Consider the following 111,108-nt stretch of genomic DNA (forward strand, 5'->3'; position numbering starts at 1 on the left):
TCAAACCAGACGAAGTCAAAACCGATAGAAAGTCATCCTCGAAAGACAGAAAGTCAAAATCGAAAGACTGAAAGTCAAAATCGAAAGACTGAAAGTCATAATCGAAAGACTGAAAGTCATAATCGAAAGACTGAAAGTCATAATCGAAAGACTGAAAGTCATAATCGAAAGACTGAAAGTCATAATCGAAAGACTGAAAGTCATAATCGAAAGACTGAAAGTCATAATCGAAAGACTGAAAGTCATAATCGAAAGACTGAAAGTCATAATCGAAAGACTGAAAGTCATAATCGAAAGACTGAAAGTCATAACCGAAAGACTGAAAGTCATAACCGAAAGACTGAAAGTCATAACCGAAAGACTGAAAGTCATAACCGAAAGACTGAAAGTCATAACCGAAAGACTGAAAGTCATAACCGAAAGACTGAAAGTCATAACCGAAAGACTGAAAGTCATAACCGAAAGACTGAAAGTCAAAATCGAAACAGAGTCGAAGTCAAAATCGAAACAGAGTCGAAATCAAAATCGAAACAGAGTCGAAGTCAAAATCGAAACAGAGTCGAAGTCAAAATCGAAACAGAGTCGAAGTCAAAATCGAAACAGAGTCGAAGTCAAAATCGAAACAGAGTCGAAGTCAAAATCGAAACAGAGTCGAAGTCAAAATCGAAACAGAGTCGAAGTCAAAATCGAAACAGAGTCGAAGTCAAAATCGAAAGACTCGAAGTCAAAATCGAAAGACTCGAAGTCAAAATCGAAAGACTCGAAGTCAAAATCGAAACAGAGTCGAAGTCAAAATCGAAACAGAGTCGAAGTCAAAATCGAAACAGAGTCGAAATCAAAATCGAAACAGAGTCGAAGTCAAAATCGAAACAGAGTCGAAGTCAAAATCGAAACAGAGTCGAAGTCAAAATCGAAACAGAGTCGAAGTCAAAATCGAAACAGAGTCGAAGTCAAAATCGAAACAGAGTCGAAGTCAAAATCGAAACAGAGTCGAAGTCAAAATCGAAACAGAGTCGAAGTCAAAATCGAAAGACTCGAAGTCAAAATCGAAAGACTCGAAGTCAAAATCGAAAGACTCGAAGTCAAAATCGAAAGACTCGAAGTCAAAATCGAAAGACTCGAAGTCAAAATCGAAAGACTCGAAGTCAAAATCGAAAGACTCGAAGTCAAAACGAAGTCAAAATCGAAAGACTCGAAGTCATAATCAAAAGACTGAAAGTCAAAATCGAAACAGAGTCGAAATCAAAATCGAAACAGACTCGGAGTCAAAATCGAAACAGACTCGGAGTCAAAATCGAAACAGACTCGAAGTCAAAATCGAAACAGACTCGAAGTCAAAATCGAAACAGACTCGAAGTCAAAATCGAAACAGACTCGAAGTCATAATCGAAAGACTCGAAGTCATAATCGAAAGACTCGAAGTCATAATCGAAAGACTCGAAGTCATAATCGAAAGACTCGAAGTCATAATCGAAAGACTCGAAGTCATAATCGAAAGACTCGAAGTCATAATCGAAAGACTCGAAGTCATAATCGAAAGACTCGAAGTCAAAATCGAAAGACTCGAAGTCAAAATCGAAAGACTCGAAGTCAAAATCGAAAGACTCGAAGTCATAATCGAAAGACTCGAAGTCATAATCGAAAGACTCGAAGTCATAATCGAAAGACTCGAAGTCATAATCGAAAGACTCGAAGTCATAATCGAAAGACTCGAAGTCATAATCGAAAGACTCGAAGTCATAATCGAAAGACTCGAAGTCATAATCGAAAGACTCGAAGTCATAATCGAAAGACTCGAAGTCGTAATCGAAAGACTCGAAGTCGTAATCGAAAGACTGAAAGTCAAAATCGAAACAGAGTCGAAGTCAAAATCGAAACAGAGTCGAAGTCAAAATCGAAACAGAGTCGAAGTCAAAATCGAAACAGAGTCGAAGTCAAAATCGAAACAGAGTCGAAGTCAAAATCGAAACAGAGTCGAAGTCAAAATCGAAACAGAGTCGAAGTCAAAATCGAAACAGAGTCGAAGTCAAAATCGAAACAGAGTCGAAGTCAAAATCGAAACAGAGTCGAAGTCAAAATCGAAACAGAGTCGAAGTCAAAATCGAAACAGACTCGAAGTCAAAATCGAAACAGACTCGAAGTCAAAATCGAAACAGACTCGAAGTCAAAATCGAAACAGACTCGAAGTCAAAATCGAAACAGACTCGAAGTCAAAATCGAAACAGACTCGTAGTCATAATCGAAAGACTCGTAGTCATAATCGAAAGACTCGAAGTCATAATCGAAAGACTCGAAGTCATAATCGAAAGACTCGTAGTCATAATCGAAAGACTCGTAGTCATAATCGAAAGACTCGAAGTCATAATCGAAAGACTCGAAGTCATAATCGAAAGACTCGAAGTCATAATCGAAAGACTCGAAGTCATAATCAAAGACTGAAAGTCAAAATCGAAACAGACTCGAAGTCATAATCGAAAAAGACAAAGACATAATCGAAAGAGACAAAGTCATAATCGCAACATACTAAAAATCATAATCACAACATACTAAAAGTCATAATCGCAACATACTGAAAGTCATAACGTACTGACAGTTATAATCGAAACCGACTGAAAGTCGTAATCGCAACAGATTCGAAGTAAAATTCGAAACAAGGGACTCCCTGAAAACTAACCAGAGATTCATTTCTTGAAAGTTTCCATTACTCCTTAATTGTCAATCACCATCGCTTCAGTGCAGGTTTGACAAATCATCATGTTCTAATATTGGGGAAGCCAATTGCTGCCCCACCTGCTGCTTAACATTCACAGCTAGATCACATGGACACAGAGGATAGGAGAAAAGAAAAAAATATATACAGGGAAAATCACTCTCTAATACTAAACATATGAGTGCACATCCCTGTAAAATGTTAGTTTCTGCATCTAGCATAGGAAACAAATGATTCCTTAAAACTGCTCAGGGCTTTCCTTACTCATCTCGTTATAATACTGGGGAAGCTTAATGTTGCAATAGCAAATTTTCGTTTTTGCCTTCTCCAAACATTATCCTATACCTCCCCCGCTTTTACTTTCAGCTTGCTATGATATAGATAGCGGGAAAGGATAAAACACAGGTGAAATCACACTCTAAACTGCATAATATGAGTGTATATCCCTGCAAAAAAACACTATCAGTGCACACACCTCATCTGCTGGAACAGACAAGGAAGCCTCATGCCTGTTATCCCATCTCTCCAGCATGGTCAATGCACTCACCTCTGCTGCTGGAACAGACTGGGAAGCCTCTTGCCTGTGATCCCATCTTTCCAGCCTGGTTAATGCACTTACCTCTGCTGCTGGACAGACTGGGAAGCCTCTTGCCTGTGATCCCATCTCTCCAGTATGGTCAATGCAGTCACCTCTGCTGCTGGAACAGACTGGGAAGCCTCTTGTCTGTGATCCCATCTTTCCAGCATGGGGGAGAACAACAGGAGCAGTTCCATTTCTTATGCTGCCTAGTTCTCCTATATTAGACTCCCCCACCAGCGCCAGCTTCCCAACCATCGCTTGTGGCCCAGGGATTTCCTGCATGCGCAGTGCTGCCAAGAGGATCCCAAGCAGCTGGGGGAGAGTCCCACGATCCTTGCCCGCACAAATGCATACGGAGGGCAGAGGGATCGACATCCGAACACCGCGTTCGGCAGAAAACCGGGTGCATAAAGAGACGCCACTTAGCGTTCACAACGATCACCCAACACCCGGTCTTCTCTTGGCCTCACCACCTAGTGAAGCTAAAAAATAATAAAAACTAAGGGAGCTACTCCTCTTCGGTGTTTCCGGGACGGAAACCAAATTAAACTGAGGAGCCAGGGGAGGGTGGGGGCTATTAATACTCTTTTTACTCTTTCAGGTGGTTTCCACTGATTGGATGGGCGGAGCCACATCTCCAGTGTCCCGTATGACGGCTAGAGAAAGTTATTTTCTGAAGCACTTATACATCAAAGAAACAGTGAGAGGCAGCTTCTGATAAGGTTTTACTGCAGGGGAGTTAAAAGGGTCATTAGCTCTGCAATGTTTCATAGCTTAATATAGTGTGGTTTGTAATTGTAAATATGACAGAATGATGCAATGTTAAAAATAGCTATATAACTGAAAATAAAACCATGAGGCTCTTTTCTATGCTTCTAATGTTCTATTAATTATCTTTTCTACACAAAATAAATTATGCAGTTTTGTTTTTTGCTTCAGTGCGACTTTCAATAATGATTCTGTAACGGAGTTTAGCACATGTGAATTTAGGGTTGGAAATCGGATCACATTTCTTCTACCTCCCATACACAACTCAGAAAAAAAAAAAAGGATTCATTTTTGTCTGAAGTCCTTCCTTAACACTGCTGTCTGTTCAAGAGAAACTTCTGTTAGCACAGCTATATGAATCTGCATAAGAAAAAATATTAATGAGGGAAAAGCGCTGGCAGCAGTGCTGCATCTCATTGATGGAACAAGTTTTATAATTGCTGAAAAGTGTACAATGTTAATTCCTAGAGGGCTGGAGGCCGATGGAAAGAGCATCTCAAAGTTAATCTGTTCTGTCCAGAAATGCTCCGACTTGGATGAGTGTACCATGAGTCACATCAGGACTAGTGTGGAGGAAGTTATCACTTCCCTAATGGGAAGTGATAACTAAGGAGAGGGAAGGCTGTGGTTCCTATAGAGCCTTCCTGTTTGGGCCCATTTCCATTTGCGAATGGGAGCCGAAGAGATCCGATGCGGCTATTCATCACTTCCGCTCCCATTCGCGTCACTTCCGCATCACCGATCGCAGAAGTGAATGGAGGAGATGGGAGCGGATAGCGCAGGCGCAGTACGGAGCTGCCCATCTTTGGGAGCACTTGGGCTCCAGAAGACATCCAAAGCTTACTATGGCGGCAGAAAAGCAGTATTGGATAGGTTGAATACTGCTACCAGGGGAGCCAGTGATGGAACAAGGAGACCATGAGAGGAGGGCTCTATGGCATCCAAAGCCTTCCCTCTCGTATTTTTAGCTTTAACTACTCCATACACAGACAGAAAATTAAACCAAATTGCCTAATATTGTGTTGGTGACCATTGTGCAACCCAAATCAACTCTGGCCCAGTAATGTATGGACCTCTGAGGTTGTCCTGTAGCATTTGGAACCAACTGTAACTTGCGGGGTAGGGCCTGCATAGATTGCACTTGTTTGGTCAATACATCCTCAGGATCCATTTTTGGAAGTGGTCAGACGTTAGCAACCACTATGATGAAGCTTTAATGCACTGAGTGTACTGACAACTTTCTCTTGTGGCCAGCATTTTGCACTGTACTACTGAAGCTTTTGTGAGATAGAAGATGGCTTCCTTCCCGTTAGACTTCTTTGAGCCTTTGGTGTCCATGACCCTGTCACCAGTTCATAGGTTGCCCTTCTTTGAACTACTTTTATTAGGTGTTTAACACTGCATGCTGGTAAAATCCCACAAGACCTGACATTTTGGAAACGTTCAAACTCAAGGTGCCTAGTAACAAAATATCACAGTAAATCCCTATCTTCAACCAGACTGATGCCTGGAAACTAGAAGTCATAGGATACCCACATTTAGACTATTTGGAGTTTACATTTCAAGTTGGTCATCAAATCATTAGTTTGAAATGATAACTCTTTATCCTGCTGAAATATAATGTTGAAATGAATATAAGCAGATAAGGTGTGTCCATAAAAACCTTATAAAATGAGTAGAAATATCCTTCACTTAGTGCTTACGCCTAGAAAGGGTTGAAGTGTGCTTACTCAGGAACCTAGAGAGGTTACCTATGCCGTCTTCTGGACAAAGGTTTCCAAGCAAGGATCCCCAAAAGAATACAAGGTCTCTACACAAGTTTGTAAAGTTGAAAAAGTAGTAACAAGACAAGAGCCACAGTACCAGGGATAGCTTTATTCAAAAAATCAAAGAGCATTCCACATAAACCAGGAGGCCACATGGCTTCTGGCAACTGACAACCAAAGTATGAAGACGACAGCAGAAAAAGCGGGTTACGATAAGGATTCATGAAACTAAAAAAGAAAAAAAAAAGTGAAACTGTGCGTTGCTGACCTGAAAAATGTAAAAGTACATGGTGAGTTTGTGCTAAGCCGCTTCTCCAGGCTCGATCTGTTTAACACGCAAGGACAAGAATGAAAAAACTCAAAGCTGACGTGACTGTTATTGCCATATGTGAATTGTTACACTCACAACTAAATGTGCATTGTGTCCTGTAAAGCGTGCACATTTAAAAATAGCACTGCAAAATGATGGCGCAGGGTGAAGCCATATAGCTCCTAACTTGTTTGTTTTGTAAATGTCCTAAAAGGTTATTTAGCTAGTGTTATACATACCTGCTCCTGGCGATCACGTCTCCACTTCCTGGTAGGCTGCAGGTGTCCTGCAGCCAGAAAATCACCATGCAGGTACTGAAGCCTGGCTATAGGACACCTGCAAACTAACTAGGAAGGGGAGGAGACGCAATCGTCAGGAGCAGGTAATGTATAGCTACTTCTTCATACTCTTACACTCTGAACCCCTCCTCTACCTATACTTACCCTTAATCACTCCACCCCGCTGCCTAACCGTATCCCCTAAACTACACTGCTGCCGCCACAGGCAGTAATAGTATAAGTCACGATTAGCGGCATTGAACAGTTGTTATGGTGCTCGATAAATAGCACACGATGGGTGCCATAATTACTGTTTATTGCAGTTTTTACTATTGCCGCCAATGGTGGCACCATTTTTAACCAGGGCTGTGGAGTCTGAGTTGGAATCGAGGAGTCGGAGCAATTTTGAGCACCCGGAGTCGGAGTTGTGGTTTCATAAACTGAGGAGTCGGAGTCGGATGATTTTTCTACAAAATCCACAGGCCTGTTAAGTATTAGGCTAAGGAGTCAGAGTCTGAGCCATTTTGGGTACCCGGAGTCGGAGTTTCATAAACTGAGAAGTCGGAGTCGGAAGATTTTTGTACAGACTCCACAGCCCTGTTTTTAACGGCACTCATCCTGCACCATATTTGCCTGTCTATGTGGAGCAGCATGCTCCCCTGGCCAAAGCCATCTACAGCAGTCTGCAAAGTGGTAATGATCACCTTCATATACCACCTGCGTACATTGCTTCTCTACTGCTCATTGTGTTTTGTGTTCCCCCACCTAAAATAATATTTACAGAGAATATTAGAAAATGGAACATAACTGATCATATTCTAGATTTCTAAAATCAGCTTTATTGACCGGTCCATAAATGCCACCATCTGTAAAAGTTTGCTGGTTACGTCTTATTCCAACATTATAATTGTTTAAAAGTACTGAAAACAAGCTGTATTTTGGTTTATACCAAGCCAGTGCAGACTTTAGTGGAGGGCAAAGGTGAATTAGTCAAGAGTTGAAAATACCCTTAAAGAGACTCTGTAACAACAAAAACCTCCCCTGGGGGGTACTCACCTCGGGTGGGGGAAGCCTCCGGATCCTAATGAGGCTTCCCACGCCGTCTTCTGTCCCACGGGGGTCTCGCCGCAGCCCTCCGAACAGCCGGCGACTGTGCCGACTGTCAGTTCAATATTTACCTTTGCTGGCTCCAGCGGGGGCGCTGTGGCGACTTTCGGCACGGAAATAGACGGAAATACCCGATCTCCGTCGGGTCCGCTCTACTGCGCAGGCGCCGGAAACTTGCGCCTGCGCAGTAGAGCAGACCCGACGGCGATCGGGTATTTCCGCCTACTTCGGCGCCGAGAGGCATCAGAGCGCCTGCGCAGGAGCCAGGAAGGTAAATAATGACGTCACCGCTGCCCGGACTGCACGGAGGGCTACAGCGAGACCCCCGAGGGACGCAGGACGGCGTGGGAAGCCTCATTAGGATCCTGAGGCTTCCCCCACCCGAGGTGAGTACCCCCCAGGGGCCGTTTTGGCGTTACAGTTCCTCTTTAAGGGTTGGGTGGTAGTTGACAAATGATATAAAGTTCTGCTACCCCAGGCATGATTTAAACTCAGTTTCTGAGGGGGAAGCCAGATGACCTACCAGCTTGTCTTTTTGACAAAGGAAAACATACCCAGAAGCTAATTATTCAAGAGGAAACTTCTTAGTGCAAATAAAATTGTCACATAAAATATCCAAGCTTTATTTTAAAGCTACAGGTAGTGATGGTCATGTCTAGAACTTCTGGAGAAGCATGTGATTTTGTTTGATCAGCTGATAGATTTGCAAAGCTGATTTGCTGTGACCTCATCCTGCTTCAGCACATGATCATGACTAGCAAATCAGAGACTTGCATATCTATCACCTGATCAAACTGATCACATCATGCTCCTCCATGAGCTCTCCTAGAAATGACCCTTACTAGCTAAAGATGAACTTAAATGGTTGCAATTATCTCATGTACATCCTTTGCTAAGAAACTATTAAAAAGCAGAGGAATCTTGTGTTCTGTCGTCTACTCAAGAATATATATTATTGACACTACTGGCGATGGTGGGGGTGTGGCTTATCGAGTGGCCATTGTCACATACTTCTGCTATGACCACAATGAAACACAGATGATGTCCTTGCCAATAAGTCACCTGATCTATGCAGTGCTCAGAGCTTCACATTCAAACCAAACCTAGCTTGAAGGAGCTGCAGGCGATTCTCTCCAGAGTGGATGTAGCATGATAACCGGATGCTTTTAAACATACAGCTAACAGAATAAAGGCCTTTTTCCATGCAGCAGCGATATTTCTTCATTTAATTCAAACAAGATCTATCATTTCGCTAGATACTGAAAAAACAGAAAAGTGCAGTTTTGCTTGAGATCTGGATCTCATTCATTAGGCATACCAGTCAATCAGGCAACTTGTACTGCCCACTATACACAGCCACTAAACATATCTACACAAGAAAACAACGGCTAGTCCACAGGTACAAGGGGTAAATCACAAGTTCCTGCGATGCTTTGCACCAAGCCTCTTTATAGGTACCTATTTATAAATATGTACAGATCAATTACAGGCACTTTGAAATGTCTTTGGTTGGAAGAAACCAACATTGCGAAGTTATGTGTTCCCCCCTCTCTCTAAGAAGGACATGGACACATTCTCCTGGTGGGGTCAACAGGCAATGACTCCAGCTGAAATCTACTGATGGTGCAGGAGTGATGGTTATGCTTCAGAAAGAGCTACCTGTAAAACAAGAAAGACGAATGGTTCAATAGTAATTCCATGAGAGAAAAGAACATTATGCAATAACTACAATTTCACGGATTTAAAAAAAAAACAAAACAAAAAAAACACACCAGGTATTTTGCAATTTAAAGGAAACACGAGGTAAAAACAAACTGATGTGAAACAACTATCTATCCTCCTCAAAATGAATTTCAGATACCCCCCAGTGTTATTTTATATTTAAATCTACTTTTTAGGTTTTTACCGTTTCATTGTCTCCACTCATTGTCACATTCATTGAGGTTTGCCAGAGCTAAAAGCTATAAACTATTGACCCTTTTTATCTCTTTTCTGCTCTCAGAAGCCATTTACTGCCAGAAAAATGGTTTATAGTCACAATTCCCTATCAGTGAGGGTTATGCTATAGTCCGACCCAAACAGAAACTGTGACTAACATACCTGATTTTTTACTCTTTCAGGCAGAGAAAGAAAAAAAAAAAAAAAAAAAAAAAAAAGGAACACAGCACAGTCATTTGTGTGCCTAGCATTGTACATACACATCTATCATGTCACGTTACCTCGTATTTCCTTTAAAGTATACCGGAATTGAAAGGGATGTGGAGGTTGCCATGTTTCTTTCCTTTTAATTAATACCAATTGCTTGCCAGTCCTGATCTTTTTGGCTGCAGTAGTGTCTGAATCACACACCTGAAACAAGCATCTGGCTAAGTACACACGATGCAGTTTTCTGACAGATTTACTGTCTGATCGATTATTTCCAACATGTCCGATCTGATTTCCGATTGATTTTTTCCATAAAAGTGAATGGGAAAATCGATCAGAAAATGTATTGTAAATCAGATCGGACATCCTATACAATAATCTCCCAGTGTCTCTGCGTCCCCTGTCCCTGTGCATTTTTGCTACTGCGCATATGTAGCACGCGAGCAGACGTTGGGATAGCAGGAAGACGGGGCCAGGGGGCGCGCACGGCAGGGAGCGTGGTCGGGCACGATATTGATTGAAGGCCATGGTGGGTTGGACTACCTCTTCCTGAGTTTGCTGCCACAGCTCGGTGTCCGCGGGTCCCCCATTTCCCATGCCTGGTCCTCTTATCTCTGTCTATACCCGGAGGTCTGAACATGCGCAGAAGACCCAGATTGGACCGAACTGAGCCTGTTCCTGGGGCGGATCGCGGCTAAATGGCAGGCTGCTGGAGGCAGGCGAGGAATCAAGAGGTGCTTATGGGGCTGGAGGAAGCCCCAGGTAAGTATCGATTCTTACTATATCTTAGAGCCAGTTTCCACTAGCCAGCGCGCGCGGCTGCGAGACACGCGGCAGCACTTCCGGGTCGGCGGGAGGCAGCGAATCCTAGAAGCCGTGCCATGCACGGCTATGGGATTTGATGCCTTCCGCATGGAAACTGACGGCAATGTCGGCCGAATCGCTAGGGCAAGGGATTCGGCCCGGTTTCCCCACTAGTAGAAACGGGCCCTTAGTCTCTGGTACACTTTAAAGCGGTTTAAAACCCTGACATTTTTGCTTTGTGAGCTGACTTTGCATTTTATTAATAACTGGTTTTATTCATTGCTGTTTTGCAGGCAGACAAGCTTTCAGTGACTGTCTCCAGCAGCTTCTTCGCAGTCAGAGAATGTGTCATATTCTTCACTTGATACATTTAACCATTTCAGCCCGTGGGGATTTTTCACCTTATGCATCAGAGCAAATTTCACCTCCCATTCATTCGCTAATAACTTTATCACTACTTATCACAAATTATTGATCTATATCAGTTTCTTCCCGCCACGAATTAGGCTTTCTTTGGGTGGTACATTTTGCTAAGAATTATTTTTTTATAAAATGCATTTTAACAGGATTAATAAGAAAAAAAATTGAAAAAAATTCATTTCTCAGTTTTCGTCCATTATAGCTTTAAAATAATCCATACTACCATAACTAAAACCTATGTATTTTATTTGCCCGTTTGTCTCGGTTATGACACCATTTAAATTTTGTCCCTATCACAATGTATGGCGCCAATATTTTTATTTGGAAATAAAGGTGCATTGTTTCAGTTTTGCGTCCATCACTATTTAAGCTTATAATTTAAAAAAGGTTTGTAGTATACCCCCTTCAAATGCATATTTAAAAAGTTCAGACCCTTAGGTAACTATTTATGTCTTTTTTATTGTAATTTTTTTTTCCATTAAAATATTATTTGGGTAATATTTTGGTGTGGGAAATAAACAGTTAATTTTTAATGTTATATGTGTAAATTGTAATGTAAAAAAATATGAAGATGTAGTTTTACTTTATTTTTTGTTTCCCTCCTTGTGCTTCTCGCTAAGCGGAAGTACAAGGGGGATGCGGAAATTTTGCCGGGCAGAAAAACTGAAGCCTCTTGTAAGGGCGCTTTGGTTTTTCTGCGGGGGACATGGATCGGTGATCGGGAACCAGATACCCATTCACTGATCCCAGGGCTACCGGGGGACAACACGGGGGCACGGGAGTGCGCCGAAGAGCAGCCGCCCCGGACGGGAACTTCACGTCCGGGCGGCAGAAATGGTTAAGTAAACACGATAACATTATCTCCACTTCGGATGCGTCCAGATTTCTCTGCACTGAACTTTCAAGCTCTGTGTGTAACCCTTCGAATGCTGGTCTAGTAAAAAAAAAAATGCTGGTTGCCTATAATATGCTGTAAATAATGTTTTAGAGCAAAGATGAAATGCAGGGTTATTTCCACTTTAAGAGGCCCAGGGAAGACGAGCAACAGCAGCATGTTCAAGAGAAGGTGGTCTAGACCACCATGTGCTTGCTTCATTGTTCAGGAGTACTATAATAAAATCAAGACAAATAAAATTTATATTGTGCTTTTCTGCTGACGGACAAAGTGCTTGAGCTGCAGCCACTAGACGCACTCAGTAGGCAGTAGGGAATCTTGCCCAAAGACTCCTTACCGAATAGATGCTAGATTACTGAACAGACAAAGCAGAGATATGAACCCTGGTCTGCTGTGTCAGAGGCAGAATCCTCAGCAAGTACACTATCCAGCCATTCAGTATTAGCAGTATCATCATCCCTTCTATTGCCATTTCTACCAGATTACATTTATGTAGTGGTGTACTTATAATCCGGTGTGCATAAAACAACATGAGGATCTGATAAATAAGGTGTTACAATTCTATTAATGATATCCCTTTCCTTTGACAGGTAATGTTATCTATTGCTTTCCATTGACACTGCATATTTACATAAATTATCAGCAGATGAACCAAGATAATTATGAGTATGCACAGTTGATACAACCCTGTAGATGCAGTGGGAGAAGACACACTGTGATTGTACTAATAATAAATATGCTGTCTAACAGCTTATAGTATACATATGGTTGATATACCTGTATATTAACAATAATGTAAAATACATAATGCGAGTATATTGGTATGTACCCAGCCCTCCAAATGATGTTTTGCCTAGGCTATTTAGTTATGCAGCCTGCTCCTCCTAGTGCACATAAACATACATAATCATCTAATGCATCTGCCAGCAGCAAAGATGACACCACCTGTGATAAATTTAAAGGGGCCCACACACTGATTTCAGCCATCGATCGATCAATTCTATAGAACCGATCGGAAATAGATTCTTTCAAATCAGCAAATCGATTTGCAGCCGATTTAGATCAATTTGATCTGACAGGATGGAAAATCTTGGACGATCTGCTGCTGGCAGCAGCTTGATGGGCCATAGAGTTGCATTGGATCTAATGGTGCAATAATGCATTTAAATTGATTTTCAATAGATTGCCAATAGATTTAATTCTGAAATCTATTGGAAATATGTTCCTAGTGTGTGGCATACATCAGATAGATTCCTGTCAGATTGGACTTGACAGGCATCTGACAAATCTATCTGATGGTCGAATCTACTGCAAATCTATAATCTATCCTTAAGAATGTGAATCGGAGATGAAAATATTTTACAATCGGCAAACACTGACTAAATAATGTATAACTTAATATTGTAAAATTTAAGCAATTTTAATCATAAGGTTACATTCAGTAAAGTTCCTGTAAGATATTTTAAATGGTCCTTAGTACAGTACCACTTTCAATTCTAAGCCAAGATGATTGTAAAAATGTGGAGTGTCCTTCAATATAAGGTAGTTTCCTAAATCTGTCCTCAGCCCTCTAACTGCACTGCTTGTGAATTTCCTCTCCAAAATCAGGGGAGTTAATCAATGAGTGATCTCTACTTCGCTAAACTTCAAAATGCTCGTGTGGAGATCCCAAAGCATGTCCTATTGGCAAGGCCTGAAGACAGTTGGCGTGTCTCTGTATTCTAGCACTTTGCAGTCTGTGTAGCCTGAGGGTAGGTGAATTCAGTTAGCATTAAGTGCTTAGGGTGTGCTGCCAATATCCAGTATAAGTGGATAGATTTTCTGTACTTCCTCTCTGCTTAACCACTATATCCGTCCAGATAGACTGTGCAGCTCCTGCTGCCTGAGGCGTGCGATCGCGCGCGCTACCGCTGCCTATTAGCCCCCGATCAGTGAATGGGAACATAGTTCCCATTCACCGATCTAAGTCCCCCACAGAAAAACCAGACGGTCTCATCAGACCGCAGTCTTTCTGCCAAAAAAAAAAAGGTTTCCTGTCTTTTCTAGTTCCTGGAAGCGTGATTGTAAGCTTCCAGAACTTTGACTGTGGCCAAATAGTAAACTACACCCACATACATTTTTTGTTAAATAATTACATTATGTTACATTTAAAATTAGCTGTTTACCTCCCACACTAAAAATTACACAAATACATTTTTAATTAAAGAAAACAAAATTACAATTAAAAAACAACATAAATAGTTACCTGAGGGTCTGAACTTTTTAAATATGCATGTCAGAGTAATTTTTTTTTTTTAATTATAAGCTTGTAAATCGTGATGGACGCAAATTGAAAAAAAATGTACCTTTATTTCTAAATAAAATATCGGCGCCATAAATTGTGATAGGGACATCATTTAAATGTTGAAATAACCGGGACAACTGGGCAAATAAAATACATGAGTTTTAATTACGGTAGCATGTATTAATTTCAAACTATAATGGCCAAAAACTGAGAAATAATGAACTTTTTCCATTTCTTTGTTAATCTTCCTGTTAAATTGATTTGGAATAAAATTCTTAGCAAAACGTACCACCCAAAGAAAGCCTAATTAGTGGTGGAAAAAACAAGATAGTGATAAAGTTATTGGTGAATGAATGGGAGGTGAAAGTTGCTCGGATGCATAAGGTGAACACCATAGGCTGAAGTGGTTAATACAGTATTTATATATTGTGGTGCGGCAGATTCTGTAAAAAGCAGCACAGTGTGAGGGAGGTCTGTGTGCTTTCTCCCTTGCAACCATCCCTGCTCCCGCCCCGTTTTTGCAGTGTAGGCTGCGTATGATATCTGTCCCTTGTTAGCAGCAGCAGCACTAGTGGGAATAAATACTGCTATGACGGTGTAAGCTTGGAATTGTTCCACATTCCTATCTTCAGGCCCACACAAACTCATTTGAAACTCTAAACATAACTATACAAAGGACATTTTCAAGGCAATTAGTGTAGATAAGCATTGCCTTTAGAAATTAGCTTTTCATATTGCAAAACTCATTGGGCCTGATCCAATGTACCTTTCTCCCAAGTATTCTCCTTGGAGAGGTTTTATTTTTTTATTTTCTGTTTAAATCAACTTTTCAGATTTTTGTAACTGAAAAAGTACCAAAAAGTAGGTGAAAAGTACTGTCAAATCATTTTAAAGGTGGCCACTAGCGATAAAATCTGCCCTACAAACGATTCTTCATATGAACGATAGGAAATTATAATTTGGTACCACTAATGGACAAATATCTCCTAATCAATCTGATCAGATTAATAAAAATCTGATTTTCGGATTGATCCATTAATCTGATTGGATCATTTCGGAATCGTTAGCGGTCACCTTTAGTATTTTCTTGCCTGCTGGTGCATTAGAAGGCATTTTATTGAGAAGATGGAAAACTATCACCTAGGATAAAATTTAGGAGAAACCGTGAATCAGATCAGGCCAATTGTCTAGCTATGCAGTTATCCATAGACATCGCCCCTAGCTTCCGCTTACCAAACAGAGGTCTAACAACAGCCCAACACCTACTTCCTTCCTATGACTTCAGGCCAGAGCAGGATCATCCACCAGGCACCTTAGGCAGGTGCCTGGGGCCTAGTGCGCGTCAAGGGACCTACCTGCCTCCTTCTCTGAGCTCTCTCTACCTCGGCTTACCAAAATCATCACAAGGGGGCCCTCAAATCTACTACCTTGCCTAAAGCCCATTACAGGTTAATCCCTCTCTGCTTCAGGCAACTTCTCTTTATGCAAACAAGATGTCTACTGTACTGCAGGGATTCTGAAAAATGTAGTCTGAGGCTTCTTGCACACTACATCGAACGTTTCTAATTTTTTATCTGATGCAATTTTTGATTCGGATTAAAAAAACGTAGCAGCATGCAGTACTTTTTTTTTTTTTTTTTTTTAAATCTAATCCAAAATCGGATCAGATTAAAAATCAGAATCACATGTAGTGAGCAAGAAGCCTGACATCTATTAGCTGTGGGTGCAACAAGGTCATACCTGACTGACCTGCCCACTGGCTGCAACCAAAGAGCAGAGAAAGGACACTGTACTGGAGTTGCATTAAAGGAAACCAAGCACCACCGAAAAGCATGTGTATTGTTGGGGGGAGCACCATTGCTTACCAACAGGGTGCTGCTTCTCTGGTTCCACATCGTATGGGATGCACCATCTCCACCACACCGGCCACAGCGACCACAGCTTGTAAAATCCCAGCAGTGTTGTGCTGGCGTGTCCATCACATTGCAAGCTGGGAGATGTAGTCCGTACTCACATTCCTGGACTACATCTCCCGGCATGCATCAGAGGGGAGCACATAACAGATAGGGGGTTGCAAACTGCAAATGCTGCAGCCAGTTGGGTGGAGAAGATTGTGTATCCTATATGGTGTGAGAGCAGAGGAGCAGCACCCCATAAGTAATGATACTCACCCAATACCTGTTTCCCTAACGAGACACTCAAATAACCTCCCTTTTGGGGAAATTAATTTAAAAAAAATGTTTTCGGTGGAGGTCACTTGCCTTTAAAAGGAGAATAGTTTATATTCACACAGAGCAATACCGAAGCAACCCTGAAAAAAAAAGTTAAGATACCCATGTAGAGGTATCTAAGAGCCTTACTGGTCCTCTCTCCGTACCCTTCCCATCCACTGCTGTCCACTCGTTGAACTTATTCGACCAAATGGTCGAAAATGTCTTCAGGAGTCCTTGCATGCCTGAATACTTCCGTACACTAGCCCACCCATACTGCGCATGCGCAAGTCTAGCCCCACACATGTGCAGTATGGATGGGCTAGTCTTCAGAAGCACGTGGGGATGCAAGTGCTTATGAATGCCTTCAGAAGAGTCCCTAAAGCATGGAATTTCAATGAGGGACAGTGATGGACCAAGAGCATGGAGAGAGGACTGGGAAGGCTCTATGGAATCCAGAGCCTTCCCTTTACATATGCAAGTATCTAACTTTTTCCCCTAAGGGTCTGCTCAGATTTGCTTTAATAGAATTTACCCTACTCATTTGTAGGTTAGGCTTTAATGTATTCTTGAAAGGAAAGTATGTTCTGTTTTGAATGCTTGCATCACTTCCTCCTTTCATTCTGCTGTTTCTTGTTGATATAAGAGAAAGGTAGGAATGTTCCTCTAATGATTTTCCAAGAAGAATGGTAACAAGCTTGGTTGCAAATACATTCAATCGAATGTGGCTCTTACCTTCTCTGGACAGAATTCTGCATTGTTTTGCCTTAGTTTGCCTGGTCGACCTCTGATGACTGCATAGCAGAACACAGTAATAACCATCACAAACAGGAAATAACTGGTGTCCATCAGATGCAGATTGATAAGGGAGCGGTCATCCTGTAACCACAGTAAAAGCAGGCTGTGAGAACTGTAGTGTGGAAGCAGATCACAGTCACATGACATTTCTTATGATGCCATCACAAATGCACAAGAATGCTGAATACAAAAGGTTTGGAGGTTTTTGAGAGCACACCCATACTGTCAACACAAGTGTTCTGAAAGAACTCTCCCTTCCATTTATTTCCTCTCACCCCTTACTTTATTTTACCTGCCCAAAGACAGTCGGTATTTTCTGAACTGTATATTTTTAGGCTCCTATGGCACAAGTAACTATTCAGAATCAGTCATGCTGGTGATCACAAGAATGTACTCACAAGTCACTATTTGCTCAGAATCCATCTACTGTGTAGATGAGACTACATATAGCAGTACTTTGGGCTCCAGGGTTAATGTTAGGCACTAGGAGCAAAGGGTTAATGTGAGAATGAGTGCGGGGTAGGTGTATAAAATATCAGTAATTTAAGTGTACCGGTATTTTTACCAGCGGCACCAGCCAGTGCCCAACTCACGCCATGGCGCGGCAACACGTACACATTAGCTAGGCCAATCTTTAATAGTATCTCTCAAGCAACCTGAAACTACATTTCTCTGCCAATGCCAGATAACTGAATACTACAGTTAAAATATTTTTTCCTATACAGCAGGCTTAGATAAGAGTTTAAAAACATTTCATTTAAAAATGGTGCACTTGTACACAAACTTCTGCACCTCGAAGGATTGTCAAGGTGATCAAGTTTGCGGATAATGCCACCAGGTCCCTTGGACAAGAGCAGCAAACAAGCCTACTACCAAGAGATTGAGAGGATCTGCAACTAGTGTAACGACAATAGACTTGTCCTCACCTAGGCAAAAACTGTTAAACTGGCCATCAGCTACAGAAATAAAACCCCTAAACTCCCCTCTGTTCTCATTGAGGGCTTCAAGGTCGCAAGAGTCCCCAGCATTTGCCTCCTGAGTACCACCATCTCCAGCGACCTAAGGTGGGAAGGTAACGTCTTTAAAACACAGAAAAAGGCCCAACAACGGTTGTTCTTCCTGCGCCAGCTGAAAAAGTTTGCATGTCTTGCGCCCTTCTGACCCACTTCTACTCTGCCAAGTCAATTCTTTGTTCCTCCATCACTGTATGGTTAGCGAACGTCTCTGCTAGGGACAAGCTACAGAGAGTCAAAGTCACCAAGAGTGTCATGTGCACCAATGTATGTGTTTTTGCCCATGAAGGTCTGCAGTGTTGCCAAAAAATTCTTTGTACGTTATCCTGTACTTGTTGAATACAATCTATTCTGATTCAGACATTACAAATATAACAGGTTCTCAGCCAATACTTGGGCCCCTTCCCCACTTGTGCTCATTGGGAAACTGATGTGCAAACCATGCACGGCATTTCCGTTAAGATTCTTCAGTAATGCAATTGCAATTCATCTATTACAATGAATAGAAAGCACAATGCGTTTGTGTATTTTCATTGGCAGCCATGCGATTCCTCTGTAAATTGCAACGCATGGATGGGAACATCAGAAAGTGCAGTCTATGCTCTTCTGATATCCCTGCAGATCGCATAGCAGCATAAAACTAGTGCGGCAAGGGGCCTTATAATTTCATATACTGTACCGTCAAATGTTATGTGTTGCTGCCCCTTAATGTGGAATCACATTACATGCTATTTTCATCAAAAAGGTCCCCAGTACTCTCCTGCCGTTATTACAGGCTCTGTCTGTTAATAGCCTAGATCAACTTATTAGTATAGTGCTGTCTTATCAAAATCTATTCAGATAAAGTACACTGCCCTTATCGAACAGCCTGCTGACAGATATAATAGAGGGAAGTGGAGGCTTTCCATTGTGAAGATTAAGCACAGAAAAACTTGCCATCAATTTGTACAGCACTGAACAGAAGGACTGCATTCTTCTCAGCAATGCTTGGAGTTTCATGTTAAGGAAAGTATGAAGCCTAATAAAATAATTCTATTTACCTGCTACTTATGTAAAGCAATATCACCAGTGCTGAAACGCAGCATTCCCGCAACAGAACGAGGGCTTTATACCCTCAAATCCCCGGACCAAGAATCGGGGAGCGCTTCCTATAAGAGGCAGAGCTTTGTGCTGTAGCTCTGCCTCTACTGGAGTCAATCTCCCCCTCTGTCCGCCCCTCTCAGTCTTCCTTCACTGAGAGGAGCAGGTAGAGGCGGAGATCCGCATGCAGATTGACTTCAGTACAGGCACAGCTACAGCGCTAAGCTCTGCCTCCCCGGGCAGCAAAATCCATGACTTGAGGCGGCTGGGGACACAGAGCCATGTCATTAGGCAGAGAACATGGCTCTGTGCCCCATATGCCCCCCAAAGATCCACCTCGGGTTCTCTTTAAGAGCTGCGCGTGTGCATAACGCTCTCAGCAACAGAAATGCAATTAAGAAGGCTCATGGCCTGGCTGTATATGCGTGACTTACAGATATTTTTGGAGATATTTTGGAGGGGGCAGCGGCACACCGGAGTCGGCTGGAATCATGGTGAGGGACCAGATAAGACTATAGGGGGCTGGAAGAAGCCCCCAGTAAGTTAAACCACATTCTCTCCCCCGCTTAGTTCACCCTTTACTCACCTCGGTAGGGGGGAGCCTCTGGATCCTATCGAGCTTCCCCCGTCGTCCTGTGCCCCACGGCGGTCTCGCTGCAGCCCACGGAATGCACAGCCGACAATTTGTCAGGCTGTGCAATAATTACATTTTCTGGCTCCAGCAGGGGGCGGTGTTGTGGCTTTCCGCTTAGAAATAGCCAATCTCTGTCGGGTCCGCTCAGTAGAACGGACCAACAGAGATCGGCTATTTCCGCCTATCTCCAAACGAAGAGCAGATGCTGCGCCTGCGCTGGAGCCGGGAAGGTGAATATTTACATCCCCGCCATTCGGGGAGCCTTATTGCTGCCACCGTGGGACACAGGAGGATGGGGGAAGCCTCGATAGGATCCGGAGGCTTCCCCCACCCTAGGCGAGTACCCTCCCCCCAGGGGAACTTTAAGTTACAGATTTTCTTTAAATGTCTAAACAACTGTCAACAAAAGAGAGTACAGATCTAAGTAAAGAATGTCAAAATTCTGCCCAATTAGACCTTTTCCCTCCCAGGGGTCATGTTACTCAGTGTTACAAGGTCTCGGTGTGAATGGGGAACAGGTGTGTTACATTTGGCATTATTGCACCCACACTGACTACTGGTCACTGGAAGTTCAACGTGGCACCTCATGTCAGAGAACTCTGATGGTCTTAAAAAATTATTGTTCCTCTACAAAAAGATGGCTTAGGCTCTAAGAACCAGTGTTGAAAATAAATTGTGAGCAAACTATAACACAGTAATATTTCAAGCAAGAAATAGAAGTGTTAGCACAAAATTTCTTGGATTTCTATCACTGTTGCAGCAGAAATGTCCTACTCTTTATTTATTGCATGTATGTAGATTGTGGGTGCTGGTGGCAGCATTGCTATTGACATACACAACCATCTGATTGGTACCCTCCAGAGTTATTAGTGGATTCCTTTAAAATGAGAAGGCTCTTGATATTCATGCTCTCTATATAGGCACACAGATCCCTTACAGTTGTACAAGTGAATTTATACTTTAACTCCCTCCCTGTTTGTATAAGTGACAGATTTTCACCTGGCTCTTGTGAATTAATGGACACATGAAGTGAGAAGAACATAGAGGCGGCCATATTTATTTACTTTTAAATACCACCTCTGCTGATCTATTTGGCTGCAATAGTGCATGAACACCAGATTCTGTCAGATCTGACAATGTCAGAAACACCTGATCTGCTGCATGCTTGTTCAGGGTCTTCGGCTAAAAGTATCAGAGGCAGAGGATCAGCAGGGCTGCCAGGCAACTGGTATTGCTTAAAAATGAAACAAATATGGCAGCCCCCATATTTCTCTCACTTTAGTTGTTGTCCTTTAATAAAAATATATTTGTGAAATGTCTATATGTGCGCAGGTGTCCTGAGTGTTTATTTACACTATGTGCAGTGCTGTTCAATATGATGCATTTGCACACTGCGTGCAATCCACATGTAAACGCGCAAGTCCATTGACTTTCATGTTACCGTTACCAGTACAGAGTCCTGTGCATTATTGTGCGTCCCATTCGATTTCCCATCGGAGTTGTATTGTGTTGCGGCCACTGAAGTCCACACTACAACATGCTGCTGCACATGCTGTGTGTCAGGAAACGCATTCAAACGCAATTTTGTGCACATGTTTTCCAGCGCATGGCAAGTACAACAGGGTATAGTGCAGACTTCGGCAACACAATACAACACAGAAGGAAATGGTGTAGTGCAAATAAGCCCTCTTTTCTGACCATGAATACAGAATTCCTGACCCCAAAAATGTTTAGTTATGATAAAGAGTCACTGAATGCTCTGCAGGAAACTATAACCTACGACATCCAGTGGTGTAGCTAAGGAGCTGTGGGCCCCGATGCAAGTTTTACATTGGGGCCCCCCAAGCACTCTATAAACAATTGATACGATGCACCAAAACCTGCCAATGGAAACTACAGTGTCAGAAGTGCAAGAAGGAGATGGGGAACAGTTTGTTAATGATTACCAATATTCAAAGTATCTATAGAAGTGATTATTATGAGCACAGGACCAATAGAGAGCAAATAATGCAGTTGAGAGAGGGCCCTACTGGCCCAAGGGCCCCTGATGCGGTCGCAACCTCTGCAACCACAATTGCTACGCCCCTGACGACATCATAAAACCATTAACTCACCTCTGGAACTATAACAGTGAGCTTAGGATTTAAAGCATGGTACACCTTCCCGATGGCCCCCTTATAACACCAGAAAGGGTTATAGTCCTGTGCGTACTTCGTCCCAGAGTCTCTGGCAGTCGTGAAGATTTTATACCACAGGGTGGCATTGCTGTATGTTTCAGGAATGCAGTGGGGTGGTTGCCTGCATATAAAAAAATAAAAAAAAAAACCAATATTTACGTCACTTTTTACTGAGCTATAACTGGCATGGTATGACTGACTTTAATGGAAAATAGGCTGCTCACACAGTGACTGGGAAGACACCGCTCACTGCTGTCACAGTCATACAAGTGGTAAATACCACCTGCTCACAGTGCCCATGGAGGATACAGTCATCTGAGTTCCAGGCTGCTGGCAAAGTGAACGTTATATTCATTTCCTCATGGGACTCTCTGCCTTAGAGGGGGAAACAAAAAAAGTGGTATAAATAGGCAGTGTTCAAATAGCAATAAAAGCAGAACAATAAAGTAAGATGAGAAAAAAAGCAGAAAGGTCACACCCAAAGAAGCAAGACAGAGCCAATATTACACTTTCTTCATGGACAGAAAACTACAGACATTACTGATGCTCTCTGGGGTATAAGAGAACCACATCAAGCTTTGTGTCAGGTGGAAGGTTCAGGTTTTAACTTATAACCTCATATCAACTATAACTGTGCAGCAAAACCATCTTTGTAAACCTCACAATAGTACTTTCTTTAAATGACCAGGCCTTTCTTAAGCTGTCATTCAGCTGTTTGGTTAGAGGAGCAAAAATGAACACCTTACCTGTTTCTACATATAGAAAAAAAAATAGCTGTTATTTGTAAAACCCTAGTTTAGGGCCGGCACTTAAAGGTAATACATTTACATGCTACTTACAATTTCACTTTGTAATTTTTAGGGCCGGTTTAGGACAGACGACTACCAGGGGCTGTGAACGCTGTCCACCGCTTCCCGCATTGAGATGAATGGTAGCATTCCTCTCAATGCGTTTACCACTAATAGCGATCGTGCAATGGTCGATCAAGTTTTGCGAGCCATGCCTATAACTGCATTCGCGGTTCCATGTCCCCCTAAGGCTCAAAACACAACAATGCTACTTTGGAAACCAATGTCAAACGCTTTTCTGCTCAAGAAGCGTGCGGCAGGGACAGTGTTTGCACCGTAGTGGGCAACCCAGGTGGGTAGTGGACTTTATTTCAGGTCTCTGGAGTCTAATCAATTTTTGGGTAACTGAAGTCTGAAGTTTCATAAATGGAGGAGTCGGATGATTTTGGTACCAACTCCACAGCCCTATTAAAGGGAATGTCCAAGCAAAATAAAAAAATGAGTTTCACTTACCTGGGGCTTCTACCAGCCCCATGCAGCCATCCTGTGCCCTTGTAGTCACTCACTGCTGCTCCAGTCCCCCGCTGGCAGCTTGCCGACCTCGAAGGTCGGGGGGCGCATTGCGTACGTTTTTACGCATTCCCGCTAGTGCAGGAACATTAACACATACATTTTTACGCATTACTGGTTCAATGCGTAAAAATGTACGCATTAAACCAGTAACGCGTAAAAATGTATGTGTTAATGTTCCTGCACTAGCGGGAATGCGTAAAAACGTATGCAATGCGCCCCCCGACCTCCGAGGTCGGCAAGCTGCCAGCGGGGGACTGGAGCAGCAGTGAGAGACTACGAGGGCCCAGGATGGCTGCATGGGACTGGTAGAAGCCCCAGGTAAGTGAAACTCATTTTTTTATTTTGCTTGAACCTTCCCTTTAAGTGTTGGACTATAGAGTGGAGGAGTCTGAGTAATTTTGGGTACCTGGAGTTGGAGGTTTCATAAACTGAGGAGTTGGATGATTTTTGTACCGACACTACAGCCCTGGTAGTGGACAACGAGACCTCAATGGCTGGAAGAAGCCCCAGGTAAGTAAAAATCAACTTTTTTTCCCATTAAGTTCAGATATATTTTAAAGTGACCCTCTAGTGCAGGCAGGCTCGGACTGAGCCACCGAACCACCGATGGTCCCATCGGTGGGCCCCGACTGCCCCGCCTCCTGGGGGCCCCAGAGCTAAGGAGGGAGGGGGGCACAGCTTGGAAGGGGGAAATTGGGCACAGAGCGGCGGGGAGGGGGGGGGGGGAAGCCTCCCCCCCCTCCCTCACCTAGGGGCCCCCCCTTCCACGCACCCCCCTCCTCCAGAAGTGCAGCCAGCAGCGAGCGGAGAATAGCTACAGAGCTTCAGATGATGCTAGCTCCGCTCCGCATGCCGCTGCTGCCCTGCTGGTCTCTGTCTCCTGTAGTGACGCTGTCCAATCACGTTCTCGCAGTACTTCCTGCGAGAGCGTGATTGGACAGCGTCACTACAGGAGACAGAGACCAGCAGGCAGCAGCGGCATGCGCGGAGCTAGCATCAGTAAGCTCGGTAAGCTATTTTCCGCTCGCTGCACTTCTGGAGGAGGGGGGTGCGCGGAAGGGGGGGCCCCTAGGTGAGGGAGGGGGAGGCTTCCCCGCTGATTTGTGCCCGCTGACACCCCTTCCAAGCTGGGGGGTCACTTGCATTGTGTGGGGGTATCTGCAGCCAACCTGATTGCATTGTGTGGGGGTATCTGCAGCCAACCTGATTGCATTGTGTGGGGGTATCTGCAGCCAACCTGATTGCATTGTGTGGGGGTATCTGCAGCCAACCTGATTGCATTGTGTGGGGGTATCTGCAGCCAACCTGATTGCATTGTGTGGGGGTATCTGCTGCCATTTGACTACTTTATGAATTATCATGAGGCATGTAACTACTTTAATATTTTATCTAAAATGTATCTTGTCAGACCTAATCTCTGTGAATAACACTGCTACTTATTTTGTTTTGTATTTATTTATTTTTTTAAGTCTGCCCATGACTCATCATGACCACGGCGATGTTCCAGTGCGTGGTGACACCCATTAAGTTTCGCCGCGGCGCGCGCCGCATTTAGACATATCCCTATTGGAGACTGTCCTCAGAATTGCTCAAAATCTATTCCCTACCATAAAGTCATGCAAAATTTCCAGAGTACATGTGTATGTGAGCCCAAAATGGGGGGGGGGGGGGGGGGGGGGAGGCGGGCCCCAGGCTGAAATTTCCTTGGTGGGCCCTTGGTGTCCCAGTCCGACCCTGAGTGCAGGGATGTCCAACTCCAGTCTTCAAGGGCTGAGGTCCCCACACCTTTTTGTCACAGCTCAAATGAATGCATGGGACTATATCAGGACAAAAGCATGGTTCATCCTGTAGAACACATTTCACCATTTCTCTGTCCACCCTAAACACTGGCATGGATATGGCCCTGGAGGGCTGGAGTTGAATATACCTGTTCTAGTGAGTCATTATCCCCCTACCTGGCAGTAAGTCTGCATATTTTACAGCTGTACTAGCCATATTCTACATTCCTGCCCTGGCCACTGCACCAATGCTGAGACCAGGCAGATGTCAGATGGGGAGGAAGACAGCAGACGAGTCATAGTCAGATTCTGATCCAACACTGGAGACTCACCAGGATTCAGCAGAGCCTTAAAAGGTCAACTGGAGTAGAATATTTCCTTTTAAGCAATACCAGTTGCCTGGCTATCCTGCTGATCCTCTACCTCTAATACTTTTAGCCATAGACCTTGAACAAGCATGCAGCAGATCAGGTGTTTGACATTATTGTCAGATCTGACAAGATTAGCTGCATGCTTGTTTATGGTGTGATTTGGACACCAATGTAGCCAAATAGATCAGCAGGCCTGCCAGGCAACTGGCATTGTTTAAAAGGAAATATGGCAACCTCCATACCCCTCTCACTTCAGTTGTCCTTTAATGCCTGCATTACATCACATGATCTGCTGCAACAGTGTAATAAAAGCCAACAGCACTAATTTCATGCAGTGAAGTCCTCTGAATTCAGCACATCATTGCATGACTTCTATAGCATTAGGTTGGGACACAGAACTGGAATGTAGGATCTATGAAGTATGGAAGATATGTAACCTGATGTGTTTTATTGGCACAGAGATCAGCATTTTGCCAAATCTGTACTCTATAACCTACCAGGTCATTAAAAAAAAATAGAATATATCTGAACAAAACAAGAAAGTGTAAATAAAAAAACAAAAAAAAAACAAAAAACTTTAAAACAAGCACAAGTTTTTTTGCAAATACAATTGCCTAGAATTGTCCTATATACAACTTAGAAGCTTACGTATACCTGAAAGCCCAATCTGGTGACCCAAGATGGTGGAGCTGAGATGTGTGATGTTTCGAGAGTAGCCTCCAAAAGGTCTCAGTGGATCCAATGTGAGTGTAACCGCTACAGAGATATTGATGGGTCCAGTATCTTCCAGTGCTTGGGGGGTCTGCGTGGAGGACCTGGCCTGGCCAGTAGTCACTGTACTCTCTGGCGGGCTGGTGTCATTTAGAATATGCTTCAATGTTTCATTCTCAGATATACAAAAGTCCAGATTATTAAATTTTAGGAGAAAGGTGTTCCAGTCCTACAAAAGTGGAGATTACAGAGATTAATATATACTGTACTTGACGGTCCTGTAGCAAGGTCAGAAACATGATGGATAGGCCTATGAACAAGGTCAAGAGAGTGGCGTAATATTGCACTGGGAGAGACAGAGCAAGTGCGCAGACCAAGCAGCACCTGAGGGGTAATAAAGGAATGAAAGAACCTAAAGAGCTTCTAAAAGGTACTTTTAGAGAGCTGAACAACGTGCACAATCATAGTAAATGATGTTTAAGATACATGTTTGTACAGGAAACAAACAAACACTCTCAAAACAAATTGTGCTAAAGAGCATACAGTAGTTGTAAAAGTTGTAAAAGATTACCTTTCGCCAAATTACAGTTCGCTAAATGTATCTTTAGTGCCCTTATACTTGTACATCATTTGTATAGCAACATAGAATATATTGGTGCTTTCTAGACCTGTAATATAATACAGTTGAAATCAACCTGTCGAATATCATATTTACAAATGCGCGGCCCCAATGTTAACCTCCCTGCCGTTCAATTTCCCCAGGATTTCTGAGCAAAAAGTGATCCAATTAAATTTTCATAACTTTTTTTTTCCTTTAACCTCCTTGGCGGTAACCCCGTGTGTGACACGGGGTAAGCCGCCGGAGGGTGCCGCTCAGGCCCTGCTGGGCCGATTTTCATAATTTTTTTTTTGCTGGACGCAGCTAGCACTTTGCTAGCTGCGCCAGCACTCTGATCGCCGCCGGCCCCTGCCCGATCGCCGCTATCTGCTGCGGCGCGCCCCCCCCCCCCCCCCCCAGCGCTGCCTGGCCAATCAGTGCCAGGCAGCGCCGAGGGGTGGCCCGGGACTCCCAATGACGTCCCGACGTCAGTGACGTCATCCCGCCCCGTCGCCATGGCGACGGGGGAAGCCCTCCAGGAAATCCCGTTCTATGAACGGGATTTCCTGATCGGAGATCGCCGAAGGCGATCGAAGCGGGCGGGGGGATGCCGCTCAGCTCGCTACATGATTTAAAAACTGCTGCGCTCCCTCCTGGCGGTATTTTTCATACCGCCAAGGAGGTTAACTTGCCAAAATGTGTCAAGTAAGGGTCTAGTATAGCATGCAGGAGAGTATGGACATGTATGCACCTCAATACTGTTCACAGCATGTTTTGTATGGACGTGTATAACCATCAATACTGCTAGGGAGGTTAAAGGGAACCTGAACTGAGTAAAATTATTTAAAATAAACACATGAGGTAACTTCAAATGAACATTACGTAGTTACCTTGCCATAAGTTCCTCTCAGAAGCTCACTATTTTTTCTGAAAATTATCCCTTCCAGTTCTAACAACAGTTTGTCAGAACTGAAATTCTTCAGTTGCTGTCAGTCAGTTGCTGTCAGTTATAGCTGAGAGAACAACGGATGTGCCAGGTAATGTCCATGTTTCCCTATGGCTCAAGTGGTCAATGTTACAGTTTAACAGTGTGCTGACCAGGAAGTGGTTATGGGGCAATGGCCAAAATGGAGGACGGAGAATTACATTGATCACAGTGGACAAACAGGATGCAGGAGAGGAGAAAGAGGTTGAGGAGCATACTGCACGGGAGGCAAGTATGACTTGTGTATGTTTATTTTGACTTTTAATTTTCAGTTCAGGTAGGGTCCCGGGCAAGTGGTGGAGGACAGCATGGAGGCTTGAGAGCTCTCTGGAGGATTCCAGAGGCTTCCTTCTCGTTAGATAAGCATTTACAGCAAGATCCCCAGTGTCTGGCACAGGCAGGGATTGCCTGTTGCCGGATACATGTGCTCGTCGGTTGCTTGCGCAACTGGCCAAAAATAACACTAACGTGCAGAAGAAGGAACACCGGGCACAGTCTTCTATACTTCCTGTAGTTCCCAGTGGCTTTCTAACTGTGTACAGGTCCCGGCATGTCATATGACCTGATACAGGTCACGCGACTTGCAGGGACCTATAAATGGATGCAGGGAAGCCTGTAGAAGCATAAGTGTAATGGTAGGTACACACTGAGATTTTCTGGCAGATTTACTGTCAGAGCGATTATTTCCAACATGTCCGATCTGATTTCGATCGATTTCTGAGCATTTTCCGATTGATTTTCGACTGTTTTCAGTTCACACCTATCGGAAATCGATCTGAAATCAGATTGGACATGTTGGAAATAATTGATATGACAGTAAATCTGCCAGAAAATCTCAGTGTATACCTAGCATAAAAGGACGTCACCTGGAGGATCAGTACGTTTCTGCTGTGCCTAAACGCTTCACATTGCAAAAGTTCAGCCCCTGAAAGCATGCCGGTTAGTTGAGATTTCCGTATGCCCAAGTTCCGGATAACAGGGACTTTGCTGTACTTTTTTTGGGGGGTGGGGTGCCTCTGAATACATGAATACATTTTCTGACATGCCAAAACCATGGGCTGTCACTTAACCTCTTGACGACCAGCTAACGCCGATTGGCGTAAACTGGTCGTCTGCGGGTTACCATGGAAACGGCCGCTCGATCGACCTTGACCTTTCCATGTCAGTTCACGGAGGGTGTCTCCGTGAACACCCGGAGAGCCGCCGATCGCGGCTCGCCGGCAAAATGTAAACACGCGGGGAAGAAATCCCCGCTGTTTACATCACACGGCGGTGCTGCGCAGCAGCGCCGTGACGTAGATCGGCGATCTCCGGCCTCTGATTGGCCGGGGATCACCGGCAACTGATAGGCAGAAGCCTATCCTATCAGGCGCAGGACGGAATTCCGTCCAGCGCCGCTCACAGGGGGAAGGAGAGGGGGAGGGAAGGGGAAGGAGGCCAGGAAGCGCTGCGGAGGGGGGTTTTGAAGAGCCCCCCCCCCCCTGCAAGCGCAAGCAGCCGGCGGCGATCAGACCCCCCCCCCCCCAGCAGGACATCCCCCTAGTGGGGAAAAAAGGGGAGTAGTCTGATCGCCCTGCTGCACTCCTGATCGGTGCTGTGGGCTGTAGAGCCCACGCAGCACCGATCACTGGAAATTACTCTGGTCGTCAAGTGGTTAAAGGTACTGTAGGGGGAAAAAAGATGAACTTACCCGGGGCTTCTAATGGTCCCCCGCATAGAGATGTAGCGAACTGTTAGCCGGCGAATGGTTCCAGGCGAACTTTGGTAGTTCGTGTTTGCCTGCAGCAGGCAAACTTTTGCGGAAGTTCGATTCGCCCCATAATGCTCTATTGAGCAAAACTTTGACCCTCTACATCACAGTCAGCAGGCACATTATTGCCAAACACACTGCTCTCACTGCTGGAGACCCGCCCCCCTCCCTCCTCCAAGCAAGGTCCTTGTACCATTTGACTCACTTGTCTGCCTACACTAATTAGTTAAGGGACAGCTGCTTCCCTCCTCCCTCCACCCTTTACCCTTCTACCTATTCCCTCCTCCCTCCTACCGGAGGGAGGAGGGTCTCATCTGCCAGGGAATTCCAGTATTTCAAAAGCCAGCTTACATACCGTGGCTGGGGATTGAACCCAGGTCTCAGTGTATGGTAGGTAACTAACATTTCCATTATACCACCAACACTGCTAGCTTAAGCTAGCCTAGCATGTACAATTTATGCTCAATCCAAAAGAAAAACAACATTTATATCATGCTTTTCTCCTGGCAGATTCAAAGCACCGGAGCTGCAGCCACTAGGGCACACTCTATAGGCAGTAGCAGTGTTGGGAAGACTTGCCTAAGGTCTCCTATTGAATAGGTGCTGGCTTACTGAGCAGACAGAGCTGAGATTCGAACCTTGGTCTCCTATGTCAGAGGCAGAGCCCTTAACCATTACACCATCCAGCCACTGCTTAAGGGTATGTAGCATGGCCTTGCCTTTCGTGTTCAACAGTTGTCCAAAGAGAACCCCAGATAGCCAGGTAGATTAATCTCTCTCTAGTAGGGATGGTCACCGCTTTCCACGGAATTGTATTTTTGCGCATAAATGGATTGACCATAAATGGTACATGCTAGGCTGGCTTTAGCATGTAGTGTTGGTGGTGGCAAGGCCATGCCTGGCTATATATCCTTAAGCAGTGGCTGGAAGGTGTAATGGTTAAGGGCTCTGCCTCTGACACAGGAGACTAGGGTTCGATTCTCGGCTCAGTCTGCTCAGTAAGCCAGCACCTATTCAGTAGGAGACCTTAGGCAAGTCTTCCTAACACTGCTACTGCCTCTAGAGCGTGCCCTAGTGGCTGCAGCTCTGGCGCTTTGAGTCCGCCAGGAGAAAAGCGTGATATAAATGTTATTTGTCTTGTCTCATTTTTCTCTTGACAACTGAACACGAAAGGCAAGGCCATGCCTGCCTACATACCCTTAAGCAGTGGCTGGATGGTGTAATGGTTAAGGGCTCTGCCTCTGACAGTGAAAATAATGTAAAAAATAAAATGGCTTATTCTTTTACAATATTAATTTATAAATGAATTATTGGATCAGTGTTTCCCCATTGTAAAATCGGTCCTTTCCCTGATTTACATGACATTTATCACAGGTGGAGACATCTTCATTCCTGTCAGGTGCAGCTCTGCCGAATGTTTGGTTACTGAGAGTTCTGAAGCCATTACAAAACACACCTGGTCTAGGGGGATTCTTCATAGCTAATCAGCCTAGGCTCAACATTAACTAAATTACCTTAAAAGTGGGTATTTTGAATAATTTTCTGCATTCAGCCATATGGCACTACAGTACCCGTTTTATTTTTTTTTTATTTCTAGAGCAGCAATTTGATAACCTTTTTATCACCTACATAAGGTAACCGTTTTTTCCTAAATGAGGTTACCAGCTAGCTGTATGGATGTAGGAGAATATATTACACTATCGGAACAGTACTGGCAAAATATATCAATATCACACTTTGCCCATAGGGCTCAGGCCACATAGGTACAAAAAAGGGTGATTACAAAGGTAATCTTAAAAATTCACACGTGGTGGGTGTCTGATTTGTAATAAACTCACTTGTGAAAACATATAGCTTTCAAAGCGAACAATGAAGGCTCGTATAGAATAACACTTTTGTGCGCTACCACATGTGAGTCAACGGCAGTGTAAAGTTCTGGGGGCTGAGGGTCTTTGCTGATCCTCCCCCCCCCCCACACACACCTATAAGATCAAGTGGGGTGTAACCATCTCCTCCCACTGCACTCCACTCAGTTTGTGGCTGCACATGAGTCAAAGGATGACCTGTATGGATGTGATAGATCCGAGTCGCACAGCCTGTCTTAGAATTACTCTGGTAAGAGTGGTGCTACCTATCACTCACATAGTATTGACCCCATAGGGGTCACTGAAACAGGTGTAAGCCTTTGCAGAAGGTGTAGCTGGGGTATATGAGGAAAGAAATATAAGGGTGCATACAAATATATACAGTAGGTGCTACTCAACAATTGTTTCACCCCTTAACTAGGGCATCAGGAGAACAGAAGTGCACAAATCAAAATACAGTATACATAATCCCCACCAACCAACAAAAATTGCCCCAGCATCAGCCCAAGTCAGAGCTTGGCATGCATACGAATGAACGCATGGCCCAGGGCATGCGTACTACTGCGAGTCATTGCAACCCGAAGTAGTACTGTGGCCAGACTGCCCATAGCTTCGTGGCCAGCAGTTTGCAGAGCTACATCTCTATACAGAGCCCAGAAGTCAGTTGTATATTGCTAGAAGCGAACATACAAGTAGGGTTTGTTCACTGCCCCATTCCTACATCATCCACCTTTTTTTAGGTGCATACACACCTTTGACAGATGGATGTTGCCCATCAGGGATCGGGACCTGATCCCATTGGGTGACATCGCTGGGCCAGGCCAAACAGACACGATCAGCTGTGTAGCTGACGTTGCGCTATGCGGGGAGGCAGAGGGACAATGGAGCAGCGCGTGCGTGACATCACACTGTGGCACAGCGTAGACAATAGGATTGTCTGTTGTAAGGGGGGGGGTGAGTTGATCCGCTGGGTGGATCGCTCATGGGTTGGGGACACTATACACACACTTGATTATCACCTGAGGTGGTTGTTAGTGGCCACCTCACCCAATGTTAGTCAAGCGAGTGTATGAGCCTTTATAATAACACCTCAACAACCAATTCCAGTACAAGCTGACCGGTCTTATCACAAGTTATTTCAAAATCGAATTGTTGTATTGTCTTTTGTGACTGCAGTGATCACACAGTATGTAAGGTTTCTATTTCAGCTGGATAATAGTACCTCTGTCATCTCAGGAGATTTGATCTCTTTCATCTTAAAGAAGTATCCAAGGGTGAGGAATGCTATAGCCATGCCGCTGACACTGACCATAAACACCACTAGAGGGGGCCGGCTGCTGATGTAGGACTTCAGGTTCTCCAGGGGATGAAGATTCAGCAACATTGTGGTGTAAGGACCCTGTGGACGAGAATTAGCAGGTTATAATCCGCACATACTGGGACAGATCAACCATTTATGACTGACTGAACAATCTGATGGGTTATATCACAAGAGATACCGTGAGAGCAAGATCAAATCAAAAAAACTTTTATACACAGTTTAAAGCTGGCCATTCAATCAATTCCTTTCTAAAAAGAACAGTTTTCTTTAAGTATTTATATAGCACCGACATATTACGCAGCGCTGTACAAAGTATATCGTCTTGTCACTAACTGTCCCTCAGATGGGGCTCTCAATCTAGTCCCTGATTTAGAAGGAATCATTTCCTACCACACACTGTGCATCAATTTACAATAGATTCCAGCAGGGAACCTGTTAAAAATCGATCGAACTGCAGTGTTGCACTATTAATTGTAGTGCAAAGCTATAGGCCATTAATCTACTGCTGCTCCTAACCCCGACAGACCTAGATTTGCTGTCCTGTCCAATCGATACTTTTGCTCAATACCAGTAAAAATTCAAATCGATCTGTCATTTTGGTGAATCAATTCCCAAGAGATGAATCAAATAGTAAAAGCAATGTGTATATGGACACCTTTCAGCAAACCTGAACCAAACTTTCCATCACTTGGGCAGCACGGTGGCGTAGTGGTTAGCTCTCTCGCCTTGCAACGCTGGGTCCCTGGTTCGAATCCCAGCCAGGGCACTATCTGCAAAGAGTTTGTATGTTCTCTCCGTGTCTGCGTGGGTTTCCTCCGGGCACTCCGGTTTCCTCCCACATTCCAAAAACATACGGATAAGTTAATTGGCTCCCCCTAAAATTGGCCCTAGACCACAGTACTTACACTATATAATATAGACATATGGCAATGGTAGGGATTAGATTGTGAGCTCCTTTGAGGGACAGTTAGTGACAAGATAGAGATATATATATATATATATATATATATATATATATATATATATATATATATATATATATATATATATATAGATAGATAGATAGATAGATAGATAGATAGATAGATAGATAGATAGATAGATAGATAGATAGATAGATAGAGATATATATATATACACACACACACACACACACACACACACACACAGAGGGTGCTGCAGCACACAACAGGAAAACAGTGACAGGGGCTCTTGGTTACGCTTTAACGCGTTTAAGCTCACCAACTGCGCCAAAGTGTCCCCGATCTGGTGAGTCCTACTCTAACCAGGCAAAAATGCTAGTTTTTATCAGCGTTATAGTGGGAACCATGCCAAAAGCCCAGGGGTCAGCTAAATGGGAGAAATGAAATTAAAAACACCTCACCTTCTACTAGCTACTAACTGAACTATGAGCACCGCTCATTTATATGCTTAACTGTGCTAGAGGTGGGCGTGGTTATGCACGCTCACAGGGGAAAATAATATAAGCCAAGGGATGAGCAGCACAAACCAAATTTTATGCAATACTATGCAAAGCATGCACGCAGCACTGGAGAACCCCAATCTCCATAAGAAATATATAAATACAGAGGGTGCTGCAGCACACAACAGGAAAACAGTGACAGGGGCTCTTGGTTACGCTTTATGGAGATTGGGGTTCTCCAGTGCTGCGTGCATGCATAGTATTGCATAAAATTTGGTTTGTGCTGCTCATCCCTTGGCTTATATTATTTTCCCCTGTGAGCGTGCATAACCACGCCCACCTCTAGCACAGTTAAGCATATAAATGAGCGGTGCTCATAGTTCAGTTAGTAGCTAGTAGAAGGTGAGGTGTTTTTAATTTCATTTCTCCCATTTAGCTGACCCCTGGGCTTTTGGCATGGTTCCCACTATAACGCTGATAAAAACTAGCATTTTTGCCTGGTTAGAGTAGGACTCACCAGATCGGGGACACTTTGGCGCAGTTGGTGAGCTTAAACGCGTTAAAACGTAACCAAGAGCCCCTGTCACTGTTTTCCTGTTGTGTGCTGCAGCACCCTCTGTATTTATATATTTCTTATGGAGATTGGGGTTCTCCAGTGCTGCGTGCATGCTTTGCATAGTATTGCATAAAATTTGGTTTGTGCTGCTCATCCGTGTGTGTGTGTGTGTGTGTGTGTGTGTGTGTGTGTGTGTGTGTGTGTGTGTGTGTGTGTGTGTGTGTGTGTGTGTGTGTGTGTGTATATATGTATGTATGTATGTATGTATGTATGTATGTATGTATGTATGTATGTATGTATGTATGTATGTATGTATGTATCATCATCATCTAACCTAGCTGTTATGAGCCTGCCATCCTTCCCTCTGCAAATTCTAAAAAGGGACATTACCTGCATCTGAAATTCTTTTTCATACAATTCTTACATATAAGGGAGGAGCAGTGCAGAGAGCAGTCACCAGTGCAACTGAGACCAAGACTGAAGATATGGGAGCCAAAGGTAGAATCATAGAAGCTTTTTAGAAAACGACGAGCATACTTATGCTCCCGATTACCCATTGGAACATTATAAATAGATGTAGTGGGTGGTCGACCCCATTGAACACATTACAGTGGAGGAAATAATTATTTGACCCCTCACTGATTTTGTAAGTTTGTCCAATGACAAAGAAATGAAAAGTCTCAGAACAGTATCATTTCAATGGTAGGTTTATTTTAACAGTGGCAGATAGCACATCAAAAGGAAAATCGAAAAAATAACCTTAAAGAGACTCTGTAACATTAAAAAGATCCCCTGGGGGGTACTCACCTCGGGTGGGGGAAGCCTCCGGATCCTAATGAGGCTTCCCACGCCGTCCTCTGTCCCACGGGGGTCTCTCCGCAGCCCTCCGAACAGCCGGCGACTGTGCCGACTGTTAGTTTAATATTTACCTTTGCTGGCTCCAGCGGGGGGCGCTGTGGAGGCTTTCCGTTCCGAACTACACGGAAATACCCGATCTCAGTCGGGTCCGCTCTACTGCGCAGGCGCCGGAAACTTGCGCCTGCGCAGTAGAGCAGACCCGACGGCGATCGGGTATTTCCGTGTAGTTCGGAGCCGACAGCCGTCAGAGCGCCTGCGCTGGAGCCAGGAAGGTAAATAATGACGTCACCGCTGCCCGGACTCCACGGAGGGCTGCAGCGAGACCCCTGACGGATGGAGGACGGCGTGGGAAGCCTCATTAGGATCCGGAGGCTTCCCCCACCCGAGGTGAGTACCCCCCAGGGGATCTTTTTATGTTACAGATCCTCTTTAAATAAAAGATGGCAACTGCTTTGAATTTCATTGAGTGAAATACGTTTTTGAACCCCTACCAACCATTAAGAGTTCTGGCTCCCACAGAGTGGTTAGACACTTCTACTCAATTAGTCACCCTCATTAAGGACACCTGTCTTAACTAGTCACCTGTATAAAAGACACCTGTCCACAGAATCAATCAATCAAGCAGACTCCAAACTCTCCAACATGGGAAAGACCAAAGAGCTGTCCAAGGATGTCAGAGACAAAATTGAAGACCTGCACAAAGCTGGAATGGGCTACAAAACCATTAGCAAGAAGCTGGGAGAGAAGGTGACAACTGTTGGTGCGATTGTTCGAAAATGGAAGGAGCACAAAATGACCATCAATCGACCTCGCTCTGGGGCTCCACGCAAGATCTCACCTCGTGGGGTGTCAATGGTTCTGAGAAAGGTGAAAAAGCATCCTAGAACTACACGGGAGTCGTTAGTGAATGACCTCAAATTAGCAGGGACCACAGTCACCAAGAAAACCATTGCAAACACATTACACCGCAATGGATTAAAATCCTGCAGGGCTCGCAAGGTCCCCCTGCTCAAGAAGGCACATGTGCAGGCCCGTCTGAAGTTTGTCAATGAACACCTGAATGATTCTGTGAGTGACTGGGAGAAGGTGCTGTGGTCTGATGAGACCAAAATAGAGCTCTTTGGCATTAACTCAACTCGCTGTGTTTGGAGAAAGAAAAATGCTGCCTATGACCCCCAAAACACCGTCCCCACCGTCAAGCATGGGGGTGGAAACATTTTGCTTTGGGGGTGTTTTTCTGCTAAGGGCACAGGACAACTTAATCGCATTAACGGGAAAATAGACGGAGCCATGTATCGTGAAATCCTGAACGACAACCTCCTTTCCTCTGCCAGGAAACTGAAAATGGGTCGTGGATGGGTGTTCCAGCACGACAATGACCCAAAACATACAGCAAAGGCAACAAAGGAGTGGCTCAAGAAGAAGCACATTAAGGTCCTGGAGTGGCCTAGTCAGTCTCCGGACCTTAATCCAATAGAAAACCTATGGAGGTAGCTCAAGCTCAGAGTTGCACAGAGACAGCCTCGAAACCTTAGGGATTTAGAGATGATCTGCAAAGAGGAGTGGACCAACATTCCTCCTAAAATGTGTGCAAACTTGGTCATCAATTACAAGAAACGTTTGACCTCTGTGCTTGCAAACAAGGGTTTTTCCACTAAGTATTAGGGCTGGTTCAGACGGACGTTTGTGCAGCGTTTACCGCCAGCATTCGGGGCTTGGCGTTTGTACCAAGCTTTTACGCGCGTTTACACGAACCTGGCGTTCAAGGAGCCCCTGGAAGCTACATGTAGCTTCCAGGGGTGGTTAACTGCGACGGGTAATGTCCCCTTAGGGGAAGAAAAAACGCGACCGCATCCGAACGCAACGCGAACGCTGCTGAAAGCCTGAACGCATCACAAACGCAACGCCAACAAACGCAACGCCTCCGAACGTCCGTCTGAACCAGCCATTAAGTCTTTTATTGTTAGAGGGATCAAAAACTTATTTCACTCAATGAAATGCAAATCAGTTGCTATCTTTTATTTAAGATTATTTTTCGATTTTCCTTTTGATGTGCTATCTGCCTCTGTTAAAATAAACCTACCATTGAAATGATACTGTTCTGAGACTTTTCATTTCTTTGTCATTGGACAGACTTACAAAATCAGTGAGGGGTCAAACAATTATTTCCTCCACTGTATATAGGAAGGAAAGAAAAGACCTAAGAGTCAGTATTGGGGCTAGTAATCCTCTTACACATACAATCAACAGCCAATAATATAAGTACTGTATCAATCTTTATTGTATATAGGATGACAGGGAATCATTAAAATCAACTAAAAACAGAGTGCGTCCCTCAGGACCTCGTCACACAAGCAGTAGTAAAAAAGTATACATCACGCCGACCAAAGAAAATGTATACGGTTCTGACTAGTGCACAGTCAGAGATATGATAACCATATTTGGTTGGTGTATGTGGTGAAAAACTAAAAATCTTTCATGTAACTAGTAGCATCCACAGCCAATATTAAAATTGTTTTAGCTCATATACATATCAGATAGATAGGTAGGCACGCACCTACAGTTGCCCGATGGAGGGACAGCTCACTCCCCTTCTATAGCGCTTTCCTCCTTCCCTATGCAGAGTCCTGAGCAGAGCGTAAATGAGAGTTTAGTCACCTGGCTCTCAGTAATACACTGACAAGATCTCCCTTCAATAGGGGCACCACTAGCTGGCTACCTAATGCTAAGGGACACCTGTAGCTACCTAGTTTAGTTTTAGGGTGCCAGGACATCTGTGGCTATAGGCTCCTGTGATGTAAATCCGGGCCTAGTTAGATATATTCAGTTTGTGAAGGTAAAGATAAAGTCGTAAAATACAGAGGCTAAAGGCCCATACACACGTCTGATTGTTTGGGACGGGTCGTTTGAACGTCCCGTCGTTCAGACATCCGCCCGCTAAAATCGGGCGTGTGTACAGACTGTCGTTCACGTGATAAGACTGAGTTTGAGCAATCCGCCCGGCGTTCCAAAAAAATCAGACGTGTGTATGGGCCTTTAACCATCCCACAACAAACCAAGAAGTACTGAAATGACACACCACGTGAGCACATATAGATAAGAAAGCAGGAAATCCCACATTCAAGTGTAAAAGGGAAAAAAAAAAAAACGTTTAAATCCAGAAAAGAAACCCCAATGTATATTGCAATCAAGCAACCACGTGAACAAGAAAACAAAGGCCTGGAACCGACTACAAAAAATGCTGTATCGCTAATTGCAATCGCTAGAGTTTTTAATGAGCAGTTTGTAAGCGATTTCATGAGCAATTGCTGGCGATTTTGGTAGAGTTTAAAAAAAAAAAAAAAAAAAAGTCAGTTTTTTTCCCCAGCGATTAGCGTTTTTAATTCTGATTGGACCTTTCAATCTTAGTTATTTTACATTGTGCAGTAATGTAAAAACGCTAGCAAAATCGCTGTGTGTAGGTTTTGACGAGTGATTACTCCAGGGTTTATATACTTTACATTGCAGAAATGATACTGCATGTCCTGCGTTTGCGATTTTGGTAATTGCCATCGCTACAGTGCAATTTAGCCCATCCATTAACATTAACTGAGCGTTTAGGGAAATCTCTAGCGTTTTGAATCGCTCCCTAAACGCTCAAAATCGCTCTAGTGGGTTTCAGCCCTAAGACAAGAATCCAGGATGGTGGAGGAATCAAAAACAGTAATGCTTACCCAGAGTTTTTAAATAGATGTAGAGTGGTACGGCCACACAGCTCTCCCGCACTGCCCAGGGGATAGGGCCCACTTTACGCTTAACGTTTATGAAACCTCATCTTTTAGTTTACAAAATATAGTAACCGCTAATGAGGAATACTCACCTAAGGACACAGGAAGATGGATGATAGCGATGTCTCCCCGACGAGCGTTCCCCGAGCCATCTTCCTGCTGGTGGGAACAAGAGACACCGCACACATGCAGAAAGGAGAGTTCAAACCATCGCAGTACTTAGCGTGGAAGTCATCGGGGATCTTAAAGATCCGATCCGTTATCGTCAAACGTCATTCGGCTAAATGAACTCCTGCACCAACATCCGCGAGAGCGTGGAACGATCGCTCGGTGCTCAAGAAAAAAAAAAAAAAAAAAAAAAAAAAAAAAACACCACAAGAATCCCCGGTCGTTGGAAAAATCGTGTCACGGGTATGGGCCTTAAGTATTTTTCTATGTAGAGGAAAGGTCTTGTGATCATCTTGGTTTGTTTGTTTTGACTATATCAGGAATGCTGTTTCTAATCTGCACCATCTCTTTGGCAAAATATCAGATAAAAAGGTTTTAGCTCATTATTAGCAATGTGAGGCACTGATGTCCAAATCTGTAGTAGTAAGGTGAGACTGTCTTGCAGAAAGTATGCATAGAAATTGCGTGACAATCACACCAATGTACATATTGAGTAAAAAGTAAACTGAAGAGCTATCACACAGAATACAAAGGGATTCGAAACAGGAACAAGAGTTCACACAAGCTCCGGACACGTCTGCGTGGGCCATATTGACATTTAGTTGCTTTATAAAACACTAACATCCTCCCACAGATAGCTTTGGCACAGCAGCTGATCAGGGTGTTGGTAGTTAAACATAAAAACAAAGAAATTTAACCTGATAGTGTCTGAAATCACGACTGACAATCCTTGGTCTATTTAAAGGTGCGTACACGTGAACAGCCCATAGGAATTGGACCCGATCCCACAGTTGACAGTTTGGGGGACTGAGTGTTGTACAGGCACATTGCTAGGTAACAGCCCAGGAAATATTCTGTATACGGAGGGGGTAAGAGGGACGATAGCGTGGCACACAATGAAGCAGCTACCAAAGCATTTCAGATCTTCCTGGCAGCCTTACACACTGTCAGACCAGCCGCCTCAGAACACTTTAGCAGGTCCAATTTTTCAGTTTGACTTTTTCTACTGCAGAAATTAAAGTGGGGGGGAGGGGGGGGGGCGGAGCTAGCCATGCAGCCGTGAAGACGTGTTCTCTTGGAGCTCCTCAGCCAGCCGACTAATATCAGCTAAAACAACCGAATTTATTACTAATAGAAGCCCTGCAACATGCCAGGGAAATCTAAAACAGGAGTGAAACCCACCCCGCAGAAGTCTCCGGAACCACAACAACAGGCTGTAAAATCTCTTAGGAGAAACGAAGCAACGCAGACACCAGCTAAAATGGCCGACACTTCTCCATCCTCTAGCAAAGCAGCGAAGATGGCGGACACTGAGGCTGCCACGGTGAAATCCCTAAACGAAATCTGTGATTTCCTCCACACCTTACCTACCAAGGATGATCTCTCCGACCTGGCGGACCGTATCACGGCGGCATCCCGAGCCGAGCTGCAGGTGGTACAAGATGAGGTCGAACTCCATGATACCAGAATAGCGCGCTTGGAGAGTGACCTTGACGACTTAAAAGCCGACGTAGAAAAACTAAAGAAAGAGAAAGAACAGCAATCCACGACTAATGCTATGCTACGCTCGGGCCTGGAAGATTTGCAGATCCGCAGCCGCCGCTGTAATATACGGGTGAGAGGGCTACCGGAGAACTATGACACAGCACAAATAGAACCCGCACTAGTGGCCATTTTCAATGGAGTCTTAAACCGCCCGGCTGAAGAAGCCATTAAATTTGACCGAGCACACAGAGCCCTGAGGCCCAAGCCGGCGGAAAGAGACCCACCACGTGACATTTGCAAGCTGCATCATTACAGCCTGAAAGACGCCATCATGCAAGCTTCCAGGCAGAGAGAAAGCATCGAATATGAAGGCCACAAAGTTCAGCTCTTCCAGGACCTGGCACCGGGAACCTTAGCCCAGAGACGTGCCTTGCAACCACTGCTGAAGCTGATAGTGGAAAAGGGCTGGAAATATCGGTGGGGCTTCCCCTTTCACTTGGTAATCATGGAAGAGGACAAGGCCCATATCCTCCGAAATCCTTCAGAGCTTCCAGAGTTGTTTCAGGCCTTGCAGATACAAGCGGTGGACCTTCTGGAGTGGAACCCCGACCAATTGGTCCTAGGCCTACCGCAAAGAAGTAGGCGCAAGAGGTCGAACCCGCGTAATGGTGGTAATGATGACACTCCCTAAGCTACCGCACTTCTCACACCTACCTACCGTGACTGATCAGGTACTGTAGCCCAGTTTTTATCTCTACTATGTAGACTGCACAGACCCTCTTCCTCCTATGGAGATATAATATAGTCCATATTGGCTCTATATGAAGCCCTAATTATACGGCAGCCATACCTCTGAAGGCGTCCAGCGGGGAACGGCCAGTGGGGCCCAGCCAGCTATGTGAATGAGCCCTCTGTCTTTCTTTGGTACGGTGACTTTCCTGTCGGCCTGGCTTCAGCGGGTGGCACATAGAAGACGGCGCACGTCTGTATGTGCATTTCTGGAAGCAGCTCATGGTTTAGGGATCCCATATGACGCCCTATTTGCTTGATATATTCCCTATATATGACCCCGAGATAAGTAGGCACATTATCCTGCCTACTGGACATTGGCACATTTACGATAGAGGAGATTATTGTCAAACTGTAAATGTCATATTACATGTGTATGATGGATAATGTCAACCAGTAATTTTTGTGTGCCGCGTGCTGTGGCTGGGCGATTTGGGAGTGGCGCACCGGGCTGGGCTGATGTCCTTGCGGTGTCAGTCCACGTCGGCCCGCCAGGGATAGTGCAGCTAAAATGCAACTATTATGGAAGTATTTTTATGGCTATATTAAGGAAACAACGGCTTGACTAATTGAGAAGGTATGAGCTTTGGGTGTTCCCTCCTGTTTGCCAAGGCCATTAATACCACATCTATATATGGTGGGAGCTTGATAGGGGGAGCCATCAGAGAAAAGAGGGAAAGATGGGAAAGATGTGAGGAAGATGAAGCATGGGGCTGCAGATACTGGTTAGGATAGGTGTGACTTGGAATTGTATTACCCGTTTATCATATTCGGTTGTTTATTAGTCAGATTAGAAATTTTGGGCGGGGGGGTTGGGTGAGCCCCATTCTTCACGCTGATAATGGTCGCTCAGATCCCACATAGGGAGACTCATGCAGTCTTAACCCAAAAGTGGGCAATTGCTGTTATTAGTTTTTCCTTCATGTTGAAGGACATGTTTTTGGATATATTTTTACAACCCAGCTTGTTCAATTGCATTCTCACGACACACACTGAAGCTGTAGACGCCAAGCTATTTATATGGCAGGAGTAAAGTGTATTTCCATCAACGCCAGAGGTCTCAATACCCCTGAAAAAAGGAGAATTCTTCTAAAAGATATGATGAAACAAACGCACAAATTGTGTTTGTCCAGGAGACGCATTTTAAGACAGGTAACCATCCTGCTTTTCGGGACAAAAAATATCCAATTTCCTACCTGGGAGTCTCTCCTGTTACAAAGACAAAAGGTGTTGCTATCCTAATCCATAAAAACCTACCATTCACTGTGCTTGATGTGAAATCTGACGTTGATGGAAGATTTGTCCTAGTAAAGTGTCTCATAAAGGATCTCAAATACACCTTGGGCTCCGTCTATGCGCCTAATGTGGATCAAGTTTCTTTTCTCGCTAAATTTTTGGATGGCCTGGATTCGTTTGCGGAGGGCAGCATCATCCTAGGGGGAGATCTCAATACAACATTAAATCCCAAAATTGATAACTCTCAGGGTAAGGCGTCTCTGTCCTATGCAAAAAATTAATAAGATTAAACGTATGCTGCACGAAAGACAACTAGTTGATGTGTGAAGGATTTCCCACCCAGAAACAAAAAAAATTTACTTATTACTCCAATGTCCACCAAACTTATAGCAGAATAGATTACATCCTAATATCTCATAACCTGCTGACAGAACATATCGTGGCGGACATTGGAGTGATCTCTTACTCTGATCATGCACCGGTTTGTGTTACCCTCAACTGCAGACATAAAAAGGAGCTCCCGTTTACTTGGAGGCTAAACACATCGATTCTTCATGATGAGATGGCGCGCACTGACATTTTGAAAGAATTAGATGCGTACTTTGCAATTAATGACACTGGAGATATATCCCCAACCTCACTATGGGATGCACACAAATGCGTATTGAGGGGTCACTTTATCCAACTGGGGGCGAGGCGTAAGAAAGAAAGAAAGAAACAAGGAAATTAATTATAAAATTCTGACAAGATGGTACCTAACACCTTCTAAACTCCATAGGATTTTCCCCTCAATCAGCCCTAATTGTTGGAGATGCACCACAGAAAGAGGCACATTATCGCATATTTTGAGGTCATGTTCCAAATTGAACACTTTCTGGAAAAAAGTAGAAGGTCTGGTGAAACTAGTTATTGATGGAGACATTCCCTTTACCATGGGTTTCTATATCCTACATGTAAACTCCTGGTCTTACAAAAAAATATTAAAAAAAAAATCAGTAGTAAGACACATTTTAAATGCAGCAAAATGCGTGATAGTCAGACGTTGGCGAAACCCTATTCCTCCTAATATCAAAGACGTGGTCGCAGAAATTGACCAGACATATCTGATGGTAAATATGGCACATATTACTAATAATGACCTGGAGAAGTTCTGGAAGACTTGGAGGTATTGGTCTGGGATTCGTGAGTCTGAGGAAATGGGTATGGTACTTGGGGACGAGTAGCAGAAGGAGGCAGTTTATACAGGAGACGTGCAGTGACATGGCGGTTGATGGTAATTATACTGAACTATGTGGCTTTATATTTGCAGCTTGGAAGAAGTGTGCTGTCGTGTATTTCTATTAGATGAGTATGGGGCAACGTGTTTCTCGCTCTTTAGGAGCGAACATATGTTGCCCTATGTTATACAATAGGGTTGTTTTGGTTTAATTTGTGTTTATTAGATTATGATAAAATTTGTAAAAAAAGGATCATAGGTGGTCAAAAGAAACTGGAGGCGGACACTTGCTTATAGCACTTATGTGCTCTGAATTCACTATAAATGTTGTTGCAGGTACATGTCTGCGGTTGCACTACCTGACTACCTAGCATAATAAGCTATATTTGTATTTATGACTTGATCACGCGGTGTATGCTTTTAAAAATGCCCTGTATAACACACATACATATGTTAATAACTTAAAAGTCCAAGATTGTACAGGACTAATGCCTTGTATTTGTTAACCTGCCTTTTGATCTAAAAGAATTAAAAAAAAAGAAAGAAATTAAAGTGGACCTGAACTCTTGTACAGGAAAGAAGGAAAAACATTTAGAAATGCACACTGTATGTATTTAGAGAGAGTTTAGCCTGCCTAATCAACCCCCCCCCCCCCCCCCACCTGCGACTAAGCAGAATTGTAATTTGATCTTTCAGCTGTGTCAGCTGCCTGCCACGGCAGAGAACAAAATGGTAAACACAGGATGTTAACCCTATGTCTGCTTTCATGAAAGCAGGAAGTAGAAACTGCAGATTTATTGCAGGATTTGTATCAACTGTAACAAAAATGCTTTCCTGTAAAGGTTATGATGATGTTGCTTATCTTATAGAGCAGAGAGGACTCTGTGCCCAGGGTCTGCTTTAATTGGCAAACATCTCAGCTTGATTAATTTGTATGTGGTGTCCCTATAAAACAAAAGCACACTACACCGCAACTGCACTCTTAACAGTACACCACATGCAGACAGCACTGTTGCTAAGGTTGCAAAGAAGAGAAATTGGAACCCCTCAGATTTGGAAATTCTGAACCTGTGGCAGATTGAAATGGAAATCTACACCTTGTTACTATGATTGTGTGAACACACTCATAGTAACATACAAAACTGACAGGAATGGACTAGAAATGTACAGATTTATGAACACAGCCATTGAAATACATGCAAAACTGATGCAAACTGTTAAAAACTGACAGGACATCTATTTATGTGTGAACCAAGCCTTAAGGTGCCCACAGATCACTCAATTTGGCGGCCAATCGAGCATCCGATTCGATAATTAGTGAATAGGATGCAAATTGGTGCCACCACAAGCATGCTCGGCGCTATTGCGGAAGGCAACATGGACAATTACATGGCCAGGGCTGTACAAGTGCAGTGGCCCGCCAACTCCCAGTCGAGCGAAAACGAAACTTAGCCACGGCGGGGGAACGGAGGATCGTTGAGGAGCGCCGTGGGCACAGGATGGCTGCAGGGGGCTGGTAGTAGCCCTAGGTAAGTGAAAATATTTGGTTTAAGTTCTCTTTAATTTACCAGAAGCACGTCCTTATGCACCACAAAACTAACGGGTGGTATCAGATTGTTGCTGTGCATAGTGTGGTGTGACCCTTCTGCTTGCTGAGTGCTGAGTGACCTTATATAACAGATAGCAGATAACATTCAGAGAAGAGTCTAGATAACAAATGTTTCAGTATGGCGAGATGAACAGACATACACCGCTGGGTTAAGTTGAAAAAAATAAGTTTCTTTATTGGTGTACAAACATTCTCACGCATCAAAGCATTAAAAAAAACCTGCCCGAAGCAATATGATATCGTAAGCTGGATTTAGGCTACTTGCACATCAAGACGTTGCGTTAGGTGCTACGTTAAGGTCGCATAACGTGCACCTAACGCAACGTATGGTGGTGCGGGAGAGGACGGTAGAGTGAGCCGCGTTAGGCGGCTCTATCCGTATAAGGTCTCCCAGAGTGGCGCTGATTGGCCGGCGTGACCACGTGATGCGGAGCGAGACACTCCATATCCCGTTGTCCCGCCGGCCAATCAGCGTCCGCCAGTGCAGTGAATATTAAGTAGCCATGTGCGCGGCTACTGTAGCTGCATCTCCCCGCCTCCTCTCCGCCCCCCACTCAGCATGTGCAAACAGTCTAACGCAGCTATAGCCGCTCTAGCGCCGTAGCATGCTGCACTTTCGGCAGAACGTGCAGCGATACATGTAACGCAACGTGGGCTGTGTGAACAGCCCACTTGTGTTACATTGCTGTGCGTTGGGGGAGCGTTGTAACGTCTTAGTGTGTAAGCAGCCTGAGGGCAACAAGGGGTAGGTAGATGGGATTAGTGGCCAGTCACGAGGACTGTTTCGTGTGCAGTACGCTTGTTCATGTGGAGCCCAGGCACAGGACGGGACTGGCGGAAACTCTTTAAGACAGGGGTCCCCAACCTTTTTAAGCACGGGGCCCACTATCCTTGCCAAAATGTTCTCTGCGCCAAACCCCTTCCACCCTTCGCTCCAAAGACACGTGGGGAAATAAATCCCTACCTATCAGCATTCATCGTAACAGAAACATACCACACAGTCACAGAATCTGTATGGCCTCAAAATCACAGAGTACTCGAGGTAATTACGAAAGAACCATTAATGCTGTGGAATCAGACAATGTTCTGTCAATACAAAAGAGACTGGATTATAACAAAATAGCGTTCAGAAGCTGGCGGTGCTAGGAGCTCCCACGACCGCGCTATACCTGTCTGAGGCCTAACAAAACTAAAATACATATGTAATCCCCCATATGGACAACCAAGATCTATCGAACAATTGTTTCATAAGACCTTAATTTACGATTGAACTAATGTTGGTACCCTCAAAAGCAGGACTGACAAAAATGTTGGCTGGTACTAAACAGGGTTGTGAAGTCAGAATAATTTTGGGTACCTGGAATCGGTTGTTTCATGAACTGAGGAGTCGGGAGTAATTTTGGGTACCTGGAGTCGGTGGTTTCATAAACTGAGTCGTCGGGTGATTTTTGTATTGACTCCACGGCCCTGGTTCTAAAAGGCGCCAATCCACTCAATCCTGACAGCAATGGACACACAAAAAGGTGCAGTGCCTCTTGTGTGATAAATCTGACCAATCATTCAATTGATGGAGCAAATCCCAGAACCACCACATACATTTTAGTTCCTGTACAATCCCTCACCGTAAGTTTAAAATCAGCGGAGGATCTTAAGACAAGCTAAAACAACCGCCTAGATCGACACTAAATATCAGTCCAGGAGGTACATGTGTTACCAACAAATGTTTCAGGTTTAAAGTGAACCTTAAGCCAGAAAAAAAAAATGTTTTACTCACCTGGGGCTTCTACCAGCCCCCTGCAGCAGTCCTGTGCCCTCGCAGCTACTCACTAATCCTCTGGTGCCCCGCTGCCAGCTAGTTTTGTCTTTGCTGACAGGCCTGTCAGGACTGGCCACGCGTAGCTTTTTCCGCATTCCCTACTGTAATTAGTGCTATTGTGGGCCGCAACGCGTACAAAAAGACGCGTTGCCGCATATCTATGCGTTCATAATGCAGCAACGCGTATTTTTGTACGCGTTGCGGCCCGCAATAGCGCTAATTACAGTCTGGAATGCAGAAAAAGCTACGCGTGGCCAGTCCTGACGGGGCTGTCGGCAAAAACTAAACTAGCTGGCAGCGGGGGACCAGAAGTTTAGTGAGTGGCTGCGAGGGCACAGGACTGCTGCAGGGGGCTGGTAGAAGCCCCAGGTGAGTAAAATATTTTTTCTGGCTTAAGTGTCCCTTTAAGGAAAAACAATGCAGGTCAGGCTGAAAAAGGGACACAAGTCCTGCATGGAAACGTTTTGTAAACATTTCAGTTTATGCAAAATAAAAAGGTTACCACCTGCTGCACCAATTCTTAGTTCCTCATTTCTCAGCCGCCTCCAGCTCCCTCCTGAAACGTCCTTGTTAGTGTGAAGCCGGGTTTCCCTGGCTTCATTTAAGTGGGATTACACACACAGCATAACATAGCAAGAGCTATTCAAGTCACAAGCGCTTAGAAAAGCGCTGCTAGTGGGTTCCAGGCCTAAGGGAGAAAAAAAATATAATTTTCAAAAAGCCTTAACAATTTGGGTTCTTTTAATCTCTCCGTCTACAGCTGGCTTAAAGGGAATGTAAAAAAATGGAGTTTCACTTACCTGGGGCTTCTACCAGCCCCATGCAGCCATCCTGTGCCCTCGTAGTCACTCACTGCTGCTCCAGTCCCCCGCTGGCAGCTTGCCGACATCGGAGGTCGGCGGGCCGCATTGCGTACATTTTTACGGATTCCCGCTAGTGCAGGAACATTAACACATACATTTTTACGCATTACTGGTTCAATGCGTAAAAATGTACGCATTAAACCAGTAACGCGTAAAAATGTATGTGTTAATGATCCTGCACTAGAGTTGGGCCGAACCTCCGATTTTCGGTTCGCGAACTTTCGCGAAAGGTTCGGTTCGCGTTAAAGTTCGCAAACCGCAATAGACTTCAATGGGGATGCGAACTTTGAAAAAAAATAATAATTATGCTGGCCACAAAAGTGATGGAAAAGATGTTTCAAGGGGTCTAACACCTGGAGGGGGGGATGGCGGAGTGGGATACACGCCAAAAGTCCCCGGGAAAAATCTGGATTTGACGCAAAGCAGCGTTTTACGGGCAGAAATCACATTGAATGCTAAATGACAGGCCTAAAGTGCTTTCAAACATCTTGCATGTGTATACATCAATCAGGTAGTGTAATTAAGGTACTGCTTCACACTGACACACCAAACTCATCGTGTAACGCACCGCAAACAGCTGTTTGTGTAGTGACGGCCGTGCTTTACTGGTGCGCACCATGGCGAGAGTGCAGGTTTTGGTGGCTTTACAGCCCATATGGTCACCTGGCTGATGTAGCTGAATGACAGAACAGTGACTGTCCAGCTGATCAAATTTGGTCTGACCACAATGAGGCAACGACCTTATTATCGTGGGTGTGCCCCCCGAGACACTCATCTAGGTGCCGGTCATTGCTCCATTGTGATACGCAAGCCCCTTCACCACGGCAAGGTAATGATCACGAAGGGGAATGGGCGCATGTACATGCCTTTTCTTTTGTTGTTGCAGCTGCCCGCAGTGCAGCCAGAAAAATTAGGCAGTCATCTACACGCACCCGAAAAATTATTACAGCGGCCGCTGCTAGCAGCGGCCTAAAAAATTCAGCAATCCGCCTGGAGTCCCGGACCCTGTTGGTGGTGGCGGAGAAGGTAGTCAAGCGGCCTGCAGGCAGACATGCTGTGTGGAGGGACTGGGAGCGACTTAGTCTTCTTGGGGCAGGCCAGGCAGCCAGTCACACGGCGTGCAGGCAGAGATGCTGTATGTGCGGGGACTGACTTAGTCTTGGGGCGGGCAGCAGCCCTCCGGGATCCATGCCTCATTCATTTTGATAAAGGTGAGGTACTTAACACTTTTGTGACTTAGGCGACTTCTCTTCTTTGTGACAATGCCTCCAGCTGCGCTGAAGGTCCTTTCTGAGAGGACGCTTGCGGCAGGGCAGGAGAGAAGTTGGATGGCAAATTGGGACAGCTCTGGCCACAGGTCAAGCCTGCGCACCCAGTAGTTCAAGGGTTCCTCATCGCTGTTCACAGCAGTGTCTACATCCACACTTAAGGCCAGGTAGTCGGCTACCTGCCGTTCCAGGCGTTGGTGGAGGGTGGATCCGGAAGGGCTACGGCGAGGCGTTGGACTAAAGAACGTCCGCATGTCCGACATCACCATGAGATCGCTGGAGCGTCCTGTCTTTGACTGCGTGGACACGGGAGGAGGATTAGTGGCAGTGGTACCTTGCTGGCGTTGTGCCGTCACATCACACATCACCCGTTGTGCCGTCACATCACCACTAAACAGAACAGGTATGCAGTGGCGGGTCCACTGAACAGAACAGGTATGCAGTGGCGGGTTCACTTAACTGCACAGGTATGCGCACTGATGCGGTGGGTCCACTGAACAGAACAGGTATGCAGTGGCGGGTTCACTAAACAGAACAGGTATACAGTGGCGGTTCACTAAACAGAACAGGTATGCAGTGGCGGGTCCACTGAACAGAACAGGTATGCAGTGGCGGGTTCACTTAACTGCACAGGTATGCGCACTGATGCGGTGGGTTCACTGAACAGAACAGGTATGCAGTGGCGGGTTCACTAAACAGAACAGGTATGCAGTGGCGGGTTCACTAAACAGAACAGGTATACAGTGGCGGTTCACTAAACAGAACAGGTATGCAGTGGCGGGTCCACTTAACAGAACAGGTATGCAGTGGCGGGTCCACTTAACAGAACAGGTATGCAGTGGCGGGTCCACAGAACAGGTATGCAGTGGCGGGTTCACAGCACAGGTATGCAGTGGTGGGTTCACAGCACAGGTATGCAGTGGTGGGTTCACAGCACAGGTATGCAGTGGTGGGTTCACAGCACAGGTATGCAGTGGTGGGTTCACAGCACAGGTATGCAGTGGTGGGTTCACAGCACAGGTATGCAGTGGTGGGTTCACAGCACAGGTATGCAGTGGTGGGTTCAATGAACAGGTATACAGTGGCGGGTCCACTGAACAGAACAGGTATGCAGTGGTGGGTTCACAGCACAGGTATGCAGTGGTGGGTTCACAGCACAGGTATGCAGTGGTGGGTTCACAGCACAGGTATGCAGTGGTGGGTTCACAGAACAGGTATGCAGCCAGACAGGAACAAGCTAAGCCTAACTAATCTTTCCCTGAGAGACAGTCTGCAGCAGCTCGCCCTACTCTGACTAATGCAGGCACACGAGTGGCCGTAATGGCCGCCGCTGCCTGCCTTATATAAGGGGGGGTGGGGCTCCAGGGGCTAGTGTAGCCTAATTGGCTACACTGGGCCTGCTGACTGTGATGTAGAGGGTCAAAGTTGACCCTCCATGTGCATTATGGGGCGAACCGAACTTCCGCAAAGGTTCGCCTGCGGGACGCGAACGCGAACCACTGAAGTTCGCATGGAACCGTTCGCAGGCGAACCGTTCGGCCCAACTCTATCCTGCACTAGCGTGAATGCGTAAAAATGTACGCAATACGTCCCTCCAACCTCTAAGGTCGGCAAGCTGCCAGCAGGGGACTGGAGCAGCAGTGAGTGACTACGAGGGCACAGGATGGCTGCATGGGGCTGGTAGAAGCCCCAGGTAAGTGAAACTCTTTTTTATTTTGCTTGAACCTTCCCTTTAAGGAGAGCATGGCGAGTCTTGAGAAGAATTACTTATTGCGCGGGCAGATGTGCCTTCATCTCTGTTTGCTGATAGAAGAGGTCTGTGGCACTTTCATACACAAGAGTGACACAGAGAGTGCAGACAAATAAGCTTGCACCTGTATGCCCGGCATTAACGGTCACCTGTTTACACAAGATAACCGAAGTCTTGCCATTAACGGAATACCTGTAAAATTCCATCTTTCTCTGTAACAAAAAAAAACAACCATTATTTGCTTAGCAAACGGCTAGTGTCATTGTCAAAACACTGCAGAAATGTAAGCACTGGCTGAACAACGTGTCCTAATGTCTATAAAATATGTAACTGAAACCAATTCTTCCTGATATATTGCTAAAGCGAATACCATGGCCAAGAAATTCTATTACAATGCACAGTAAACAGAGTAGCACTGTAAACACACTGTGGCAATTATGTCTTACTTCAATATGCAGATGTCACGGGATATAGATATATCTATATGCACACACAATTCCTGACTTACGAACAGAATTGTACACTGGGGCCAACCTCAATGTCTAGTGGCCACCTCTCTCACCTATACAGTCCCCTGGTTTCTAGTGGCCTTCCTCCCTCCCCTATACAGTTCCCTAGTGTATAGGGACCGAAGCAGGTGGTGGCAGCGCATGGCGCCGAAACTATGTGCCCCATAGCAGCAATGTTATGCTATATGGGACGGGTAAGAGCAATTTTGGACTCCGGCGACTGCCGGACTCCAAATTACACCTCCCTCCGAGTTGTGACGGCCCGGAGGAGGACTAATTAACGCCGCCAGGGAGTTTAGTGGCAGCAGGGAGAGCCGTCGTTCGGTTTGCCCTGCACCCAATTCACCAACATTGTATTAATACGTAAGTCTAGGGACCCTCTACCTCCCCTATACAGTTCACTGGTGTCTAGTGACACCCTCCACCTCACTCCCCTATACAATTCCATGGTGTTCAGTGCTTTCCCCCTCCCTCCCCATATGACTTCCCTGGTGATCTAGGGCTTTACACTTGATATATTCACTGCTTAAAAAAATATAAAGGGAACAAATGAATGAAATATTCTTATTAAATGCTTTGTTCTTTCCATAGTTGAATGTGCTGACAACAAAATCACACAAAAATTATCAATGGAAATCAAATTTATCAGGCTGATCCAATTTTGATGTAATGTCCCTAAAACAAGACAAAATGAAGCTCAGTCATGTGTGTGGCCTCCATGTGCCTGTATGACCTCCCTACAATGCCGGGGCATGCTCCTGATGAGGTGGCGAATGGTCTGAGGGATCGCCTCCCAGATCTGGACTAAAGCTTCCAACTCCTGGACAGTCTGTGGCGCAACATCGCGTTGGTAGATTAAGCGAGGCATGATGTCACAGATGTGCTCAATTGGATTCAGATCTGGGGAACGGGAAGGCCAGTCCACAGCATCGATGCCTTGGTCTTAGAGGAACGGCTGACACACTCCAAGGTCTAGTACGGTCTTGCATTAGGAGGAACTCAGGGCCAACCACACCAGCATATGATCTCACAAGGGGTCTGAGGATCTCATCTCAGTACATAAATGGTAGTCAGGCTACCTCTGGCGAGCACATGGGAGGGCTTTGCGGCCCCCAAAGAAATGCCACCCCACACCATTACTGACCCACTGCCAAACCGGTCATGCTGGAGGATGTTGCAGGCAGCAGAACATTCTCCACCACATCTCCAGCCTCTGTCACGTGCTCAGTGTGAAATTGCTTTCATCTGTGACGAGCACAGGGCACCAGTGGCAAATTTGCCAATCTTGATATTCTCTGGCAAATGCCAAACATTCTGCATGGTGTTGGGCTGTAAGCACAACCCCCACCTGTGGATGTCAGGCCCTCATACCACTCTCATGGCGTCAGTTTCTGACCGTTAAAGAAGACACATGCACACTTGTGGCCCGCTGGAGGTAATTTAGCAGGGCTATGGCAGTGCCCCTTCTGTTCCTCATTTGCACAAGGGCGGAGGTATTGGTTCTGCTGCTGGGTTGTTGCCCTCCTACAGCCACCTTCATGTCTCCTGATGTACTGGTCTAGCTCCTCGTAGCGCCTCCATGCTTTGGACACTACAATGACAGAAACCGCAGTCCTTCTTGCCACAGCTCGCATTCATGTGCCATCCTGGATAAGCTGCACTACAAGAGCCACTTATGTGGGTTGTCTCATGCTACCACCAGAGTGAAAGCACTGCCAGCATTCAAAAGTGATCAAAACAGCCAGAAAGCATAGAAACTGAGAAGTGGCCTATGGCCACCACCTGCAGAACCACTCCTTTATTGAGGATGCCTCGCTATAATTGCCTATAATTTCCACTTGTTGTCTATTCCATTTGCACAACAGCATGTGAAATACATTGTTAGTGTTGCTACCTAAGTGGACAGTTTGATTTCACAGAAGTGTGATTGACTTGGAGTTAGTGTGTTCAAGTGTTCCCCTTATATTTTTTTTTGAGCAACGTAGTTTCCCTGGTTGTGTAGAGTGGGCCAAATATAATGAAAAGTGGGGAATTAACTTGGGGACCAGAGTCTGACACGTATGTACTCACGTATGTTCTCCCCAGGCTCTTTTAGCCGGGTGCCTCACCTGGCCAGTTTTGATGAGCACCCGGCTGTCATCGGCTCACCTCTTCCAATGCTGTGAGCAGAGTTGCACAAAAACAGCGGCCCTGTATTCTCTCATATTGCCCCACCCGGCTACTTTTTCATGCCACCCAGCTACTATTTCACGCCACCCGGTTGGAAAAATTTCCCTATGCTCAATTTCCATCAGAAAATACATAACACATAACCACTACATCTCGCCCATGTGGTTTACCATACGTTTCCTCAGTGCTAGTGTATATGATGCCTTGCATGCAAAGTTACCCTGATTGCAGAATTAGTGAATCATTACTACTACTCAGCCAAATACTAGTGTGAAGGATTCAAGAATGTCTATATTTTAAACTTTTTACAAGAAAAATAAAACCTACTTTTTATACAAGATACAGATTTAAGAAATGAAGAAAGAGTCATGGCACCAGGGGAAAAAAAAAGTAAGGACAATGCTGCTTGTAATATTTCCAGCCTTGAGCTCAGTACCTTGTTGATAATTGCCTTGAGCTGCAGGACACATTGTTCAGCCAAATGTCAATTTGCTTACATTTCTGCAACGTGTCCCTTTCCTGTGTCCACAGGTCTGGCCAACACATGAGCAGCGGTCTGATGCATGCAACAAACATCCCTCTGAAATCCTTACTATTCAGAGAGCCCAACAGAAACACCACCACAGTCTCCACATATACAGCTTTGTGTTTTACCTCCAGCAAACACAAGCTGACCTCTACAAAGCATTCAGAGGAGTCACAAGCAGTATTACAATGCATAAAAACGTTAGGCTATTGTAATACATGTACAGAAACTTGTGGTAGTTACAACTCTCTTAACCTGCTGAGCGGTCTGGACGAGCTCAGCTCGTCCAACACCGCCAGAGGCTGCCGCTCAGGCCCTGCTGGGCCGATTTTTGTCAAATAAAAAGCAGCACACGCAGCCGGCACTTTGCCAGCCGCGTGTGCTGCCTGATCGCCGCCGCTCTGCGGCGATCCGCCGCGAGCAGCGGCGAAAGAGGGTCCCCCCAGCCGCCTGAGCCCAGCGTAGCCGGAACAAAAAGTTCCGGCCAGCGCTAAGGGCTGGATCGGAGGCGGCTGACGTCAGGACGTCGGCTGACGTCGATGACGTCACTCCGCTCATCGCTATGGCGACGATATAAGCAAAACAAGGATGGCAGCTCATTGCGGCCTTCCTTGTTTATTCTGGGCGCCGGAGGCGATCGGAAGATCGCCTCCGGAGCGCCCTCTAGTGGGCTTTCATGCAGCCAACTTTCAGTTGGCTGCATGAAATAGTTTTTTTTTTATTTAAAAAAAAACCCTCCCGCAGCCACCCTGGCGATTTAATCAGAACGCCAGGGTGGTTAAGCCTCCTTCAGATGGACGGCTGAACTGCTACCCCACCACCTTCCTTTGTTATTTTACGACACACCGATCTAAAGGTGAATACACATGTACAATCTAATCTCAATTCTTGCTTCTTACAGGATCATTGTTTCTCACAGGATCAAGTGGACAACGAGTTCTGTGCCAATGAAGACGGAAGGAGTGACAACAGCACTGGATATGTTGGAGCAACAGGGACAAGTAAAGAGGAGAACTATGAACTCAGCCGCTGACTGTAGCCTAAAGTTCTGGCACGTCAGATCACTGAGTGACCTTAACCTCTTGCCGACCGCGTCACGCCGGTAGGCGTGGCCGCGGCGGCAGCCCCAGGACCGCCTAACGCCAATTGGCGTAAAGTCCTGGGGCTCTGTTTTGCAGGAGATCGCGCGCATCTCCTGCTTGGGGGGTGGAGCTCCGCCCCGCCTTCAGTCTCCGAGCGGCTATTGCCGCTCGGGAGACTGTTAGACGGCGTGATCGCCGTCTATTTACTCTGTGCAGCGCTGCACTGGGGACAGCCGTGTGACAGGGCTGTCCCCCTGGGGGACAAGAGAGCGATCGGCTCTCATAGGCAGAAGCCTATGACAGCCGATCGCCGTAATTGGCCGGCTGTGGGGAGGGAGCGAGGGAGGGAAGGGATTTAAAGGAAGAGGGTTTTTAAAAAAAAAAAACGTTAACACAAATATTTATTTATAAAAAAAAAATAAACATGGGGGAGCGATCAGACCCCACCAACAGAGAGCTCTGTTGGTGGGGAGAAAAGGGGGGGGGGGAAATCACTGGTGTGCTATGTTGTGCGGCCCTGCAGCTTGGCCTTAAAGCTGCAGTGGCCTTTTAAACTAAAAATTGCCTGGTCACTAGGGGGGGGTTTAGCCCTGCAGCCCTCAAGAGGTTAAAGATCAACGATCAGAGAAAACATTTTTTCTGTAAACCCCACATATCTATAGAGCCTTTAGCCAGCAGCACAAGTGGGTTTCAGAAGTCTCAGCACAGCCTGTTTGAAAAAAGCTGTGTGTTTACCAGCTGTTTTGTAACAATTTTGTGTCAGCATCAGATGAGGGGGGGGGGGGGGGGGGGCTGAGGCAGAGCTGAACTGCAATTTGGCTGTAAATTGTTTACTCAAAGAACCACTATCGTGAAAAAAGTTGGCAGTTAAAATCTGACAATCAACAGGTTTTGGCCCACTCCATCTCCTCATGGGGGACTCCCAGGGTTTTCTTTGTTTTCAACAGCATTTCCTGAACAGCAGTTGCAAAGTCGACAAACTGACAAAATAGTGTGCGAGTAGGAACGCTGGTATCTTACTATTTTGCAGTTAGGGTTCAGCCACACTATGAGCGCTTTTCTGAGTGCTTGTGATTTCTGAGCGCTTTTTAAAAATCACTCCCATTCACTTTCATTAAAATCACAGTAAAAAAATAAATAAATAAAATAAATAAATAAATAAAAAAAAACTGATTTTTTTACGTACGCGATCGCAACGATTTTAATGAAAATGAATGGGAGTAATTTTTAAAAAGCGCTAACCAATCACAAAGTGCTCAGAAAAGCGCTTCTAGTGTAGCTGAGCCCTTAAACTGCTGTTCAGGAAATGCTGTTGAAAACAAAGAAAGCCCCGAGAATCACCCATGAGGAAATGGCGTGGCCCAAAACCTGTTGGTTCTATCAGATTTTAACTGCTTACTTTTTTGCGATAGTGGTCCTTTAACACTGCGTGGCAGAGAGAGACCCACACAGACAGGAACAGAGAGCTTCAGCTGATTATTTATACACATGAGAAGCTATATTTCTGCTTTCTATCATTCTGAACAGACTTCAGTCACAGTATTTTAGAGCCAGTGAAGATTGTTTCTGTATGCTGGACACAGTCCTCCATAGTAATGCCCACAGTGAGAACTGTTCTCTGTAAATGTCATTTTTTTCATATAAAACATGAACAGATGCAACAAAAGAACCTATGTATTGCCATTGGCTAGTAATTACTGGAAATATATGTGGCATTTAGAATTTTAGTTAACTTTGATAATTGTCCTTTAAAGGAATACTTAAGTCTAATAATAATAATAAAAAAAAAATAAAAAAAAATATAAAGATTTACTCACCCGGGGCATCCCTCAGCCCCCTGAAGCTGGATGGTGCCCTCGCAGCCCCGCTCCGATCGTCCTGTCCCCGCCGGCGGCAACTATATACGCTATAGCAGCACAGAGGGTGATATAGCGGCTGGGAACGCGGAAAATCACTCGCGTTCGCAGGCTGTCGCCGAACCCGGAAGTAGCCGCCGGCGGGCACAGGACGATCGGAGCGGGGCTGCGAGGGCACCATCCAGCTTCAGGGGGCTGAGGGATGCCCCGGGTGAGTAAATCTCATTTTTTTTATTATTTTTTTTTAGACTTAAGTATTCCTTTAAGCATACTCCATGTTCTCCCCAGATTTTTTTTCCAGCCGGGTGGGGTGCAAAGGGAGAATGCAGGGCCGATGCTTCTCTGCGCAACTCTGCTTATGGCATAGGAGGAGGCGAGGAGCTGATGGGGTGCTACTAAAATTTTCTGGTGGAGCACCCAGCTGAAAGAGCCTCGGGAGACCACTGATACACCTGTACACACGCTAGATTCTCGGCCAAGACAGATCCGACCAGACACCTTGGCCAAGAATAGTCTGGCATCTGTAAAAGGCATAAAGCCTTATATACATACTAGATTGTTCATGGCCAAGTCATATAATTGGGCCTGCACCTGCCGACAATATATCATGTGTTTGGCACTCCAATTCTCCTCGAGAGCATCTGTGCTGGATCACCACGTCAGAGCATTTTTCTCCTCCTTACCCCTTTCCACTCTATTTGTGTGGCGTCCCTCCTCCCCTCCAGTCTGTACAGTTCTCGGCCACAGTCGCCTGCCTATTGTTTATTATGTAAACTAGCAAGATGAGATCACCTGGCTGACTGTGAGGAAAATGCAGCTGATGGTGATAAATATTTACACAAAATATGCTGTCTCACTGTAAACAGGTGCAAACATGAGGCAGTTGCCCAGAGCAACCATCCACAGGTCTAGCTTCAGTAGCTGAAACTGACTTGCTCTGGGCAACTGCACCACCGCTCCAGTTCATTTATCTTTTTTGCACCTTTCTCAGTAAATCAGCTCCATCCTATACCCTGTAGTAAAAGACTACATGGGTGAATCACATTATTACCACTGATGCCCTCTGACGTCAGGGATGCCCACCCAATTAACTAATGCACCGCACAGACTTCGTAATTTTGCAAGGCTGTCATGGGGAAAATTCATATTGCCTGGTACACACGATGCATTTTCCTGTCAGAACAATGGTTGAATCGATAATTCTGATCGTTTTTCTGATTGATTTTCCGATCACTTCTATACAAAATACATCGGAAATTAGATCGGACCTGTAGGAAATCATCATTTTGACCAGCAATCTCATGAGAAATTATGTGTACCAGGCATAAGACACAAAAACAAAACAAAAAAAAAACAAAACAAAAAAAAGACCTTAAGGCCGGTTTCACTTCAGCAACCTGCGTTCGCGTTGTGATCGGAAGATCGCATCGCACCACTAATGTAATTCTTGGCAGGAAATCCAATCTTCAAGGAATAATCAATCAAAATGCCAGGGCTGTGGAGTCAGAGTTGGAGTCGAAGTCAAGGAGTCTGAGTAATTTTAAATGCCTGGAGTCGGAGTTGGTATCTGAGTCGGTGGTTTCATAAACTGAACAGTCGGAAGACGGATGATTTTTTTGTACCAAATCCACAACCCTGGTAAGTGCCCCAAGGGGCTGGATGGTGTACTGGTTAAGGCAAGGGTCTCCAAACTTTTTTGGTCAAGGGCAAGGTCAACATACTTCAGACTGTTGGGGGGCCAGTGTATTGATAAAATGACGTAGAAAAACATAAGGTATTGTAGACCGCACCTATTAACAACATGTGAAGCCCTCATGTCTCCCATTAATCAGAGCAGATATTATGGCCCCAACACAGCATGTGCAGTTATTATGCAGCCAACACCGCAAGTGCAGAGAATGTGACCATAACATAGCAAGTCATGTAAGCTATTATGTCACCGAATGGCCTGCAAAAGCCTGCAGCACAATCTCACCCATACACATGATCAATATAGAAAATTACAGCCCGTTACACTGGCCCGCCCATAGGCGGTCGGATTCCCCTCCTTCCCCCCTCCCTCCCTGTGAAATTGTGCATGGGCAGCAGGGAATTTGAAACTCACCTCGCTCACAGAAGTCCTGCATCGCGTCTCCATGGCAACAGGACGTCACATGACGTGACGTCAGCAAGCGCCAGCGTATTACACTATTCTATATGCAGGCTGCCAATATTTAAAGATGCAACGGACCACATCTATAAGTAAAACATTTGGTGTGTGGGGGCCGGTAAAAAAGCCTTAGGGGGCCGCATTTGGCCCGCGGGCCTTAGTTTGAGGACCACTGGGTTAAGAGCTCTGCCTCTGACACAGGAGACCTGGGTTCAAATCTCGGCTCTTCCTGTTCAGTAAGCTAGTAATTCAGTAAGGAGCTCTTTGGGCAAGACTCCCTAACACTGCTACTGCTTACTGGGTGCGGTCTAGTGGCTGCCTCGCAAGCACTTTGAGTCCGACAGGAGAAAGGCGCTATACAAAAAAAAAAGGAATTATTATTAGACTAATGAGTTTGAGTCGAGGAGTCAGAGCCATTTTGGGTACCTGGAGTTGGTGGTTTCATAAACTGAGAAGTCGGAGTTGGATGATTTTTGTACCAACTCCACAGCCCTGCAAAATGTGCTGCCCCATGATATACTTACCCGGGGCTTCCTCCAGCCTCTTGCAGCAGACATGTGCCTCGCAGCATCTTCGCTCGCAGCTACCAGCCCGGGGTCCCCGCCGGTGCAGAGCCTGACCTTCTCTATTGCACCTGCGCGAGCGCTGTTGCCAACCAGGTCCATGTTGTCCGCAGCGTACTGCACAGGCACTGTAGGGGACGCTCATGCAGGCGCAGTAGAGGACGATCTCAAGGTCGGCCTCTACACCAGCGAGGACCCCAGGCCAGCGGCTGCGAGCGGTGATGTGGTGTGGGACATGTCGGCTGCAAGGGGCTGTAGGAAGCCCCGGGTTTCTTAACTTACTTCCTGTGGTGGAAATACACATTGCAAGAGTTTTGACAAAACTTGCATGCGCACCACAACATTTTTTTAAATATCTGCGGCGCCATTGACTTACATGACTTCCAGTCGACGCACGTTGCGGCGAATGTTGACTCGTAACACGCTGATGCATTCTCGTCAGATACGATACTTCTGGTGCATCACACTGCATCCGTTATGAAACGTCCCACAGACTTTCATTACCTTAGCGTTACCCTGAGGTAAAAACAGGTACAGCAACGCAATGAAAATGCTCTTAATGTAAAAGCATTTTGCATCAATATTGAACATTATTATCAAAGCAGGACTTCTGTGAAAGAGCTGGTGAAAGTATTCACTGAGATAAATATCTCTAAGCATTAGCAAATTCATGGAAGAAATGTTATCTCTCTGTAAGAGCAGCGCCTGGGGATTCCGATTACAATTAAGTTCTGTAACTGCTTTATATACACAGGAGATCTAGCATAATGAATGCAATCACTGGTCTTCTGTAGAGCTCATTATCTGCAGGCAGTACTGAGATGACTGGGTAAATGATTTATCTGCTTAGCTATAATAAGAGCTGGTATAATCTCTGGAAAAACTGGCAAGCATGGCTAATTATTGTGAAACATACACAAGGGACTATAGAATTCATGTAGTGGGCTCAGGGCTATTGCTGGAAGACTGGCAGCAAACTTTTTCCTTGAACAAGCTGCTGGAATTCAGCCTCTCCTCTCAGCATCCATCTTACTAAAGCTGGCTACTAACGGTCCAATTTCTAGCGAAAAATCGTTTGAGCGATCAGAAATTCTGATCGGACGTAAAATCGTTCACTACACCATCAACTAACCAATCATTGCTTCCTATCACGACCACCAAGAAAATCCAATTTTTCATTCGACGAAAATTCATTTGGGCGACATTTTTTTCACTCGTTCATAATCGATTGTGTCCACCAATGGAGAATATTTACAACCAATTGGCTTCCTGTACGAGACACTGTCAGTGTTACATGCTTTAACTGGTCATACTTTAGGCAACGGCCACCAGATCGACCAATTAGAGAAGGATCTATTGCCTGCCCACCCATTGCAGATAGATTTCAGCATGAAATGTAATAGGAATGGTTTTAGCACCACCTGCTGCAACCCCCCCCCCCTCCCCCCAGTGAGTGTTGCATGCTCTGTTACACTTGGTGTCCATAGTCTGTTTGAATTGCCATGTGAGTGCCTGAACCATGTGACACTGGCACTTGTACTGATGTTATTGCATGCCGCAGTGTCACTTGGTACAGGTGCTCGCAGTAGCGAATTCAAAGAGATGCTGGACACATGAGGAGGGGAGGTGCTGCACCAGCATGAAAGGTGAGCATGCAACACTCACCATGGGCCCGGGGGGTACATATGCACAGGGAGATCAGCCGGGGGCCATAATGTTGTCAAGTACCGCCGCACTTCTACAAAAATTCTGGTGAACAGGTTATTATTCATATGCATAAACCCCATGGGGGGGGGGGGGAACAATGCTACGTTATTGAAATTAAAGGAACCAACTTCTCATAATGCATTACATTTGTTTATCAATCAACACACATGGAAAACCCCATACCCAGAATACCTCCCCCCTAAAAACAATGCCTGCTAACTTGGAGCGCTCCTCACATCCAATCACTCCACACACATGCAACCAATGTCCTTGGCCAGATAGCTAATGACTGTAGATGGGCCCAACTACTATGAACACATATCCTCATGGGATGGAATCCTATGATGGCAACACCGCTCTTTACACAGCACTATGCAGCATCTACTATGATAACTTCATCCATATGGGACAGTTCATTGTAAGGCTTGCACAACGCAATTTCAAATCGTCATGGCAGTATAACATGAGCCAGCGCTACGCGACATATACAGAGTCCGTGACTTCCAATGCTGCAGCCACAGCCCTTACCCAGTCTTCATAGCCCCTTCTCATACCTTCATCCTGCACGGCTTGTATCCGCGGCGTCCCGCGGTATACGCTGCCCTTACTTGTTTGTATCCAGAGGTAACGGGGTAAGATGATACTGGCCGGCCAGGTTGTGATCACATGTGCGAGCAAAACGACGCCAGGCTAACGCACTCTCGCCCCGGAGGCCTGTGACCATGCCTGCATACGCGTTACGCCCACAAAGTCACGTGGGCTTCTTCAGTGCATCTGCTGTGGATCCAAGCCTTACAATGAACTGTCCCATATGGATGAAGTTATCATAGTAGATGCTGCTGTGTAAAGAGCGGTGTTGCCATCATAGAATTCCATCCCATGAGGATATGTGTTCATAGTAGTTGGGCCCATCTACAGTCATTAGCTATCTGGCCAAGGACATTGGTTGCATGTGTGTGAAGTGATTGGATGCGAGGAGCGCTCCAAGTTAGCAGGCATTGTTTTTAGGGGGCAGGTATTCTGGGTATGGGGTTTTCCATTGTATTGATTAATAAACAAATTTAATGCATTATGAGAAGTTGGTTTCTTCAGGTACCGCCGCACACCTGTCCGAGTCCTGGTGACAGATTTTCTAGCATGCATGATTGATTCCTTCAACAGATTTTGGCCAAAAATCTACTAAAACGATCGACTCCCCATTGCCGCTATCTGCCTTCGGGTAAAATCCACATGCAATGGCGCGGTGCGCTGTGTTAGGCTCCCCTGACACGCGCAAATTGCACCGTGTCATGTGTGCAACCGGCCTGAACAGTGAGGCCAGCTTCAGACTGCAAACTGGCGGCAGCGGTGCGGGGCCCACACTGCTTAAAACAGGCCTTCAGGGATTACCACGTTAGAACGCAGTAACCCCGTCGGCAGCCGTCCAAACAGGAAGTGAAGCTCGCTTGCGCTCACTTCCTGATTTTGGAGCATGGAAGTGGGAGGAAGCTTTTGTAAAAATAATAAGCTTCCGCGCATGCGAGCCGCCATCATTTTTAAAAATCCATGTGTCGCCATAGACTAACATGACTTCCAGCCCGCCGCACTGCACCGCAGACAATGTGATATAACCCATAGACTCACATTGCCCTGATGTAGCAATGCGGTAAAATGCCGCAACAACGCCCCAGTGTGAAAGGGGACTGAGGATGGTGCAATCTACCTAAATATCAGCAGCAGGCCCCACCTACAGAGAACATGAAAACTGACTTTGACCATGTGATCAAAATTGCAAGATAGGATTTTTCACTTCAGATATCTCAGAGCACAGAGATTATTGTAAACAGATATTTTTAAACCAGTGCATAGTGATGATGAATGTTAATGTGACGTGCACCATTTCTGCTGGCAATGCATCCGCTGTCTGCTAAAAATGTGCAGTGCAGAGGTATGTTGGGCACTTCAATGGTCTGAGTACGACAAGACCCACTGAAACCAGTGCCCGTTTTGTCCATGTAATGCTGGCCAACCCATAACCAGCTTTACTCCTAAACTCTGCTGTGCGTGGAAGAAGCACAAGCTGACACAGTTATAAGGTTGCAAACAGAACATGCAGGTGGTGTGTTGACACTGCCAAGAGCAGCTTGCTGTAAAACAATGCAGACTATTGTCTGTGAACTGTATGGATTTCTAAGTCCCTGAAGAATGTGTGCCTTGGAGAGAGACAGCCAAGCACTTGCAGGGTTCAGCTTGCTGCTAGTTGGTTTCTTTGTATTAAAGCAGAACTCCAGTGAAACCGGCTGTGCCTCCCTCTGGGAGGACTTAATCCCACATAGCGCCTCTGGGACACAACAAGAATCATCACTGATATCAGCCAGTGGAGTGAGACAAAACTGAAAGATGAGTAGCTATCATTCTATCTTACCAGATAAATGTACATTTCTTGCTCAGGAGTGCTGAGATGATGCTGGAATGTGAGGTAATAGCACCGACTGGAAAGCAGGCCTGAAAACATTCACAGATATAGTTTTACTGTGTAAGAAGGCAGAAAGGGCTATACATTCTTTCCTGAGAATTTCCCTTCCATGCTTCTACAAGAGAGCTTGCATTACTACATCGCCCAGAAGTCCCTGGGCCGCTTCCATTGCAGTGGGGGAGGAATGATGAAGGCAATCTGAGGTGAGAGCAATATGGAGGCTGACTTATTTCCTTATTAACAATGCAAGTTGCCTGGCTGTCCCTCTGAACTTGTTCCTCTAATTCTTTTGGTCATATACCCTGAAAAAGCCTGCAGATCAGGTGCTCTGACTCAAGTCTGAGTTACAACCTTGAAACAAGCATGTGGCTAATCCATTCAGACACTACTGATGCCAGAAGATCAACTGGAATGCCAGGGAACTGGAATTGTTTGATACTGCTTTCACATTAAGACGTTACAGGCGCACGTTAGTGCAGCCTGTAATGCAGCCCACCGCACAGTAATCAAAATTCAATGGGCTGTTCACAGTGCCCATGTTGCGTTACATTGTAACGCAACACGTCCGTTGAGAGTGCTGCATGCTGTGAGTTATGCACGGCTAAGCCGCATTAGACTGTGCACACATGCTCAGTAGTGTTGGAGGAGGAGGTCTTCCCTCCTCCCCCTTGGCCAGGCACATGGCTAATTAATATTCACTGCACGGTGTGACGTGCACTGTTTACTTCCTGGAGCGCCGCTCTGTGCGGCGATTTGCCGGCTGGACCAAGTGATGCCGCATGCGTCCAAGAGTACGCACCAGGGACGCCAGAGTGAGCTGCACAACGCGGCTCACTCTGACGTCCACATCCAAGAGCACCAGGCGTTGCGTTAGGGGCACGTTATGCGACCATAACGTCCCCTAAAACGCAACATCTTAGTGTGTAAGTAGCCTAAAAGGAAAATATGGCAGCCTGCATATCACTTTCACCTGGGGTTCCCTATAAGGTAATAGCCTTTGCCATGGGGTTAACTAGCAGTTGCCACATCTATTTCTCTCCATATGCCATTTCAAACTGAAAGCTGTGGTACTGGTTTGTATTGCTGTATGATGTTATACACTGCATATATCCCAACACATCTTGAGATTGTAAGCTGTTTCACTTGTATTCTTGCTCGCATAATGCTTATTACTTTTATGATAAATGCATATACTTTAGGTAACTTGCACCGTAACCTCATAACCCACATCCTTGTAACAGCCAGATTTTGTATTCACGTCACTTTCTGTTGCGCTGCCATCTGTTACCAACACAGGAAGTGAGGGGAAATAACAAGAACGTGACAGATCCTAAATCTTATCCTATCTACAGCTATAGACTTATGTAAGAAAACAATGTGAAGAAGAAAAGCACGGAATGCAAAGTGCATACCAGCCCTATAAGCTCCCATTGTGTACTGCTCTGGGTTCAACAAAATGCATTCTGATTGGTTGTCCTGCACTTAGATCTTTGTATTGAATAGGGACATTAGTGAGGTTTCTCTATACACATACACTAAAAAACAAGCCTGTTTCTGTGCAGCATACACTTCCTGTCAAATGCAGCATTCGTGCCGTTCTATTCCCTATTGCACAATTGCTGGCTAAACATTGAAAGATCAGGAGCTCTGAAATTACAGATGTACTCATAAATAAAGGCTTCTATCAGATTAGAGCAGGCAGGTAACAGAAACTGCAGATGCTGCAATGACTTTCAGAGCTGAAACACCATCCACAAGCTCAGATCAGCTTGCAGGATTGCAATGCAAGTGGATATTAATTAACTAATGGGCATTATCAGACCTGCGCTGTTCAAGTGATTATATAGCTTGTCTTAACTGATCCATGCTTTAGTTTCGTATTCGCAACATCACTGGCCGTCAAGCGGTCCAGGCTTCAGAACCCTGAATAATTCCCAAAGGATACTCATGCAGTCAGAAGAGTGCTTCAGTAGGGTACAACAGGTTTCTAATATGACCAGCCACACTGCTCATGTCAGGGCTGTGCAGTCAAGGAGTAGGAGCAATTTTGGGTACCTCAAGTTGGTGGTTTCATTGAGTCGGAGTTGCAGTCAAAAGTTTTTAGTACCCACTACATAGCCTTGCAAGGGCTGTGGAGTCTGTCAAGGAGTCGGAGCAATTTTTGGTACCTCGAGTTGGAGGTTTCATAAACTGAGGAGTTGATTTTTGTACCTGCTCCATAGCCCTGCCTCACGTGGCTATAAATATATATAACACCTATATCACATATTATTAGATGTGGCTTTCAAGACCTGATTAGAAAAGTATGCCAATTATAATTTCTGTTTGCACTGTTTTTAGCAAGACTGGAACCTTACCCTCAAATCTTTTTGTACATTTCAGTTACAGTAAGGTAATGCTTCATACTGCTGTCTTTGGCAGTTTACCCTGGTCTTTAGTCCCGATGTCAGCCACTAAAGGTGACTGGGAGTACAGATCTGTCCCCGCTGGGAAGATGCTCCTTCACTGCCTGCACTGAAGGGAAACCCTCCAAGAAGCAAAGTATAAAGCTGACAGAGACTATTCAATCAAAAATTAAGAGGGAGGGAATTAGAAACGATCGCATTTTTATTTGCTGTGAATACAGGATACGGACTAACCACATCATTGTGCACTCTTGCTGCCCAACATACACTGCAGAGTTTCCCAACCCAGTCCTCAAGTACCAGCAACAGTGCATGTTTTGTGGAAAGCCTCAGAGGTATTTAACCAGCTCTGATGAGACACTAATCACACCTCACCTGTAAATATGTGCAGTATCCTGCAGAACATGCACTGTTGGTGGGCTTTGAGGACAGGGTTGGGAAGCCCTGCTGTAGACCACTTTTGAATCTGAGAGACTGGCCAGAAGTCCGTTGGGAGATTGAACACAGATACTGCCACAGACCTGATCGAGCTCTTGCAACCGAGATTTTTGCAGCATGTCCGATCGATCCCTTCAACCGAAAGTCGATCAAAAGATCAACTGAGTGGTCATGTTGTGGTATCTATTCTCCTCCAATCCAATAACATTTCAGATTGAAAGGTTGATCAGCCCACAAAAATCAAATTTATGTGCACCCTTAAGGTGGCCATGCACGTTAAGATTGCCATACAAAGTGGCTAACGGATCACTCCCTCTTTATGATAATCCGCAATGTGATCCGTCAGGATGGTTGTGCAAAACAAACATTCGACGTGAGTAATCGGACATTGCTAAACAACGTTTGACACTTCATTAAATAATGCTGTGCGATCGTCAAAAACAGGGCTATGGAGTCAAGGAGTCGGAGTAACTTTTGGGTACCTGGAGTAAGAGGTTTTGTAAACTGAGGAGTTGGATGATTTTTTTTATCTGGGAGTCGGAGCAATTCTGGGTACCTGGAGTCGGAGATTTCATAAACTGAAAAGTCAGAGTTGCAGTCGGATGATTTTTGTACCGACTCCGCATCCCTGGTCACAAAGTCGATCGTAAAAAAAAAAAAAAATCTTCAGGTGAGTGTGGTGAAGAGGACGTGCAGCGGGGAACAGACCCCCAGATATCTGCAGTACAGCCAGCTAAAACGGTGTGAAATTACCACCCAGCAGTATGTAAATACATTGGCATGTTTTGATGCAATGTTTTACACTATGCAGAAATTTTTTTTTTTTCTTAGGTGAATGGGCATCCAAATTGTTTTTTATTACTGGATACAGCAGCAGTGGAGAAAGAGGAACCTTGAAATTGCCCAAAAAGTGCTGTCTGACTTGATATCTGTAAACTGATTTGCTGAGCACACAGTTTAACTGCATGTGGAAAACAGGTCTCAGACAGTTAAAGGAATGCTATCGATTCACTTTTTTTTTTTTTTCAATTGACACAGGAATTGTTTGGGAAGTGCTGCTAAGTACTGGTGTATACATTTTAGTAGCAACTGCTTTGTTTACCGTTAGCAAAATACTTTCAATCTTTACTGACTCCAAAACTGACTGCTGACTGAGCCATGAGGAGAGGGGAAATTCCCCTCACCCTTGATCAGTTAACTCTATGTGTAGCTCTGTGTGTGACAGAGAGAGAGCTCCCAACAGCTGCAGCTTCTGTGTCCTGTGTTTCTGACTGAGCACCCCTTCTGCAATTGATTTGTCCCAATATAGCTAAATCCTACCCTCAATAAATTACAGTTTTTGCCTTTGATATTTAACATGAAAAGTAGGAAAATGTTTACACAGCTACTTAGACATTATTTGCACACTGTCATTTTAGAACACTTGGGTATCGATAGTATTACAATCGTGATCGCTCCAAAACCGCCGCAGTGTCCAGTGATTTTTCCGCGCTAATCGCGGGAAAATCACTCCCGCAATGCGATTGTAAGTGTGAACGGGCCCTAAATGTCCAATTTCTTGCGAAAAATCATTAGAGCGATCAGAAATTCTGATCGGATTGGTTGTAAATAACCTCCGTTGATGGACACAATCGAGTGAAAAAAAATGTCGTCCGAATGAATTTTTGTCGAACCAAAATTTGGATTTTCTTGCTGGCTGCGATAGATAGGAAGTAAAGATTGGTTCGTTGATGGTGTAGTGAACGATGTATTACAATATTTCACTTCCGATCAGAATTTCTAATCGCTCGAACGATTTTTCGCTAGAAATTGGATCATTAGTGGCCACCTTTACGCCAATTTTTCATGGACAGTTGAATGGTGTGCTCAGCAAGCAGTTGCCAGGCAGCAGCAAGCAATTGTGAGAGTTTGAGAGGCATTTCATTGCCCATTAACTGTCCATGGAAAAGAGGCCTAAGTGATGACACTTGTATGACAAATACAGAAAGTAATCCACATTAAGGCTAGGTGTACACTTAAAACCGCAAGCGCTGCGGAAAACACTGCATTGTTGCCACTGATGGAAGTCTATGGGCCGCAGGAAAAAAAGAAACATATGCGTTTTATATGCACGCGTTTTCAAAAACACTGGTTTTGTTGCATAATATGCAAAAACGCATAAAAACCGCACTTGATGAAAGACAATGGAAACACAATGGTATGCGTTTTTCCCCCAAAAGTTGTTTTGTGATGTATTCCCGCTTCCTGTTCTCTTCCTAGTGATTTACATAAATGGAAATCTAAAAACGTATGAAAAACACATACAAAACGTTTTGTATATGCGAACCGCAAACGCATCTGCGGCAATAAAACGCACCAAAACCGCAGCAAAAATGCACACACCATAAAATGAAAACGTGACATAAAACACAGTCTTTCATGTTATGCTATGTGTGCACTCAGCCTAACAGGTGCAACTGGTTAACTAGGTGAACTACATGCATAAATAACCAGCTTTATTTTTAGTGCACACCAACAAAATTAGAAGGGACAAATTTTGCATACGATTAGCCTCAATCACCGCATACATAATTATTGTGAGTGACAAGCTCCTTCTGACATCACTATACAGTTGTGCTCATAAGTTTACATACCCTTGCAGAATTTACAATTTCTTTCAATTTTCATAGAATAGAATATGAATTATAAAACAAAAACAACTTTTTTTCTCACTCATGGGTAGTGGTTGGCTGGAGCCATTTATTGTCAAATAACTGTGTTTACGCTTTTAAAATCATAATACACCTGTGATCTGTTTGCTTGTCATCCGTGGGTGTCTATAAAAAGTAAGGCCTCTTTTCCACGGACTGTCGAACTGTGTGCTCGGCAAGCAGTTACCAGGCAGCAGTGAGCAGTTGTGAGAGTTTGAGAGGTATTCCACTACAGTGGAACACCTCTCAAAAACGCTCACATCCGCTCTCTGCTGCCTGGCAACTGCTCACTGCTGCTAACTGCTTGCTAAGCACACAGCTTAAGGCCTCTTTTCCACGAACTGTTGAGCTGTGTGTTCAGCAAGCAGTTGCCAGGCAGCAGTGAGCAGTTACCAGGCAGCAGCAAGCAGTTGTGAGAGTTTGAGAGGCATTTCAAGGTCTAGGTTCGCCTGATGAAAGGAGGACTTGTACCTAGCCTCCTGAGACACGTTGCAGTTTATTAAAACAAACAAGTTTTATCTTTAACAAAGTATTCCTGCATTATTACTGCATGTGGGCACCTTCATATAGACATACCCCTGCCATCCATGATCCACACATGTGGATTCAGCGGACGGAGTTGCTAGGCTGTTTACAACTTTTTATCAGCAGTATCTTGGAACCTCCACTGCCAATTGCGTAGGAAGCAGTGTTGTGTGCTTTGGCCAATTGCGTAGGCAGCAGTGCTGTGTGCTTTGGCTAATCGTGTAGGCAGCAATGCTGTGCGCTTTGGCTAATCGTGTAGGCAGCAATGCTGTGCGCTTTGGCTAATCGCGTAGGCAGCAATGCTGTGTGCTTTGGCTAATCGCGTAGGCAGCAATGCTGTGTGCTTTGGCTAATCGCGTAGGCAGCAATGCTGTGTGCTTTGGCTAATCGCGTAGGCAGCAATGCTGTGTGCTTTGGCTAATCGCGTAGGCAGCAATGCTGTGTGCTTTGGCTAATCGCGTAGGCAGCAATGCTGTGTGCTTTGGCTAATCGCGTAGGCAGCAATGCTGTGTGCTTTGGCTAATCGCGTAGGCAGCAATGCTGTGTGGTTTTACTGATCTTGTAGGCAGCAGTGCTGCGTTTTTGGCTAATCGTGTAGGCAACAGTGCTATATTTTTGGCTAATCGTGTAGGCAACAGTGGTGTGTTCTTTGGCTAATCGTGCAGGCAGCAATGGTGAAGCAGAAAAGCTAGCAGCTAGCTTAAATCAATCGGAACCATTGATCTGGTATACTGGGAAGAAGAATGTGACCGAATCGGGTGAACAATACTAGCAGCGCTCAATTTTCTGACAACCGACGAACACCCTGCCGGTCTCCCATTTAAAATGTGTACCTCTTAATCATAGTATTGCAGCCTCACCTGCCGTACTTCCTCCTGTGTCCAGAGTCTTTCTCAATTGCCTGTAGGGGCACCTGTACCCTGTGACCCTGCCACAGGCACACTACATGGCACGGGGTACCAGCACCCCAGAGGAGATTGAGAAAGATGCAGGACTCAGGAAGAGGTATGTCAGGTGAGCCTGCAAACACTCATGATCACTGATCAGCCCAGGATGTACATAGATAAGGGGACCTGGGGGGGTCAGGCAGACAGAGGCAGCTCCACAGATTTCAGTACGGCAGGTAATAGATCTCTCTCTGATCAAATTCCATTAGAGAGGGATCCTTCAGATGTTTGAATCTGGTGGCCATCTGTCAATGTATAGCCACCTTAACCTATTTTGGTTCCTGGACGTAGTTTCTACGTCCAGGAACCATGCGCGCTACCGCGCGCCCCCGCGGCCGATCGTGCGCGTGCACGCGCACTCCCGGCCGCAGATTCGGTAGCCAAGGAATCAATGTATCGGGCTACGGAGCCCGTTCATTGATTCCTCTCCCCCGCTGAAAAAGCGACAGCTTCTCTCGGAAGCTGCGCCTTTTCTGGCCGTTTCCTTCCCGATGTGTCACTCTAAGCGCGTGCTACGCTTAGAGTGACGTCATGTAAACAAACTCATGGCCGCCATCTTGTGGCCAAAAAGTAATACTACACCTGAAAAAAAAAATACAGAATTAACACACATTTACATTATAAATCTATTGTTTACCTCCCACCCTCCCAAAAGTACCCTAATAAAATTTTTAGTATAAAAAAAAACCATTACAATAACAAAAAAACATGTAAATATTTACCTAAGGGTCTTAACTTTTTAAATATCAATGTAAAAATGAAATATTTCTATATTTTTTTTATTTTAAACTTGTAAATAGTGATAGATGCAAAATGGAAAAAATGCACCTTTATTTCCAAATAAAATATTGTCGCCATACATTGTGATAGGGACATAATTTTAACGGTGTAATAACCGGGACATATGGGCATATACAATACGTGAGTTTTTATTTATGGAGGTATGTATTATTTTAAAACTATAATGGCTGAAAACTGAGAAATAATGAATTTTTCCATTTTTTTTTCTTATTCTTCCTGTTAAAATGCATTTACAGTAAAGTGGCTCTTAGCAAAATGTACCCCCCAAAGAAAGCCTAATTGGTGGCGGAAAAAACAAGATATAGATCAGTGCATTGTGATAAGTAGTGATAAAGTTATAGGCTAATGAATGGGAAGTGAACATTTCTCACGTGAAAACGACGGAACCTGAATGGGTTAAGGGCTTCTTCACATCTAGGGCGTTTTCTGACTTTTTTTTCAAGCGCAGGCAATTTTCAAAATCACCCACAAACCCTTGTGCAAAGAATCTCTATGAGAAGGTTCATATCAGCGCGTTTCGTCCACTTTGCACTCCGGCTTTGTGCTCCGCAAAGGGGTGCCTGTACCATTTTTGGGGCGATTTTGCAAAAGCACTTACTGTCATGATATCGCAGCTAGTTATGATGTTGGGATAATACGGAAGCCATATATTTCATTTTGCTGCCTGTGTCATATGTGTAAGTCTAATGTAAGCCAGCTGGCTTCAGGGCAATGGGACTTTCTTATGTAAATTAACTCTGCATTCATTGTCCAGCAGGGGAAGCTGTCATTGTCTGCTTCTAATTAGGAAACACTTAAGAGCAGGGAATGCTAAATGGATTTGCTAGCCTCTGGCAAGGAGATGGCTAAAGGCCCATACACACGTCGGATTTTTGCGAACGACCCGTCGTTTGAACGTTCCGTCGTTCGCACGTCAAATCCGGCGTGTGTACAGACTATCGCCCGGCGGATCGCTGAAAATCTTATCACCCGAACGATAGTCTGTACACACGCCGGATTTGACGTGCGAACGACAGAACGTTCAAACGACGGGTCGTTCGCAAAAATCCGACGTGTGTATGGGCCTTAATTAGTCAAAAGCAGTCAGGTCTTCACCTTTGATCTGCTGTCTCAGATGTGATTGTCTGTGTCTGGGTACAGGTAATTACATAACATTGCTTTGAACTCTGTGTACATGTAAACAGCTACCTGTTGGCCAAAATACAATCGGACTAATTGCGTCTGCCAAGTTCAAAGTGGACAGGAAAAGCCTTGGAATTCACATCTGACAGGAGGAAGCCTCACTCCACAATCTTTTGATGTATGTACTAGACTATGGTCTTACCCCAAACTTCACAAGCTAAAACAGGAACGCTTTGAAGTTGCACGCGTTAAACAGGAAATTGGATATTCCTGGACCTTGACATTGGGGTGGCCCCGGGGCACACATTTTGCTATAAAACAGCAGCTAGGACAGTCACAGATCATCTTCTCTTGGAGGTAGCGCATAGCGGATGATCCCGAGCGAATCGGAAACGGCGTTCTCCCACCAACCAAGTTCTAACCTACGCTGGTAGGTTATGTTCCTTTTATTTTATTTTTGCAACTTGTCTTGTTGTGTATCCTTGTAACTTATTTTGTAACTTTTTACTTTGTTTTTGTAAATCTTTTGTATATATTTTCTGCATTGTTCCACTTTTTTCCTGGAATATTAAATCGTTATTTAATAAGTTTGACTTCTGCTGTACTAAACTATCACTCATAGCCTAGGAGAGACTGAAGTGTAACTGTGTATAAGTCCATGCCTGATTGTATGATTGCGCAACACTAACTTATAAGATTGTAATTGCATTGTGTGTATGGAGCACTTCTGCGCTCGACAGCAGAGTGGGAAGTCTCGGAGTGGCTAACAGTATCGTTTGGAACGACTGTTATGTGTGTGGGGCGTTTGTCATACGTTGGCCTAAAGCGCGCAGCTGACCCAACGTACGAAAACGCCAGTGCGAGTAGCTCGACATCAGAGTGAGGATTGGGTCTAGCAGGTTGCTAGTGGTAGCAGCGAGAAGTGTTCTGAGGGGTCACAGCCTTGTTTTAGCTTGAATAAGGCTGCTCCCAGCTTGATCTGGTCAAACCCGCAGTCGGGAACCATATACGCAGGCGTGCACAAAAGCGATTTCCACAAAATCGTAGCGTGCAGTGGAGCGCCGGAAGGGGGGGGGGAAACGAAAACCGCTGTCATCAGCTATTTCGTTTTTAGATGTGAACAGTGCCTAAGGGCTCGTCTCCGCTATCGCGAATCCCAGGGCTGTGGAGTCGGAGTCGGAGTCGTGGAGTCGGAGTCGTGGAGTCGGGCAATTTTGGGTGCCTGGAGTCGGAGTCGGAGTCGGGAAAAAATGCACCGACTCCGACTCCTAATGAATTTGTAACTGTAATTAAAATAGAAAATATGATAAAATGTTCTATTTCTCAGATAATAGTCATTACAAATAATGTATATATACAGTATATATACAGTAATAGCTGTGCTTAGTCCACAAAAATGAAATAAACCAATCAAAATTAGTTACTTGTGCTGCTTCAATAAAGCAGTTCCCGTATTTTTAAGGTCAGATATACATATCTGATTGTGACTGTATATATGATGTGTACACAGGAATCTCATATATACTAAATAACATCTATGCTGTAAGAATAAAGCCTAATGTGTAGCTGTGTCACTAATAGAGATGGTCAATGAGATGGAAATAATTCTGCACTGATGCTGATTTATGCAAATGTATGCACTCCCTTTGCTGATGAAATCAAAAATTTGATATGTTAAAATTTGGTTTGGTGACTACAAATTAAAGGGTACCTGAGACGGATGAAAAGTAAAGTTTTATACATACCTGGGGCTTCCTCCAGCCCCCTTCAGGCTAATCAGTCCCTCACTGTCCTCCACCACCCGGATCTTCTGCTATGAGTCCTGGTAATTCAGCCAGTCAGCGCTGTCCGGCCGCATGCCGCTCCCACAGCCAGGAACATTCTGCACCTGCGCAATAGTGCTGCACAGGTGTAGTATGCTCCTGGCGGCGGAGTGTGTGCATGCGCACTACGCCCGACTGGCTCAAGTACCTGGACTCATAGCAGAAGATCCAGGTGGTGGAGGAGGACAACGAGGGACGGATTATCCTGAAGGCGGCTGGAGGAAGCCCCAGGTATGTATAAAACTTTAATTTCATCTGTCTCAGGTTTACTTTGTTACACAGTAGTACTATACTCTACATATGCACTCCCCACAGAGCTGCAGGGAATCCACTGAGAATGCTGTGCACATTGAACACAGAGGTGTTGTCTGTCACCCATAAACCTTCAGATTGTGCATGAAGAATGTGTAATAGAGGAAGAATCTCCTCATTCCCCTGCAGAGTACCTGCACATCATTCTTACATGCACCCACACTTACATTGCCTAGGGCCTGATAGATTTTCTTTTTTCCGGTCTGTACCTTTTACAAGTACTCTTACCAAGGACTAGTTTTAGTCTAAAGGGAATACATATAGTAGTCTACATATCCTTCTCACTTCAGTTGTCTTGTAAAATTCCTAAGCGTTGGCAGTTAAGAGACGAATTTCATGTTACATACTTTTAATCAACAAAATTGTAATATGCAAATTAGAGGAGTCGGAGTCGTGGAGTCGGAGTCGGTGGAATCCTAAACTGAGGAGTCGGAGTCGGTGGATTTTTGGACCGACTCCACAGCCCTGGCGAATCCGCATGCATCCAACGCATGCGGATTCGCACATGGTATGCAAGTGGATGGGCCTGTTTCCACTGTTGCGTTGGTGATGTGCGTTTTTTTGAGCGGTGAAAAAACGCACAAAAGAGCCAACGAATTCGCCTGAGAGTGGAATGCATGCGAATCGCATGCAATGTATTTAATAGGGAAATCGCATGCTTTTCCCGATGCGTTTTTTTGCCGCGAATTCGCATAGGTACCAATGTAAATTCACACAGGCAGTGACATGGTTAAAATCGCATATACCCTTACCTATGCGAATTCGCGGCAAAAAACGCATGGGGAATCGCATCCGCGTGCAATTTAATCAGCGGTGGAATCCAGGCGATTCCGCACCGCAACAGTGGAAACGAGCCCTAAAACTACTTAATTCCTCAACGAAGCTCGTTTTACTATCATGCATTTATATAGCTGACATTTTTCCCACTGCTTCACAGAGTACATTGATTATTCATGTCTGTCACTGTTCCACTGAGGAACTCACAACTAATTTCGATCGCATTCTAAAGCTGGCAATACACACAACGATTTTTACCTGCAAATTCGATCACTATACTAAATCTGCAGATTATCTGTGATGCAATGAGCAATATCTATCATAAACTTGATTGATATGTGGCAAAATTGATTGAAATTAGTGTTCCACAGTAAATTTCAGTCAACCAGACCTGGCGGGGGAGCAATGTAGATTGATGGCCCATGGCATTGCACTGTATCAAACAGCTGATTTTGGTGAGCATTGGGGGAAACCAATCCATTTCTGATCAGATTCAGATCAGAAGGATTGATCTGTAAGCCACAATCTATGCATGTATGGTCACCTGAAGTCCAGTTAAGGAGCGCTAAATAGCTTGGAATGTGGGAAGAAACCCATACAAATAGGAGAGGGGAAAAAAACTCCAGGCATAGCATCTTGACTGGGAATCAAACCCAGGACCTTAATGTAGCATAGCTATAGTGGCTGCTAGTGACTTATCTGCACAGTGCCACAGCTTCAGCTAATGCTGATGACTCAGGCTGATTCTTAACTCCCCTGGCAGATCTAGAATAGAGGAATTCTGTCCGTCACAGTCAACAGATGATCACTTGGAATATAATAAAACAAGCAAGGTGCGGCCCACTGTTAGTCATGGAAATGATTCAGAACTGCGCTTTTTAGCAAAATAACACTAGCTACTGTGGATGACACTCCTATGGCCACGTAACATGAAGCTGAAAGCTACAGGTAGATGCCAGATTTTTATCAAAAGAGCATCATTAGAGACCATCATACCTGACAGTTTCGCTCAAAAATCGAATTCAAAAAGTCTGTGCAGGTGTCCAACACCAGCTAGCGATTACTCCTATTGCAAAATGACAAATAAATGCATTGTCATTCACCACACAGGTGCCACCAGGGTTGCAGTTTCTGAGTAATCTTTGGGTACCAGGAGGAAAAATGTTCTTTCTTCCTAGGTAAAATGCCCTGAAGGTGTTTTCCTCCATATTGTGGCTTACATCCCAGGCACTGTCGGGTGGGAACGTAGCAGTGATGCTGTGCCACACGAAGAAGGCTTCCACATGCACAGCATCATGAGATTTCCTGTCAGTCTCACAGAAGGAGCATTTACTGTATATCTCTCAGCAGCATCTGTGCACTAGAAAATCAGCTGGGGAGAGTACTTAGTCTTTAACACTGCTACCATATATACCGGTACTTGCGTATAAGCCGAATTTTCAGCACAAAAACTGTGCTGCAAAGTTACCCCTTCGGCTTATACGCGACTCAGGCAGTGGAGTGTATGGATCGTGCAGTACTGATACAACACATACCATCTGCCAGTGTTCTCCACAAATTTTTCCAGCTGGGTGGCACGAAAAAGTTGCCGGATGGTGCATGACGGAGGAATGCAGGGCCGACGCAACTCTGCTTACAGTATTGGAGGAAGAGGAGGTGAGTTGATGACAGCCGGGTGCTCCCAAAAATTATCAGGGTGGAGTGCCCGGCTAAAAGAACAGTGCCAGCCACCTTCACGATTGCTGCACAAAAAGTATACCGGAGCAATGGTTCAGCAATGACACGCTCCGCTCCACAAGCCAGTGGGTACAGCCACAGTGGTACAGTCCACGTTTTGATTTCAGTGAATTTTATATAGTAAAAGAAGAGAATTCTGTTCCTGGTGGGGGGGCATGTCTTTTGCCCACGGTTTAAGCTAAATCCTGATGTAATTTCTGCCCTTTACTTTTTTCTTTTCTCCTCCAATCACTGAGTCACCCCAGCCTTGCTTGTAAAACACAAGTGAGCAGGGGATCGTGTTTCAGATAAGCAGCTAGCAGGGAAATAAATGGAAGATGAGGAATATATTATACATAAAAAGAACCCCCAGCATGCAACTGTTTGGCACTGACTACTAAAGGGGCAGTGCTCCTTAAGTATGTGATAACTCCAAATCATAACAGCAGACAATCTTGATAGATTTAACTCTATCTGGGATCCATGGTTTACTTATTGTGAGAATTTAAATCTGAGCACCTAGGATTCCTTCTTGAATGTTTTTTCCCTATTTCTCCCCCCCTAATCTTGTTAGGAATGCCGATTGTATAACTTGTTATGATGGTTTATACCTGATTTGTCAATTAACCATGTCATTCGCTAAACTTGAATAAAGCCTTTTTATAACAAAAGTTTTGAATGCAGGATTTGCATCTTTATTACTTAATACACTCAGACCAGTTGCTGTTGAAATGTGATTTTTATGGTGACACTCCCGCTTTAAACGTTAGAGATTTTAAAAGCTCTTGCTAATTCAATGCTATGGAGGATTTTTACAAAATCACATTGCTCCAGTGAGAACACACATACCGGATAACATAAGCAAGAGCTTTTCAAATCACAAAGCACTTAGAAAAGCTCTTGTAGTGTGAACGCGCCCTTAATCCACACTTCAGGTTTACATCAAGCCTGTGCAGCACTTCAGCGCACAATGACTACAGGGAAAAAAGAATGAGTCACATGGCAATGTTTTAAAACAAAAGTAAATTCAAGGACATGAAATGTTTGATTGGACAGTGGTTTTAAGTTATTGTATTTTGAGAGCAGTCAAGTAAAAATACACTAAACAGTTTAAACAGAATTTGAGCCAGAAATGTTTATTTCAGGACAAAGAAGAAAAGGTAATAAAAAAAATTATCAGGTTTAACTGCAACTTGTGCTCCGGGGAGAAGATTTGTTCTTACTTCCTGTGTCTGGTTCTACAACAAACAGGATGTAAGGTGAGAGCTCTGTAATGAGGTCATATAGAACAATAAAGACACGATTCTTTTGGTAGAATTGGAAAAAAACCTTCAGCGTATCTGAGGTTTGTATTGCAGTGTGTTCCTCTCACTACCTGTCCCAGTCATGGGATCATGAGACAACAGGAAAGGGAGGGGAAGAATCTCTTCAACAGTTTTTACAAGCACTAAAACAAGCTTTGCATATACTCTTATTCTTCTTAACTGGAGTTAAACTAATCATACCGAATTTGTACTTTTTTTTTTTTTCTGCATCATACCTGAAGCAGATTAAGAAGTGGTTAAATGGAAGCATGAGACCCTGCAGAACCCAGCCCTGGGCAGCCTGGAACTGCAGTGTTCTCTTTTTTAGCCAAGTGGTGCACCCGGCTAATTTTGGTGAGTACTCGGCTGTCATTGGCTCAAGCCCCTCCTATTCCTTAAAGGGAACCTAAACATAGAAGGATATGGATTTTTCCTTTTAAAATAATACCAGTTGTCCGACTCTCCTGCTGATCCTGTGTCTCTAATACTTTTAGCCACAGCCCCTTAACAAGCATGCAGATTAGGTGCTCTGACTGAAGTCAGACTGAATTAGCTGCATGCTTGTCTCAGGTGTGTGATTCAACCACTATTGCAGTCGAAGAGCTCAGCAGGACTGCCAGGCAACTGGCATTGTTTAAAAGGAAACATCCTTATCCCTCTCAGTTTAGGCTCCCTTTAAGTAGAGTTGCTTCAGCCCTGCATTCCTGCCTCATAACCCACCCAGCTACTTTTTCATGCCACCCAGCCAGAAACAATTTCTAAGGAGAACACTGAACTGGGCTTGCATACCTACCAACTTTCTGAAATATTAAACAGGGACACCTTGCAATGCAAACAGTGTGGCAAAAAGACACATCCAGCCATGCCTCCAAACCGCCATCACACTCACAAGAAAAACAAAACAAAAATCCTTGCATTTCTGAAATCAAACCGGTCCTTACTTTAGACACTGCTTTTTCCTTTCCACTGGTATTCAGAAACAAGCAATGTGATAATTGACAGGTCAGGTATACCATTCACCACATTGGGAGCACCACTTTTACATGACACTTAGCAGAGGGGCCGCTGCAGCACACACAGGGGGATATGCCCCACCATAATAGGCTCAGTTGTGAGCGATGGTACAGAGGCTGGCAGCAGCCACGTGACGGAAAGATGCAGAGCAGGAGATCCCATCACTTATATGCTCACAAAAGGATATAGACGGGAGAGCTCTGCATGCAGACACACACGGGGCAGTCCCCGGAGAGCACACACCATGCAGCGGCGCACAGCCGGAAACACACCTGTCCGGGCGTCCCCCGGTGTCACCCCGTCCCCTGCTCCCGCTCTCACGCGGCCGGCGGCAGCCAGGACTCCGTCATGCCTGGCGGAAGATTGCGCGAACTCCGCTCTTCCCTTCACTTCCTCGCTGTCTGTTTCCGGGGGCGGCACACCCTGTCACACATTGCCCCGCCCATGCCTGGCGGAAGATTACGTGAACTCCGCTCTTCCCTTCACTTCCTCGCTGTCTGTTTCCGGGGGCGGCACACCCTGTCACACATTGCCCCGCCCGTGCCTGGCGGAAGGTTGCGCATATTCCGCTTTTCCCTTCTTTTCCTCGCTGTCTGTTTCCGGGGGCGGCACACCCTGGCATAGCTCCCAACTGTCCCTTTTTGGGAGCCTTGTCCCTCTGTCCTTCTTTCATCCTCATTTGTCCCTCTTTCAGGACTTTGTCCCTCTTTCTATGTAAATATATATATTTCTATACTAAAAATGTGTTTGATTGACTCTAAACTGTATTCCTAACTTAAATTGATATATTACTTATTTTAAAATGTTACTATGAAGGAAAATGAACCAGGATAGAAAGGACCAGTGTGTTTTGAATTATAAAACAACATATGTTTCTTTTGAAATCTTTAAAGTATGCGTGACTAGAGGCGTGGTGAGGGCGTGGCCAGGGGTGTGGTAGGGGCGTAGCTTAAGTGTCCCTTTTTCTCATCTCAAAAAGTTGGGAGGTATGCCCTGGTCACACATAGTCCCGCCCATTCATAAACTTGTCTTTTAATAAATAACTTTATTAGTAGAAGTCGGTTTATCAAATTCATACAGGTAGTGGAAACTTTGTAGTGTGCGCTTTTACTGTATAATAATGTAATAGCAATATAATATTGAACTATTATTATTAAAGCATACATTAGCTCTAAAACTATGCCAAAAATTACACCTACTTTATGTGTGGTAAGTAGTGCAGAGTGTTACTGCACTTCCCTTGCCCCATCATCAGCTTACGGTTTCTTGAAGAGCAGCCCTTTCTTAAGTCCTGGTCGGCGGGGTTGGCGCATGCGCAGTATGTCCGCAGGAGTTTGCGTGCAATCCTGCAGGAAAATGCACTCAGCGAGGAGTGACCAGATTTTTGTGGGTCCAACCTGGGAGGGGGGAGGGGGAAGGGGGCGAAAAGTGGGGAGGACTGAGGAGCGCGCAGCAACGAAGACTAGGGGGGGGGGGCACCGTGGCAAAAATGGGCGTGGCCATGACATTGTATGGGCGGAGCTAACATAATGATGTAACAGCAAGGCATAAGACAAACGAGACTTTGAATCATGGGTGTGCAGAAACTGTGTGATGCTAATAGTATACCGTAACCACAAAGCAGCAAACATAGCCATCTATGACCATTAAATAATAAATGCAGTAACAGTTACCCCGGACACCAGAAAATAAACGCAATGGGCAACATATCAGCACAAAATAAATGCAATGCAGGCAACATGTCAGTATAAAATAAATGCAATGCGGGCAACATGTCAGTACAAAATAAACGCAATGCGGGCAAACATTTCACCAGAAAATAAAAGCAATGCGGGCAAACATTTCACCAGAAAAGAAATGCAATGCGGGCAAACATTTCACCAGAAAAGAAGTGCAATGCGGGCAAACATTTCACCAGAAAAGAAACGCAATGCGGGCAAACATTTCACCAGAAAAGAAACGCAATGCAGGCAAACATTTCACCAGAAAAGAAACGCAATGCGGGCAAACATTTCACCAGAAAAGAAACGCAATGCGGGCAAACATTTCACCAGAAAAGAAACGCAATGCGGGCAAACATTTCACCTGGAAAAGAAATGCAATGCGGGCAAACATTTCACCAGAAAAGAAACGCAATGCGGGCAAACATTTCACCTGGGAAAAAAAATGCAATGCGGGCAAACATTTCACTTGGAAAAGAAACGACCTGAAAAAGAAACGCAATGCGGGCAAACATTTCACCAGAAAAGAAACGCAATGCGGGCAAACATTTCACATGGAAAAAAAAATGCAATGCGGGCAAACATTTCACCTGGAAAAGAAAGCATTTACTCTGGCGCGCTGCTCCTGGGACCATCTTGCTGCTGATCTTCTCTCCCGCACTGACAGGGCTACGGCAAGATGGCGCCCGAAGCCCTGTACTGGAGCAACCGGGACGTCCCGCGGCCAAAAGCGGGACACAATGCTGCCCGAGACAGGGGACCTCAAAAGCGGGACATGTCCCGGCTAAGGCGGGACGTCCGGTCACCGTACCTACTGGCACCTGTGCAATGCAGCCTCAAAGATGAAGGGGTTCCCGACCAGCAGCAGAGGGGTTGTGGAAGATCAGTGAAGTCTCTGGAGGTTGTGCTCTACTGTAGTATCTACCTTTTTTTAGGCTTTGCTTTAGATAGGAACCTGAAGTAAGAGGGATATATGGAGACTGTCATTTTTATTTCAGTTTAAACATAGCTTGTGAACAGTGGGTTGTAGGGACCCGAACATTTCCAGGGTTTGTCTGTGTTTTCTTGCTTCCAAAATCTTTAGGTTGTCTATGAAAATCCCACATGTAAAAAAAAGGTGGCTGGAAAAAAGGGTGCAGAGGTTTGCCCCTGGAAACCGGAGCTTGTGGAAATGCCAATAGCAGGCATTGCATAGCGGGTGCTCCGCGCTGGGGCTTGCGGAAATGCAAATAGTGGTATTGCCTAGTGGGAGCTCCGCACCTGCCATGCAATGCCTGCTATTTGTAGTTCCGCAAGCTCCAGCATCGGGTTTCTATCGGGTGCCGATATTTGCAATGGTTACCACTAATCTGCGCCTGTATATTGGTGTATACCATTTGTCTGTATTATTATGTACCCCATGTTCGTTTCTTACTGTGTAAAGCGCCATGGAATATGTTGGTGCTTTATAAATCAATAGTAATAATAATGCGACCATTATAAAATCCACGATTTGCAGCAAAGAAGGTAAATTTAATCGCCCGATAGCGGCCACCGCAGTGCGCCCGTATTTCCTTTCTTTGCAGCTAACTGCAGCTTTTGTATGCGCCTATGGTGCCGCCGTTTTTTTCAAAAAAGGCTCCTGCGCCTGCGCTGTACCGCCCTAATAACATCGGAGGGACCACGTGACCCCCGCGGTGGAGCGCAGAAGAAGCCGACTGTGCCAGCGGAGAAGACTGGGAGCCACTGGAGCTGCGGCGAGGGCACAGGACGGCTGCCACGGGCTGGAGGAAGCCCCAGGTAAGTGGATCTTTTTTTTTTATAAGCTTGGATGTATCCTTTAAACATTGTCCCCGCGTTACATTGTTCGACATTGTATTGTTCCTCCCCTATCTATTGTACAGCACTGTGTAACAGGTAAGGGCCTGAGCCCACTAATGCAGTTGTGTCCACTTTTCAGCAACAAACCAATGTTACAGATGATGAAAAGGGTACAGAAGTGGACACGACTGCGTTAGCGGGCTCAGGCCTACTGCTGGCGCATAACCACATTGAAAAGCTGGAGTTAGTGGACAGTGATGTTGAAGCCTGTAACGATTCTACAGTCCGGCATCTGTATCTTTGGCACCGGACTATCACTGCCACATTGCAGCAATACAAACTAGCAGATTGTTCGCAATATGGCGTGTTTGTGTTGTGTTGCGGTTATGACAGCCATAAATGTTATTACGGTCGATGATGGCACCTATTTGTAACGGTTATGCTGAACTCCAGCTCTCTCCTGCTCCCAAATGACCTGCTAATTTCATTTCAGCCTATGGCGGCACCAAAATTAGGAGGAGCTGCTTGTGCCCATTCTGCCTGTTTTGTTCCCGGCACTGTGTACCCTTCAGAGCAATGTAATATTTACCTACTCCAGCACTGTGCTCGGGTCTCCTCTGTTTTTCCCAGCATACCTAGGGTTGCCAGGTCGGCTGATGGAGAAAACCGGACAGGGGGTGGAGTTAGGGGCGGAGTCAGAAGCGCACTTTTATGTAGAGTGGGGCTAAGCAATGGGCTTTTTAAAAAATGTTTTTTACAGTATTTATATCGCACTGACATCTTCTGCAGCACATTACAGAGTACATAGCCATGTCACTAACTGTCCTCACCAGTACATGCACATAAGAGACCACTTTTCACCAGTAAATGCACATAATAAGAGACCGCTTTTCACCAGTAAATGCACATAATAAGAGACAGAGCAGAAAACTATTACAAAACTGGAAAACTATGCAAATAATGTAATGCATTTATAGCGTTTTTGCACAGTGAAGTGGTCGATTTCTTGCGGGAAGTTTTAAAATTTATTTATTTTTTTCCCACCAAAATTTTTTATTGAGAACAATAAAGTGGACATACATAGGCATAAAGTTAAAATATAAATCTGCGCATACATGTATGTACACATTTTGAGCAAATATAACAAATATAACAGTATAACAGTATAAATTGCGTTGTACAATAGATACAGCCCTGCAGAGGAGGAGGAAATTAATTTCATGTTACATTTTACCCCATTTTTTACACCCCATTCACCCCATTTTTTACACTTAGCTGTCGGTAATGCATTGATAAATCTCCCCCTGTCTGCACCCTAGCTAGGAGGAAAACTGCTTCATATTCCCCACACAGCAGCTGCACACTTAGGCCTCGATTCATAAAAGTGCTGTCGGGAAGGTAACGTCGAGCGGGGAAACACCGCTGTTGGTATTTCCACCTTCAGGGTGGTAATTCATAAAAATTTTGCTACTTGTGACAGGCGTGCGGAGATATTCCGCTGTAGGCAGGCGTTAGGATGTCGGGAGACATGCGGAAACAGGAGAAGCAGGCGGAGTCCCTCCGTGCGGTGTTCTCTCTGCAGCTGCTTGGGAGGTCTGTCCCATTCACTGCACTGTATTCCGCATGCTTCTCGCCACATCAGAGGTAGCGGTAATACCCGTCCGCATACCGCTACCTCTAATCTTTATGAATTGACATTTGTTACTTTTGCTATGATAATCACCGCGCAAGGCGGTGATTGATCACTCTGCTCGCGAATGTCGGCTTTTCATGCGGAAAAAGCCTTTATGAATACATATTTTGCTGTGTGGTCGGTAAAGTGAGCGGTTTTCTGCATTTCCGAATGCGGGAATGCTTTATGAATCGAGGCCTTAGTGTTTTTGAAACGTGGCAAACAGAATGATTCTTCGAGCGATGAGTTCCCTTCCTCAGGTATGATCACGTGTCGGGAGGAGAAATGAGCGTTCTGCACAATGATATTTATTTAGCCAATAAAAGGTATTGTCGACAGACGACAGTGCCTATAAAATGCCTTACCTTGCTTCCTTCGCAGTGAGTGACGCTGCCGCACGTCATGCGTGCGTTGGCAACGCAGCGTTGGCGTTGCCGTAGCAACGTCGGGAAGCGCGGGCTCGGGGGCGGTAGTTAAGCTGGCGTAACTTACGCCGCGTAAGCTGGCTGGCTGTGCCTTTGACTGACAGCCAGCCCAGGCAGCGAATCAGCGGTCGCGCAGCGCTGGCGGACGGGTCACGGGTGGCGGCAAGTGGCAAAAGGCATAAAACCGGACATCTTAATTGTCCGGTTTAACATGCCTTTTTGGACAGGACACAGCGGCCAAAAACCGGACTGTCCGGTCTAAAACCGGACACCTGGCAACCCTAAGCATACCCAGCTCCCAATCATAGGACATGCATTGGTAGCCGGAGGTATGCACCATATATTCTGAGGCCGCAAGGAATAACAGAGGAGATGCAACGCAGAGCTAGAGCTCGGCAGGCATTTATTCCACTGCATTGCTGCGCTACTCTGCAGAAGGGGAAGGAGGAGTGGTCTCCCATAGCCTTGTGGGTGCTATAGTTATGCTACAGTGCTGGTCTCCAGTAGAAAACGATATATTTGTGATTAGTTTTTAGTTTGCAACATATTTTGCTTTAACCTCCTACTTGGCTGCAGTAGCCATCCCATTTGGTTTAGCACTATAACTGCTTGCTCAAGGATTTACAGAAAATTATTGCTAGGTTAACTAAATTATCATTTGTTTAACTTCATTTCACTTTGCATACAAATTACATATTCCTAGCATCTAATGACTTTTAATGACTTTAGGGGATTATGCTGAATTAGCAGCGCTTGTTCTGTTTCGGTGTGATTAGTCACCTAACAGTCTGTTTATAAAACCTTTGAGGGCAACGTCGCAGCCTTTGCTAATAAGGGCCCTTTTACACTAGAGATGTCGCGAACCTCCGATTTTCGGTTCGCGAACTTCCGCGGAAGGTTCGGTTCGCGGAAAAGTTCGCGAACCGCAATAGACTTCAATGGGGAGGCGAACTTTGAAAAATAGAAAAAATTATGCTGGCCACAAAAATGATGAAAAAGATGTTTCAAGGGGTCTAACACCTGGACGGGGGCATGGCGGAGTGGGATACATGCCAAAATTCCCGTGGAAAAATCTGGATGTGACGCAAAGCAGCGTTTTAAGGGCAGAAATCACATTGAATGCTAAATTGCAGGCTTAACGTGCTTTAAAACATCTTGCATGTGTATACATCAATTAGGGAGTGTAATTAGAGTACTGCTTCACACTGACACACCAAACTCACTGTGTAACGCACCGCAAACAGCTGTTTGTGTAGTGACGGCCATGCTGGACTACTGCGCAACATGGCGAGATTGCTTTTCCTCACTCAGTGATGTCAGGTAATGTGTGACTTCCGTCTCAACTTTCCATGGCATTGTTAAAAAGCTTACAATTTGTTTTTAAATTACATTTTCTACTTGCTGTGTACTTGTTCAGTACCGCTACAATGAGAATCCTGTGGAGGCGGGCAAGTCTGCCATTGTGACCCCGGGTAATGGCCGGGGAATGAAGGGTTTGAATCCGGTGTGGAGCCTGAGCAACGGCTACCACTACACATCCAAGGAGGGCAGCGGGCAGGCATGCACGCCCGCCCGCCCCGAGGTAGTGACCAAAAATAACAATACAGGAGGCGGACTTTCGAGGCCCTGCTGTGTATTTGAAATGAATGTACTTTAAATCCTTGAACGAGAACCAGTTATGGCGGGCAAAGATGACACCACATTCCTTTCATGAGAATCATATGGAGGCGGGCAAGTCTGCCATTTGTGACCCCGGGTAATGGCCGGGGAATGAGGGATGGAATCCGGTGTGGAGCCTGAGAAACGGCTACCACTACACATCCAAGGAGGGCATGCACGCCCGCCCCGAGGTAGTGACCAAAAATAACAATACAGGAGGCGGACTTTCAAGGCCCTGCTGTGTATTTGAAATGAATGATCTTTAAATCCTTTAACGGGAATCCATTATGGAGGGCAAGTCTGCCATTGTCACCGCGGGGAATGAAGGTTGGATTCCGGCCCGAAGTGGGAGCCTGCTGAGACCCATGCTGTAGCTGCCCTGACCGTGCTTTGCAGACCAGGCATCTGTGGTCAGATGCAGGGGCGCCGCGAGGCATAAAGCGAACCAAGCGGTCGCTTGGGGCCTCAAGATCGTAGGGGCCTCGGCGGCTCAGTGACGTCGGCGTGACGTCACTGTTTTCCCGCAGCCGCGCGGGGCTGGCAGAGCAGAGTAGGGCAGGGCTACGGGAAGATGGCCGCCGCCGAAGCCCTGCATTGGAGACTATGCCTCCAGTACAGGGCTTCGGGTGGCCATCTTCCCGTAGCCCTGATTCAATCAGCGCGGGAGATTGGAGGAGGGAGGGAGCTCCGTGGAAACTGCGCGCCTGAGGAGCCGGCCGGGAGAGGAGACGGGGAGAGAAGACTTCTGCCAGTGCCAGGTGAGTAAATTCTTTTCTTTTTGCAGCTCTGAAAATGTGCCCTAATTGCGTTTGATATCTGCTGAACTGTTCCCTAATTGTGTTTGATTTCTGCTGAACTGTGCCCTAATTGTGTTTGATTTCTGCTGAACTGTGCCTTAATTGTGTTTGATTTCTGCTGAACTGTGCCCTAATTGTGTTTGATTTCTGCTGAACTGTTGCCTAATTGTGTTTGATTTCTGCTGAAAATGTGCCCTAATTGCGTTTGATATCTGCTGAAAATGTGCCCAAATTGCGTTTGATTTCTGCTGAAATGTGGCCCTAATTGCGTTTGATTTCTGCTGAAAATGTGCCATAATTGCGTTTGATTTCTGCTGAAAATGTGCCCAAACTGCGTTTGATCTCTGCTGAAATGTGGCCCTAATTGCGTTTGATTTCTGCTGAAAATGTGCCATAATTGCATTTTATTTCTGCTGAAAATGTGCCTGTGACAATCCAGCCCCGCGATCCCGTCGAGATCTGCTCCCGTTAGCGTACGCAGGAAGTACGGGCGCAGGCGGACAACGAGACCGGTTGCTGGATCGTCAGAGGGAAGAAAGTAAAGGGCGACAGAGCGTGCCAATCCCGTCTAATCTGCTCCCGTTAGCATACGCAGGAAGTACGGTGAACAGACTGACAATAAAGATTGGTCGCGCAGCTGCCGACAATATGTAATGGGACAAACATCCACCAATCCCGTATTACTAGGCCACTGTTGCCATGCAGGTCTCATGCACTAGAGACTGCTGGAGGCAAATTCACTGTGTGCGTAGTAAACGGTTAAGATTGGTTGGAGGTGCCCATACATGTACAATTCTGATTGTATATACAATCGGTAAACTAAAAATATCGATTTCGCGCTGGAAATCGGGTAAATAAAGTAAACTGCCACCACTTTCTCAAGTTCAGGGAGGAAAGAGACTCCCGCTATCATAATACGGTAGCCAGCCCAATCACGTTCAACACGCTCAAGTCACCGTTCGGGGAATAGTCACTTCCGACGGCTTAAAGACTGTGAGCAATGTGACGTTAAAGAAAGGTTACTGGGTCCCTATATGATGCAATCTCGAATTGTATTTATAATCGAGAAACGAAGTTATCGATTTCGCACAGGAAATCTGGTACTAGCTAATCCTAGAAGGAAGAAACGGTTATTTACAACCTAGCTAGCAAATCAACAATCATAAGCAAATCATAAAACAATGCGGTAGTATGACTGACTCTTCAGAGGGCAGATTCGTTATAGCAGCAATCAGATGACCAGAAAAGGCACACAACTGAACGATAACATCGTTAGTTTATTTCTAAACTACATACACACAGCTTATTTTAGAACAGATTGATTGGACAGAGAGAAGAGAGGAAGAGAAACAGAATGTCTGAATATACAGTTTAAATACCGTTATTGGTAGTCCATGCGGCAATCGCAAGTCTTTGGCGAATGTCCCAAAATGGCGGTTGCCATGCGGCCAACAGGCCTTTGTTAGAAAGTTCAAAGATGGAGGTTTTGGCCCGTGTCCCTGCGGGCTGCCAGGATGTTACTAGGCATCAGATTGAAGGTAAAGGACACTGGACTTTTGGATCATGTCAGTTTTGTTCCTCACTGTAGGTGGGAGGAGTTATGACACATACAAGTCCAGCCTTGCAATTTGAATAAGGCAATGCCCCCTTAGGCAGGGAGAGGTTTTGGGCCAATTCATATTTTGCCCGCTCTCAGCATGCCTGTAGGTAATATCAAGAACCCGAATGAATATTCACAATCAGCGTAAGTGTGTGAATCTGCTAATACCAAACACGAGGAGTCTGGATCGCTAATAGCACCGTCCCCCCCTTTCACCTTACTGGCACTGGTTCCGAAAGATCCAGAGGGCTGAAAATCTCTCAGGACCAGTGTCATGTGGAATCTAATAAACTCCGTGAACTTGAGGGAACTGCGATCTTGGGAACACCAGAAATATTACCAAATTGTGCCTATTTATTAAATACAGTTTCTACAGTTTGGTTGAATCTTTGGGTGCCCAGATGGCGTGATAAGGATCATTCCTGTCTCCTTTCAACTCAGGCCACAAGGCAGCTAGGTGTCGGACTCCTGGTGGGTCGGTGCCGATCAGGCTGGAGAAAGCTACAATTTATGAGCTTCTGTCAACTGATATCTACCCTTCACCTGATGGATGAGGTCATAAACACCCCAGGGGGTCCCCTGTGCTGGCAGAGAATCTTTTCAACAGGAGGCTAATTAACTGACCATGAAAAGATTTCTCCAGCCCTTTGGTGAAGGGAAAAAAAGTGTATTTAAACCAAAAACTGTCAGTTTGGGTGGTTTGCGAAGAACTAGCGTTGGTAACTCCATGACGCATTCGATATGTCATATCGACGGCGTCACAGTGCCCAAATTGCGTTTGAATTCTGCTGAAATGTGGCCCAAATTGCGTTTGATTTCTGCTGAAAATGTGCCCAAATTGCGTTTGATTTCTGCTAAAAATGTGCCCTAATTTCGTTTGATTTCTGCTGAAAATGTGCCCAAATTGCGTTTGATTTCTGCTGAAATGTTGCCCAAATTGCGTTTCATTTCTGCTGAAATGTGGCCCAAATTGCGTTTGATTTCTGCTGAAATGTGGCCCAAATTCTGTTTGTTTTCTGTTGGAAATGTTGCACAAATTGCGTTTGTTTTCTGCTGAAATGTTGCACAAATTGCATTTTTATTTTCTGGTGTCTGGGGTAACTGTTGCTGCATTTATTATTTAATGGTCATAGTTGGCTATATTTGCTGTGCTACGGTTAAGCTCCGCCCATACAATGTCATGGCCAAATCCATCTTGCGGCGCGGCGCGCTGCGCGCGCCTCAATCACCCCCACATCCATTTTCCCCGCAAACAGCCCCGCCCCAATCCGCCTTCCAGCTCCACCCACATGTCATGGCCACGCCCATTTATGCGGGATAGCCACACCAATGCTTCGCGCGCCGCAGGATAAGGCCACTTCCTACAGTCCGCTTGGGGCCACAAAAACCTTAGCTGCACCCCTGGTCAGATGGACCCTTGAGCCAGCGGAAGACAAACCAAGTCGAAAGCATTTGCCAAGAATGTTTTACGGAGGGCAAGTTTTTTTGCCCTTTTTTTACATTGTTTGAAAATGATAGATGGTTGTATTTTTAAATAGTTTGAAAGTTTAGATGGTTGTATTTTTAAATAGTTTGAAAGTTTAGATGGTTGTATTTTTAAATTGTTTAAGTGTAGCCATTCTTCCTCCCCCCAGCCACGAACAATACCATGGGAACGTGGAGCAGCAGAAGCCCCCTGTGACGGCTGCCGCGGTTGTTCTCCGCGGCTTGTCTTTTGAGGGGTGCTGCTTTTCCTCAGGTGTTCTTGCCATAGCTGTTTGTGCCTTCTCTCCAGGTGCCTTCGTAAAGCACTTGTCCCTACGTGACAGTTGGCCTTTCCACGGCTTAATTTTTGCTGGCAGAGACACTAGATGGCTTTGCTCCGATCTGAGACACACACGTTAAAAAATGTCGAAACCGCTGAGCCCCCCTGGGCTGATGGCGCTACTGTGGCATCAGCAGCTGAGGTTGAAGGGCATGTTGGCTGTCTGGCCATAGCAGGCGATACATGGCGCTGGACAGTGCCCCCAGCTGTTTCTGAGGACGAGCTCCCTCTGCTTCTATCATGGAGTCATCTCCTCCTAGTCCTCTCTGACTCCTCCTCTGAACTGTCCCCCTGGTCATCTCCTCTACCGGGAACATATGTGGTATCCGTATAATCGTCATCATAATCCTCCTGGCCAGCTGCACTTTCCTCAGACACCTCCTCAACTGCACCAACTTCAGGTGTTTCATCAGCCCCCTCCACACACGTTACGTCCATACTATCGCCACCTAACTCAGACGTAGGAGGTGGTGTACCTGCGCCTTCTTCTTGTTGTTGCAGTAGTGGCTGTGAATCGGTGATTTCACCACCACCAAATAACTCCTGCGAAGTGTCAAATGCAGCGGATGTGGTGCTTGTTGTAGCGCTGGTGGCTGCAGGAGATGAGGTGTTCTGTGTTAAATACTCAATCACCTCCTCACGATTTTGGGAAGTGATGGCACGTGCCTTCTTCTGAGCACTGTATTTTGGGGCAGGTCCGCACGAAATCACAGCAACACCACCTCGCACAGACCTGCCGGTGCCTGGTGGCCTTCCTCTGGGTCTGCCTCTACCTGGTTTGTCCATTTTGTCCATCTCGGGGGGATGCTAGGTATATGCAGTGAGCTGGGTTCACTGAACAGTAAAGGTACTAGGATGCAGTGAGGTGGGTTCACTCAACACAACAGGTAGTAGGTATATGCAGTAAGCTGGGTTCACTCAACACTACAGGTAGTTATGTGCAGTGATGAGGTGGGTTAAGTAAACACAACAGGTAGTAGTAGGATGCAGTGAGCTGGGTTCACTCAACACAACAGGTAGTAGGTATATGCAGTGAGCTAGGTTCACTCAACACTACAGGTAGTTATGTGCAGTGATGAGGTGGGTTAAGTAAACACAACAGGTAGTAGGTGTATGCAGTGAGCTGGGTTCACTCAACACTACAGGTAGTTATGTGCAGTGATGAGGTGGGTTAAGTAAACACAACAGGTAGTAGTAGCATGCAGTGAGCTGGGTTCACTCAACACAACAGGTAGTAGGTATATGCAGTGAGCTGGGTTCACTCAACACTACAGGTAGTTATGTGCAGTGATGAGGTGGGTTAAGTAAACACAACAGGTAGTAGGTATATGCAGTGAGCTGGGTTCACTCAACACTACAGGTAGTTATGTGCAGTGATGAGGTGGGTTAAGTAAACACAACAGGTAGTAGTAGGATGCAGTGAGCTGGGTTCACTCAACACTACAGGTAGTTATGTGCAGTGATGAGGTGGGTTAAGTAAACACAACAGGTAGTAGTAGGATGCAGTGAGCTGGGTTCACTCAACACAACAGGTAGTAGGTATATGCAGTGAGCTGGGTTCACTCAACACTACAGGTAGTTATGTGCAGTGATGAGGTGGGTTAAGTAAACACAACAGGTAGTAGGTGTATGCAGTGAGCTGGGTTCACTCAACACTACAGGTAATTATGTGCAGTGATGAGGTGGGTTAAGTAAACACAACAGGTAGTAGGTGTATGCAGTGAGCTGGGTTCACTCAACACTACAGGTAGTTATGTGCAGTGATGAGGTGGGTTAAGTAAACACAACAGGTAGTAGTAGGATGCAGTGAGCTGGGTTCACTCAACACAACAGGTAGTAGGTATATGCAGTGAGCTGGGTTCACTCAACACTACAGGTAGTTATGTGCAGTGATGAGGTGGGTTAAGTAAACACAACAGGTAGTAGGTGTATGCAGTGAGCTGGGTTCACTCAACACTACAGGTAGTTATGTGCAGTTATGACGGCAGAGCCCTGTGAGCGGGTCAGTAACCGATTTCATTGGCTCCTGGCCCTGTCTTTCAAAGTAAGCAACTCCCACTGGCTTACATTGAAAGACTGGGTCAGGATTGCAATGAAAGCGGCTCCTGACCGGCTCACAGGAACTCTGCCGTCATAGAGATGGCAGAGTGGGTGGCCGAGGTTCCCGACAGGCGGCGTTGACGACTGTTGCGGCGGGTATGTGTGGCGATTCGTCGGAATTGCGCCGTTTCTGGTCCTTAAGGGGGCAGAGACCTCTGGTACTTACGTGGTTAAAAAGTTCTTGTAGTGTGCACCAGCCCTAAATATTATGTTCATTGGTGTTCTCTTCTTCATTATTTTGTGTTACTTTTTTTCTTGATTGCAAGGATTTACTTATTACACGCCTGTCTTGATTGTAGACTTCAGTAGCAATGAGCTGCATGAGTCCAATCTTCTCTATTGCCAACTTGCTGACAATTGCCAGCAAGGTTGCCGTCTGTATTTTACACCACAGGTGTCGAACTCCAGGCCTGTAGGGCCAGATCCATGCCAGTGCTTAATAAATGCAGTTTACCGTATGGGTAACAGAACACACACTCTGCATGTTAAAACATGCACATTACATTCAATCATAGCAGGGGAACCTCTAGGCATAGGCAGTACAGGCCATTGCCTGGAGTGCCATTGGTCCTGGGGGCGCCATGTTGCTGGATTAAGCCACGCCCCCTGACAGAAGCCACGCCCCTGACTAAGCCCCGCCCCATGCGTGTTCTGCTTAGCATAAGTTGCATGCGGCTGCCACTGTGTCCTTCTGTGCCTTGTACATCCTCCTCCCCCCCTTTGTGCCTCCTTCTGTCCCTTTTGTGTCTCCTGTCTCCTTGTGCCTCCTTCAGTCTCTTGTGCCATGTCTGACCCCCTGTTTGTCCTTCTGTCTCCCTTTATGTCTCCTGTCTCTCTTTGTGCCTCCTGTCTTCATGTGCCTCTTTCTGTCCCCCTGTGCCTCTTTCTGTCCCCTTGTGCCTTACTTTGTCCCCCCTGTGCTACCTCTGCCCCCCTGCTCCTCCTTCAGTCCCACTCTACCTCCTTCTGTCCTCATGTGCCTCCTTCTGTCTCCCTTTCTGCCTCATTCTGTCTCCATGTGCCTCTTCAGTCCCCATGTGCTACCTCTGCCCCCTGCGCCTTCCTCTGTCCCCTTGTGCCTTCTTCTGTCTCCCTGTGGCTTTGTCTGTCCCCCTCTGCCTCCTTTCTCCCTGTGCCCCCACACATCCCCCTCTGCCTTTTTCTGTCACCCTTTTGTGCCGCCTTCTGTTCCCCTTTGTGCCTCCTACAGTCTCCCTGTGCCTCCCTTTGCCCCCTGTGTGTTTTTTTCTGTCCCCCACCGTGCCTCCTTCTGCCGCTTTTTGTGCCTCCTTATTTCCTCCTGTGCCTCCTTTTGTCTCCCTTTGTGCCTTGATCTGTCCCGGTGTGCCTCCTTCACTCCCCCTGTGCCTCCTTCTGTCCTTTTTTGTGCCTCCTTCTGGCCCTCTCATGCCTTCTTCTGTCCCCCTGTACCACCCGCTGCCCCTCTGTGTACCTCCTTCTGTCCTCCTGTGCCTCCTTCTGTCCTCCTTTGTGTCGCATTCTGTCCCCCATTGTGCCTCCTTATGTCCTCCTTTGTGACTTCTTCTGACCCTCATGCCTCCTTCTGTCCTCCTGTGTCTACCTATGTCGCCCTGTGTGCCATATTCAGTCCCCTTTGTGCCTCATGAAAGTGGAGACCTGGCTGTGTGTCATTTCTGGTGAAACACTGCCGCATGATGATTATTTTCTGGTGAAACATTGCCGCATTACGATTTATTTTTGGGTGAACTGCTGCTGCAATTTGATTATTTTTGGGTGAAACACTGCTGCAATACGATTATTTTCTGGTGAAACGCTTCCGCAATACGTGTATTTTCTGGTGAAACTATGCCGCATTACGATTATTTTTGTTGAAATGCTGCTGCATTACGATTATTTTCTAGTGAAATGCTGCCGCATTACGATTTTTTTTTTGGGTGGGGCACCACAGGTTTTCTCACCTGGAGTGACAAAATAGCTAGAGGCACCCCTGAATCATAGCATGAACAATGACTATGTAACGTGCACGTTTCCACACGTGTTATCCAGAAACACACTCTGTCTCACAATCTCTCTCATTTTTCCTCACATGAACTCCCTAACCAGCTCCTGTCATCTCCAGCACAAAAACATAGCATGCATCCGACCTTTTCTCACTCAGGACACAACTAAATTGTTAGTACATGCTCTTATTATATCTCGCGTGGACTACTGTAATATATTGCTTTGTGGACTTTCAACTAACCGACCAGCACCCCTCTAATCTGTACTGAACTCAGCTGCTGGTCTTATTCATCTCTCTTCTTGGTCTTCCTCTGTGACTCTCTGTCAAGCTTTTCATTGGCTACCAATTAACCAGAGGATCCAGTTCAAACTCTTAACCCTAACCTACAATGCTCTCCATAATCTCTCTTCCCTGTACATCTCCTCACTGCTTTCCAGATATCAACCCAACCGCAATCTCAGATCTGCACATGAGCTTCTTTTATACTCTTCTACAATTACCTCCTCACATTCACGTGTACAAGACTTCTCACATGCCTCACCCCTCCTCTGGAATGCCCTTCCACAGCACATCCGTCACTCTCCCACCTTTGCAATCTTTAAACGCTCCCTCAAAACTCACCTTTTCCAACAAGCATATGCTCTAACTTAGGCAATTCACCCTTCAACCTCGCGTCTAGTTTTACTTCTTACTAAACGTAATCATGCACTGCCTGTATGTATACTGCATAGTCCCCCACCTCATTTCCCCCCATTCCTTTAGATTGTAAGCATGCAAGGGCAGGGCTCTCTCACCCTTTTGTGTCTTGGAATTTTATTTAATAGCTTGCACTCTGTTATGCATTTTATTCATCATGTTACATCTGTCATTGTAATCACTAGTTCTGTATTTTGTACCAGTGTCCATATTTGATGTGTATCATTGTCTGTATCATTATGTATCCCTTGTTTGTTTTCCTATTTTGTATGGTGCCACGGAATAGGTTGGCGCTTTATAAATAAATTAATAATAACACTGTAGAACGTGCCTTAGGGTCATGCGGTCTGTTAAATCTCTTAAATCATAGTTGTGATAATGCTCATACAGTTGAACAGGCATTCACAAACAGCAACACATAATGGCACAAGGCACATAATAGAACCTCCACCTTGCTGCAGGAGTAATTAGCCGAACAGGGCAGGTAACGGTTACTACTGTCATTTTCAACACCAGGACTAATATATTGGTTGGCAGCAATATTTTACAGTACTACCTGCCAGCTTGTGGTAGAAACACTGTGGAATGCACATAAAAACAAAAATAATGTTTGTTATTAATCCTTGCAATATGTAGAACTGAAATAAAAACCTTTAGTTTTTTTTTCTTTTCAACAGTAGTGAAATCTCCCTTTAAAGCAAACCTGAAGCGAAACAAATATATATGATACAGTGAATTGTATGTGTATTATGGCTAATGAATAGAACATTAGTAGCAATGCAGAGAGTCTTACATCTTTATTTTCAGTTATATAGGTTTTTTTTTCATAACATTCTGTCATATTTGCAGTTTAGAAACCACACTCTGTCTTTTAAGCTATCAAACAATACAGAAATAATGACCCTTTGAACTTTCCTGCAGTAAAACCCTATTCTAAGCTTTCTCTCACTGTTTCTTGGCTGTTCATGTGCTGCAGAGAACAGGACATTATTCTACCCATTGGGTCGAAGAGCTCAGAGAAACTATTTTGCATAGATTACTGAATTTTTTATTTTTTTTGTAACTCTTCCTGTACTGGAAAACAATACGAGACTGTTTTCTTTGCTACTTATGCTCTATTTCTTATCTGTACTACACATACAGTTAATTATCTAATAAGTCTATCTTCGCTGCAGGTTTGCTTTAAAATGCATTAATCAAATCACTGATCAACAAGGAAGGCTCTACAGCTTGCTGTGGCGGCGCACATACCGTAATCTGACATTATTGATACTTACTGCTGGATGTGGGTTTCTGTAACAGAAATACACCGTTCATGAGCATCACACTGCTTTCATCCAATGCCCGTTCTTTGAAGCCTCAGACTAGAGCAGAAACAAACACTACACAGGCAGAGATGCACTATGGTAACCGTAAATACAGTATGTATCATTCACGTTTGTGGCTTGCCAAGACTGGGCATAATAAAAACGGGCATTCCTATTGTCTTTCTTTATGCAAAGCCAGTACAAATCGTCTTAGGGCACCTGGCATCCTGTCCATGGAGCGGCTTTCTTCTAACAATGGCAGTCTGCCCACTCCAGCTCTGTTAGCTCACAAAAGAACAGGACATTTTCCAGCATTTCTCCACTGGCTTGTTTGATGGGTTAAAAAAAGTGACAAGTCTCAGGGCCTGTTTCCACAATCACAAATTCGCATGCATTTCCCCGCATGCGAATTTGCATAGGCAATACAAGTGGATGGGGTTGTTTACACTTGTCAGGATTTCTTTGTGGTTTTGTGTGCAGGAAAAATCTGCACAGCAGAGCTATCAGAATTCGCTTGCCGCACACCGCTAGGCAATTCGCATACAATGTATTTAATAGGAAATTTGCATGCGGTTTCAGTATGCAAATTTTACAGTGAATTCGCATACCACTTCGCATAAAACCAATGTAAAAGCACACAGGCACTGACATGGTTAAATTCGCATACAGACATATGCAAAATCGTATGCGAATTCTCAGTAAAATTCACATACAGACGCTAACGAATTCGCATCCACATGTGAATTCATTACCGCGGTTTCCGCACCACACAAGTGGAAACGGACCCTTAGGGCTGGTTCACACTACAAGAGCTTTTCCAAGCGCTTTGAGATTTGAAAAGCTCTTGCTAATGTAATCCTGTGCGTGTTCACACTGGAGTGATGTGATTTTGTAAAAATCCCCTATAGCATTGCATTAACAAGAGCTTTTTCAAATCGCTAGTGCTGAAAAAACTCTTGCAGTGAGAACCAGGCCTAACTGGAGTTTTGGTATAGTCAAATAAAAAGTGCAGTAAAGTTGTAGTAGCCCTTCATATTCAAACATGGTCACTTCCTTATAGTGATAACTATGAGGCTAGGTTTACACTATTTACATTGCGTAACCCCCTTGCTAAAATGCGTGCATAACGCCACACACAACGTGCACATTATATTCATAGCACGAAGAACTGCTATGTAACATACTTGTTACCACACACATTACCCAGCAGCCCACTGTAGACAGTGTTACGGTGCCCATACATCTACCAATGTTGTGGCCCGATCGACTATATTAATGCTTTTATTGAATGAGATGAAAATTGGGTTAAAATCTGTTGAATGCCTATTGGACATGCTGAAAAGATCTCAGCCGAAAGCGCCCAATCAATCGACGAGCACAACGGACCCACAGCCGCTGTTTCTCCAGAGGTTTCCCCTATCCTCTTCACCCTCCGGGAACCAGCGCTGGCAGCCCCCGAACAACAGCCATGAAAATATCTACCTTCCGTGCTCCTGCGCAGTAGTGGCTTTCCAATGGGCTCCGGCAGAAATAGCCGACCCATAGTTTGCATCGGTTTTAAATACAAGGTGTGTATTTGCCTTTAGGGGTCCCTGAACACCTCTTGTTGGTAGTCATTTTAGATGCCAACTGATCAGGAGCGCTGCCATTTTTTCCCTGTTCTCTACAAAAAAAAAATAAAAAAAAAATGTGTAAACCATTTTATGGCCAGCTGCCCCAGGTTCATATACTAGGTTTGTTAATTAGAGGTTAGGGTCTCTTCCATGAAGTATACCGCAACGCAGTGGAAGGGTCTAGTACGGAACACTGTGCACAAACGGCTTTGGAAGCCAACAGCCTCCACATTATGTTGCATCTGTTTTGAATGCGGGTTGGGTAACCTGCATATAATTAGGCTCCGCACATCCATGCTGCTGGTCAATCAGGTGCAGCATGTCTTGGGAAGCATTGCCACCTCCCCCTGCTGTATATTTCTGTGTATGATTGTCCAATAAAGTACAGCTCTCAGAGGTAAATGTGCCCACCATTTATTTTCCTTGAGCTGTGGTCACATAACTATGGCTGCAGGAAGCTGCCAACTCAGGTGTATCCTGGGAGAGAAATATATTAAAGAGAACCTGAAGCGAGAGGTATATGGAGGCCAGGGCCGAGGCAGGAAAGGTGCCAGCCTGTGGGCGCAGCGGCGTGAGAGTGCATTCCTCTCCCCCTGCCCCATCACCCTCTATTCAGAACGAACCTCCCACAGCCTCCCAGACAGTTTGCAGCCATGTGTCCTGACTGGAGCGCCAAACATAATTGACTGCGTGCTCACCAACAAGCCGCACTGCCATCAGAGAGAAGACTGGCACAGCTGTAGCATCAGTGTTGCTTGGCATGCTTTCTGCTGTTGCTAAGCAACACTAATGCTACAGCCATGCCGGTCTACTCTCTCATGGCAGCGCAGCTTGTGGGCAGGCACACAGTTACTTATGATCGAGCTCTGGCTTTGGTGCTGCAAAGAAACTGTCGGGGAGCCCGGGGGAGGTTAGTTCAGACAAGAGGGCAGCAGCGGCACCGGCTTCCTGCAGCACTGCCTGCAAGCTGTCCCAGCATGCATTTGTGGTTGTACTGGACGGTTGGAGGGAGTGGCGGAAGAGCCCCTGATGGAATCCCTAGCCGTCTCTTGTCCCTGTGATCAGCCTGTAGTGAGTGGTGGATGGTTCCTTCCACATAAAGGTATGTGGGAAAGGAGGCCAGTGGCAAGTTGTCTGCAGAGCAGGCTGGCCTGGCAGGCACCTCCAACCCCTCCCCCCCCCTTTTTAAACAAGTTTCACCTCATAATCAGTGTTCCCACCAATAACATCATGGTGTCCAGATGTGCCTAGAGTACTTCATAGTATTCTTTAAAGATACCTAAGGCACGCAAATAGTGTTCTTTTACTTATCTGGGGCTTCATCCAGCCCCCATAGGCTTGCAAGTATCTTGCAGTCCTCTTCATTGATCCTCTGGCCTGGTATAGTTATGTAGTACTGCGCATGCGCTGGCCCGGTGGAGCACCTCCTTGAGTGAGCTCCTATGGCTGGGAGCGTACTGCACATGTGTGGCTATTTGTCTTAACGCAGTGCGCATGCACAGAGCGCTCCTGGCCAAAGAACAGCGATCAAGGAAGTGCACCGCTGGGCCGGCATATGCACACAAGTGAGACACTTAGCTAAGTTGTGCACTGTACCAAGCGATATGGAGGAACAACGAAGTGGACCATGAGATGCCTATAAGCCTATGAAAGCTGGAAGAAGCTCCAGGTAAGTAAAAGGACACTATTTATGTGTGCCTTGGGCATCCTTTAAGAGCAATGTGCAGCACTGAGTGCAGGCACAAACGGGGCGGGGAGGATTCAGCCCCTTAGGGCACACTCCACAGGTGACCAGAATCGACTGTGGAGTACCAAAGTACTGGCTTGAGACGGGATTCAAAGGCTCAAAATCCACATCAAAGGCAACAGCCTTACCAGTACAATATCCAGCTGAGTAGCATTTATACTCACCTAGGGCTTCCTACAGCCCCCTGTATGCCATGGACTCCTTTGTCAACTTCCTGGGCTGCTCTGTTGCCCAGCAGTCAGCTCTGATAAATGTTTAGTTGCGGTCCACTGTGCATGTGCGGTACCGGCCATGCGCACCCAATCTCTAAGACGGTAACTGCTTGAACACTCCCACCTATAGAAGCGTGATCAGGGGCTAGAGAAAGCCCCAGAAAAGTATAAATGCTTCTCTTTATTTGATCTCAGGTACACTTTAAGGTGGAATTGCAGTCACCACATATACTGCGTATAAATTGTATGTCCTGAGCTGTGTAATAAAACATACAACACTGCAAACATTAACTTTTGTTTTCAAGTTAAAAAGCCTTCCTTCCATTTTCCCTGCTTGTGATCACGCACATATATAGGAAGCTGATGACTCAGGACTTCAAGATCTGTTAAAGCATAACTACATTTAGGCCTCATAGACACTGTGTTTTTTATAGACACTATTACTGTGTTTTCCGGGCATGGCTTTTGGTGCGCATTGCTTTGTACTAAAAACATGCGCCTTCGCATACAGTTTAAGGTTTACCTGACATGATTACCGCATTACAGCATTCTTTAGAAGACAGACAAAAATATATCACAACACACCGGCTTTCCAAGCTTTTTATTCCTTTTACATTTTCATACAAACATTTACTTTTTCTTCACTTTATATTGTCTTTACATTTTGGGTTAGTTTCCTAGCATTAAAAAGTGCAAAATCGTGTTGCATTTTTAAACCATGGAAAACACGATAGACTGGGAGCTTCTTTTAAATTTTAACTCGGCCATACAGGCAGGATTATTCTTGATATGCTTGGCATGCTATAAATAATTAATGCAAGTGAACAACATAAAAAGGAATTATGATGTGAGGCTACTGCTGCTGTTGGGAGCCATAAAAAGGTACACTAGTGGTGATAGTGTTATAGTTTATTAGTCTGCTTCACAGATGGCCGCCCTGTGTATAGAGTAAAGCAGGAGCAGGGCAAATACTCTACATTTTAAAAAAGGTTTTCCATTTGCTCTGTTTGTTTTGCGAGGCTTGCAAAAATCTGCATCAAAAGCACATTGCACTCCATGAAAAATGCATTCAGAAAACACAAAGCATGCATTAAAGCCAACCAAGGATGGAACTTCATCCCAATCAGTAGCTGATCACTGCTATTCCTATGAGAAATCTTTACATTTTCTCAAATAGATTATCGGGGGGGGGGGGGGGGGGGGGTTATGGCTGATATTGTGGTGAGACCTCTCCCACAGTGTGATGTCATGACCAAGGTTCTGACAGTGTGCTGTCTGTGAACCTTGCTGCATTGTGGGAAATAATGTTTTGTTTTTCAACTGCTAAGCTAGCAATATCTCCCTCTGTGCATAGAACTCTCAGTAACGAACATTCAGTACAGATCAGTGATCACCTGGCAGAATTAAAGATGTCACCACCAGTGAAACATTTCCAAATTGTAAAAAATAGTTATTCATTATGTCATTTTCACTACAGCTCCTCTTTAAGTCTCCTACAGACTGCATCTGTCTTGCCCATCTGATATTACAGTTCTGTTGTACGCCGCACAAACTGGATGTGCTAAACACATACAGTAAGCATGGTCAACGTCCTGCCTGGTGCACAGGACAGATTTCCGGATCGTTTTATACCATATTTTGGTCAGACACACAAGACCTGTACAGACAGTGGTTTGTCGCACAAAACTTATTGTGATAATTTCTGGTGGCACCCTGCTGAACTGTCTGTGACTGTCATGCACTCTACTGAGCTGCATGTATGTACACTGTGGGCTGCCACAATAAGTACAAGCAGAGAGATATGGATGCAGAAGACAGGTGACAGCTGTACAGAATGATCAGTTATCAAACGTCTAATGCCTGAACAGCCCTCAGAGGAACACTATAGGAAAGATGTTTACCACTGTCGTCAATTTAAATTGCAAAAGAATAAATTACTTAACGTATTTTGGTGTTAATTCAATAAGGCTGAACACCAGTCAAAGCTGGATCATCTACAAGGCAACCTAGGCAGATGGCCAAGATTTGGTTGGGGTCTAGGTGCTCGGCTGTTGCCTTAATTTTTCTACTACTTTCTATTCTTGCTAGAAAGGTCCTGTGACAAGCAAGGGGATCTTATTCTGGCACTTCAGCTTATTCCATGCCTATAACAGTGGAGGACATTTGTAATAGCTGTTAGAAGTCTTGACAGGTGAAAGGGCAAACTATTACAAAAACTGCTATCAGGATTAGTCCATTATGGAGACATCTACATCCAGCACAGCCTGTATAGAGCTCCACTGGATCAGAAAATGATGTTAGAACCATCAATGATACTGGCAGGCACCACAATAGGTCTGTACTCCAGCCATACTTTGTCACGTAAAAGTTCCTCATTAAAATCCACAGGAGACAGATGGGAGTGGTGAGGAACGTGTGTACCAATAATTACAAACTTCACTTGAATGTAAAGAACATTCCATGACATCCCAAAAGAGATAACATTTCCAGCATGCTAACTTCACTTATGTATACACTGCTAGTAAAAAGATATAAGATATAGAGACCTTAAAGGGAAGGTTCAGGGAGTGGGAAAAAAAAAATTAAAAATCCATATCCACTTACCTGGGGCTTCCTCCAGCCCGTGGCAGGCAGGAGGTGTCCTCGCCGCCACTCCAGAAGCTCCCGGTCGTCTTCGGTGGCCGACCTGACCTGGCCAGGCCCGGCTTCCAGTTCGGGCTCTTCTGCGCTCCAATCTGCGCCTCACGGGGGCGCGCTGACGTCATCTGACGTCCTCTGGGCTGTACTGCGCAGGCACAGTAGTTCTGTGCCTGCGCAGTACAGTCCGATGACGTCAGCGCGCCCGCGTGGAACGCAGAAGAGCCCGTCGTTGGAGCGCAGAAGAGTCCGACCTGGCAGCCAGCCTGGCCAGGTCGGCCACCGGGAGCCTGCGGAGCGGCGGCGAGGGCACCTCCTGCCTGCCACGGGCTGGAGGAAGCCCCAGGTAAGTGGATATGGATTTTTATTTTTTTTTTCCACTCCCTGAACCTTCCCTTTAATAAGGTATTTTGGATTGCAATGACCATGTTAGAAGTGCAGTATCCCATGGCAACCAATCAGATCAGTTTACAAAAGGTGACCCTTGCCATAAGTCACTCTATCTGACAGAGTCGTTGCAATGTACACACCATTTATCCTTGAAGGCTGGCCAAAGTCTTGGCGATATTCTTTGTCACATATTTACATTTGTACATATTCTACAACTGATTCGCCACCAGAAACACACCTGAAATCATGTCAGCCAAAAAACAAAACAAAAATATATAAAACAGCACAATGTATACTACATTCATATAGACACTTCATCAACCCAAGTAAAAAAATAAAATTCTCAGATGAATGTCCATTAGTACCAACAGAAGGGACGCGGGTCTAAACAGGCACACTACTACGGCCATAAATATATCTGTAATGCTGGGAATACACAATGAGTTTTTTTTCGGCAGATTTACAGGCCGATTGTTTTTCCGATCAATTTTCCAATCGATTTCCATTCACTTCTATGAGAAAATCAAACAGAAAATTGATCAAAATCAGATCAGACCTGACGGAAATTATCTATCAAGCCATCCATCTGTCAATAAAACTCATGTATTCCCACCATACGAAAGCCTCACTGTTCCTCTACCACTATATGCACGGTGGGTTCATGGGAACAACAAAGTGCACAGTCCAAAAGCGTTGCAAGCCTATTCTACATCAGACAAACAAAGTGTAATGTATATGAATGAAAAACATTTAAAAATCAGACTTCACTTTGTTTGAATTTATCCCAAAGGACAGAGTGATATGATTAAAACTATATCTGGAACATTAGAATATACTGAATGAGTAAATGGAGTACTGTACTTAATACTCTTTATTTGCATCAACAAAACCAGCATTAAGATTAGCTATCTTCTTCAGACTGCTGGAAAACAGGACAAGAGAAATAACATTTATATTGCGCTTTTCTCCTGGCGGACTCAGAGCCGGGGCCAGCACTACCATAGAGGCAAAAGAGGCACTCGACTCAAGGCCCCAGAGCCTGTAGGGGCCCCCAGTGGCTACAAGAGGAAAAAAAAGTTTGCAAAAAGACCTTATAGTTTTTGAGAAAATCGATTTTAAAGTTTCAAAGGAAAAAAAATACACATTTAAAAACCCGCCGACTTTAAAGAGAATCTGTATTGTTAACCACTTTACCCCCGCGCGTACGTATTTCTCCGCCCCTTTTTCCATCCTTTAAAAACCAGGGACGGAGAAACACGTACTTTCCGCGTTCCCGACGCTGTCCGCGCTCCCGCTCGTAAACACGCCGCCCGCCGCTAGTAAAACCGCCGCCGCCCGCTCACCCGGAGATCAATGAACGGGAAAATCCATTCCCGTTCGTTGATCTAAGCCCCACAATGACCCGCTGCTCTCCTATGGGCAGCGCGATCATTGTGAGAAGAAACTCACGTGTCCAGCCTCCTTATTCTTCCTCCAAGCTTCCGGAAGGAGGCTTGGAGGTCGCAATAAAGCAAAAAGTTACTGTGGCCATCTTGTGGCCAAATAGTAAACTACACCCTACACATTTTTCACATACAAATAAATGACTTTTACACAAAAAATTAACTCATTACCTCCCACACTCCCCATTTTTTTTTTTTTTTGTAATTAAAAAAAAATTCAAAAATTTACAATTAAAAAAAATACATAATTAGTTACCTTAGGGACTGAACTTTTTAAATATTTAAGTCAAGAGGGTATAACACTGTTACTTTATAAACTATGGGCTTGTAATTAGGGATGGACGCAAAACTGAAAAAAATGCACCTTTATTTCCAAATGAAATATTGGCGCCAAACATTGTGATAGGGACATAATTTAAACGGTTTTATAACCGGGACAAAAGGGCACATAAATTTCATGGGTTTTAATTACAGTAGCATGCATTATTTAAAAACTATAATGGCCGAAAACTGAAAAATAATTTTTTTTTTCCCCACATTTTTCCTATTTTCCCATTAAAACACATTTAGAAAAAAATAATTCTTGGCATAATGTCCCACCTAAAGAAAGCCTAATTGGTGGCGGAAAAAACAAGATATAGTTCATTTCATTGCGATAAGTAATGATAAAGTTATAGACGAATGAATGGAAGGAGCGCTGAAAGGTGAAAATTGCTCTGGTGGTCAGGGGGTAAAACCCCTCAGTGGTGAAGTGGTTAAAATCACACAAAGGTAAACATACCAGTGCGTTAGGGGACATCTCCTATTACCCTCTGTCACAATTTCGCCGCTCCTCGCCGCATTAAAAGTGGTTAAAAACAGTTTTAAAAAGTTTGTTTATAAACAAACAAAATGGCCACCAAAACAGGAAGTAGGTTGATGTACAGTATGTCCACACATAGGAAATACATCCATACACAAGCAGGCTGTATACACCCTTCCTTTTGAATCTCAAGAGATCATTTGTGTGTTTCTTTCCCCCTGGAGTTCTCATGCACTGAAGTTTCAGGCTGCTCGTTTCTTCCTGCAAACAGCTTTGCCCTTGTCTGTAATTCCTCAGTATGTGAAAGCCCAGCCAGCTCAGAGGACGATTTATCCAGCTTGTAAAAGATAAGAGAGAAGAGAGAAGCTGCCCTAATCTAAATAATACACAGGCAGTGTGCATAGAGGGGCCTGGAACGGGGAGTTCATAGCAGAACCACAACACTGAAGAACTTGGCAGCCTTCCAGACACAGGCCGACAAGTATGACAGGGGAAAGATACATTGGTTTATTACAGAGACTGTGATAGTAGAAAGTGCTGCAGTAAGCCAGAACACATTAGAATAGCTTTTGGAACTTGTAGGATGATAAAAAACAGGATGCAATTTTTGTTACGGAGTCTCTTTAACGGTTAATAGCAAATCCACCTAAAATGCTAGAAACCCCAAATTGGTAGGATATGTTAAGGAGATCATTGGGAATAAGAGGAAAAAAACTATTTTTCAAAAAGACCTTATAGTTTTTGAGAAAATCGATTTTAAAGTTTCGAAGGGAAAAAGTATACTTTTAGGCTTCTTGCACACAGGGACGTTACAGGCGCACGTTAGTGCAGCCTGTAACGCTCCCCCAACGCACAGCAATGTAACACAAGTGGGCTGTTCACACTGCCAACGTTGCGTTACATTGTAACGCAGCAAAGTGCTGCATGCTGTGCGTTCTACGCGGCTAAACCGTGTTAGACTGTTTGCACATGCTCAGTCATGTTGGGGAGGAGGGGAGAGCGGCCGGGCACATGGCTAATTAATATTCACTGCACTCAGTGACGTGGCGATTGGCCGGTCGGGACCACGTGATGCCGCATGCGTCCAAGAGTACACATCACGGACGCCAGAGTGAGCTGCACAACGCGGCTCACTCCGACGTCCACACCAGAGAGCACCAGGAGTTGCGTTAGGGGCACGTTATGTGCCCTATACCGTCCCCTAAACGCAACATCCTGGTGTGTAACTAGCCTAAAATGCGGTAAATGTCACAGACCGACTGTAGTAAAGACAGTCAATATATTTTATTTATGAACTCCAAATATGCAACGCGTTTCGCAGGTTTGATCCCGCTTCATCAAGCAATAACAACAGCAATAGCATATGTGGTCAGTAGAAGAGCCAGGCACCTCTGTCAAGACAGAAATATATTGACTGTCTTTACTACAGTCGTTGTGTGTCTACTTGGAGGAGGGAAGTCCACCACTACCTCCTCTATTTACCAAGAATTTGGTTTTTAAGCTCATTTAGGTGCCTCTGTTCTCCTGCATAATATTGAGTCCACCCTGGGCGGAGGGTTGAACCCCCTTTTCTCATCTACAGAGAGCGACTTCTTATTCCTGAGTGGGGTCAGGAAAATCTCCCCACCTGCCTTTAAAGTGGTTGCCTAATGGTAACCCTGGTTTGTGAGTATTAATATTTACTCTATCTAGTAACCATTTACCAGTACATATAACACTATTGGGGCTCTTGGTGTTCCTTGTTTTTATCACATCTTGAAACTGCAAACGATAATTATAGATTGGATCTAACAAACAAAAAAGTACATAATTACAAAATAAAAAAATAAAAAAAACATACGGTAGGCTAGTAAAAATGATCTTAAACTGAAACACAGAAGATATATAACTATTAATAATATTAAGACATGGTAGTAGGTATAATACATGAAATATCTACATTTACCATTATTTACAAATCTGCAGAGCTGCAGGGGTTGGACAGGTGTATTTAGTGGTAGCACCACAACCTGAAAAGTGTCAGTAGAGCCTACATGATAAGCAAGCACCATTCTCTAGAATATTGCTTCGTCCTACAAGATGGCTGCCTAGGCAGGTTATAAATGGATACAAAGGATTTGAATAACGAATGTTCTAAGACAATTAATGGGTGATTTGCAAGGAAATAGGAGTTTTAAAGAAAATTAACTTAGGGGCTCTTATTCAGTTCACATTCACTTTTATGTTTTCTCCTAGGTTATATTTTCACACCTTATCAATAAAATGCCTCATCTCCAACAGAAAACCCAGTGAATTGAATAAAGACAAATGGCTTATATGCAATTTCCTTTGTCTCCTAGGTGATATTTTTGCAACTTGTCATAAAATGCCTTTTAAAGAGAAACTCCAACCTAGAATTGAACTTTATCCCAATCAGTAGCTGATACCCCCTTTTACATGAAAAATATAATGCATTTCCCAAACAGACCATCAGGGGCCGCTGTATGACTGATTTTGTGCTGAAACCCCTCCCACAAGAAGCTCTGAATACCGCGGTACTCTGGGCAAACTGCCACAATGTAACAAGGTTCACAGACAGGAATTAGCTGTTTACAGCTGTCTCTAACAGCCAAAACAGCTAGGAGCAGCTACATAACCTGCCCACAGTAAAAATGTCACCATGTAATAAATGTCAGAATGTAAATTAAGTTATTTTTAAAAAAATATAAAAATGATCTCCTAGGAGATAAAAGGAGAAAAAGTTCATTACATATGGGCCAAGGTGTGAATCCTTTGTGAAGAAAAACGAAAAACTTGCAATACAGAGTATAATGAAGACAACGGGAAGCTGCCCATATTGTCACCTTTAAATTAAAGTTATTTTTCATAACCCCCCCCCCCCCCTGCAAATTTCAACCTAGAAGTGCTCTTTTTTCCGAACACAGCGCTATTATTTGTTGTATTTATATTGCTCTGACATATAACACAGCATTTTACAGAGCATGTACAACCATTTATATTGTTACTGTACCTGAAAGTCTTGTGACTCAACTCCCCCACTATGCACAGACATTTTGGAAATCCAGATAGTTACTTTCAAGCATGTTTTTGGTATGTGAGTGAAAACAAAAACACCCAGAAGAAGCCCAAAGCTGACTACTTTTCTCCTCCAATAATCCTCAGTTTGGTAGAACCTCTAACCCTCTACAGATCAACAATGATGAGCAAACCTTCTCATGGTGCCCCATACATGGTACAATTTTTCCTATTAGAAAATTTTGTTCGGTTATTCCGTTACAATTGAAAAATGGCATAGATGTTTTTGAGGTACCATACACCAACATTCGATATCTGGAAAAATGATCAAATATAAAGACTTTTCCAAGACATCCGATCAAATTTTTATCGAACAAATGTTTTTTGTTTGTTTTTTTCCATCAAGAAAACTAAGATTTTCACATTTGGATTCGATTGTTTTGGTCGAATAAAACAGGGTAATCAAACATTTTTCTTGCACCGTGCATGGGCACCATTAGACAGACTCTGCATGTGTGTGCAGCTCCCAGTGAAGTGTGGCCTGTGTCCCTGCTGTCAGTCTCCGGAGTGGTCAGTCCAGCACTGGAGGAGATCGGATTACCTTGCAGGGAGGCCGGCACACCACATGGGGCTGACACTGAGAAATAAGAAAACATCTGCAGCTGTTGCAGGAGGAAATAGGCAAATGGGTATTAATGGCAAATGTTCTAAGGCCATCATTCAGCATACAGTTTTTTAAATCTATGAAACGATTGATTCGGTAAAAGCATTGAAAGGGAGTAAAAGTGCTAGTCTCTTCCTCAGCGAATAATCTTTAGGTTGATAATGTGGTTATTTTTATGAATCATATACATAAATAGCAATTTAAAAATCAAAAGCCATGATCAATAATAATGACGATAAATCTATAACACTGATTGTACGGCGGTTTCATAATCAAACAGGGGGGTGGCATTTAATGCGTGCATCAAAAACTAATCTCAAAAATAAGACTTGAAAAAAATGTATAGTGGGTAAGGGTAAGTTCTCAGTCCTATCAAACATCACAGAGTTCTCAGTTACCCTTATGGGATACCCAGACTCCACTGACAGAAAGCGAGTAGGATTTCTCTTACCAAGTCGCTACATACTCATACCATGGAATTGAAATGTATTAAATTCGCCAACGCTGTCCGCAGGAGGGGGCAAACTTACCAATATCGTGTCCCACGTCACTCCCATGCTTCCTCCTTCTGGGTTGAAGGAGGAAGCATGGGAGTGACGTGGAACACG

At 44.9% G+C, this 111,108-nt stretch overlaps 1 protein-coding gene across 2 annotated transcripts; it reads right to left on the minus strand.

Moving 5' to 3' along the window:
* Positions 1-8,948: 8,948 nt before the first annotated feature.
* On the minus strand, positions 8,949-80,870 carry TMEM248 (transmembrane protein 248). 2 transcript variants are annotated; one of them, XM_068270171.1, is made up of 7 exons: positions 80,686-80,870; positions 32,621-32,797; positions 26,144-26,429; positions 22,204-22,354; positions 21,917-22,100; positions 17,013-17,156; positions 8,949-9,178 (listed from the first exon to the last, which is right to left on the minus strand). In XM_068270171.1, the coding sequence occupies exons 2-7, from the start codon at positions 32,780-32,782 to the stop codon at positions 9,158-9,160; spliced, it is 948 nt and encodes a 315-aa protein (XP_068126272.1). In that variant the 5' UTR covers positions 32,783-32,797; positions 80,686-80,870; the 3' UTR covers positions 8,949-9,157. The 2 variants fall into 2 exon arrangements, with proteins under 2 accessions (XP_068126272.1, XP_068126271.1); XM_068270170.1 differs by lacking the exon at positions 80,686-80,870 and adding an exon at positions 60,754-60,850.
* Positions 80,871-111,108: the final 30,238 nt, after the last annotated feature.

The sequence above is a fragment of the Hyperolius riggenbachi genome, chromosome 2, assembly GCF_040937935.1.
Source record: "Hyperolius riggenbachi isolate aHypRig1 chromosome 2, aHypRig1.pri, whole genome shotgun sequence".
Lineage (NCBI taxonomy): Eukaryota > Metazoa > Chordata > Amphibia > Anura > Hyperoliidae > Hyperolius > Hyperolius riggenbachi.

Bases quoted from the DNA above. Each gene is read 5' to 3' on its own strand.
- TMEM248 (XM_068270170.1), bottom strand. From the start codon at position 60,849: ATGCAGTGTGATGCACCAGAAGTATCGTATCTGACGAGAATGCATCAG. The intron at 22,355-26,143 runs GTATACGTAAGC...TCCCCCTCTAAG, and splicing joins TCACCAGATTGGGCTTTCAG to GCAGAGAGTCCCATGAGGAA. The intron at 9,179-17,012 runs GTAAGAGCCACA...CTTGTTTTACAG, and splicing joins CAGAATTCTGTCCAGAGAAG to GTAGCTCTTTCTGAAGCATA.